The 144,179-nt window shown below is 42.5% G+C and overlaps 6 protein-coding genes and 1 non-coding gene across 11 annotated transcripts in view; 5 read left to right on the forward strand and 2 right to left on the reverse strand.

Moving 5' to 3' along the window:
- Positions 1 to 9,958: 9,958 nt before the first annotated feature.
- RRP12 (ribosomal RNA processing 12 homolog) lies at positions 9,959 to 48,169 on the reverse strand. The gene is made up of 34 exons (XM_075215913.1): positions 47,950 to 48,169; positions 44,733 to 44,956; positions 41,403 to 41,486; positions 40,349 to 40,425; positions 40,145 to 40,250; positions 38,350 to 38,466; positions 38,050 to 38,188; positions 37,613 to 37,740; positions 36,576 to 36,674; positions 36,227 to 36,318; positions 34,562 to 34,673; positions 34,135 to 34,235; positions 32,941 to 33,055; positions 32,697 to 32,839; positions 31,396 to 31,517; positions 30,880 to 30,944; positions 29,606 to 29,768; positions 28,646 to 28,800; positions 25,591 to 25,658; positions 24,307 to 24,400; positions 23,931 to 24,089; positions 23,111 to 23,191; positions 22,330 to 22,435; positions 21,277 to 21,384; positions 19,917 to 20,074; positions 18,600 to 18,691; positions 18,057 to 18,215; positions 16,764 to 16,930; positions 15,721 to 15,825; positions 14,128 to 14,177; positions 13,633 to 13,708; positions 12,585 to 12,652; positions 11,394 to 11,476; positions 9,959 to 10,708 (listed from the first exon to the last, which is right to left on the reverse strand). The coding sequence occupies exons 1-34, from the start codon at positions 48,086 to 48,088 to the stop codon at positions 10,609 to 10,611; spliced, it is 3,855 nt and encodes a 1,284-aa protein (XP_075072014.1). The 5' UTR covers positions 48,089 to 48,169; the 3' UTR covers positions 9,959 to 10,608.
- Positions 48,170 to 51,823: 3,654 nt separating this feature from the next.
- Positions 51,824 to 52,041, forward strand: LOC142095976 (small nucleolar RNA U3). The gene has a single exon (XR_012678043.1). It is a non-coding gene; the product is annotated as a small nucleolar RNA U3 (small nucleolar RNA).
- Positions 52,042 to 56,621: 4,580 nt separating this feature from the next.
- Positions 56,622 to 75,131, forward strand: LOC142160869 (M-phase inducer phosphatase 1-B-like). 3 transcript variants are annotated; one of them, XM_075215914.1, is made up of 12 exons: positions 56,622 to 57,041; positions 60,284 to 60,423; positions 61,736 to 61,775; positions 63,252 to 63,285; positions 63,422 to 63,478; positions 64,581 to 64,739; positions 65,807 to 65,878; positions 68,197 to 68,259; positions 69,578 to 69,676; positions 70,647 to 70,771; positions 71,424 to 71,535; positions 74,454 to 75,131. In XM_075215914.1, exons 1-12 carry the CDS (start codon positions 56,857 to 56,859, stop codon positions 74,580 to 74,582), a joined length of 1,215 nt encoding a protein of 404 aa, XP_075072015.1. In that variant the 5' UTR covers positions 56,622 to 56,856; the 3' UTR covers positions 74,583 to 75,131. The 3 variants fall into 3 exon arrangements, with proteins under 3 accessions (XP_075072015.1, XP_075072017.1, XP_075072016.1); XM_075215915.1 differs by having other exon boundaries at positions 56,624 to 57,041; positions 60,284 to 60,390; XM_075215916.1 differs by lacking the exon at positions 69,578 to 69,676.
- A 624-nt stretch (positions 75,132 to 75,755) lies between these two features.
- PGAM1 (phosphoglycerate mutase 1) lies at positions 75,756 to 84,998 on the forward strand. Its single transcript, XM_075215917.1, has 4 exons — positions 75,756 to 75,957; positions 80,224 to 80,498; positions 81,668 to 81,848; positions 83,676 to 84,998. The coding sequence occupies exons 1-4, from the start codon at positions 75,819 to 75,821 to the stop codon at positions 83,843 to 83,845; spliced, it is 765 nt and encodes a 254-aa protein (XP_075072018.1). The 5' UTR covers positions 75,756 to 75,818; the 3' UTR covers positions 83,846 to 84,998.
- A 6,394-nt stretch (positions 84,999 to 91,392) lies between these two features.
- On the forward strand, positions 91,393 to 100,393 carry EXOSC1 (exosome component 1). The gene is made up of 8 exons (XM_075215918.1): positions 91,393 to 91,469; positions 93,719 to 93,834; positions 93,957 to 94,031; positions 96,159 to 96,247; positions 97,305 to 97,338; positions 98,609 to 98,659; positions 100,012 to 100,096; positions 100,219 to 100,393. Exons 1-8 carry the CDS (start codon positions 91,433 to 91,435, stop codon positions 100,323 to 100,325), a joined length of 594 nt encoding a protein of 197 aa, XP_075072019.1. The 5' UTR covers positions 91,393 to 91,432; the 3' UTR covers positions 100,326 to 100,393.
- Positions 100,394 to 104,513: 4,120 nt separating this feature from the next.
- Positions 104,514 to 123,635, forward strand: ZDHHC16 (zDHHC palmitoyltransferase 16). Of its 3 annotated transcripts, none has more exons than XM_075215920.1 (11): positions 104,514 to 104,680; positions 107,599 to 107,846; positions 108,251 to 108,445; positions 110,273 to 110,361; positions 114,718 to 114,746; positions 115,532 to 115,665; positions 118,087 to 118,134; positions 119,762 to 119,847; positions 120,557 to 120,680; positions 120,923 to 120,993; positions 121,475 to 123,635. In XM_075215920.1, exons 2-11 carry the CDS (start codon positions 107,631 to 107,633, stop codon positions 121,587 to 121,589), a joined length of 1,107 nt encoding a protein of 368 aa, XP_075072021.1. In that variant the 5' UTR covers positions 104,514 to 104,680; positions 107,599 to 107,630; the 3' UTR covers positions 121,590 to 123,635. The 3 variants fall into 3 exon arrangements, with proteins under 3 accessions (XP_075072021.1, XP_075072022.1, XP_075072023.1); XM_075215921.1 differs by having other exon boundaries at positions 107,615 to 107,846; XM_075215922.1 differs by lacking the exon at positions 118,087 to 118,134.
- A 267-nt stretch (positions 123,636 to 123,902) lies between these two features.
- The window catches only part of MMS19 (MMS19 cytosolic iron-sulfur assembly component), a 35,594-nt gene continuing 15,317 nt past the window's right edge, over positions 123,903 to 144,179 (reverse strand). The window contains exons 14-31 of the mRNA XM_075215919.1: positions 143,796 to 143,871; positions 143,500 to 143,625; positions 137,961 to 138,042; positions 137,403 to 137,500; positions 136,422 to 136,577; positions 135,662 to 135,811; positions 134,395 to 134,494; positions 134,189 to 134,291; positions 133,251 to 133,325; positions 131,012 to 131,138; positions 130,399 to 130,499; positions 129,214 to 129,270; positions 128,404 to 128,590; positions 128,129 to 128,211; positions 127,634 to 127,798; positions 126,457 to 126,516; positions 126,274 to 126,374; positions 123,903 to 124,688 (exon numbers count right to left, since the gene is read on the reverse strand). Of these exons, the coding sequence (XP_075072020.1) occupies positions 124,661 to 124,688; positions 126,274 to 126,374; positions 126,457 to 126,516; positions 127,634 to 127,798; positions 128,129 to 128,211; positions 128,404 to 128,590; positions 129,214 to 129,270; positions 130,399 to 130,499; positions 131,012 to 131,138; positions 133,251 to 133,325; positions 134,189 to 134,291; positions 134,395 to 134,494; positions 135,662 to 135,811; positions 136,422 to 136,577; positions 137,403 to 137,500; positions 137,961 to 138,042; positions 143,500 to 143,625; positions 143,796 to 143,871 (1,875 nt within the window). The 3' untranslated portion in view covers positions 123,903 to 124,660. The remainder of the gene's footprint in view (positions 124,689 to 126,273; positions 126,375 to 126,456; positions 126,517 to 127,633; positions 127,799 to 128,128; positions 128,212 to 128,403; positions 128,591 to 129,213; positions 129,271 to 130,398; positions 130,500 to 131,011; positions 131,139 to 133,250; positions 133,326 to 134,188; positions 134,292 to 134,394; positions 134,495 to 135,661; positions 135,812 to 136,421; positions 136,578 to 137,402; positions 137,501 to 137,960; positions 138,043 to 143,499; positions 143,626 to 143,795; positions 143,872 to 144,179) is intronic.

Genomic DNA, 144,179 nt, shown 5'->3' on the forward strand with positions numbered 1-144,179 from the left:
CAATGCTCGAAAGTCATTCCAAAGTGTCGATTGTCGGCTCATTTGGTTGGTCGTACTGTTTAATATTTTCCGACAGATCATGTAGTGTGTATGCACTCGATCTCCATAGAGTTTACAGAGTCGGGCTCTTTTCAGCCGATGCTAGCAACGAATGTCCCGGTGACTAAACGTAGAGAGTGCTGTAGAAGGAATAATTAATTTGTTCGTTCTGAGACAGAATGTTTCGTTTCAGTCACAGAAGCTAACGAAATTCGTTAGGACATGTGGATAGCTATAACAAGGCGGCTTTAATCAGTGTGACAATGTGACAAGAATTAATGAATAAATATTGTGCTGTCATTCTCTGAAGACTAGAGGACCAGATGAAGAGCATAAGTCTGAAGGTAAATCATGTCGGTGTGTACGTATGAACTGACAGACTGATCGGATCTTCAGTCGTAGGTACACTCGTTTGAGATAACACGTCGGTTGCAAAATTCTTCAGTGTGTACCTAGCCTAAGTGATAATTCTACGCTGATCAGTGTTTGCTTGTTAGAATGCAGATAATTAGGTTGTTCTCCGCTACTGAAGAATGGAAATGATATCTAGGAATGTATTACATAATTGCTCCTAAAAAAATACCATGTCGTTGAGCCTGTGAGAAGAATTGCTAACTGTACAGGGTTAAACAGATGAGAAGAGATTGGCGTGTATCCCTGGTGGAACAATTACCCCAGAAAATTCCAACGTACGCTCGATACACCGCTTTAACCTTTACAGCGAGAAGAAAATTAACCATCAAAACATTTTCATATCATTCTTGTTATAACATGATCTAAACATTAGCATTTTGGTAATGATTGATACGATTTTTTTATTTAGATTAACAATTAATTTTTTCCAAGACAAATTTCAGCTCTTCTCCCTATGGTCAAACCATATTAACTCAATGCAAATACAGCCATACAAGGTCAAAGTTTATCAAAGAAAGTGAGTTTTGTTATGGATATACGTGATAAGGAATTATAAGTGAGATAATGCAACTCCTACGGCACAATATGATGATAGTTGTGACAATCATAACTACAATTATGGGTCAAAAAATATGTGCAAACAGTTGTTTAGAAATACTCGACAACTTTATGTATAAATTTCAAATGCGGAGATGCACGTTATTTTGCCCCTGCATCGAAATTGCGCATTTTGACATCCATATCGACTCCCGGAATGTCCGGTCGTTCCGGGAAAGTGGACAAGTACAAAAAAAATTGTTAATTAAGCTGGGTACACACTACAGAAATTTGACCAACTTTTTATGCCGAGCGATTTTACATGCGACCGATGGTCCGATCGCTCGGTCCATGGACTGCATACACACCAGCCTTGTTTAGGACGATAAAGGGAAAAGCGGACGTCCCTTTAGCGACTTTTTACAGCCATGTTGTCGTGAGCAATGACTGTAATTTCGTACTCACTGTTGTGGATTGGTCGGAAGTTTATACACACTGCACAGTGGAAACGAGATTAGACCGAAAATATTAAACGGTACGACCAACCAAATGAGGCGATAATCGTCGATTTGGGCAGACTTTCGACCATCGTGTCACTGCACACACTGACCCGACTTTTGAACGAATGGTCGTATGTCGGCTGTTTGAGCCGATTATTGGACGAAAACAGTGTAGTGTGTACCCAGCTTAAGATGACCAGTTCCAGAGGTGTGTGTGACCTCCAGAAGTAATTGTAGCAGTCTCAGATTACTTGCAATGGTTGTTGATGAAAACTAACCCACAGATTCGTCCCACAAAGGATGGGAGGAATTTTTTTTGAGAATAGCTGCACATAATTTTAACATGTGATTGCATGCAAACATAGGATGATGTAAATCATATAGTCTAGCCTTTAGGAGTTACCAATGATTTTAGACTCTACATAAAAGTACAGACGGAGTGTTTTTATATAGGTCACAAAGCATGATAACTTCTACTGTAGACTCTAAAGATGTTTGACTTGCACAATAATGAAATAATTTTTTTAGCCATCCCGTACGTGCTAAATATTTACTATTTCACCTTTCTGCGCAGTGTTCCATGCAAAGTTCACAAACTATATCCATATTTGTTGTACCACACATACTCAGTGTTCATGACTTATTCACTGTGAAAGTGTAGTGAATGTACTGTTGATCACACTGCACGTTTTCTACTTATAGGAGACCGAATATTCTATAGCTCATTAATACAGTGTACACTCTGTTCCTCTCACCTATCCTATATGTATCGTTTCACAAACTTGTACTTTACAGAATCTCACATATTGTCCTTTATGTTATGTATTACTTGAAATTATCAAAACTTTTTCAAAACAGTTCAATTAAATATTGGACTCATTCCAGAATTGGCCTTGAAAGTCGGCACGTTTCACTGGTAGAATTTGGATTTAAGTTCTTGGTCCTACCCCACCTCCACGCTACAGAATAAATTCACTGTCCTTGTTACAGATCTATAAATACTGCTAGACATGAGTTTACAAAAATTGTGCAAAATGGTGAAGCAAAATCAGAAGCCAATGTTTGTTTTGCCAAAACTTCATACCTGTGACCAGGTAATTTAGCTTTGCTGACAAATCAGCTGACCATTTTCTATAGCCAAGCACCTTACTGTTTCACAGCAGGGGGCCTATCACTACTAGTGGACTGAGCATCTACTCACAGTTATCAGATGTAAAATAGAAATGTTTGACTGTCCATATTTTATTCAGAGCACATGGTCAGATCTATCATTTCAAATAAGAAATGTCCACATCAAAGCAATTCCTTTTATCATTTTTATTTGAGCAATAGAAAGGTCTACCTGATTGTGAAAACAGTTTTGTCCCAAATAATCAATAGTTCATAGTGACTTTTCATGTCTACACGTAGGTAAATGTATATTATTTTGGTTGCATGTATTATTATGATTCTCTGGTGTTTGAGGGGAAACTTATGGCCTGCATAAGAATTTATGGCTATTCTTGAATATACTGTGTTTCACAAACAGGTTTGACATTACCACCTATTAGCATTTGCAATGCCTTTTTGAGTGACCACATAGGGAGAAAGACTGAGGGGGTCTGATCTTTTAAAACCATGTGTGTTCATTTTACCTGGATCGGGGTTATAATCCATATTTATTGTTCTTCTGTAACATATGAAATTGAAATATATTCCTATTTCTGTATTTTCTCACTTTTATTTTAAGAAACTGTTTCCCACAATATTACTGTGTTATTTTGTTATCTTATTTTTTTATATACCTTAAGCACTGTGCTTATTCTGCTATATTAAATTCCATTTAATAATGCTCTGTCTCTGTGTTCTTAAGAAATTCATGTGCTCGCTAAGCTTTGTCATTTACAATGCTAAATAACTGAAACACAAGGTATTATTTGATTAATGATAATTGATTTAAGTTTTGATTGTAGTTTGACATATGTTATGGAGAAAGTGAAGGTTTCCTATAATCGTTTTACTATTGAAATAAATCTTGGTGGTGGCACAGTTTGGGAATTAATAGTGAGGGTGTGATATAAAAAGTGGAAATTAATTAATACCAGACAGACCAGGTGGCTTTGCTGTGATTAACCCATTTCTTACACACATCAGGCAGGCTCAGGTGAGCGTGGTTTGTAACTGTCCTCATTCCCACCAACAAGATCGATATTAAATTAATAGCATTCTTCTATTTTTCTAATCCAATGGGAAATTCTTCTGTCTTTGTAATCCAATAAAAGAATAAAAAAACAGCTTTCTACAAATGCCTGCCGCTGAATGACTGTGACCTGGATTAAGCCAACTCCAAACAGCCAATCAATCACAAGCGGTTTCCCGCTCTGGTCACTTGTGATTGGCTAGTGGCTAATTCAGGTCACAGTCATGAAGCAGCGGGCACTCGTAATGAGCAATTGCGCCGGCTTTTAGGTTTTTTTCACATTGGATTACAAGGAAAGAACTATATATCTTTATATTACAATGGAGAACTAAAGGAGAAGATTTTATGTTATAAACGTGAACCAGAATTGGGGAGAGTTTTCCCAATAAAATGTATTTAAAAATGATTAAATTTTTTGCTGTTGTGGAACTGCATGTCTCAGAATGCGCTGGCAGACATTGACAAGAAAGGTATACTGCTGCTTGTGGTTTAACAAGCAACAGCATGCCCTTTCAATCCATGGCTGACAGTGCATACTGTAACATGTAGTTCCATGGTAGCTGGCAGTAGTTCCTCAAGTTAGAAACACCTGGTGAACCTTCGCTCTCCACAGTTGGATACGAAACTTTGAGTTTTGCCTTCAACTTTCCTGCTGGCCAAACCCTGCACTTTAAAAGGCGGGTCCAGCGATAGTCAATTTCACTGGGTGAAACATCGGGTGTGATAAATCACCATTTATTTATATAGCACCAATAATTAAGCTGCGCTGTACAGAGAACGCACTCACATCAGTCCATGCCCCATTGGAGCTTTCAGTCTAAATTTCATACCATATACACACAAAGACTGAGAGAAACGAAGGTCAATTTAATAGCAGCCAATTGACCTACCAGTAAGAAACAGGAGCACCTGGAGTAAACCCACGCAAACACGGGGAGAACATACAAATGCCACACAGATAAGGCCATGGTCGGGAATCGAACTCATGACTCCAGAGCCTCGAGGCAAATGTGCTATAGAACTGAATGGGGAAAGGTACAGTATTTTCACACATATTTCACAATGGATTGTATCTGCCTCTAAAATGTAAAATGCCAAGGTGGTTGAATCATTTTTATAAACTACTGTAACATACATCCCAACTGTTCAGATTTAGGCAAAAAAAAAAAAAAGGGTGTAAAAATGACTTTTGCGCACAGCATGGAAGGAGTCCCCTCCCCAACACGCTACACACTTGCGTACCGTGACCATGTCCTCTTTCATCACAATTCTTAAATCATGAATGTTGTTTGGTATGGCGGAGGCCCAAATTTATACTAAGCTCACTAAGCCTAAAATGAAATTTGATCCATTATGAAAAGTCTATTTGTAAGATTCTCAAACAAATATATGTAAAATTTTCCATACCATGAAAGAACTTGAGATATTTGTAATATACTCTGACTAGCTGACTCTGTGGATTCCATTATCCTCTGTACTGTAATATACCCCAAGCTGCTCCCAGTATTATAGACTTAAGGAAACAATGTTACTAGCAACTTTTTCTTCCAGAACAACTCTCAAATTATATTTTGTTGTCTTCAAAACCCACACAGCCAGTCAAGTGAAAGAAATAAGGAATATAAATATATATTGTTCCAGTTCAGTAAGAAATGTTCTTCACAGAATAATCCGACTGAAAACTGATCCGATTCCATGTAGCTGTAACAGTTGTTTATGCTTTTATAATCTGTACAAAACTATTTCCGCAGAAGACCCTTTATCAGTTTATATACATGCTGCAGATTTAGTGCTGCTCCAGCAGTTCTGTATTTTATATACATCACAGAATTTATTTAAAATAGACATTAGTTCTAAAGGATTATGCAAAATGCAAATACTCAAATTTGCAAGAAAATAAAATCCTGGTAAATTCCGGTACATAATCCATTGGCGATGCAAAATATCTCTGCTACAGGTAAAGCCATTCATTCCGGCTATACGTTAAGCATCTCTCTCTCGTTAAACTCTTGTCCATAACCTGGTCTCCAGGAACGGGAGTTGTGGACAATTGGATTGTCTTCAGCATGAACAAACTAACAAGATTTCAGTTTTATCTCAAGTCGTTTAAATTAAGCAGTTGGAACATTCTGATTGTTTTCACTCTTCTCCTCGTCAGTGTTGCTATTGCTGTGTATAGACCATGTCGCTGTCTGTAAACCACAGTAGCAATGACATTCACAGGCTTTCTAATACGAGACATTTGTACTTCTGTACATATATACAGCTTTTATGTAGGAATCCTAACCTAGTGGCATGTAGTGAGTTGGGACACAATGTAATATGTGGTGTCTTAGTACAAGGACAACCACCTCAAAATAATCTCTCATTCTTTATTGTTGCCGCCATGATCCTATACGCACGTCGTCGATTACACACACACGACCTCTAGGGGCTCATTCACACTTTTCTTTTAACATATTCAGCCATATTCACGTATATACAATATACAAACCGTTTTTAGAGTTTTTCTTAACTAAATCCACACACACAGGCTGATTCTGACTCTATCCAGAGCACTGAGCTACAGGATTACATATGGCTGGTTATTACAGATGTAAACCCCGCATGAGTGGCTGGCCGCTAGCACCACTTGTCTGCCCTCTCCACACACTGGAGCAGCACCCCTGTAGTGTGCGCTTTGTTGGGCCACCTGCAACTTGGTGCTGGTGGATGTCAGGCCTATTTGTCCTCCAAGGTCTCTCAGCAAATGTCCCTTATAATAACAAGTGTTAAGTAAACCCTTATGTGTTTCAGTGTGTACCAAGCTCTTCTTAACTTTGGTCTAAAGTGCGATATAAGTAATAGACCAAATTTATACTGTTCTACTGATTGCTATACAAAGGAATGGCGCATCTAGTGTGGAATCTGTGTTTGTGACGGGATCTTATGAGCCCTTGGCCAGTGTAGTGACTACACCCCTAGTAAATGTGTACAATGTTCCAAGAGTTGGTGGTATGTCTAGATGTTTAAATGCAAACAGACTACAATGTTTTCTCCATTAAACCATGGGGGAAGGGGGGGATGTTTTGCATACATTCTATTTAAAAAAAACAAATGGCCTTATCTGTGAGGAGTTTGTATGTTCTCCCCGTGTTTGCGTGGGTTTTCTCTGGGTGCTCCGGTTTCCTCTCACACTCCAAAAGCATACTGGTAGGTTAATTGGCTGCTATCAAAATTGACCCTAGTCTCTCCCTCTCTGTCTCTGTCTCCCTGTCTGTGCCTGTGTGTGAGTGTGTGTCTATATTAGGGAATTTAGACTGTAAGCCCCAATGGGGCAGGGACTGATGTGAATGAGTTCTCTGTACAGCGCTGCGGAATTAGTGGCGCTATATAAATAGATGATGATATCTCATAGGCAAATCGAGGGGGGGTTTCCTAGTGCCTGGAAAACCCCCTTCCCAGCCTGGGGTACTGTATGCTTGAGGTGGCTGGACCCTGCCCCGGGACCAGCCACTTTGCAGCTGGTGTGCAGATCGTTTCTGTCTGCACTGTTCACAGCCATCTCGCTCCCAACAAGTATTGAAAGCAGCAAGAACAGGTAGCAGAGAGCAGGACAGTCTGTCAACAGTTCTGACACACTCAGTCAGGACTTTGTCCTGATTGTAGGGACAGTTGGGAGGTATGTCTCACCTCACAAGGCTCTGCTAACAGCAGTGCACGCAGCATTGCCTGTGTATATGATGGGGTTAGGAAGAGTTGGAGAGCAGCCAAGCACTGTCTAAAGTTATAGCCACGCCCCAAAGCATGCTGGCCACGCCCACTGGTGGTGTGCCATGGAAACCCCTCTCTACAAATCCTGCGTTTGCATAAATAAATGTATATATATAATTTCAGAATAAATCGGCAAATGGCGGTTTTATACTCAGTGATGCACAGTCTCACTTTTTGCTTACAGAGTTACAATGATAAACTCTAGATATTTATTATCTGTAAATATTGAGATAAAAGAAAGGACGATCAAGATTTATTTTTTTTTAAATAGCCTATAAATAATACATACCACCATTTAAACCTTCGTTCCCCACTGCACCCGATAGGCACGGTGTGTGTGTATAACATGGAATGTGCTTATATCATTATATTAACTTGTACAGTAAATGTATTCTAGGAACGGACTTCGAGAACCCCTTTGCTGCGTTTCTTGAAACATACTTTCCTTTTTACACTACTGAATTTCTAAAGATACAATCCTTCTAATGTAAACCCTAATCACGTCTCTTTATGTTACAGACATTATTTCTATACTACTTTAATAATCAACTGCAAATTATACAATTGAAATAGTCATGTATGGGAGTGATGGAAAGTAGTCTGTTCCGTAGACGGGAATATTACTGATAAATCTTGTTCCCTTATTATGGTAATGTCAGTGCAAATGTTCGGGTGACAAATAGATATGAATGCTGTGGATATTAAATATTTAAAGCCTTTCTTCCTTGCTCCATTATTTGTCCCTACCCCATCCATCTCCGTACTTATATCTGTATCAATCCTTTTCCTACGGATCACACACTCCCTCCTGATTTCCAACATGTCCTTATCACAGCAATACAGAAACCTATCTATTAATTCCACTTACTAACCTCCGACCCAGCTTCCCACTAATACTTCCCACTGAGCTATCTGGAGTTAATGGCTCTCAAACTTTAGTTTACAAATGGATCTAATGTTACTGCAAATGGGATAATTAGTGAAAAAGCAGATTATTCTCACTGTAAGAGGGACTCTGGTGGGCGGCCGTTCCGTTTAAAAAGGAAAGCTCTGCGGGACATGTCCTTAATGAATACATGGTTTCCATTACTTCTTAGCTACAACAAAACAGCATTTACCACCATGTCGGCCAGAAATAATAACTTGTATAAAGTGGATCTTTCTATATTACATCCATAATTACAAAAAGAAAAAGAAAAAAGTCTTTGAAAGGTTTTTTTAGGTTCTTTAAAGAGTTTTATTTTGGTGGTGAAAGGTCAGATACAACCTGTAGATCTAATGTGGGTTAGATACACTCTAGGCATATGTAGCCCAAACTGCTGCGTTATCCGTCTGATGCGAGTGGAGCATTTGTACCATTATCCCCATAATATTATACTGCTGATCAGGAAGAACATCACAGTGAAATCACTAGGAGTATGCACTGTCACGTGACCTCCTCCGTACACTGCAGGGACATCATGGCAGCACAGTGGCCTAGTGGTTAGCACTTCTGTCTCACAGCACTGAGGTCATGAGTTCGATTCCCGACCATGGCCTTATCTGTGTGGAGTTTGTATGTTCTCCCTGTGTTTGCGTGGGTTTCCTCCGGGTGCTCCGGTTTCCTCCCACACTCCAAAAACATACTGGTAGGTTAATTGGCTGCTATCAAAAATTGACCCTAGTCTATGTTGTCTGTCTGTGTCTGAGCGTGTGTCTATATTAGGGAATTTAGACTGTAAGCTCCAATGGGGCCGGGACTGATGTGAATGAGTTCTCTGTACAGCGCTGCGGAGTTAGTGGCGCTATATAAATAAATGATGATGATCATGCAGCCAATCAGATGAGGAGTGTGCAGTGTTACGTGACCTCCTCTGAACTGCAGGGAAGTCATGCAGCCAATCAGAGGAGTATGCAGTGTCACGTGACCTCCTCCGTACACTGCAGGGACATCATGCAGCCAATCAGAGGAGGAGTGTGCCATGTCACGTGACCTCCTCTGTACTGCAGGGAGGTCACACAGCCAATCAGAGGAGGAGTGTGCTGTGTCACGTGACCTCCTCTGTACTGCAGGGAGGTCACGCAGCCAACCAGAGGAGATGGGGAGTGTGCAGCGTATTCTGTGCAACGTGATGTTCATCCTCCTTCTGTGGGCTCTAGAGTAAAAGCAAGCAACTTTCAGGCCATCATTAATAAACCGTATATACAATTAACGATTTCATTAGAGTCTTATTAGCTCGGTCACTAGATTAATTCCAAGCATGTGGGAGGGCCCTGAGGTGCATTTTGTGGCAAGTGTGACCCTTTAAGTGTTTCAGGTTGCCCATCGCTAGCCTAGTACTAGTTCTATTTATACTATTTTTCCACATTATTAAACTTACTTAAATCAGGTTAAATCAGCAGTAACATAGGTAATATATAGAGAGCGATGCAATTACTAAGGTCCACAAGCTCTCCGTCCACGACATTACCTCTCCCAGCCTGGTTTACTGGGAGCGGCAGAGCTTCTTATAACGCACAGACGGCTCAGCTCCGTCAGTAATCTGCCGCAGCCACGTTTACTGATCATCAACTTAATCGTTTATTAAACCAAACTTCTGTTAGTTGTACAAAGGCTTTTCATAAACAGTTAATACAAACACCTTTAAAATAAATAGGTGATTACAAGATCTGCATGTTAAACAGTAATGTACAGAGACTGACATAGTCTTACACCCCCCTCCTCTCCCCAGGGTGGGAGCTTCATAGTAGAACTCCAGGGTGCACCGTGAAGGATGACTGCCGGCTCCGCTCAGAAGAGATAAAACACAGGCTTCTTATACACATAATACTGTGTCTTGTGCACACAGCACACGCACCGCATAAGGCCATCATCTTAGATGTGTTCTGTAGAGTCACTCACAAATCCTATCGTGTAGAAAGGTTTTGTTTCCGTGGTTTTATTCAGCACAACAAACGCATCTGGAGAAAACATTCTTTATAAAGAGAAGTCCTCGTTCTTGTGGTGCTTCGGGGATCTTTCTTGTCCACAAAGGTGCAAATATTTTAAAAGTTATCCTCATTGTTCCTTGTAAGGGGGAAGAAAACGCCTTCACAGTCCTGCATTGTTCTAGTCCACACTAGGAGATGAAGGTCGTCCCGTAAGTTGAGTGGGACAAGCAGGAGGTGACGTCTGCTTCCAAACAATGCTGGGTACCTGCGGGGACCTCACACCCTCCGTTCTTTCCTCTTTCTCCTGCCGCTCTGAGCTCCTCTCTGCGCAGCTTTCACCAGCCCCTTGAACTGACCCTGCATCTTGGCCTTTTTCCTGAAGAACAGAATATGTCGGTGATACAGAACTGGCAAATTATAATGTGTTTCTGCAGTTTTATCACGATGCACATTACCTTATAATATAGCCTGACAGTGTCGCTATCAATGTCTATGTTTGCGCCCACAACGTTCAGCGTCTGGGGAGGGCGAGTCACTGACTACACGCCTCTCCGGAGACCTGAGCAGAGGGGGCGCACCGCAAATCTGCAGGTTTAACCTTTTAAGGGCTCCAGCTTTGCATCTATGTTGCGTCACAAAACTTATATTATGTTATAAAATGTCATTTTGAAGGTAAACTGAACACCTTGTGCACCGAAAAGCGTTGATTCCCTGGTTTTCTCTATATAATGCGAATAACGTATGTATGTATGTATGTATGTATGTATGTATGTAGCCAAAAGAAAACTATATACAAATCACCAGGGTAGACTATAAAATAAAGATATTGCCATGAAAGTGGATCACCACCTAAAATGGAAAAAGTGTAACCTCCCCACCTAATTTTGTCACTTTTTGCCAGATTAATTTAACTTGCTCCAAATGCTACCAAAAGTCCCATTGCTCAAAAAAATTAAAAAAACACAAACAAACAATATCTTTTGTTTTCTTTATCCTCTACCAGCCGGATGTCTCATGATAAATTCTATATATGAAAATAAGAAACAAGAAATGTGTCATACCTGCGGTTCAGCTTGGACTTGTTCAGGGGTATATAGGCGTAGGGGTCGTGCTTGTCCTTCTGTTTCACGTCACCTTTTCCTTTCTAGAAGGAGAAACACTTGGTAAAACGGTGCAAACATGAAAGATCTTTTCAAAGCATTTTCTGATCCATGCAAATTTCTCGTGTGCAAAATAGGACAACTGGGATTTCAGAAACACCCCCTGCAGGGGCCCTGGGGACACCGGCGTAAATAATACAGCAACACCTGATTATTCTATTACAAGGACACAGGCTGGGACTAATCAAACCAAGCAGACCACGGAAATCTGGACACACGATATGATATATCTGTTCTGTGGCTGCTCTACAACTAGCTCACATGCTTTGGTGTTTAGCATGTACAGAAGCTGCAATGCAGCCAGCCCTAGAGCATGCACATATATGTAGAAACCACGTGGATCAGATTTACATGGACGATCAATTAACCCAGCAATTTAATACTGGATCATTGTGTTCATTAAATGAAAGAAACAGAGTATTCATCTGTGCTGTACTTGATTTATTGGGATCACCTCATCTATTTTTAGGACACATTTAATGCTAAAGGGTTCACTAACATTCTAGCACCACTGTATATTGTTTTATTAGTATACATCTCCTAGTCTGTAGGGGGCGCACTCATTATGACAGGCCTGGACAACCTGTGGCTCTCCAGGTGTTGTGAAACTACAAGCCCCAGCATGCATTGCCAGCAGATAGACAGCCAATATAGCTTCCAGGGCATGCTGGGACTTGTAGTTGCACAACACCTGGAGAGACCTGCTCTGTAACAACATTTAGGGTCCGATTTAGAATTAGGTGCAAATTTTGCTCCCAGTTCTAAAAACAGCTCCTTCGCCCACAACAAAGAGCTCCCACAAACGGTAAGAGGATCAGCCTCATGAAACAAAATCGTAAGAAATACTTATCAAATTAAAAGGTAATAGGGTTAATTACTTTCACAACATTGTAAAAATGCATGTTTTAAAACAAAATTAAAAATCAAAATATTTTGAGAGGGAAGAAAAGTGAAACAATAGATTTATTTTATGGGAACAACTTTCACTTTTATATAAAATCATGCGGTAGGTTTCTTTCTCTGTACTGCTAGAAAAACATCATCACGGCATTTTAATAACGTACAGAGATTTGTTTTTTTTTCCAAATTTACCTTTGATTTGTAATTCGTTCCAAACTCTGGCTTTTTAGAAAGCGGTCTGTGTATCCCAGAGCCCCCGGCTGTCAGGGAAGAAGACAAGAGATGAATGACGATCACCGAGTGTATTTACATCAAAGAGCAGGTAAGGGAGAGTATAAAAGCTTCATAATTACATTATCTGAAACTGTGGACAGCAATAGATACCAGAACAAAGGGCGTGAAATCCCAGAGGACACATCGTGACATGTATTCTAGTAGTGTTACCAGCGCACAACAAACCATCTTCTCGGCGCATGTCCTTCCATGCAGCCAAATCGGTGCCCAGCACCCACGCAGTAAATGACAGGCAGTTTACGCTGGCATGGAGCTGCCAGGCTAATGCAAAACTTATCAATGCTAACAGATGTTCAAGAATACATTAACTATCCACTGACAAGAGCCTGTCACATGGTCCTGATTACATTGTGTCCTCTGCCAGCAGGCTGTGCCAGGCTGCTTAATATCACAGGTACAGTCTGCTCCCCTGGGATTGCCCATAACTGCAAAATAACAACACAGCTGGCAGTGTGCTCATTTATACAGGCACTGTGAAACGGTTATCGCTAGTTGTGTTCTTAACAATACGTGACATAAAAGTATTTCAGGCCCGACGAATGATACAATGATCGCTTAAAAACTAGACTAATTACTTAATGGCACGTTTCTGCGCCAGAAAGGGGTTGTCACATTATTGCAAAGGGCAAATGCTAGGGAAGCACCGAATTCGTATTTCGATACTCAGCCAAAGCCTCTAACAGAAGGGTTCTGCCAAATACCAGATCTGTATATATTAATGCAAATGTTTGCTACCTTAGCTCCGAAATAAATCATTTTAATTACAGCTGATTGTAAATCGTGCTATAAACAGTTTGGATTCCACCAAATCCCAAACTCTCTGGATCTCTAGAAACATTTCCGGCAGATTAGGAATAATCCCCTCGGCTCTTCTACAAGATAAACCTCTTGTGTTGAACATATATTCCCCATAAACTGACAGTGTCAGACTGGACGGATATCTTACCTTTATATTGTGATGTCTTCCCTACAACGTCATCGTCCTCATGGTCTTCTCGAAAACGCTTTTTCTGAGCCTTTTTCTGTGAATAGCAGAGAAATAAGGACACTGATCCCAAATACCGGCTAAGCGGGCAATCTGCTAGACAAAGGCTAATTATACTCTATCCGCTAGCCTTGTAATTGCCCTCATATATACTAGAGAAAGAAAATAACTTATTGCTCTATAGCTGGCTAACGTCATAATTTGGTTTTCCTTGAAAACCGTTCCTCGATTCTGCCCTTTCCGCAGTGTAATCGTGGTAACGACATGTTAAAGAGACAGAACTGAGCTCATCTGTCGTTTTATTGAAGGACAACAGAACTCCCCCTTTTAATTGTATCCCTTACGTTTTAAATCGTCTGTGTTATGTTAAGATTCCGCCTTCTTTCTGGATACTGGTGTGCCAGCCCGAGTAACTGGTATCGGCTTAAAGAAATAATGGAACGTTCCAAAACTTACCGTTCTAAGACCAACTTCTTGCATGAGATCGGCCATCTCTTCATCCACACCTGTCCACCAAAACATAAACCAAAACTAGTTATCACTGCACCATAGGATTTCTATACGTTATATGATGTAGTGACAGTAGATTACTTGTAATAGGGATCTAATGGTAGCTGCCACACCAGCAGGAATTAGGTCAGCCCTAGGGGCATATTCAATTAGATTTCCCCTCTGCGTTTACTCGCGGCTGCCTTAAACAAAGCTGCCTTTCTTCATTATGACACATTAACGCAGAATCATTTTAGAGTGACGTAGCGTTGCGTGGCGATACTGCGCGCTGTACTAGCAATTATGGTACAGAAATCTTTGCTTATTTCTGCAAGCATCTCTATACAGAATACTCTTCTGGTTATTGAGGCTGTATTTGTAAGTGCTGAGCACAGTAACCTATCCTGCACTGAAGAGGCCAAACAAGGACAAAACAGTCTGTCTGTAGGTGGATGCTGTGAGTAAGCTCTTGTCATGTTCTACAGATCTAGTGGATGGGAACTGAATGAAGGCGCTGCAGTGTTAATGACATTACCAAGAGGACAGTGGGCAGTACAGTGGCTCAGTGGTTAGCACTTCTGCCTTGCAGCACTGGAGACATGAGTTTGATTCCCGACCATGGCCTTATCTGTGTGGAGTTTGTATGTTCTCCCCGTGTTTGCGTGAGTTTTCTCTGGGTGCTCCGGTTTACTCCCATTCCAAAAAACATACTGGTAGGTTAATTGGCTGCTATCAAATTGACCCTAGTCTGTATGTGTCTGTATGTTAGGGAATTAAGACTGTAAGCTCCAATGGGGCAGGGACTGATGTGAGAGAGTTCTCTGTACAGCGCTGCAGAATTAGTAGCGCTATATAAATAGCTGATGATGACTTCCTATTTTAGCAATGTTGTAAGATAAAAATGTAACTTGCCTCAAGGCTATCCAAGCTTTTAATTCAATGCATCCCAATTTATTATAAATGTGTGCGCGTTATAGTTTTTAATCCAGGACACTTCACTGTCATGTCAGACTACACAATATTCTTAAACTACGGACGACTTACATTTCCTGCAGGAAGATTTATTGTACATGTTGCTTTTTCACTATTAATTTCCCTAGAAATAACATCTTCTATCCTCTTAATATACGACATGCCCAAGGGCTGTCAGATTAATGCAGCCAGCCATAAAACATCAATTTCCTCTCTAGCACCTAACAATCCGCATGTTTTCTGACAACGTTTTACTAATCTTACGGGCAAATACCACTGTCAAGTCGCTGGGATTAATTAGCGCGGGGAAAGGCCAGCTATTCAGCCCACTCAATGCAGCCGTCTGACAGTCTTTAATTTGTTACAAATAGGACAAAATGAATGGGAAACAAAATTATTAAACTGCAGAGGAAATTCCTTCTGAGTAAGAGATTTTCTCCCAGTAAGTTTACACTGGAGGATGTGAAGCGGTGCTATCCCTGGGATTGTTTGTAACACAACTGAACTAAATCCCTGAACTAGCCGGCTCTGGTCCCGAAACGTAGATCTCTACGCATTTTCCCCACAGACACAACGAGCATTACGCACCTTTCGACTTCTCTTCACCTTCCTCATCCTTGATAATGAGACGACCATCGGCGTTGACTTTAAAGTCCTCTTTCCGCTTTGTGTTCTTCAGACCGGGTTTAGTGGCTGTGATATAAAAAGAACAAAGATGATTATAGGGTAATTATCCTCATAGAGCTGCGAGTAGCTTCCCGCACTCCTTATAGCATGATGAGCAGGATAACTGATGCTAGAGCTCTGTGTATAGTAACAGGACTGTAAGTAGGTCCGAGTACACACCTTACATTATACAAAAACTATCCGAAATCCCTATGACATTCCTGTTGGTTCCTCTACTTTTACATTTTCCCAGAATGTTGGGCAAAGCGTCCTGGACGTCAATGGAGTATAAAGTCTCCCTGTTCCATGGACACCATCGCCAAGTGCAGCGATTCCATTCTAGTAACGGAAGATTTTCACAAACGCATCAAAAGAATGCCAGGACCGAAAGAGGACGGACAGATCCAACCTTTTTCGGACACAAAGTGGTTTCAGTAAATGTTCCATGAAACGTTCCGTTGGTGGGATTGGAATTCACCACCTCCGGAGAGAAGTGGCTCATCGTAAAGTGCAAAGTGATCCTCGCTACTTTGAGTGTAATTGACCACAAAAAAAACAAAAAACAAAACACCTCCTGAAACAAGTCGCTGACGCAGGTCATCGCACCCGAGACAGTCCGTCTTCCAAGGACACAGGAGGGGGAAATAGTCATTGGGAGGAGAGCTCACCAAGACTGCATTGCCTTGGCAGCAACAATTAACCAAAGCCTGTGTTGGTGTTCGCTTCACCAAATATGCGATAGATTCTACCCAACACAATAAGTACTTATCTATATATCTGATGGGACTATGATTCAGTGCAATGCTGAAGCTGTAATGACATTTACATGCAGGGAACTGTACAGAATTATTTAAAAATCTAATGATATGGGGAATAACCAACCTAAATCTTATAGTGTAGAAGTAATGAGAACGCTCCTCGCCCCAGCAGTTTATACTGCAGTTAGTACCCATTTAAACGCTCACCTAGGACGCGCTGAGCAGCATTTGGATCCAGGAAGTTTAGAGGTTCATCTCCTTCTCCTTCTTTCAGCCAGGCCTGGCTCTTCTGTCTGACCTGCTTCTTCTGCTGCTTCGTCCGTTTCTCATCCTCCTCTTCCTCCTCGTCCGTATCCGCCAAGATATCGTCTATGCTAAAGATCAAAGAGAACCTCAGTAGATTAGCTACAGCCCAAGGTTATACCTTTATCTTGTTTTTAAAGCCCCATATGTATTGCTGCGCCTTCTCCTCCTTTCTGCCGCTATCACACCTTCTGTACATAAAGGGATGTAAACAGTGCCTAAAATCTCTCTCTATAGGCGGTAACTTGGTAACGAGGAGGAGCAGCGAGACGAACCCGCGGCGTCTTTCACTCCAGGCAGCTGTTACCGCACAGAATGTGTGATGAGAATATCACCCTGCGGTCTCTCTTGAGCTTTATATCAATGATATATTTGGAGCAGTTATTGGTCTATACATTTGTCCACATTTTAGCTTGGTATATAGTATTTAATTTTTTTTAAAACGAACACAACATTTTCTTTTGTTTCAGATTGTTTTAAAACTTCAATATTAAATTAGTACAATCTAGAGATGCTCACTGACCCCCGTGAACTGGTTTTGGTTTTGGATCTGTATTAGCTTCAAGTTTTGGCAAAACCACCCTCGTGTGTTTTGGTTTTTTTTTGTTCCTACATTATAATTAACCTCAATAACACTAATTTCAAGTCATTTACAGTCAATTTTGACCACCTCACAGATCACAATATTATTTTCAGACACTTTCGGACAAATACTGCAGTGACCTGGCTGGATGGTAAGCGTCAGAGCAATGACACAAACACACGGCAGTTCCTAGCACATCTAGGACACATTGGCACACAGCAGTGGCAGAAAAGAAAAAAGGGGGTCCGCCCTCCCTCCCACCCTCCGTGATGCTGGATCTCTAAAAGGAATTCAAAACTCGCGAGATCCAAGATCCGACGACGTCACAATGACGTTTTGCCTCGTTTTTAATTCCGAGGGCACACGACAGTACCGAGCCGACTGCTCGGTATTCGGATCCTCTAAGTTCGGGTGTGTTTGGTTCTCGAGGAACAGAGCCTGAGCATCTCTAGTACAATCCTCTTCTAACTCCATGATGAAGAGCTACAAATGGCGATCTTTCATACCTATCCTAACGAATCCTCTTTACAAATGGATCGTTAACATCCTTCCTGTTGCTGGACAGACAACAAAGTCATTCTCATCAATCTCAAACCCAGCATTACACTAATTACCTGTCTCCCTTGTGCTTTGTACCCTCCTGGTCATCCTCGTCTCCCTCCGACGCTGCCTGTTTCTGGGATTTCTGTTTCTTGTTTTTAGCCTCTGCCTTTCGGATGTTGACCAAGACCTTGTGGTAGTCCTCTGGTAGCATGCTCTTCACCAGATCAAACCTGGAAATACAGGACAGTATGAGGTTACAAGCTAGAGCCCTCTACGCTATGTGGAGATGGCGGTAACTGTGTCACCAATCAGATGATCGCTTTAATTTTCTAAACGAATACAAAAATGACCGGTCGCTCTGATTGGTTGCTATGAGTTACTCCTAGAGAAATGTTCTCCATTGTGCAGAATCTAGATGTATTAATTCTCAATGTTTAGAACTTGAAAGGAAACGCCCCATCGCGTGTTAAAGCGCCATTTGGCTGTACAACAATTTCCATAGAGGTCTCCCAGAATCTCCAGGTTTCCCCTCTCTTTACGAGGATTGCCTAGAATAAGTAGACAACTAATGCTCCTGAAGCGGGTCCATCAACATCTCCGTCCCATCACCTTACCCGAATTTCCGAATGAACTTGGTGAAGATATTTCTCAGTTTCATGCGAAAGTGGCGTCTCACGTCCTGGTTTATATTGCCAATGGCTTCCATCTACAGGTTAAAATAAAACAAAACAAGAAACCTTCATTAACACAAACTAGATCTGAAATAAACCAGAGCCCTGTCCTCTGAGGGTCAATCCAGGGATGACCTTTATGATCAAAGGAACGTTATAACGTCAGTCACTCCAGTGTAACACAACTTTATCTTTCATTACTATAAAATCTCCCTCTGTATTGGATCCAGTCTCCCCATAACAGTTTTGTGCCTACCTCACTTTCTACATATATTGATTATTTAAGACAGAAAACAGCTCCGCCCTAGAAGGAAGAATCAAAGTTCCAAGTACAAAACGGATTCAAAATGCCACTTTATTAATAAAGGCTATGTAAAGAAACATACAGCAACGTTGAGGATGACATTTAGAGAAAGCCCGTTGTGCTACAGGGGATGGAGAAGAGAGGGCGATGACAAGGTCACGTTCTGATGAGCTGTCGAGGACACAGGATTCCTGGGATAGTCTCTGTGCACGGTCATCAATCCCTAAACAGTTGTGCTACAAGTATAAAAATATACTGAACCTGGACTCAATATATATTAATTCACTAATAAAATTGGTAGTTTAGTAAGATGGGAACCTCTAGTGTCAAAATTATTATTAAGGTGGAATTCGCCCTCCATCATGGAAACACTTAAAGAGGTTGTTTACCTAATATCTTCTATTTTTAGTGTCACGTGCATTCGGTCAGGAACGAGACATGGACGAGACCTTTTGAACGAGTGACAGATAGTGGGGCCTACACCTTCAGTACTATGTTACAGACAGGAAACTGTTGTGTAGGAAGTAAATAATTGATGAGGGGTGTATATTTGGCAAAATAAACCTAAAATGTCATCTATTGTCTACATCTAGGTAATCAGTTAAGAAAAAAAATAAAATCTAACGTTTAATACAAAATACAGAAATCACCTTCATTGAGGATGCTTGGAGCTACAGACAGTAGTCTGCAAGGACTGTACTTCGACTTTGAAAAGCAGATGCATGTGCTAGGAGGACATTGGAACCAAACATTGACAGAGCCAACTACACGTTTAATTCATGGTTTTCCACAGTTCACATTGAATACGTTTTGTCCTGCGAGTTGAGAGGTGCTGCAGTACTCACAAGTGGCTCTTGAACTCAGCGCTGATCGGGTTTGTTAAAGCCGGGGTCCAACATGGAGACTATATCCGTATTGTTATTTAGACACCATCACATTTTGTGAGTCGCACTTACCATCATCTGCAGGTGCTTGGAGAGGACTTTCAAGTCCATTACGAAGATGATGACCTTCATGAAGCCCAGAGCAGCTTTCACAACCTCCCTTGTTTTGGAACTCAGCAAGAGACAAACATTCTTCAGCACCTGCTCAATCTCCTCCAACCCCATGCAATCTGTAACAGGAACACGGAGTTATCCAATCAGTTACTCTCCAGAGGCAGATTAATACCGCACAACCACCGCGCAGACTAAAACAATTCCTTGTGTACATCAGTGAGACAGTCTAGCAGAGACACAAGATACATATCGGCGATGATGTCACAAGCTGCCTTTTCATTTACCACCGACTAACGACCGTATATGTACTTCTTTCCTGTGACACTCTGGAGTTCTGTTCTTAAATGGGCAGCACGGTGGCTCAGTGGTTAGCACTCAATTCCCAACCATGGCCTTATCTGTGTGGAGTTTGTATGTTCTCCCCGTGTTTGTGTGGGTTTCCTCCGGGTGCTCCGGTTTCCTCCCACACTCCCAAAATATACTGGTAGGTTAATTGGCTGCTATCAAATTAACCCAAGTCTGTCTGTCTGTGTGTGTGTATGTTAAGGAATTTAGACTGTAAGCCCCAATGGGGCAGGGAATGATGTGAGTAAGTTCTCTGTACAGCGCTGCGGAATTAGTGGCGTTATATAAATAAATGGTGATCATGATGATGATGATAAATGTTTATTTTATTGACAAGTGTCAAATGAAGTCACGATTGAGACGCTGTGGTGGCATTACCTTGTGGACTCACCAGTGTTAAGGAGAAGTCTAGATGCGGCATTTAGGAAGTGCCAAGATTGGTGACTAAAATAAATATGCTTTTTTTTTTTGCTTTCCGCGTACTTCTTTGCTTTTGCATTCGTTTGTAGGGGCAAGGGTTGCCAAAATAATCTGCTTGTGGTGGATGGACAGACCTATTTAGTATGCCTCATATTATTCACAAATACAAGAGTTATGCTATAGAACATGTTATTCAAACGCGTCTAAAGCCAGGAGAATTCACATTCCGGGTGTTCCAAGTGTTGCAGGAGGCTGTAAAGCATTTTTAGCCCTACAAAACAACATTTTAAACATCCTCAGAGGTACCGGAAATCAGGTGTCATTCTTTAAAGTGGGCGTTTTTTTCACTATAGTGAAATAAAAATATCTAATATTCCGAATTAAAGGAAAACGACAGTCCTTGAGAGAAAGCAGATTACATTTTAGTCATTTCTGTTTATCGGCCGTGAAAGTTAATTAGCGTCAGCACAGAATTCAGAAATGAATGTCACAAACCAAACCACAACAACAGAATGCATAAGGTGGTCTTGTCCCGGGTGTACCCCCACCCTACCTTTGAATTCAAACAGGAGCCTGGTCAAGGTGAGAACTGAACAGCTCATCATGGTGACGGATCCGGTTAAGCCAGCGTAGACGACTGCGAGATACCGCTCCATGCCATCTGCAAGAAGAGAGTCAATCAATAGTGTGCGCACGATCATTACACTGCGTCTTAGAAGATAAACATCGTATTACTGCCCACACCAGTCGTTTCACCCCTCTGCTGAACTGTGGATAATATGATCACATCAGCAGACAAGTCACACAGATCCAACTACTGGGGCTGAGCGGAAAATAGCTAAATAATGGGTTCTTTTCCGGATCAGTGGATACTCTCACACACAGGCTGATGGGAGTCAGAACAATTACTGCAGGGACAATATCTAGCACTCATCCTTCATTTGTCTGACGACCTACACGTGTGTGTGGATAGTACAGAGAGAAATTCCTCACCCAAAAATATGTTACGCTCTGTTAAACTATGGAATCCTCATTATACAGACATAGGATCCTTTCTTCAGAGACCCTATCCCAAAGAAACAGCCAGTAAATAATCCTGTGCAATACAAATAACAAGCAATGATCAGGTAAGTAGGATTCGGAAGGTCACTGTGAGGAGCACTGTTAAACGATTCCGAGTATGGAATTCCAAGGGCAGTGTGTTAGAAACAATATAAACTATTTTGCACAATGGGGTTCCATATTACAGAAAAATATATATCTGGAAAACCCTAAGTCCTATGTATTCCTTATAATAGAGCTCATACCTGTATACACGTTTCCTCACAAGTAATAGTCCTTTTAAAGTCCTATATTTAGGTTTACTGGTTAGATTAATGACTGTATCCATCACATTTTGTAGCTAAGCCGTCTCATCGGTTCTAGTGACTTTACAATCTACAGTCTCAAACACTTGGTCAAGCCCCAGAATCTCCATCATCCGACCCTTACCGATCATTGTTCATATATTCCCAGGGATCACCCCACAGAACATGGCAAGTATTTAATACTGGTATATCCGTCTTACAGCGCACAAGATAAAGCGCCAGGAGGAAGTGGGCGTTACCTTTCTTGTCCTGGCTGAAGCGCAGGAAGGCGTGTCCTATCTCCGCCAGCAGCGTATACGCGTTCTTCCTGGCCGCCACCGACGCTTCTTTGGTACAGATCATCACCTAATACGGCAAACATGACATGGAAGAAGTCAGAGGCAGGGATCTTTGTATCTATTATATCACACATTGCCTGGCGCCCCCTATGGGCGATACCCCGTTAATTAAGCCGGTGCCCCCTCATGTTAATTAATAACAAACACATGCTATACAAGTTGCAACTAGTTGAATGTAGACTACACCCACATGGTGCAATAAATGGACTAAGGTACATTAAAATATTGAACCAAAATATATATAGTTTTTTTAACCCAGTTGCCCCATCCCCCAAAAACGGAAGTCTGAGTCCTCGATTCTTGCCCCCAACAAAAGAGAGGTCCCTACTTCTTTGAGAAGAGACTATTAGTGTGGACTCAGCCCACAGGGGGTTTGTATTGTTAAACTCCCAAAAGGGAAATGTTTTTGTAGACGATCAGATCACACACTTTCTATGTGAGGGGATATTCTGGGAGAAGAACTATACTATGGTCAGAGAAACACAACTTTGCAGAGAAGAGTTAACCTTTAAACACACAGTCACTTTAAAAAGGACAACACTTCTGAATGTGGGGTCAATACGGCTGGAGAGATAAATGTGCACAAGGAATGTGTGAGATATAGAAGCCGTCCCCGAGGGTTCTACTAACTGGACGGTCTACAGGACAGGCTGCTGTAACATGACGGCGCTACGGATCTCACCTCTGGAATAATAGAGGTTATGAATTCTTCATGGTCGGCTGTGAGCTGCTTGATGATATGGATCAGGCATTTCAAACGTGGCTGAAAAGAGAGAAAAGGTGAAAGGTTCACATTCCCTGCAGATTGTTCCACTAATAATCTCTCTGTAGAAGTGACCTCTGCAAATATCACACGTGGCACAAACCCAGGGAAGTGGAAGGTGACTTTTCTGTAATAAGGTTTTAGGTGTGTATATATATCATCATCATCATTTATTTATATAGCGCCAGCAAATTCCTCAGCGCTTTACAATTGGGAACAAACATTGATAAGACAATACTGGGTAATACATACAGACAGAGGTAAGAGAACCCTGCTCGCATGCTTACAATCTATAGGACAATGGGAGTTAGAAACACAAGGGCATGTGCTACATCATATTGCACAATGGAGCAGCTAGAATGCAAAGGTAAAAGTATTGAGTGGGCTGTGTGTGTTGCAATGTTGGTCAGAGGGTTGTTGTCTTGTGTTAGCTGTGTAGAGGGTGGTAATAGGGTAACCTAGGGAGAATAAGATGGTGGTTGAGTATATCATAAGCTTGTCTGAAGAGGTGGGTTTTAAGAGAACGCTTGAAGGTTTGAAGACCAGAGGAAAGTCTTACTGTGCGAGGGAGGGAATTCCACAAAGTGGGTGCAGCCTGTATTTTTATATATATATATATATATATATATATATATATATATATATGTGTTGATTCAAATGTATCTGCACGTTGGACAGACTGCATTAATATACAATATAATGATCTCATCTGACTCCTCCTACGACTGGGTCACCTCACCCGTTTCGCTGGGGATGAAGCGCTTTTCAGCGACCCCACGAGGGTATTCTGCAGCTCCACCAAGTTATTATTGACAAAGTCTAGGCAGGGCGCCCTCTCCCCGCCACAGATCTCCTCCAGCACCCTGTACGCCTTCTTCTGCAGACTGTGGTTTTTATCCTGAAAATAGAAACAGAAAACAAAATTACTAGAATTTCCTTTATTAATAGGCATATATTTGTATAGCGCTACCATACTACGCAGCACTATACAGATAATATTCTATCCTTCCCTCAGTCCTTGCCCCAATGAAGCTTACAGTTTAAATTACTGTCCATACAGTCTGTTTTCTTGGACTGTTGGAGGGGGCGGTGTTATGTAACCGGTGTTCACCTACCTCTAGGTACGGTAGAATTGTCCGGTAGATATTGGTCATTGATGGTTCATCTGCGTACGGGACCATTGCAACAATGAGGTCCAGCACAGACAGCCTGCGTGCGGCAAATATAGAGCGGCCAGTTACCCAATTCACAGACATCCACATACTATACTGAACATTATATACAGGAAACACAGCGGTAGGTATTATAAAACAGCCGTGTGTCATACAATCTACATTTGGTCTTTGCCGTTGTGACCACAATCTCCAAGTAATTATGGAACTGGCCACAGTGGCCAGAGATACGTGTACTCTTAAACTTTACATATTTGTAAAGAATGATTATCGCATTTTCTCTCTTGTTCTTACCCATCTGCCACCTTGTCACATAAAGCCAGTGGCTTGGTGGCTTGGCCTGTTCTCTCATCAAACATGGCAACTAATTATCTAGCTGCCTAGGGACAGTTGTATGTACGGATGATCTTCAGTGACTGTTTGCTTTCTCACCCTATTATGTGTCAGAAGTGAACAGAACAAGAACAATGACCTTCATCCAATGTCTGGAATTCACCCACTTCTCCATCAGATTTCCTCCCAGTGGAATCCATTTTCGAGAATAAGGAGTAATAGACAATCTCTTGGATATAGCCGCCGATCAGAGGCTGTAGAGCAGGCCTGTCCAACCTGCGGCCCTCCAGATGTTGCGAAACTACAAGTCCCAGCATGCCCTTCCAGCTATCAACAGGTTGTCTACTGGCAAAGCATGCTGGGGCTTGTAGTTTCCCAAACATCTGGAGGGCCGCAGGTTGGACAGGCCTGCTGTAGAGGCTAACCCAGTGTAGGCTAACCTGTGACAACTCCAGGTGTTGTGAAACTACAAGTCCCAGCATACCCTTCCAGCAATAAGCTGCTATATATTGGCAAAACATGCTGGGACTTGTAGTTTCACAACACCTGTAGTGTCACAGGTTAGCTCTAATCCAATAGAGCAATTTAAACATGATTGGGATAGACATAAGGATATCCTTTCAAAGAATAAAGGCTCAAATAGGGTTTGAGGTCACCATAGGTTAATATATGGGCCAAGTGGTTCTTATCTGCCGTCAAATTCTATATCTGACCAGCTTACAGAAAGCAACCATTATCTATCCAGAACTAGGGTTGACTTCCCTCTTTGTAATGTATTTCAGTAGCTTATCAAAACCACTACTCTAGGCTAGAAACCATGAAATAAGAGCAGTTAAAAATCACCATACAGAAGCCAGGACGTTCCGAGACATTATTGGTAATAAGGAGTCTTACCTCATGGCCTCAGAGTTCTCAGGCGCCGTCAGCTTCACCCCGGCTTTCTCTAAGAAACTACTGACCAGCTGTGGATGTGAAAAACACAACAGATATAAACATGAGGAGGAACAAAATATCAAACATCCGACCAGCTATTATTGGATATTGTGGGTATACCAAGCTTGGTTAAACAAACATGCATAGGTCACCTGTGACTGGATCACTGATAAGTAACTTATTTGTGGCTGGATCATGTAGAAATAATTTATTGTAGAAATGTATTTCAATCAGAGGTGCAGGCACCAATGCATAATTTGAAATGCACTTATCGTGTTACGTTGGGATGTGTTTTGTATACAAGTGTCATTGTTTGGGTTTGTAACATTGCTAGAGGAAGTCTGTTTGCCGATAGCAGGAAATGTTAAGTCTTTATGTGAAGTGACAAAAACCTGTTTAGCCTGTATACACAGCAGGGAGCCGCTGCCTGGCTGTCTGGTGTGAATGGAACTCAGATAATGCAAGAATCAAGTTTAGCACGTAACAGAGAAGTGTAAATATTGTTAGCCTTGCATCTTAATCCATGTTTGGGTAAACAAATTGCATCCTGATTCTAGAAATAGCCTGTGAGGCTGTGTTCAAATCGGTATAAAAAGCCCCATCTTGTATTGAAAATTGTTTTTATTGCTTTATCTGACCTACTCCTGGTACCTTCAACCGGTGTGAGCAAATAAACATCACTTGTTTCAAAGACCTGCTTGGAAAACTTCTCTATCCATGTGACCTACAGATCAGACCCAAAATCGAATCTGTTCCCGGCTGTTTCTGAGGTTTGGACCTAACTTTTCCAGTACCACCACTCTGTCCACTACTCAGCAGCTCTGGCCAGTGTGATAAGCCAGGGGGGATCCATCCACAGCAACCCTGATCCATACTAGTACACTAGTAACAACAGTTACCCAGAAGGAACCCGGTTCTGGATGCCAGTAAGGAGTCCAGTGGTGGCAGCATTTGTAAGTCCCTCCTACTGCGGTAAGAGGGCACATTTGAGATAATAAAAGGGAACGGTAGCAAAGTAAGCCCAGCCGGTTCCCAGCAACAGCAGACAAGGTGGCATAGTCAGTCCATCCCGTCACATCACCTATCATGGCTTTGGTTCCTCCGTAACATGGTGAGCTTTCACCTACCCACCATCTGTACCAGATTTTCTTCCTCGCTTTTTCTTCTCTGTTTTGCTTTGTGGTTTCGTTACTTTCCCTGTCTGATTTTTTTTCTATCTTTAACTTTGATGGCAGAACAAAGGTCTAGTAATATCGGTACCATCAGTGTTATCCAGACCCAAGAAGAGATGAACAAGAGAAAATGTTCTCCTCTGACCATCCAGAGAAGAGGAGAGGAATCCTTGCTGCCCTAACTCACCAAGGGGTAATAACACAAGGGATGAAAGATAATATGGTGCAAAGTCTAACTCCAAAGCACAACTGGGATAAAAAATCCTGCTCAAGTCAAGGATGAGAATCCTACACTACAAAGGGAAGGACCCGACCCTGAGCCAGGTCCTCTCTGCAGCAACCAGAGCTCCACACACATATAGGCTGCACAGCAAACTGCAATATCCCCCAGTTATCATGGCATTGGGAGACAAACCTGCAGGAAAACCACGAATGGAAAAATGCCAGGATGATGTGACCGTCTGACTAGATAAACCACAAGACACTCTTAGGTTCTAGGATGGGACCATTCAGACTTCCCTAAATCAGTGCTGGAAGAAGTAGTTTAAAGAGTGTAGTCTATGGACGAATGTATCCACAAGAAAATGACTGAACAGAAGGAATAAACTTGACAATATGCAGTTATATAATGTTGTTTTGGTCGCATGCACCAAATACTATGACTAATCCATTCTATTTGGAGGCCAATTAAACAAGAGAATAGAATAGAATGTCCACGTGTCCAACAAGACCAGTCCTGGATAAAGGAATAGATACAAAGCTTTACCCAAAAGCCAGAGAGATATACAGCAGAGTCCAAGGACATTACGGTGTAATGCAGTAACCTTCCTGACTACAGCAATGAACATATTACAATAATCACACAGCAAGTGAATATACAAACTATATGCTATAAAACTGACACACAGAACACAACAGTACTAGTCAAGAGGGAGATGAGTAAAACATCTGTCACATCTCCTCCCATCCATACTGAACTGCATCTTATTAGTGAGGCTGAAGAGTAGATCAGGGAGAGGAACGCATCCACCAGACAATCCCCAATTGTTATTCTGGAAACGGGAAGCGGGCGATTAGCCGGCTTGTAACTCCACAAATGGTTCCGATTCTGGTAGCTGCAGCCTAGGCTGGAGACCCCACCAATGTAAAGCCCGCCGGGCAGAGGATACAATACAGCCGCTTCTACAAGACCCAGCTTACACGGATCCACAAGTGCTGGCAGACAGGGGCTACAGATGTCTCCAGCGCTGCCTTCTGCTGGGGCGGCCTCGGTGACGTCACAGGATTCCCTGTCCGGGTGGGGAGGCCGTAGTGTGTTCTACTGTCTGAGCTCGGGGGAATGCAGCAGCGCAGGGCTAAGCAACCATCGCTGCGCTGTGTTATTACAGAGTGCGCTTGGATGATAGAAAAGTTTCCCAGGCAAACCGGTGTAGTACCGTGTGTGACTTATTTACTATGGTTTATTTATATAACACCAGTCGTATTACAAATCGATGTACAGAGAATAATTTGTAATCGTTTACATCCCTTCCTCTCCATTAGAGCTTACAATCTAAATTCCCAAACACACACATAGTAGCATCAATGTTGCAGAGGCCAATTAACCTTAGCATGTTTTTTTACTGTGGAAGGACAGTAGAAATTCACGCCAACACGGGGAGAACATACAGACTACACAACACAGATAGGGCCCATAATCGAATTCATGATCCCTGTGCTGCAATGCAACAATACTAACCACTACTTCTATTACACAAAGCTGCTCGTACGGAGAACCCAACATATGTACATAAGACTGAGAACGGAGGTGTATCTGTGACAGCATGGTGGATAATACGCCTCACCTGCTGGTCTGTGATGGTCAGATACACTCGCACAGTGTCCAGCACAGGAAGCTTCTGGGAAGCGCCTTCTCCCGGCCCAGGCGGCTGACTGTACACATTGAACAAAATCGGAAGAAAGTTCTTGGCAAAGCGGCTGACCTCAGCTTTATCAGACTCTGCAGAGAAAGAAGAACGGACTGAATACAGAGAGATAAAGGGAGCAGCGAGTCATCCTGTTTCACACAACTCCTAATCCCTGCAGATTAGAACGGATGGAGGGGAACATCCATATAGTCTGTTTTGCTTCACATAACAATTGCCCTTAATCAGAAAAGCTGAAAAGTTACAATATTCAACTCGCACAGAAGCAAAACGTTATTGTTAGACGTTACTTTGACTACAGCAAAACAGGATTCTGATGCATTGGAGGTACACTAATCCTCTTTTTTATTTAATATAAAATGATATTCTTGTGGCACAGCGCCACCTGGCTGCTGCAACAGGAGATGCAGATTACCGCTGCACAAGCAGAGGGCCATTGTTTTTGTCTCCGTCCCATAATTCCCTCCTCTCCTCACCAAGCCTTCTGTCAATAATATTGGTGCGTCAGGTTCTAGCGGCTGGGGGTAGATCTGGCACATAACGGAATATGGTGTAATATCTCCGGTGGAATGACCTACTCTAGTAGGATATGTTAATACAATCTGTACTAAGAAACATCATAAAACTACCATACACATTCTAGCAGATCGTTAACCAAAGAAAAGATTTCAAGCTAGAAAGCCCTTATTCCTAAACATACAGCATTGTGATACAACGTGGCCAACATAAGTACACAAAAACGGTTTATGCAGTTAATCGAGCAAAACTTGGATATAAAACATACCTAAAGACACACTAAACAATATAAACATAAATGATAAAGGACTATCTGAAGAGACAGGACACGATTTTGGATAGACAACACACAATCTTCAGTACCTGATTCGCATCCCTTGTTGACGAGGGTGCGGAGAGCTTGACACACGGTGAGCCGGAGGTCTGGCCGGTCACCGATGACCATTCCCAAAGTGCGCGCGATCCCCTTGAAAGAGAGCGCTATGTCCACAGGTTTGGTGCAGAACCCGGGTAACATTGTCCAGATCTGTGAAATAAAGTTCATGAATTCATGTTCCCAATGTGCTACTTATGCACAATTTGACCATTATTCTTGTAAGAGTTCTTGGCATAGAACAACTCATGCCCACAGAAAAAATGTCTACCGTGCAGCCTAAGATGACGACTTCTGTGATAACAGCAGTGATATTAAACCCAGAATATGTTGACATTTCAATAGCTTTCATGCCCTGGCAATAATCAAACCTATATATTGTGTTATTCAGGCACCTTGTCCCTGCCCATCTGAGCTTACATCTAATTTTACTGTGTAGAACACAATTCAAATATTTAAATAGTTTTTCTTCTACAAGTAGATATTTCCCTAAATGATCAAAAAAAAGTTCTATTTAATTTATGGACGTTCTGTGGTTAAGAAAAGAGAAATTTTGCAATAAACTCAGACACTGGTGATATCTAAGCTCATGTTAGAGGAAGTGGACTGTAGAAAACCAGGACATACCTATGCTACAGCCAGTGGGAAGATCCTGACAAAGGATTAATCCACTTTAAAAGATATATATGTATTTTTAGCAAATATCCCACCTCTCCCCAACTAGAGGAACTGTGGGAGATCCACACCAGGAATCTCTGCAGCTTGAGAGCCAATCCCCAGCTCCGACACAGCTCCTTCCCCCCCTTTTAATAAGCAGTAGAGGAGGTTTAAAAGGCTATTATTCAATTATACACCTCTAGACAACTCAGCGACAAGAAGCCACCAATTGGTCGCAAGGAGAGTAGAGCGTTTCCCAGACATAAAACTCGCACAGAACTAATAGTTTGATGGCAGCTAAAGGTGTAATCATTCCTCGAGACATCTCTACATTAGCGGTTGCCAAGTGGTTAGCCCACAGACCAAACTCCTAACACACCATTAGTGAACTGAACTTTATTCCCCATTTATTCCATTATTTGCAAGTTGAAGACACCGTGTTCAACACCATCTTTATCCATGTATATTAATTGGCGAGATTGGGAAATATTATTAAAAAGACCATATTAATTGCTCCTCGGAATCCCAAGGACTGGGCAACGAAGCATTTTGTTACACACTGCACAATACCCCTGGTGCACAATGAACTGCGAGCTCCTCTGCTTACTTGCCACTGAAGAGTCTCATAGATTTTGGCCTCAAGGTTTCTCCCGACCTGGACGAAATCACCAGCTGTCAAAAGTAAATGTATGCCTTACAAATATATCCGAAATTCCAGATACATTTATCACAAGGTGTAGACATTTCTAGCAGTGGCGGCTTTTATTAGACATGGTTATGATATCGCCGCATAGGTCAAACTTATAATAGACATTCTAACGCCTGAGGAGCTCCATCTGCTGGTCATTGATGGGCTATCCTACAAGCTCACTCCCTGATCAATGGGGGAATCGCTCAGTTCCGCAAGACGCGGCAGGATGCAAAACAGATATGGGATACTGGACTCAGTAGACTGTAATATAGTGATCTGTCCATGTTTACCAATTACCTCTTAAAAAGCAATAAACTTTCTGTGTTAAAAAAATAAGACATGGAAGAACGTCAATACAATCCCTATATATCACCATATTTTCTACATTTCCTAAGCTGAAGACACTAATCACGGATTTATCAACAAAATCACCTCGATTCTTTACATTAGCGGCGAGGGGCAGGAAATATCGCGTGAAGAATCCCAGCTCCGTGTTCTTCACATGGTCGCGGATAACAGGCACCAGCCAGCTGCGTGAGAAGTCACAGGTTTCCCTGATAAAAGAGTGGAGGGTTATATACATCCATTCACTTCTCCAGATGTTCTATTTAGAAACACATCCCCCAGGCAACAATTCACTTTCCCGGATATTTTATCTAAATATGTCCAGACCAATCCCTAGCCGATAAATTCCCTTCTACAGACATTCAATCCTCTTACGTCCAGTCACAAGACACACATCCCCAGCATACAATTCCTTTTCCTGGACATTTAATCCCAATACGACCAGACACACATCCCCAACCAACAATTCCTTTCCTCGGGCATTCTATCCAGATACGTCCAAACACATCCCCAACCAACAATTCCTTTCCTCGGGCATTCTATCCAGATACGTCCAAACACATCCCCCAACCAACAATTCCTTTCCTTGGGCATTCTATCCAGATACGTCCAAACGCATCCCCAACCAACAATTCCTTTCCTCTGGCATTCTATCCAGATACGTCCAAACGCATCCCCAACCAACAATTCCTTTCCTTGGGCATTCTATCCAGATACGTCCAAACGCATCCCCAACCAACAATTCCTTTCCTCTGGCATTCTATCCAGAAACGTCCAAACATCCCCCAACCAACAATTCCCTTCCTCTGATATTCTAGCCAGATAAATCCAGACATATCTCTCCAACCAATAATACCCTTCCACGCATATTATATAATACATAGAGACAGACATCTCTGGCCAACAATTCTCTTTCCTGGACATTGTACCCAAATGTGCCCGGATACATATTCTCAGGTGACAATTCCCTTTTCTGTACATTCTATGTCAATAGCCCATAACACAATACCCCTACCTGGACATTCTATCTTGATATATCCAGACATATTGAAGACCGACCATTCACTTCACTGAACAATTCTAGCAGGATACATCCAATCATTCACTTGAACAAGTCCAAACATGTATCCCCCAACCAACAGTTTCTTTCCACAGACATTCTACCGCCAAAAACATAAAACCAGCAGATAATGGTCTTTCTTCAGCATTTTATCCATATATTCAATATAATTAAAATGAAAAAAAGTGACAACTTAATTTTCCTTTGCATTAATAACAAAATAGAGATTAAAGGGACCGCAATAGCCAACACTGATAAATCAGGTAAAAATGTTGTCATTTTCCATCCGAGCGTCTGATAGACCAATATATTTAAGGAGAACACTCACTCTGTGCCATCAATCTGCAGCGGAACGGCTCTCAGGACCACCTCCGGACCCATACTCTCTACTGCCGCTCCCACCGCGCTGTCCAGTTCTCTGATGTGCGGAAAATGAGCGGAGCCTCGCAGGTCAGCGAGGGTCTGCAAACACTGCAACGCATAACGGTCAGAAGCTCAGTGATCGGTTAGTAGCCTAAAGTACACAATAGGTGGCAGCTCATTATAAATACTTCTTCATTACATCATCTTACCTTCTTCATAAACGGGTGGTAGAACTTCCCAGCAACCTCAAAAAAGGTCTGCAAGACCTGGAGGACATAGACCCAGGAAGCATGGAACTTGTACGACAGACCATCTTCTACAAACCTAAAAAGATGCACAACGTGTGTCCAATATGAACCACTGCTCTTCAGAAGGACACACAATATATGAAACAACCATATTCACAGTTAAAATTTTATCTATTGTCTTTCAAAGTGAAAATCTAAGGACTTGCGCCCTTGGGTGGTTTGATACCCGCACTCCTCTGCAGTCACCGGAAGAACACAGCTTTCAGCAGACCTCAAATGCATCTTGCCCTATTCGTAGTCTGACCAGCTTGTAGCAAACACAGACAAACATTCCACATAGTTATTGATAGATCACTATACTGAGGTTCACCTAGACTGCGTTAATATCCCAAAGGAGGTGAAGCCAGAACGTGGCATCACACCACAGGTGGATGTGGGACTGCTCATATGTTCACAGCCCAAGTAGAGTTTCACACACCCAGAAATATTCTAACAACCGGTACTGGTCAGGCAGTATAGCATGGAGTAATCTGTCAGCAAGGCACAAAATTAACAGTACAACTAATCTCTAAGACGACAACTCACAGAACCCCAATCTTGCAGGACAAGGATTAGTATAGAAAATACTGCTTTGGGATTGCACACCAAGAGGATATCCAAAAAAAAAATTTCCCCAACCAGGGAAACCGATTTATCTTTACAGAAGTCCATATAAACTACTCTAACACATGATTAAATGAAAATAAATGTAGGACATCTCAAAGTATATAGACCTAACAAGCCGTACCAGCAACTATTTAACATTGCTACATATTAAAGACTGCATATTTCTGAACAAACTATAGATTTGATCTTACACAGGAGTTGGGTCCAGCAATGTCCCAGCAGCTTAAGTGACTGGAATATCACAGATGTGGTTTACTTCCCATAGACCTTTTTGGCTTTATATGTAATGTCTCAGAAGTTCTCAAACTTCTCGAATCAACACGCAATTTATACCCTAAAACGAACAGGTTTTATGACAACAAAAAGCAGAACACTAGAACGGGGAGGACTGTAAAGAGGTGATGCCCTGTGATGGGCCCAGCAGGTAAGTGGCACGATGCCCTCCGAGATGAAACAGACAGGTTACTGTAAATAAAGCGATCTGCTCACTTGAACATTTTATAGATGAGCCCAGCGGTTCCGGACACTGGAGTAGACGAGATTGTCCCGGTGTCTGTAGTGTGAGGAGCGATGCATTCTGTAAGGAGAGACTGGAGATACAGGGGATGATTAATGTCAAACTTCCCGGTTACGATTCCTTTTTACAGATCATAGAACACAGTATTATCTGTTGTGTCAAACATTCTATAAAAGAAACTCATAGGTATAATCTTATGCTACAGCAACCGGGAGAACACAATTCATTGGCTCTTTCCACCCTATGGGATCAGAGACCTTATTCCAGACCGTATACTTCTGCAAATATGACTACACATATAAACGTAATTTTGAATAACAAACCTTGGACAGATCTTATGATTAATGTAGTCGCTGAGTACCTCCCTTGTATTATTTAGCTCAGTATTAGGACTCGTACCTTCAGTGTGTACGCAGCCGCAGTCACCACCTGCGTGTGAGGGGACAGGAGGCAGTTGACCGACGTGGAGAAAAGCCGAGGAAGATGACCCAGGCAGAGATCATTCTGCAACCTGAACAAACAAACACAGAACCGCCCGGAGGTTATTGTCTTGTCAGGTATTCCAGACTAACCTGTATTAAACTATATACCATTTATTGGCTTTCAGCTTGCCTTAGTCACCTCCGGCCTAACCGACAAACTTTCTATGGTTCCCCAATACATCATTTTTCCTTGCACCCCGCAAAGTGTCTACGAAACGTTGACTCCGCCCCCTTAAGGTCTTGTTCACACCTATCCATTTGTAAACCACTAAGACATGCTCATTCCCACCACTGTGTCCTACAACGCCATGTGGATACCTTTAGAAACACCACGCAACCCATACGTTAATGCTTATTCCCATTACAATAGGTTGTATTAGCAAAAGTAAAGCGCACGCTAACTACATAAAAACACGTGTTACTTTTCAGGTGTGTTTGCTCATTAAAAACAGAACACATTTTACATTCATATTCCCCTAACTGATAATATTCATAAAAATAGTTACACATCTTCTGCTGTCTCAGTTAAAAAAAAACAACATTTAGGGGGGTATTCAATTGTTTCTTTTAACGCGCTAAAACAAAAAAAACCGAGCGCTCGAAAAAAACTTCATATTATACGGTAATTTTGCGCGCGTAAACAGTTAATACGGTACTTACTCGCTGCCAGCGGGCTGAATTTCAGCTCGCTGCTCAGGGAGCTGCGAGATGAAATTTAGCGAGTAATTACCGTATTAACGGTAATATTTTTAGAGCGCTCGTTTTTTTTTTTGTTTTAGCGCGTTAAAAGCAACAATTGAATACCCCCTTATAGGTAGATTGTATGTAGCAATAATAATTCACCGTCTTGGTGCAGAAACATTGTTGCTAAAAAATAATAAAAACAACACTAGTTGTGGTGTTATAACAATGTGCTGTTTGTAGACGAGAGAGAGGGGGGGGGGGGGCATAGGCAAACCGAGGGGGGGGGGGGGGGGGGGGTTCCTAGTGCCTGAAAACCTCCGTCCAAGCCTGGGGCACTGTATAATTGAGGTGGCTGAACCCTGCCCCCGCTTCACACAGCTCTGCTTCAAAAGGGAGAGCTGCGTGCACCTAACAGTAGTGCAGGCAGCATTGCCCATGTATATTATGGGGCTAGGAAGAGTTGGAGAGCAGCCAAGCACTGTCTAAAATTATAGCCACGCCCCCATGCATGCTGGTTACGCCCACTGGCGGCGTGGTGTGGAACCCCCCCCCCCTCTACTAATCCTGCGTTTGCCCCTGGGGGGGTGGCAGGGGGGGGGATTTCAAAACTCACAAGTGGAACAAATAACTTGAAAATATAGGCTTATTTTAGCAACAGGAGACGGTAGACGGGTTAACAAAATAATCTTAAAATCATAGGTATTATCAATTTGCAGAGTAGCATTTAAAAAAAAAAAAAAATAAAGAAAAACAAACTACATAAATCATAGACACAATGTGCAGCAGTTTGTCCAGCTGTAGATAGGAACATGAATCACAGTTATCAGTTTATCTGTACGTGACATTTCAGCAACATGTTCCTAGAGGTAAAACCGTCCTGGATAAACGTCTCCTTTACCTGGACAGGCTGACGTGGGCTTTCTCCATAACCGCCAGCCAGGCCAGCAGCGGCTGCAGGTCGTTCTCACTGGGCAGGTAATCGTAGAGAGCCTGTCAGATTAGATAACACTTATTAAGGATCACATAGGACAGCATGTCATCTGGTAATTGCCGTTAACTTTCCTTTGTAAAGTTCTATGACAACGACGGCTGAAAGGGCAGACAGCAGCGTCCGCCAACATGACAAGAACGAGTCGTTCTATGCGCAATTCTAAAGGTTACCATGACAATATCTCCAACATCTATGGGCTTCCAGGGACAATAAAGGACAGGAAAAGATGGGATCAGAATGCAGGGTTCATACTCACCGTGATGATCTGAGCATTGAGCTCCGCTGTGAGGGCGTCTGTGCTGGGGCCGCAGCTGAAGAGGGAGTGGAAGGCTTGCATGGCACAGGCTGTGATCAGCTGCAGAAGGGGAGAGACCATATATAACGGATGCTCTTATGTAATAGGCAGGAATCATTCATAACACAGTCCTAAATATACCCCAAATACATATTCCTTATGTGAAAACCAATTGAATCTAAAATGGTAAACTTAGGGTTTGTGCGATCGCCACCCACCTCAAAGTATCAGACAATTTCCACAATCGCTCTGCCCGCTCAACCGGCCGCGAGAGTCCGCGGAGAGACATCGCGACAGTCATGCGTGTCCACGGTAAATTTCTCACCTTTGTGGCCGGCAACGTGCACAGCCCGGCACCGGGTCAATGTACCGCTGCACCTCACGGCCAATTGAATTGAAGCGTACCAGACCTTTCTTTCACTTTATCTGCCCATTACCGTCTACTGAGCGCCTGCTCTATTCACAGCACTGATCTCAGGTATTTCAGCTGTTAAAGGCTCATTATTAAAACAGAAACAGCCAGTTCCATCCTATCTTGATATTCTGGTCTTCACTAGTAAGTCAGTCCAGCTCCGTGGACACAACATCACTGATCTTTATAGGTCCTGTCCACAGAAACCTTATGAAGCCACTTTACCAATACATCTAGATTTCGCTAGAGAAACATATTTGTAACGGCTAATAAAATTAATTCAAAACTATTAACAGGAAATCATGAGAATCCTCACATCAGACAATGACAGAAGAGTAGAAACAAATGAAGGGCGCTAGAGGGGAGGTAGGTCGGCCTCTGATGTGACGTGTTTTGCAAACCCACAAAACCAGGTGCAAATTTGTTTTTCTCTGGGGTGTTTCTAAATAACATGCTGTGAAATTTGCTAGCCAGAAAAGTAGGAACACTTGTGCATACAAAGGGACACTGGAAATACGGGCGCCGATTCCCATTACAATGTCGCCGTGACGGTTCCAGACTGGTGATGAAGCGTGACACTACTCACCACGTGGCTCAAGGTCATCACTTTCAGCAGTGTCTCACAACAAGACTTTACCACGCTGACGGGAAAACACGGCAGCAGGTCCTTCAGCAGCGTCAGCATGTGCAGCGTCGTGGTGGCTTCTTTGCTGCCTGAGGAAACCGGGGAGAGGATGGAAAACAAACAAACAGATGAAGTTATGTACCAGTAAATAATGCAGAACAGCAATGTCGACAGCGGTCGTCAACATAAGTCAACGCTCGGTTCAAATCTACCAGTGCTTAGTAGATTGACTGGCTTCCAACGAAGTCTGTGTGTGTTTGTATGTATGTGATATGGAAACTAGATTGTCAGCTCTGCAGGGACAGAGGTTAATGTGAAAGAACAAACATTCTCTGTACAGGGCTGTGTCATATTTTGATACTATATAAATGAAGCATAATAATGACAGCATCTCTCACCTCCAGACTTCTCAATTTCTTGGATACAGAATTTAGCGGTGGACTGGGCAGCCGGGTGGTGAGTGGGGGCAGAGTCAGAGAACATGAACTCGCTGCCCTTTAAGATGGTACAGATGCCCAGTTGTGCCGCCTTCCGGATCTGGCAACAGAACACAGGGACCACAATCACACACAACGCCAGAGAAGTTACAGCACAGAACGTTCCAACGCCACAAAGGACATTCCCAGCACTTGCTCAAGTCCCTTATTTTAGTTTGCGCTGGAAACGCCACAAATAGGAGACATCGATCCCTTACTCACTTTTGGTTTGGCGTGCACGGTGAAGCTCAGTAGCCCGTGGTACACCTGCAGTGTGGATGGGTAACTCCACGTAGAGAGGTCCTGCCTGCGCAGCAAGATAGCCAGACAAGAGACAACCTGCAAAAAAATCATTGCATTTATATACATCTTACATTCTGGATAGTAACAGGACAACGTATAACCTAATAACACACACAGAACAACTTGCTGCAAGTTAACTATTTTAAGATAACATACAGAATCCTCCCCAATTAGCTGGTCCTACGAAGCCCCCAACAGTACAGTTGTGTGATCCTAGGAGAGGCAGCAGTGTTGTATATACTGCTACTCTGTGAGCGGTCCATTCACATGAGCGTGACGTGGATAAATCCGCTGTGTGTTGGAGACAAGCAAGCAGTACATAGCAACACAGATCTGCGATTGGACTGTTGGACGTTTCCACAGGACCAGCCGGATAGGCAAAACTCTTTATCCTTATTTAGTAGACTCTGCCCAAAACAACGTTTTGTTTTGGATGTAGCCATTAGAAACAAAGCAACGTAGAATTTGACAGCAGAATAACCACTTGGCCCATCTAGTCTACCCATTTTTTAACCTATGTTAACCTCAAACCCTATTTGATCCCTAGCTCTTTGTAAGGATTTTCTTATGTCTATCCTAAGCATGTTTAAATTTCTCTACTGTATTAGCCTCTATCACCTCTGGGAGGCTATTCCACTTATCGTTATTCAACATCGCTAGCTGATCTGTTTCGATCATACAGGGATAGGAGCGACTCTCTTTACCTCTGTGTAAGTAGCAGATATATTTCTTATTATGAGGTATTTTATCGGATGTTGACCGCGGTTTTTCTATCTTTTGTATATTTACACGGATCCTCGATTGTGGGACAAGATATGTATGGGGTTGGATTACTTTAGAAACATCCCGGATACAGAGACTATATAGGAGTGGACATAAGGACATCAGAATTGGGACAATTTAAGTATATAATTTCTCTTCTACCTTATTGCACAATTGCATGGTCCTATACATGTTCCAGTTATATCCTTGATTATTGATTACTACATTGGTCACATTCATGTACATATGTGATGAAATTCATTATATTTATCATAATTATCTATACTTTATGTAGACTGACTGTGCGCTGTAGTATTGTTTATGTTTTTTATCCACTTATCCACTACCTACTTCCCCCCAGTGTCAGTACATGTCCTCATGTTCTAGTACTTCTCTTCCCCCCAGTGTCAGTACATGTCCTCGTGTTCTAATACTTCTCTTCCCTCCAGTGTCAGTACATGTCCTCATGTTCTAGTACTTCTCTTCCCCCCAGTGTCAGTACATGTCCTCGTGTTCTAATACTTCTCTTCCCCCCAGTGTCAGTACATGTCCTCATGTTCTAGTACTTCTCTTCCTTTGTAGAATGTATCCCTTCTGTACTTTGATAAAAACCCTTGATATATTTGAAAGCTTCTACCATGTTCCCCCTTCCTCTTCTCTGCTCCAAACTGTACATATTAATTAGCCACCTTCCAGTGTCTGTGTAATGAACAGAAGTGAGAATATGGCGGTAAGTTCTGATTTTTGAGATGCACAGAGATGACACAAAACTCCATGAAACAGTTATTTCAGTCTCTCCCCCCGCCCCACAATTGTAGCCACCCACATGCAGTACTGGTTCGTTAACATTCATCTGTCCTATGCATCCAACGTATTTACAGGACATTAGAAACAAAGTCTATTCTGTTGGCAGCATCTGGGAGTGGTTGCAGATAACAGTATTACTACGTACCCATCGCAGTGCCGAGGTGCTGCCACTGGTGGCCTGTGAAGCCATAATATCCATAAACGCCTTTGACGTGTCTGAAAACTTCTTAATCAGCACAGGACCCGGAACCCTGATGGATCACATGAGACACGTCACCGACACATGGTCAAAGCATGAAAATAGAACGTCTCAATACCCAGGTACAAAAGGTTTATATAACACACTGACCTTCTCATCACCAGGTTAAGCAGGTAGGTAACCGCAGCCAAGGACTCTGGGGACTCTACGGCTTCCAATGTGGTCATCTAAGAGTACATACAGTGTAAGGAACAAGTCATTGCTGTGTCCTGTTATCACACACCAGGAGCCTCAGTGAAAAGGAGGAATGGTTCAGCCAAGGAACTGACAAAGAACATAAGCTTCATACTCGCACTTTATGCTTTTATTTTTATAAATAATGGTTGACTGTAGCTCTCCTTTTAAAATGCAAGGCTCTTAATACAGATCAGGATATTTTACCTTAATCCGAGCAACAAACCACACATATATTGCCACGTACCTCCACCCAACTAAATAACCATTCACAAAGAAGAAACCTACTTTTATACGTGTTTACCAAATACACGCACACAAAAAAAAAAAAAAAAGAGACATGCTGATCGAAAACAACCACTCATTCTCCGTCTCCAGAGCTTTTGCCGGGAACCAATAGAGACTTTTCCCAGTGATTACAGCTACCAGGAACATCGTGATAACACTGTGCTTGTAAGAGTAGCCAGAACAACATAGGGTTTCTCTGTAATATCAGCCCGGTGTGTCACAGATGTTTTTGGGAGAGGTCACCGCTGGAACCGGTTCTAATGGTTCTGGGGAGATGCAATGGATGGGGAGAAGTTAGAAGACACTGCAGTCACCATCGGGCAACCTGAGCACACAACCTGGACCTGTTGTCCATTGTTAGGTATGATAAGGTCACCAATCTCGCCATAATTTTTTTGCATGGCCCACATATTGCCTGTAACAAATTTGCTGGCTCCAAACTTTTGGTGAAATTTGCCGAGGCCTGACTTACTGTATTTTTGTTTTTCTTTTCTTTGGAAACGCGAGCACCCAGTGAGCCACTTGATTAAGATCTTATTTCTGATGCCAGCACTCAAATTATAATTGGCAAAATTATACACGAACACCAAAAAAATAAAAATCTGGTAATGCAACGCCGAACGTGGCCCTACCATCACCTCCGGCACACAGCAAAGGAAGAAGCGTGAACCTGTCAACTCACCAGGGCTGCAAAGTATTCAGTCTCGGTCTCCTTTCCTCCCTCGGAGCGGATGACTTCAGTGACGGCGGCCAGCACCGCGCAGATCTGAGCAGGAAAATGAACGAGGAGATTACAGAAAACCATTTCATCTTTCACAACGAAGAACTCACATTACTGCCAAGTAACCCCACATTTTATAGTAACTCCACCCAAAATGTAACATTTAGTTTTGAGTAGAATTCACTAAGTTATGATAAATTACAAAGTTATCCACACACACCGCTGCTCTCACCTATGCTGCGCTGTAACAAACACTTACCAGTGTTGTCAATGCCCCTCCCCCCTAACTTCCCATTTGTATGATCAGAACATTTACATGGGAGGGGGTTTGACAACCACGCCGCCTGCTTCAAACCCGTGTAACAGTTTTGGCAGAGATGAATGCAGCACCAAAATCATTGCCCGCAGGAGCACACGCCGATTAATAACTTACTGAAATCTGCCCAAACGTACCTAATGTCTTGATTGGAGCTCTACTTTAAGGTGCTCCTATATCAGTGCTGGCTAACCTGTGACACTCTAGGTGTTGTGAAACTACAAGTCCCAGCATACCCTTTCAGCAATAAGCTGCTATATATTGGTAAAGCATGCTGGGACTTGTAGTTTAACAACACCTGGAGTGTCACAGGTTAGCGAACACTGTCCTATATCGACCATGTACATCCCAGGTATATATACACAAGATTATGGCCAAAATATATGCAATGTATGGTTACAAAGACTGCTTCACACCTATGTACGTCCTTCCTCTCACGCTCATTATGTACGATAGTATTTTGCTCAGTTGATCTCTATTTGTATTATTTCAAACTATTCTGCAATTAATCTATATGGTGCCATTGTGTGGCTTTGAAAAAAAATTACAATACAATATTTAAAAGAGCAAAACAGGTAACAGTCACATAAAAGTAAAATACATTGACCGAACTTAGAGTGCGATATTGTAATTACAATTTTTGAACAGTTGAGTACAAGCTATTGTACTCTCCTATCAGCTATTTTAAAAACACAGAGGCTCCTAATAGGGCCCTTTAATGGCATGTATATAGTATACTATGATGTGCATAGAGAGATTACAATCACAGAACAATAGCTGGTACTTTGCTTGTGCGCTGGTGCATTCCTCACAACAACAAATCCAGAGTATTTAGAGACCAAAATGACTATTACGTGACTGGAGAATCCGATGGTATTTCCTAAATTGCAAGAATCAAAAGACACCCAAAACAAGCCTATTTGTGCATCATAGTAGTTTGGGTGTCTCACTAGACAGACATAATGCTTTATACAAACACACCTAATAACCCAACCAATAAAACACCAGGGCTGGGAGCTAAAATCACAACACAGCTAAATAAAGGATAGGAAAGATAATCAGCAGTCTGTCATGTAGGCAAATTCAATTATTTGACACAGAGCAGAAAATGATAGAGGTTAATAATACTCTACACCTAAAATGTAATTACGTGGATGCTGAGAACAGACAGCAGTCAGCAAAAATCTTCCTTACAGCACCTACCATGTTTCCAGGAGCATACCATGAAGCAGCTGGGCGGTGAACAACAAGTGATACAGTTATACTGATCAGATGGCAGTCCTAATTAACTGCATGAACATACACTCTGTACTAGTATCACATCAATGGGTACCTTAACTGTACATTAAATATAGGAAAATTAAGATTATTAGATGTAGACCAGTAAGTGCCATTTACATCAAGGTGGTGGACTTAAATAACTCTGTAATGAAGGTTATAATACATGAACGATGGGAAATCTTCTATGAACAGCTGTGAAAGACATCTTCATCACGCTCTGATATAACTAGTACTACTAAGAGAACAATATTGTTACTACAATGACCATTTTAGGGCTAGACTCATTTAAGTCAGAGTGACAATGATCACTTTCTTCACAGCTGTTCATTCATTCATTCACGGTATGAACAAAACTTACAGCTTCTCTCCTTCATTTACATCTTACTAACGGACCTCAGCCACACATTATCCTGGTCACAGTTAGGGATGTTCACTGACCCCCATGCTTTGGATCTATATTCTTTTTAAAAATTGCTAAAAAATGCTAAAATCACATAATTTGGCTTTATTTTGTTCCTACATTATTACTAACCCCAATAACATTCATTCCCAGTCATTTCCACTCAATTGTTGCCAAGTGACAAGGACACTGCAACCCCTATTTCTGTGTGAGCAATGGAACTGAGCAATGTCACTGGAGACTGGAGAGTGACAAGGACACTGCAACCCCTATTTCTGTGTGAGCAATGGAACTGAGCAATGTCACTGGAGAATGGAGAGTGACAAGAACACTGCTACCCCTGTTTCTGTGTGAGCAATGGAACTGAGCAATGTCACTGGAGAATGGAGAGTGACAAGAACACTGCTACCCCTGTTTCTGTGTGAGCAATGGAACTGAGCAATGTCACTGGTGAATGGAGAGTGACAAGAACACTGCTACCCCTGTTTCTGTGTGAGCAATGGCACTGAGCAATGTCACTGGAGACTGGAGAGTGACAAGAACACTGCTACCCCTGTTTCTGTGTGAGCAATGGAACTGAGCAATGTCACTGGAGAATGGAAAGTGACAAGAACACTGCTACCCCTGTTTCTGTGTGAGCAATGGCACTGAGCAATGTCACTGGAGACTGGAGAGTGACAAGAACACTGCTACCTCTGTTTCTGTGTGAGCAATGTCACTGGATCTCCTGGGGAGGGAGGTACTTATGGAACCCAAACCCGCGAGATCCGACAACGCAATAATGACGCTTTGCCTCGATTCATATTTTGTTCTCTCTCTCTCATTGACAAACAAAATAAAAAAGACAGTTAAACTAAAAAGATAACTATACTAAAACATCATTTAAGAAAATGGAACACTAAAATGTTTGAACTTATCAAAAACAACAAGTCATGTATGATTTAGAACACAATCCTACTTTTTGAAATATAAAGATATTAGACGTCAACTCATAGATAAAAATGCAGAATTTCTTAAAAACCACAGACACAAGAACGAAGTATGTACGAGACTGAGCTCAACATGTAAATCAAACAAGTTTATCCATCTATAGCGCCATCATTGTTTATATCAATTAGTCTCATTACAAACATTGCTCTGAAAAGCGTTGTAAGAACAGGTTACAAGAAGCTAATCATCACCACCTGCTTTTACAAGAAGCTAATCATCACCGCCTGCTTTAAGCCGATTCGCCTGTTTTAAATAACACAACAGAACAGACAAATAGTTAAGCGATCAGTGGGGAAAACTTTACCTCCTTGTGGGCAGCGGAGTTGGACTCCCAATATCTCTGGACTTTACCAAATGTAAGGTTGGTGCAGTCAGACAGTCCGCTTAGGAAGGTGCCACCGGATTTCAGTGTTGTGGCCATTTCAACCTCATCTTCCATGTCGACATCTGGCCTCTTCTGCACGGACAGCGACCCCGACTGAAGATCATTGTGAAGCTTTAGAGCATCGACGGTCAAATCACTTTTACCTACGAAACGTGAGCAAATCAGAACGTTCCTTTTAGAACGGATCAGAGCAAGAATCACTAGAACTGCTCTTAAATTAACCGAACAACAAGGCCGGGAACACCAGAGGTAGCAATTGTCATGCAAGTAAATGAATGTTTACATCTCAAATCCAGACAATCGCTGACCAACAGGAGACAGAGGTCTGTCAAAAGGAAATTACATGGATTTTGAACCACTGTGGCATTATAACAGTACAGAGTGAGTGTGCGTTATCAAACTGATGTGTCTGCTGCTAGAGTAAAAAAAGATGGATAATTGTGGAGTATATAAATACTGATGGATAAGCATAAAAAGAAACAATAACAAAATAAAACACTAAAAGTGCACAGGCTAAAATACATGATAGAAACAGAGTAAACTATAGCAAGCATTGATGTTAAAAAGTTAAACAATTTGCAATATGAATATTCCTGAAAACTTGTATAACATAAAAAGCACAAAAAAAACTATTTGTAAATAATCCAGTTTATAAAATGATGAATTAGAAAGATCCAAGTCAACAAAACAGACAAAATCAAATATGTATCTAATGCAATGAAATTATATCTCAAACATTCAACGAAAAAGGATGTGTGATCATATTACATCCCACAGTGCACAACGTTATAGGAGTTATTCACATCAAAAGTACAGAACTGTCACAGGACCGCAGAATCATCCAGCATGAAATCATAAGGGTGGTGGTGTAGACACAAATTATGGAGTTGTCTCACTCTGATTGTGTTATATAACTATTAATACTGAAGGGGTTTTGTTACAATAGGTTCTGTTCTGTCTCTTTATTTTAATATCAAAGATTTGCATTGTCAACTGTTGCTTTTAAATAATTTAGTTATTTAGTTAAGTTTCATAGATCCCATTACTGCTTTGTATTTTAATTACCAAGAAATGGAGCCGAAAATAACAAATTATTCCACCTCCAAACAATGATTTGGGTTTGTGTTGGAACTCAGTTGTTTCTATTTAATTTCAGATTTTGGAATAATCTGGAGGTAATCTCCTCAATTCACTGCAACCAAACCCCTCTCTAAACTAACAGCCCCAACTCCCAGTGTCAAACCTGCTTTCTAATAGCAAATTCCCAGTAGCTGCCTCCACAAAATGTGCCCTCAAAGCTTATTAAGATTGCACCAGCTGTTGGGTGGGTGGAAGTTCCTCCGCAGACACCTACGGACCTCCTAAGGCACATACTGCTCCCTGTATATGTACCACTTCCCCAGCACCCTGCACTTACTGCGGACCCAGTACCCCCTATTTCACTGTATTCCCCCAAACTGCTAGATGGCACTCCCTCCCAAGTGGACCCTATTACAGGCAAACCCGCAGACACAGCAGTCACACCTACCATGCATTCCCCTGCTCTGGTAACATAGACATCTTCCACCTCCCACTATAACATAAACTTTCACATGCAGGGTTCTCTACCCTATGAGGCAGATTAAATCATCTGCAAGGTGCCGTCGGATATCGCCTTGATGTACATCTGGGCACATTGCAGGACAATACGGTACAGAATCTCCGCTCATCTCTATAGGGCGGGAGGGAAAACTAGTGGAAATTTGAGAAAAACTCAGAGGTGATGCGTCTCCGCAGACTGCTCGGGAGGCACCGAGCTGCCAAATGAATTCACCCCATGACTCATGTCTGTCCAGTATCCGTCGTCCTAGTTTGTCCATCATGTCAAACTAGCACGGTGGCTAACTGGTTAGCACTGCTAACTGGTTAGCACTTCTGCCTCACAGCACTGGGGTCATGAGTTCAATTCCCGACGATGGCCTTAACTGTGAGGAGTTTGTATATTCTCCCCATGTTTGCGTGAGTTTCCTCCGGGTGCTCCGGTTTCTTCCCACACTTCAAAAACATACTGGTAGGTTAATTGACTGCTTTCAAATTGACCCTAGTCTGTGTCTGTCTGTGTGTGTATGTATATTAGGGAATTTAGACTGCAAGCTCCAATGGGGCAGGGACTGATATGAGTGAGTTCTCTGTACAGCGCTGCAGAATTAGTGGCGCTATATAAATAAATGGTGATGATGTCTTATGCTAAATTGTTTCTGTATTCAATGTGTTCTGTTAGTGGCCTCCGTGTATTTATTATTCTGCTCTGTGCTCACATGTTATGTTTACTGTTTTTATGTATGTCATATTTGTACTACAATGCCAGTCACTACAGAATCTGTGGAATCATACTAATAAACTATGATGATCTTCCAGCGGCCTTAATAGAACCCCACACATACACCCATATTAAGTACCCAAGATTACCTGTACTGACTCTGCTCCTTCTGGTGCCCATCACTCAGATCTGCCACAGGTGGCATCAGTCATTGTACCTGGTGCCCATCACTCAGAACTGCCACACATGGCATCAGTCATACCTGGTGCCAATCCCTCAGTTCGCCCACAGATGGCATCAGTCATTATATCTGGTGCCCATCACTCAGATCTCCCACAGGTGGCATCAGTCACTATACCTGGTGCCCACCACTCAGATCCCCCACAGGTGGCATCAGTCACTATACCTGGTGCCCACCACTCAGATCCCCCACAGGTGGCATTAGTCATTATACCTGGTGCCCACCACTCAGATCCCCCACAGGTGGCATCAGTCACTATACCTGGTGCCCATTACTCAGATTTTCCACAGGTGGCATCAGTCACTATACCTGGTGCCCATTACTCAGATCTCCCACAGGTGGCATCAGTCACTATACCTGGTGCCCATCACTATACCTAGCGCCCATCACTCAGATCTCCCACAGGTGGCATCAGTCACTATACCTGGTGCCCACCACTCAGATCTCCCACAGGTGGCATCAGTCACTATAACTGGTGCCCATTACTCAGATCTCTCACAGATGGCATCAGTCACTATACCAGCTGCCCGTTTACCACCCACCACAGTGACTATCACCCAGCAGTTACCCCCCGGTGACCCGTCCCTGGCTCTCACCCGAAGGGCGGCTGAAGAACCGGCTCCGTGCGGCCTCTCGGTGCCGCCTGGCCCCGGGGTTACTCTCGCTGCTCTTCCCCTTCTTCCAGCGCGTCACTTTCCCGGCAACACCGGAGCGGAGCTTCCCGGACTTCCCCATGATGATCTCGGCTGCAGAGACACGCTGGACCCACGTGTGGCCGGTACTTCCGTCCTGAGCCGGGTAACCTCCTCTCTATGGTGTCTGCACTGCCGGGACACAGCGCCCCCTGGTGGTCTGTGAGGTACTGCAAGGAGAAGTCATCCTGATGGTCTGATCCCCCCCAGTCCTTTACCTGCTGTGATCATAGTGCTGATAGTGTGAAGAAGATGCCCCCAACCACAGGTGCCAGGGGGAGAGGGTATAGGGTAACAGGAGCAAATAGGTTCCATCTATAGACTCGTTTGTATGCTTTTAGTGGTGATAAAAATCAATAGTAAATGCATAAGTTCTAATGCTAGTGGGTAATTGTGTACCGCGTTCACTTATTATTATTAATTATTATTATTATTATTATTATTATTATTATTATTGACATTGCTTTCACAACTTCTGCATTTTTTCAAACATGCATCACTAGCCCAGAACCACCCCAGCGTTACATTAAAGGTCCCGTCACCTCACCATAAATTAATAGGTCGCACTATTAAATTCAATTAAATAGCCCCAAAATTACCCCACAACTGAATTAATACCACCCACCATTAAATAATTATCTCCAACCCACAGTCCACCATTAAATTAAGCCTACACCCAAAATAGCCTATTCTATATATTACATTTAATATATATTACAGTAGAGATCTCCCCACCCCGGCAATAAATTATTTGCATTTATGTTTAATAAATATACCTATTTCCTGCAACCATCACTGCCATTAAATAATTCACATTCACGTTTAATAAATAGACCTCATTCTACCTAAACTCAGCCCCACATTCAATTAATATGTCCCGTTACAACGTCTTCAATTAATAGGCCCCACAAATACATTTACTTGTCCCACATCACCCCACAAATAATTAGAGATGAGCGGGCTCGGATTCCGCTAATCCGAGCCCACCCGAACAGTGCGGATCCGAACGGGATCCGAGCACTGTTCGGATATTTCCGGCGGGCAAAAAATTGAAAACGAGGCTCTGTCGTCCAAGTCTCGCGTCGAATCTCGCGAGGGGTGGGAGGGAGGGCCCAGAACAATTCCATCTTGTACCTCTTTTTTTGGCATTATGTGATCAAGCTACCTCGGTGCAACCTTTTGGCCTAAAAACAATATTGTGAGGTGTTCAGAATAGACTGGAAATTAGTGGAAATGAATGTTATTGAGGTTAATAATAGCGTAGGAGTGAAAAAAAAAAACCACAAAACTGGTTTTTAGCACTTTTTATGTTTTTTTCAAAATAAATCCGAACCAAAACCTTTCGTCAGGTGTTTTGCGAAACAAATCCGAACCCAAAACTTCAAGCAAATCCGAATCCAAAACACAAAACACGAGACACCAAAAGTGGCTGGTGCACATCCCTACAAATAATTAGCCCCCACCCACACTCCACCATTAAATTAATAGCTTACCTCCCACTCACAATATATTAAGACCTCCACTCATTTTTATAATAACATAACCTCCTCCTTTCCCTTGTTCCATCTGCGCTGTGTTGTAGACTCTTCTGTCTGTCTCTCTTGCAGTTCTGCACATATGGGATGGCGTCTGTCATGTGGTGCGCGTACCATGTGACATCTGTCTTATAGGAGGCCACACTTAGGGGGAGGGACGGATCATAAGATCCGCGGCCAAATGAAAGGTGACTCGTCTCAGCCACCAACTACCCCACTGTCCCTCTGCTGGCACTCCGTGAGAGTACCTGGTCCGGGAGAACCCTGACGTTCCTCTCACCGGTTGTCTGGTCTTTGATTATAAAAATTATGCTGAGATTCTATATGGAACCTGCTCATATAGTATATGCTAAGAATTTTCAGGCTTATTCCCCCATCTATAAATTATTTTTAAAATATAATCTACCTTTAAATGGACATAAGATAACAAAATGCTTTCTAGTTCCTATAGATCTGCAAGAGATCATCCCTTGGATTAGCCATGTAAACCTCAAAGTTTCATTACCTATAACTTTTAAAATATAATATTCCCTTGATATAATTCCATGATATGGTATACCATATGCCCGTAGTACTCCCTTGGGCATTTCCCAAAATAGAAATTGGAGTATTCCAGTGTTCCAGATTGTCATCTACGCGTTCTGACAATTTTCAATCTAGATATCCCCAAAAATCATCTGGCTTAAAAATAGAAGGAAACCGCCAGAATATATGTGATGAGCTGGGAACGTGGAATTTTACTGAAATGGGCAGAACTTACAATGCTGCCGATATCTGAAGATAATATCCTGGGAATACTTGGAAGTTATTATATCATCAGTTCTAGAACATGTTTAGTGGACATGTGAATAGAATGTGTAAGTTCTATCTGCTGGGTTATGAAATCTCAATGAATCTGATTTCAGGACCCACTACCAAAGCCAGAATTCAGACTAATGGGACAGTGATTTTATCACAAAAAGGTGAGTATCATCATCAGCATTTATTTATATAGCGCCACTAATTCCGCAGCGCTGTACAGAGAACTCACTCACATCAGTCCCTGCCCCATTGGGGCTTACAGTCTAAATTCCCTAACACACACACACACACAGACTAGGGTCAATTTGTTAGCAGCCAATTAACCTACCAGTATGTTTTTGGAGTGTGGGAGGAAACCAGAGCACCCGGAGGAAACCCACGCAAACACGGGGAGAACATACAAACTCCACACAGATAAGGCCATGGTCGGGAATTGAGTAGTATGAACATACAGACACTCACACTCACACATAGGCTTTAGCTAGTCAGTGCAATTTCAGTTTTTTTTTTTTTTATTAGATATGTATTTTATGGACTGTGTTGTGCTTTCTACTTTTCTTCACAGTTAGGAACTAAACAACCAGTGTGAGTGAGGCTGCTGTGTATTATATCTCTGTCTAACTCCTCACACTTGTTTTAGATCCTGGTGAACTAATCTTTGCCAGAGCTGTGAACTAAATGAGTTAGTTCACTTTGAAGATTAGTTCATTTTGAACTGACCATTCATCAACTATCCATCACTAAGTGGCAAAAGAGCTACACTCAAGCCTTGTATTCTGACAGAAGCATTTGTATGTTTTGCTCAGGAAGAAACTAACAACTAGCACATATTTGAAAACATTTAAAAATGCAGGTTGAATGCTCTTAGAAAATAATGTAAATGCCTATGAAGCACATACGTTAACACAGTAAGATTTATATGAATGCATAAGAAATTTATATGAATGCATAAGAAACCCCAGTGTGTGTTTACTTCAACAGTCAAACTGTGCTTTCAAATATTAGTCTTTGTTAAATGTATCTGATTTTATCCTGGTCTTTTGTTAATATTTCTTTCTGCCTGTTCATTCAAAATGTAACAATATGGAACAAAATATAGTTACAAGTGTCTTTTACTAGTTTCAGAAATGTATCACGTGATCTCTGATGCCTAAAATGATTAGTCAGACTAGCGAGGTACAGGATGATTTCCAATTGGCTACTGGACGTCACATATGCAAATTATCAGTAGAGTGTAGTTGTAAACTGTAAGATAACAGCCAGAGGTCTAATTGAAATGTAAAACCTTGTAGCTGTATGTGAAAGTCACTATTCATATCCTTTACAATCTATATAAATGTTTAAATGTATATATTTGTAGTATGTTAGAAAAAAAAAAAAATCACTACAATGTTAAAAAGATTCCCATAATGCCTCTTCCTTTACTGCAGCAGTGTTAAGTTAAGACTATACTTTCAGGGATCATTTCTATAGTTTATAACATTGGAAATGTGCTCTAAAGTGTACAGACTCACCAACCACGAGGAAGAGCTTAAGTGATTTTACCTGAGCGTGAAGTGAGCTTATAGTGCTACTTTATTGTAGCTGCTATCTGCTTTTGATGACCGTTCCTCTTTTCCTTCATGGGGAAGTAGGAGGGAAAGATCACTAGCTGAGTGGTTGTATTTTCTGGTTAATCAATAACAGAAAGATAAAAGAGTGATAATCCTGCAGAGCATCTAAATGATATGATTGTATTTTTATATTATTATTTAAAATAAATTATTTTAATTGAAAGGAATTTGTTAGGTGGTTTTAATACCCAAGGCTGTCTACAAGCAAACCAGCTGATTTAAGTGTAGTAATGGGAAATCTAGTTCAGTTAGAAGGTTAGTTCCATTGATTAGTTTATTTGGCTCATTTAGGTAAGTTATTTCACTAGTTCTGGAACGCTGCTGAGAGAAGTGATTGGAGACATAGATCTAGTCTATTGCACATACTGTAGGCATATCTACTACTACCTCATTAGATGAGTTATAGTCCAGATAAGTTTAATATGTCCGATCATTTTTAATATTTTAAAAAGGGCAATCACTTATACAAAAACTAGTAGTGACATGTTGAGCTCTGCAAAGTTAATTACATTTTTATTAATATTGTTTACTTCCATAATATGCAAATGAGAAGTACCCAAATTCAGAGTATTATAAAGTGTAAATTTTTTGCTTTTAAAATACAGTGATTAGATAAAAACAAAAAAACGTACCTTTGACATACCAACTCTCCCAGACCTACCCGGAATTCTGGGCATATTAGAGCTGGCATGACGCGATTCTCGGGGAAGCGCACCATTTTACAGCTGTAAAAAGACCCCAAATAGGTATCACGTCACTGGGGGCTGGGCCAAAATGGCGTGAATCACGAAGCCCCACCCACTCTGCTCATACCCTGCTCCAGGAAGTAACCAGCATAAAGTTGGCAAGTATGACTAATCAGCTTCTGTCATTTATCTAGCAGAGTCTATAAAATGGCAGAAACTGATTGGTTGCTATGGGCAATATTTCCACTTTATCTCTCTTGAAGTTTTAATACATCTTCCCTGTATATATGGTGGATCTAACAGAACTACAGTATATAGCATGCAGCAGTTCACTGTGTGTCTTGAGATGACAAGGAAGGGAATGTATCCTGTGACTTGTGAGCTAAATGATCTAGAGTGAGACAAGGAACCGCCCTCCTCTTCTTGTCATACACCTTCTTAGCGCGGATAGCGCATCTCCTCAGGCCGGTCTTCACTAAATCCCAGATGTTTGAAAGAGAGAATCCACCACTGGTACCTCTGACTGAGGAAGAGAAGAGAGACTGTTAGTCTGGGATGTCAACCATACTAGATAAAGAAGGGGGAGTTGGAGGCTGCTTCATGGTAATGATTATTGTGATCAAACTCTGCCCAGGGAAGAAGATCGACCCAATTGTCTTGATTGGCAGAGACATAAAACCTTAGAAACTTTTCCAACTCTTGATTAGTTCTCTCGGTCAATCCATTAGTCTGGGGATAGTATGCAGAAGAAAGGTTCCTAGTTTATGGCAAAAGGCTCTCCAGAATCTAGATACAAATTGAGATCCTCTATCAGAAACTATGTGCATAGGACAGTCATGGAGCCGAAAAATCACTCTGATAAAGAGATCAGCTAAAGCGGGTGATGAGGGAAGACCCTTGAGAGGAACAAAATGTGCCACTTTAGAAAACCGGTCAGTAACAACCCAAATAACAGTATATTCCCCTGCAGTAGCGCTAACCCCCTCCACCGCTAATGCAGCTGCCTCCCCTTCTCTGGAAGATTAAGGAGGAAGAGGAAAGAGATAGACAGCCCAGCGGTCGAGCTCGGAGAGGACCTCCTTCTACAGGAGGAGGCCCTGGAAGAGATGGTGGAGGAACTGCTGGCAGCTCAGGATTCCGAACCGGAGGAGGAGTTGGAGGTGGAGGAATTCCTGCAGCTGCCCGACATCTGCCTTTTCAACCATCTGGAAAAGAGAGGTCTGCTCCCACCCCACCATGGAGACACGGACAGACCGGACCAAATTGTCCCACCAGACAAGGAGGGTAACTAATGTATTGACTGTACTAACTTTCTTTTTTCTCCCAACTAATGGCTAGCTTTTCTCTTTTTACCAATAATGTGAGGAGTGTGAAGGATAAGATTAGACGTCAGTCTGTTTACCTTTCTAGAAATGTGATGTTTACATGTTGCAGAAATGTTCTTTGCCTTTTTCTAGCTCTTACAGGCATCTGGGTAGGCAGTGGTCTCATGGGCCCTCCTATTGGTCTGGGGGGGTGACTGTAAGTCTGCGGGGGTCGCCATACTTATCAGGGGAAGCCTCTTCACACTGTATTCTGTTCGTCAGTTTGTCTGCGGCAGATTGCTTATCGTAGACGGCTCTAGGGCGGGTGAGCATATCAGGCTTATCTGTGTGTATGAATCCCCTGGTAAGAATGAGCGTTTGGAGTTTTTCCAGACCCTGTGGGCCCAGCTGGCAACCACCAGGGCGGTAGTGATGGCCGGGGATTTTAACTGTCCTATAGAGGAAGGCGGACGGAGTTCTAACAGCACTGCTAAACTTGATGTTTCTTCTAGGTTCCTGCAGGAGATGGTAGCCGAAGCATCCTTGCGGGACGCAGTGGGATCCATGGGGGCTGGCTCTGTAAATTATACTTGGAGCCACCCCGATGGCTCAGTGCGTTCCCGGATTGACTTTGTGTTTACCTCGAGAGCAGTAGGGCAGAGCAGGCATGCCATGGTTCCCTCTTTCTTCTCGGACCACAGGGCCATTCTCTTTGAGGGGGTTCTGGGCCACGGTTTTCCTCCCGGCCCAGGCTCCTGGAAGTTGAACCGTGCTCTGCTGGAAAGAGAAGAGGTGTTGGAGGAGCTGAGGGATGCTTATGTCATCTGCAAAAATGATAAATTGTACTTTGATTGTATGTCTAACTGGTGGGAGAATGTCAGCACCGGTGCTGTGAAGGAGGTGACCCTTCACAGCACCGATGACTGCGTTGCGGTTATCGGTGACTTTATCAGCTGGCGCCGGCTTCTTAAGGGATCGCCATGACTTCCAGTCGGTTTACACAGAAGTTGTCCTGCATGCTGGTCGGGGAAAGAGCTCTTCGGTCTCTCCACATCGGGGTAAGTAGTGTCGGGGTAGTCAGCATCGATATGCTGACTACCACGAGGTACTACAGGCAGGATACGATATATACAAAAGGTCCAACAAAGTACCTGCAGACAGGAGCTGCAGGATGCAGGTCGTGACAGTACCCACTCCTTTAATTCCAGAAGCCCAATTTACCAGGAATGGTCAAAAAAGTCAGAGTCAAGGTCCAGAATTGGGCATGTAGTAGAGAAGTCTTCATGTTCAAATTGAATAGAACATGAAGGTAACTCCAAGGCTTGGGCAAATGGAGACAAAGAAGATGAAACACAAGACATGCAGGGAGTACGATCGACAAGTTCTGGACCAAATTCCTTGATCACTGCCTCAAAAAAAAGCTGCAAATCAGAAAGAATGGGGTCTCTGGTCTCAATAAAGGGGCTTGCTCATTCCAGAGCTGTTCCTATAAAGATGGATAACAGGTAAAATACTTGCTTTCGTTGGGTATCTAGGAGGTCAGGTAAATAAGATATACAGAATTTAAAAAGAGCATTAAATGCTGAATATCCCCATTGAAGGTAGGTGGTCAGAAGTCTGGAACAGAGGATGAATTTAGTTTAGCACGAGACTTGGTCAGCTCGGGTTTATCCAGAACAGAAGATTAGCAACCTTATGCTAAATTGTATGGCTCACCGTCCTTTTGTTGTTAGAGCTTTGTAAGCAAATTCTTCTATTAATCGTTGTTAGAGTAAAAGCTCTTTGGAATAGACATGTCAACTGCAAGCAATAGATAAAATATACATTGCCCAAGGTTCCTCATACATATTGTAGTTGCTAACATTCTAAAATCATTTCCTGGGACATTTCACAAGTGCATGATGGATCTGAGCATGTAATCCATGCTTCAAACCACGTCACGTGGCCGCTGGGGTCATGAGTTCAATTCCCGACCATGGCCTTATCTGTGAGGAGTTTGTATGTTCTCCCCGTGTTTCCTCCGAGTGCTCCGGTTTCCCCCCACACTCCAAAAACATACTAGTAGGTTAATTGACTGCTATCAAAATTGACCCTATTCTCTCTCTGTCTCTCGGTCTGTCTGTGTGTGTGTATTAGGGAATTTAGACTGTAAGCTCCAATGGAGCAGGGACTGATGTGAATGAGTTCTCTGTACAGCGCTGCAGAATCAGTGGCGCTATATAAATAAATGGTGATGATGATGACGATAGTAGAATTATTTAATTCCTCTATCAATAATTATTGCCATAAAGCCCAGGGATTAAGATTAAATAATTTCATGTAAAATACAGAATGATAGGAATTGTACCGCGCAGATGGTCATCAATCAAAAAATAGGGACAAAATTAAGGACAAAATTGTCATGGACAAATCTGGGGGTCAGGACTATGCATGAAAATCAGGGACAGTTGGCAAGTCTGATGGGATATTAATATATAGTTTTGTAATTGATAAACATTTTAAATGTAGAGGAGTCATAGTGATTGGGCATCACTACACAGTACATTCTATAGTCAGTAATTAGATTACTACAGTCTGTTATAGATTGTTTAGTTGCGTTGTCCCTCCCACAAACAGGACCAGCGAGACACTTGGCTTCACAAAGCTTCCCAGGGACTAGTTATTAGTCTGAGCTGAGCTTGTTGTGGATACTGTCACCAAGGGTTATTCATTACAGGTTGACAGAGAGGGACTTTCAAACAAACAGCTGATTAAAGCCTTTGTTAGCCAGGGAAAAATCAACATAAACACCAATTCCGCTCTGTGCGATGCTACACACAGAGCATTAATACACATTAATGTAGTGTTAGAACTAGCTATACACCGGAGTGCTATGTCTTACACTATAGGAGATAGGAATCTGCTGGAGATGGATATTTTACAAAATATCAGTAATACGAGTGAGCCTGGGAGTTCTGACAGCAGTTTGGATGAGGTACTGACCTTCTCTCCTGATTTGGGATTGTCACCTGTCACAGATCTGTCTGGGGATATAGGACTTCTACGCTGTACCGGCAGGTAATGTGTTCTTGTCTACTGAATCTATCTGACAGATATTTGGATATTGTTATATATTGTTATATATATATATAAGTTGATCCATGCAAACTGCACACTTAAATGGAAATGTGAAATGTGATAGTTTTTTTTTTTTATTATTATTATTATTATTATTATTGTTTTTTTATTATAGTAATACAGTCCCTTATTAATCCCAAGTATTATATCCATGTAAGAGGGGGACAGTCCATACTCTGAGAATGCACTACTTGTCTACCCTGAAACACTCTGCACTGTGTGCATTATAAATAAAATGGGATCATTTCCCTTTATGGTATCAGATTAGTTGAGGCTGTGTGACTTTTTCCTCATGCAGTCCCGATTCCCCCCCCTCCCCCCCCCCCCCCCCCCCCATATAATTACAGTATAGCCTTCATAAGGCTAAGATTGGGAAAAGTTTTACTCCAAAATTCTGCCTGCAATACTAGTAAAGTACTCTTACGATAATACTTGTGTTTTGCAAAGAATGTAACATATTTAAAGGTGTTCTATTATTATGTCAAATTAAACAATAATTGGTTGTGTTACAAAAGTATTATTATTATATTTATTGTTTTGCTTGTCCTTTTTTTTTTATATAATATGTTGTATTTTATAGCTGGCATATGTCACAGTTACTGTTGCTGTTCATGACAAAGCTTAGATTAGACAAAGAGCAATCTGTACCAGGGAGAAAAACTGATTCCCACGGGCAGCGACAAGGGTTTTTTATATATATATATATATATATATATATATATATATATATATATATATATAATTCTCATTACATTTATACTTGTTCTGTCACTGTTGTTATTCTGTATTATGGACATTTTTACAGATGGGGCATGGACACACTAGAATTATTATGATCCATTGCATTTTCTATCTTCAGCGCAGGGTGTGCAGAGCTTTAATGGACAAACTGACGAGGAACCATGACCAGGCAAAACTAGAAGCAGGATAATGTTCTGCTTTTTGTTCCATCCATGGCTAGTTACCCAATTTATAACAAAGCCTGGATAGAATGCCCAAGTTTCAGGCTAAAAAAATTTGGTACTGTTCAGATTCTCTCTCCTACTACTCACTGTTATACGTAGGCAGCAGTGTTGTCGAAGCCCCTCCCCCTGAACTTCCCATTCATGCAAATGGAAAGTTCACTGGGGGAGTCACTGACAACACTGCCAGGGGATTGCCCCCCCCCCCCCCTCCCTCTCTCACCCAGGCTGGTCCCATTGTGGGCTACCTTGGGCTGGGTCACTGGGCCACCTAAATTTTATTTCCTTTAAAATTTTCCTAATAGGCTACCGAGAATCGGACCCCCGGGAAAAAATTTCACAGCAAGCCCCTGAACACCGCTCGTTGTTCGGCCAACTTTAGTACAAGAGGGGATCACAGAGTTTGACTTTTGTAACCTTCAGACAGATCCTCTAAAGCAGGGTAATGACAGAGCACAGTTAAATAAAATGAAAATTTTCTCTAATGTTAGTGAACTCAAGACAAAACTTTTTTTTGTTTGTTTTGGATGGAGTTCTCCTTTAATAATATTTGTGAGGACAATTAAAAAATACTTCTCTATAATTATCATTATGCTGATAATTCTTAATATCTTGCATGGCACCACCTCTATTACACCCAGTATGGAGCTTATTGAGAGTTGAATGTATGTCTGTTTTATTGTGTAAGAAAGTAAGGCATAAAAAGGAGTAAGTTTTCTCCTGGACAAAACCATGTTACAATGCAAGGGGTGCAAATTAGTTTATTATTTTGCACATAAGTTAAACACTGGCTGTTTTTTCATGTAGCACACAAATACTTGATAGCTTTATTTTTACACTGAAATTTAAAGTTGATCTAGGACATGCCCTACCCCAACTATAAATCTGTCCGCACATTTTAAATGTACCTCCCCCTCCAATGCAACATGGTTTTGCCAAGGTTTAAAGTTACTAATTTTTTTTGCTTTGCGCTCCTTAATGACTCAGGCCCGTAGACTTTTGCATCAATCGTGACACAATTAGACGTGGATGTATCCGCAGATACGTCGTTTAGGAGGTGTACCTCTTGCAGGTGCTAGATTGCTCATACAATGATACACAATGATGATTTGAAGCCAGTTCTGATTGGCTGATGCCTTATGACGCCTCCAGCTGATACTTAAATCATTAGCAGCTGTATTATATGAAGTTGGGTCCGTCTAGTCACATTACTTAGTTGACATTTTCATTTGGAATACTACAGGATGTTTGTGTTTATACTGCACAATAATAAAAAAAAAATTTCGACATGCAATTCTCACCACAGATTCTCCAGGTCTTACGAGCTAATATTTACTGTAGAGAAGTATCTAGAATTCCAAATAGTGTATTATAATTAAGTCCTGTAAACACAGCATGATGGGGATTGTAGTTCTCCACGTCCACGGAGACAGTACGTTGTGTGTTGTGTGACACTGCAGCAATGTGTCCCTTGTTATAATTGTAAAATTCTGACAGTGTATGCGATAGGTACACTGTAACAACAGGACATTTATGGAAAATTAACCACTAACAAAACATTCCCCTGAGACAATACAATCATTGCGATTTGCAGCACAGTGTGACGAACCCTCCTCACAGCAGCACTAAGTATTTTTGAATAGTAAAATTATTTTAAGAGTGGTACTCCCAGATTTTGGAGTTTGTATATTTTGCTACTGACGGGGCGGGGGGGGGGGGAGGAGTAAACTGGCAAGAGATACTTTCCCTTTCCAGTTTAACACTATGGGCCTGATTCATTAAGGAACTTAAATTAAGAAGTTTCTTATTTAAGTCTCGTGGACAAAACCATGTTACAATGCAAGGGGTGCAAATTAGTTTTCTGTTTTGCACATACGTTATATACTGACTGTTTTTTCATGTAGCACACACATACTTGATAGCTTATTTGTACACTGAAATTTAAAGGTGATATTTGTGCGCTACATGAAAAAACAGTCAGTATTTAACCTATGTGCAAAACAGAATACTAATTTGCACCCCTTGCATTGTAACATGGTTTTGTCCAGGAGACTGAAATAAGAAGTTTCTCAAGTTAAGATCCTTAATGAATCAGGCCCTATATTAGGATGCCTAGTGTGGTTTCACACCTGGATTAACTGACACTTGGATGGTTGCCACCGCTTTGAGTTTGTTAAGCCACAACAATGCACAATTAATTCCTTTGTTATCTTTCTACAGTGTGACTCCAAGGAGGAGGCTGAAACTGTCCCCTGACTCCCAGAATCCCAGCCCCACTGAGACACCGAGTCTGCTACAGCCTGCCATGGGAACAGCCGATCTCTCAGGTCAGAGGCTGCATCCTGCCCATAGTACGCAGGGTGATTATCTCCAGGTGCCACAGGCCGTATCCTATTCACCAGGCACTGCAGGTGTAACAGTCTCTATAACACGTTCTGCACAAGTCAGCAGCTTGGGATCTCAGACATGAGATGCTTGAGTGTAATTCAGTAATATTTGTTGCATAGTTCTTATTCACTGAGTTCCTGGTGGAAGCAGCCTGTTCTGTATTTCATGGCTTATATCGCAGCAAGAGAAAAATCTTCTATCGGGCAATTTATTAAGAAAATATCATCAAGGCTGCTGAATGATGCTCATCTCCTCGGTGATACTGTCTGGCAGTGTTAACAGGAGCCGGTCCTGGGACCATCTGCACAGATTGATAGGGGCATGCTCACTGGAACTGGAAACCTGAACATCCAGTTCCAGATTCTTTAAAAAAAAATAATAATAATAAAGTTCTAAAAGAAAGGAAAAAAAGGAAACAAATTGGAACAAAAATAATAAATAAATAAATAATAATAATAATAATAATAATAATAATAATAATAATAATACAGAATAAAATGCTTTATTTTAATAATAAATAATTCCTTTTGGCAGTTCGGCTAACACATCCTGAGATGCTTCATAGGAGGCCACAGCGATGTCTACCCGCTACCGGTAGCTTTTACCAGCCAGGAGCGTTAATAAATAGACCATTGTCCCCATAGGGTTTAATTTGGCTGGATGGTAAGGAGTGCTAAAGAAGTTTGTTACACCATGAAGCTTGGCTTTGCGTAACACTCTACTGGTAGTTGTGTAGCAGTCTAGGGGGTATATTTACTAAACTGCGGGTTTACAAAAGTGGAGATGTTGCCTATAGCAACCAATCAGATTCTAGCTGTCATTTTGTAGAATGTACTAAATAAATGACAGCTAGGATCTGATTGGTTGCTATAGGCAACATCTCCACATTCCTATGACACCCTTCGCATGCTTCAGAAGACAATGAAATAAAAAAAAACTGGGAAAAAATGATTTATTCCTGTGGACACCCCTGGCTATAACGCCTTCCTGAGATGGCGTTACCAAACAGAATACAGCGGAGGTACTTGCATCATTGCTGTCCTTTGTAAATAGGATTCCCCATGCTCCCCTTTTAACAGGATTTAGGGCTTATCTCCCTTTAATAAATAGACCCCTTAATGATGCTAAACGAGGTATGATAACTTACAATGCAGCATCCCTGATCAGCTGATATCCTCTATGGTCTATACTCATCCTGTCATTACTGTGGGGGATTTAGAACAGTGACTATTGATTTACTAATTCCATTAAACTAATCTGTTTATCTTTATTTTAATATTTTAGTTTTCCCAAGTGAGTCAACTCCACAAAGAAGCAATGCGAGGTAAGAGCGCCACCTGCTGGCTGTTTCATGCCCGGTTGTGAAGTCTTTTAAATGCCATAGAAGCATGCAGTGTATATTACATTAGGGTTAGGGTTAGATACAGATGTCTCTAGAATGCTAGAAAATAAATGTCACAACAAAAGTACTTTTGTAGGTAGAATGCTCTGCGGTTCCTCGAAATGCCGCTTTTCCAATACTTGAACCTCATTTAAATAATCTTGTCACACAAATAATCTTCTTTTTGCATTTTGATGCATAACTAGTCACATCTATGCCCACATTTACCAAGGATCACCCCCAATTCACCCAGATCTTCCCATCAGACGATACTACATTGTGCATCTTTGTTGTTGACATCTGGACCTGCAAATCCATAAAACAGGTGCATTTGTGCAAATATAGGAGCAAATGGCATATGTACTGTGGGAAATGCATGTTCCACCCTTTATTTAAAAAAAAAATGTAACCCTATATATAATAGTGGGTTAGATACATTCTCATAGGGTGCATCTAACAAGTATCTCATGGCTCATATTCTTCATCTTCAAAGGTGTATGCAGTCCTCTGTTTAATCACAGTCCCCACCTTCATCATCTAGCAGATGTCAGCGGTATGAGCTTAGTAGTGCGAAAGCTAATCAGAATATTTAGTTCAAATACAATTACATCGGTTTTGTGATGTGCCAGGGACTGGATGGAGACAGGGCTGTATGTGCCGAAGATCATCATCACCATTTATTTATATAGTGCCACTAATTCCGCAGCGCTGTACAGAGAACTCACTCACATCGGTCCCTGCCCCATTGGAGCTTACAGTCTAAATTCCCTAACATACACAGACAGACACACACACACACACAGAGACTAGGGTTAATTTGTTAGCAGCCAATTGACCTACTAGTATGTTTTTGGAGTGTGGGAGGAAACCGGAGCACCCGGAGGAAACACACGCAAACACGGGGAGAACATACAAACTTCATACAGATAAGGCCATGGTTGGGAATTAAACTCATAACCCCAATGCTGTAAGGCAGAAGTGCTAACTCTTATCCATAAGGTACTCATTAGATACGTGCTACTGGAGAGTGTACCTAACCAATGTTTAGACATAGGATATGGGTTATAATGACAAAATAGAGGTTTTCAGTCTATTTTGCACATTTAGCCCCTAAAAGAAATCCAAAATGTATCAGTTAACCCTGAATCCCCTCTCTCCATTACTATAGAGTAAAGATCGGTTTGTGGTCCCCAAGCCTATGTAGATCCCTGGGGGTAAATTTAACAATTTGCAGGTTTGAAAAAGTGGAGATGTTGCCTATAGCAACCAATCAGATTCAGTTGTCATTTGTTTAGTACATTCTACAAAATGACAGCTAGAATCTGATTGGTTGCTATAGGCAACATTTCCACTATTTTATAAATAACATGATAATACACAATGACTTACCTGTGATTCTCTCTTCTGTTCATTCTGCAGTGATTCCTCTTTTGAATCCATCATCTACAAGCCGGTGAGTGCCCCCTGCTTGTAGCCTTTCAACCTGTTAATGTCATACATCTTATTCCTCCCGCAGTGTGTAGTTATAGTGAGAATTTTTTAAATAGTGACACGAATGAGTGTAATAGATTTTAACTTTTTATCTCTAGAAAATTGCAGGAAGAAGAGATAACGATGAGAACGGACATTATCCAGACAGAAGAAAGGTACAAATTACCCTCTGACAATATCCCCTCGGGATAAAATTTGCCAGACAGCCCCCGATGAGCTTGTTCTGAGCTCCGATCGTTTGCTTGTGACACTGATCTCTGCTTGTTATATGTTTCTCAACCAATTGTGTCTGCCCTGACCATGGTCTGTATATTGTCCACTATTCCTGTCTCCTTCTTCTGTGTAGTCCGCTGTTGCCTAGTGAGGTTAGCTCTGCGGACGACGAGCTGTGGGTTCTTGGTGGATATATTGGACTCCATGACTCCATGAGGTCATTTGTGAACCTCCAAAGAGGTTTAAATCCCCTGAAAATTGCAGTTTTTGGGGAACTGTCACTTTGCAAGCCTCGAGGCTATCTGCAGCGGTCCTGGTCCCTTCAATCGCAAATTTAGTCCCCATAGCTGTCTGTGGGGACTGCGAATTTACCCTATTTATCAAGCTCTGAAGTTCTGAGCTTGACCCCGGTAGCTAACCCATATACCTGGATGGTATTAGACATTATAACCTATTGCCAACACTTTACTATAAATTATTGTCTGGGATAGGCCTCTATCAGAGCCTCTGTCCCAGCTAATCAATTTGAATAAATTGCCACGTTAAATAATTTCTTATCACTGCGATAAGTGGGTTCAAATCCACGATAATTGGTTACAGCATCCATGAATATGTCACAAATCCTGCCCTAATGTAATGTATCCCTACAGATTAACATTCATCATTGTCATAAAGTCACGCAGTCATTCCTTGGGCTGAACAAATAGAGATTGCAACCTGTCTGTAGGAACCAGGGACATCAATGCAGCTGTGGACACATAATGTAAACATTGTACATTAACACTGACCCTATCACTTGCGCCGAGGTCGGAATCAGCCCGTGTGTGGCCGTATTGGCTACGTGTGTGGCCTTATTGGCTACGTGTGTGGCCGTATTGGCTACGTGTGTGGCCGTATTGGCTACGTGTGTGGCCGTATTGGCTACGTGTGTGGCCGGATTACTTCTGGCCATGAAGTAATTGGTTATGTTTCAAACTACCATCAATGAATGTTTCATTGTAATTACCCTATCTCTGATATGTTCTTTCTGTTTTCCCACCCTAGAAAACCTCACGAATGAAGCTGTTAGATCTATTCCACAGCCCGGAACTTGTTACAGAACAAAGACCACAGAGACCTGAGAGAGCAAAACACGGACACGACAGACAGCGAAGCGGAAACCGGACAGAAAATAAAGACTGTTGTGAGAACAAGAGGTTTTCGGTAATACGTAGCACACATTATAGTAGTGGGTTACATATCCTTAAAGGTTAAAGGCTCACCGCAATGCTCTCCCTATAGGATTTAATGGCTAACGCAGGCTTCAGCTGGCGTTAGTCATCAGGCACAAAAAACGTTGATTTTCGGAACTTGTTAAATGGTGCAAAATAGCATCCCCGTAGACATCTATCGGGAGTGCGAAGAAAAAGGAAAAAACAGCAGATATCTACGATATAGGCTGCAATGCCCTATTACTAAATTTCAACTTTACTTTAAAATGCGTCTGTCCCCCGTAAACGGCCGTTTTCGGTGGATTTTGCTGTAAAAACAGATTAATAAATAGGCCCTGTTGAGTTCAAACTTTTACATATGTGAAAAGAACTTTTTAGTTATTATTATTAAGTATTATGCTTCAGCACCTCTTATCATGAAACAGTTCCATTTCCTTGATACTAGAAAAATCAGTTCAGAACCTGTTAAGAGAACGTAAGAGCTGTGTGATGGAAGTTTATTAGACGTTCCTTTATTTCATATGGATGATATGTTTATTAAACAAACTATATTTACTTATAACGAACATAAATCACTATAATTATTGACAGGTTATTTTGCCAGGGGCGCTACACTTAACTACCTATTGTCAACATTTGGCCATTTACAAATGCTAAAATGCAGCGCTGTCTTTTCTTTAAGCTTCAGAACATGGGGCCTGATTCATTAAGGATCTTAACTTGAGAAACTTCTTATTTCAGTCTCCTGGACAAAACCATGTTACACTGCAAGGGGTGCAAATTAGTATTCTGTTTTGCACATAAGTTAAATACTGACTGTTTTTTCATGTAGCACACAAATACTTGATGGCTTATTTGTACACTGAAATTTAAAGTTGATATTTGTGTGCTACATGAAAAAACTGCAAGTATTTAACTTATGTGCAAAACAGAATACTAATTTGCATTTTAATACTCTGCTGAGCCGAGCGCCCCCCCCCCATCCCCCATACTAAAATGTGACAGTCAGCCCCTGCTGCGTGCTGTAATGTCATTACCTCTTTCTACTACTTGCTTTAGATGTGTGACCTCAGTCCAACTTTGAAGGATGCAGACAATGAAGATGACGACCTCATTGGAGATTTCTCGAAAGTACGTGAGAAACTAATTAGAACGAGCCTTCTGTGTAAAGAGAACAGCAATATAACATTCTAGGTGTAATCGTTGCTATGATATAATTGAACAGAGAAATCTATGGCTTTCCTGCTGTCCTTAAACTAAAATTCAGAGCAAGCTCTGAGAGTTTACCATGTCCCTGGCTGATACGGCAAGATGGAACTTGTCATAGGCAAACTGAGGGGGGGGGGGGGGGGGTTTCCTAGTGCCTGGAAACCCCCATCCAAGCCTGGGGCACTGTATAATTGAGGTGGCTGGACCCTGCCACCGCTTCAAATGGCTCTGCTTGAAAATGGAGAGCTGCGTGCACCTAACAGTAGTGCACGCAGCATTGCCCATGTATATTATGGGGATAGGAAGAGTTGGAGAGCAGCCAAGCACTGTCTAAAATTATAGCCACACCCCCATGCATGCTGGTCACACCCACTGGCGGCGTGGTGTGGAAACCCCCCTCTGAAAATCCTGCGTTTGCCCCTACTTGTAGTGAGATAACAGTTAGAGAAACAAAAGAGAATGCTGAGCAGTGCAGGGAACATCTTCCATGGAATTGAGCATAGCATTACCCTGGCCATTTAGGGGTAAGTATAATCATTAGATTTAGGAATAGATCCACCTGAAACGTTCACTTTTGCACCTTGGTAAAGGCACATTACTCTGCACGGCAAAACAAAAAGAACAAAAAGACAGTTGTCAGCGCTTATCCTTTGCACTATGTGTGTCTAGCAAAATGAAAACATGAGGTATTAGTTCATATTTTGATCAAAACATTTAAGCCTGCATCCCAGAGTCAAGGGAACCTCATTATATGCAGGTCCTACATTGACCTATATGCTTTAAACACCACTAAAATACAGTTAAAATCAGACGCACTCACCTCCCAGGTATTACTCTACAGGGGCAAAATTAAAATCAGTGGACAGATTTGGAGTTGGAAGGGGTGCACGTCCTAGCTTAACTCTGAACCGCAATGTAAAAATTAAGCTGCCCAGGGTTTGTTTGCTGCATGTAAGAGCTGATGGTACTTACCCTGCAAGCAAAAATTAAACTAATGCATTTGCCCCCTTATGTTGCAAACTAATTTCTCCAGGTGTAAATTTGCTCCTTATAACTGAATTTGCTCCTGTGTCTAAACATATAAGGCCTGATTCATCAAAGCACACATACTGAGCGCTATGGATCTGCGTGCTCTTATGAATTCGGTGCAGGTTTGCTGTGCAATACTACACAAGACACTGCAGGATACATCTAATGCCTATGTGGATTATACATTTGCAAAAGAACACACAGAAAAAAAAATACTGAATTAATTTCATTGGTTAATAATAAAGGCATTAATGAGAAAACAGTTTTAAAGAAAAATTGGTTGTTTTTTTTATCCCCCCCCCCCCCCCCCATGAAATACATTTATTAGGATGTTCTTAATGTCTACTGAACATAAAATACATTTTTACAGTTGCTCCTAATTGCAAACACATGTTATAGCATGCATACGATACTTGCTAGTGAGCAGGACTAGCTCTGTAGTTGGAGCAAGAGATATGGCAGAAAGACAAGTAACTATCCCATGCCTAGAGTTGGGTTCGGATTTGGCTGCGTGAGCTTGAGTTTGGCATCCCCTTACTGTACTGTACAGTGACTACGGCAAAATGCCCCTTATCCGCCCCATTCACTTCCAAAAATTGTAGGCTGTAGTAAGTGTCCTTTGTGCTCGGGGACAGAGCGGACAGGGCTGCGTTTATTGGCGTATGCCTCGGTTCTGCACATGTGCAGAGGGATTTACGCTCAAAATCGGCCAATACGTGCCTTCTAGAATCAGACCCATAGTCCCTATATCCACATACATCACATATTATCCCTATAGTCCCTTTACCTATCTCCCCCCTTTGCAGCGCAAAATAGTTCTTCCAAAGTGCAAAATTGCAACTTCCAGATTGAATTACTTCTAACTAAAACTGGATTGTAAGCCCCAATGGGGCAGGGACTGACGTGAGCGAGTTCTCTGTACAGCGCTGCGGAATTAGTGGCGCTATATAAATAAATGGTGATGATGATGATTGATTGGCACACTAGGGATCATATATGTCTGTAAATAATGGAAAAATAAAAGGACATATTTTTGGAAGATGCACACAGATAGACATTTCTTTTAGCGGCGATATACAGCAAACCAGCGCAGAAGATCTTTTAAATACGTGCGTTTTTAATGCATACTATGTTGAAAGTTGAAATAAAAAGGGGTATTACCCTTGACTGTAGGACAACTTCTTATAATGTGTTCTGGTTACTATCCACAGCCGTATTGTCTACCAGTGGAAAAGGGCAAACACCAGGACCTTAAATATATAAGAAGTCACACAGTAAGTAACTAAGAGAATATCATTACTTACGGATGATTCGGGAGGTAGAGGAAGCCCGTACTAAGGCATTATCAGCCTTTATTAAAATGTTTTTCCTGTGTTACACTCATCAAAACACAGACGCACACTGTAAAATCCCATAATACACGTCACACCCAAGACTTTGTCCTTTGTCGCATATTTTATTCTTGTGCTTCATTTGTCTTTAAAACAGCTGATATGAATACCCATTGGCTGATAAATCCCCTAGAGGTTCTTTGTAGCCCCCTTTCTTATAGAACGCTATGTGTTCACCAATACTCGGTTGCCCCCAAGGAATCACCCATAGTAGTAAGGGCCTATCAGCTTAGGGTATTCGTGGGTGCGGAACACAGCAGGAAGCAGGATAAATGCAGGGACACCGAGGATCCTGGTGGAGAGGCAAGGTCCAAAGACAGGGACAGATCTATGGACACTGAGGATCCTGGTGCAGAGGCAAGGTCCAAAGACAGGGACAATGAGGATCCTAGTGCAGAGGCAAGGTCCAAAGACAGGGACACTGAGGATCCTGGTGCAGAGGCAAGGTCCAAAGACAGGGACACTGAGGATCCTGGTGCAGAGGCAAGGTCCAAAGACAGGGACAGATCTAGGCACACTGAGGATCCTGGTGCAGAGCCAAGGTCCAAAGACAGGGACACTGAGGATCCTAGTGCAGAGGCAAGGTCCAAAGACAGGGACACTGATGATCCTGGTGCAGAGGCAAGGTCCAAAGACAGGGACAGATCTAGGGACACTGAGGATCCTGGTGCAGAGGCAAGGTCCAAAGACAGGGACACTGAGGATCCTGGTGCAGAGTGCAGAGCCAAGGTCCAAAGACAGGGACACTGAGGATCCTGGTGGAGAGTGCAGAGGCAAGGTCCAAAGACAGGGACAGATCTAGGGACACTGAGTATCCTGGTGCAGAGCCAAGGTCCAAAGACAGGGACAACTAGCTGAGGACAGAGGCTGGCGGTAAACTGAGTGGTAGTACAGGCTATGGTCTGGGCTGGCAGAGATCCAAAACAAGGTTATAGGAGAGGCTGAGATCAGAATGAGAAAAGTGACAACTTAACAGACTTGTGTCTTTTTTTCAACTTTTTTACTGCGGAAATTTTAAAAGTTTTACCAAACTTGCAGTGTGTCCGGGCATCTTATGAAACAGTCTCAGCTTCCATAGACCTGGTAAATAGAGCGGGACCGGTCCACAGCTGTTTCTCTGGCTCTGTAGCCTTTGTATCGGTATTATTGTGTTTCCCCAATGTTGTCATTCCCCTCCTGATCTCTGCTCCCTTATACACAGCTAGCACATCTACTCAGCGGAGGATATAAAGACATAGTACAGACGTACCACATTGTGGACTGTCGTTACCCTTATGAATACGCTGGAGGACGTATCAAGGTATAGTGTATCTAGTGGAAAGCGTAAATATTTATTGGGATCCCAGATGCTAACACTTGTATATGAGTGGCTGAAGTCTCTGGAAAAGTAATTAGTGTATTCATGTATGGATGCAGCTTCCACTGTGTCTAGATGACCTATAAAAAATATTCATCTGGCTCCTAGATTTGACTGACTGGCTTCTAAATTCTACAAAATTTTGCCCACGACTGCACAACAGGCAAAGTGCTTATTGAGTAGTATTTCGGTTTTTAACTAAATAATTATAAATCTATATATGTACGAAAATATTACACAAATAAATGAAATATTATTGGTGCAAACCCACAGATGTTTTTTTTTGTTTTTTTGTTTTAAACAGCATGTTCTGTACTTTGTAAGATGATTTTCATTTTCGCAGAATGAGCTCTTATAACTCAGTTGTCCATTTGCAAAACTGACACATGAAAGCGTTGATTTCTGCTTTTTTCCCCCCAGAGAATGTAACTCGATCTCTAAGTGAGAGCCAGTCAGTCACTGACCTCCTTGGTGGTCACATGATGGCAGAATGAGGAGGGATGGGGGGGAGGGGGGTCATACCTTCTGAAAACAGTAATGTGCCAAAGCTGCTCGCTACATTATACGTCATATGACTGTAGTGACTTTGGAAATTGAGAGTGAGCAAACTGGGAATCGTTAATAGCAGCTTGAAATCAACACTCAAAGGACAAATGAACAAAACAGATTTATGTTAACGATACAAATCTCATTATGGACCATTTGCTCTATTTGGTCAGCTCCACTGTGGCTCAGTGGTAACCCTTATTTCTAGTGAGCTGAGCGTTTTCATAAATACTGGTACAGCCCACAAAACGGCTACCTCCACTGTGTGCAATTTTTGCTGATACCAACACAATTTTGATTTAATATTGTGTCCTATGATGTTCATCTTATGTTATTCTACAGCTAATGATGTATTTGTTTTGCACAGGGAGCCTGGAACGTACACAGAGAAGAACAGATATCAGAATATTTTCTAAAGGACCCCGGTCTCTCCCAGTGCCGAAGGGTGTTGATCTTTCACTGCGAATTCTCCTCAGAGAGAGCTCCAAAACTGTGTGTAAAACCAAGTACCATTACTGCACTTAACACTCATATATCCAGAAAAGAACCCAGTTTTCTACAGATAAAGGGGTAGATTTATCAAACCGTCTAAAAAAGAAGGGTGGAGGTGTTGCCCATAGCAACACATGCTTTGATCACACATCAACAGAGACTAATTAAATCTCTATGGATGTGGGAGAAAAAAAAACAGTTAACAATGCTGGGGAGCTTTATTCCTGTCAGTGGTCCATTCATTTCAATGGGCTTTTTATATGTAGCGGGCAACCCCATTGAAATGGATGGGCCATTGACATTATCCACTAGTGGGTATGTGCACAATCACAGCCATATAGTTGAATGGACTTTTTCAAGTATGGTGGCATGCTTTGAATGCACTGATATGAATCAAGCAGCGTCCAAAATGCACAACGTTTTAATGCCAGTGGGTAAAGGGGCATTACAATAGGAGCCAAGCATGAAAGTTTCAGATAAAATTAACTCAAGAGTGAGATTGGGCAGACTGGCAAATCAGATTACAATACAGTATAATGCATTTTTTGCCCTATTTATCATCCGCTTGCTACATAATCATTGTAGTAAACTTAATGTCACAAAATGCTTAATTATCAACTTGTAATTGTCCATTTCTCCGTTGTCATTGAAGGTGTCGCCTTTTAAGAAACCTGGACCGTCAAGCCAACATATATCCCCACTTATACTATCCAGAACTCTATCTTTTAAAGGGTGGTTATAAGGAGTTTTATGGGAAGTTTAAGGTACGTAGTTCCCGTAAGAGAACAGATATTGAAAATATTACTGATAATATTAAAAAGTGACATCCACATATATTTCAGAACAATACTTTTGCATATCCTTATTATTAAAGGTGATGTGTTCTAGGTAACAATAACGGTGTATTGGAGGATAAGGGCTTGTAGCCTGCTTACAACAACCATTCATGGATTGGAATGGTGGCGTTTGAGTGCGTCTAGTTAATATTTGCTGCAATAAGCAAAATGTTTAATATCTTGTTGCTTACAAAACTCTACTTGACTACTGTTAGTGTTGTGATTAGCAGGGGACTGCTGAACTGTAAGGGGGGGGGGGGCAAATCCAAGGCAGACATAAGAATCAGGGATATAAATCAGGCAGGATAGAGTTATGCAAGGGGTTAACAAATGCATGGTCAGACAAGCCAAGGCCAGGAGTCCAGAGCGGGGCAGTCAGACATGCTGGTATCAAAAGGGGTCGAGATGGTCATAACAACCACCATATACTTTAGAAAGTTTCATCAGGTACTCAGATGCCCCCAAGAGTTATATAGCATTAGAAAAAGACCAGGGGGTATAGTTACTAAACTGCAGGTTTGAAAAAGTAGAGATGTTGCCTATAGCAACCAATCAGATTCTAGTTATAATTTATTTAGTACATTCTACAAAATGACAGCTAGAATCTGATTGGTTGCTATAGGCAACATCTCCACTTTTTCAAACCTGCAGTTTAGTAAATATACCCCCAGGACCAGGGGCGGATCTAGAAAATGGTTGTACCCCGGGCGTATCTAGGAAGGGTGATTTAGGCCCCGCCCCCTTTCTGACTTCTGAGGCTGCCAGCGGCTGCACACTATGTGCAGGTCCGCTCGGCAGTGACAGGCAAGGACAATGTGCTGCCCGGCTGCTCTGATTGTGTTTGAAACACAATCAGAGCAGCCGGGCAGCACACTGTCCCTACCTGTCACTGCCGAACGGACCTGCACATAGCGCGCAGCCGTCGGCAGCAAGCCCCCGGGCGCGATTGCCCCAATCCCCCCCCCCCCCCCCCCCCCGGATCCGCCACTGCCCAGGACCAGTCAGGATAACAGGGTGCAGAGCCATAACTACAAATTGTAGCACCTGGTGCAACAAGGAAAACTGATGTGCCCAAGATCTCAAATGTAACCATATGAACCTAAAATATTCCTTAACCTCCGCACCCCCTCCAGCTTTGCACCCTGCGCTGTTGCCCATCTTGCACAGCACTAGTTACGTTGTGCACAGACAAGACAAAGAATACAGGTAATAAAGAGATACACAAGACAGACAATGACTGTGACTACAAGGACAAACACAGCAACCAGAAGTGCAGTTCAATAGAGCAGAACAAACAGGCTGGGACTGGAGCAGTGCCACACAATGCAACAGGTTGCTGGGAATTGTTCCCCCCTGAGCTCCAAAATCAAGAAGGAGACAGACTTCTGTTTGTTCCTCAAGGCTACGGAGGAGGCGCAGGGATTACAGATCTCCTGGGTTAATTCCAAAAACCTCACAGTTAGAAAACCAATGTCAAAGTAAGATCAGCATAACACTGTATAAATAATCGATTCTTACAAGAAAATAAAAGCTAAAATGTGAGTGAATTACTATGCAAAACTGATAAATGTATATTCTTCATTACTACTACTACACCAGTGATGGGCAACAGAGGGTACTATAGCCACATGTGGCCCCCGAGCCTTCACCTGCGGCCCCCAGCTCCTCTTTGTTCAGCTGACTAGGAAGGAAATACCAGGATGCTGCCTCTGTAAACCAATTAAATAGATGAAAAAGTCTGCTATAGCATCAATAGATCAACAGTTTATTTAATAATAATCCAAATTGGTAATGTGGGATGTTTAATAGACATTCACAAAAATATGGTAGTTACCACAGAGTAACACAAATGATTTTCGTAGTAAACTCACTCATAGGGGCTGTCACGATATAGGAATGCAGCAACCTGCGGATATTGGCACTACTACACCAGGAGGCGCGGAGTCTAACACGCCGCTGGTCTTCACCAGGGACCCCCGCAAGGGAGTTTAGGTTTCGCGGCAAACGACGTGCAGGTCGCGGCCCTCCCAGGAAGCTATCCGCGAGATGGCAATGAGTAATCGTGGGCATACAGGCTGGGGTCAGGAACCGTGCGGGCAAATGAAGTACCAAATCAGGAGACAGAGAGAAGTCAGCAAGCCAAGGGTCAAACCAGAGAGTACAGCACAAATCCAGGGGGGTATCCGAGACAGGTATCAGAGAAAGCCGGGTCGGTACACAGATAATCAATCAGGAGGCTATGATACATAAGGAGTGCTGGAGGCTAGTAACCTAGTTGCTCTGGCACCCTAATGATGCCAGAGCCAGCAATAAATAGGAGGAAGTCAGCCCTCATTGGTGGGCAGTGGTGCAGCGGTCAGAAGCGCTGACGTGGCAACAGACGCGCATGCGCCCTGACGACGGCCGGAAAGGAGCGTCCCGTAGCCTAGCAACAGGCACTTCAGTGGCAAGGAAGGCATCCGTCCCCGGCCAGCGAAGAGGCACGGGGACGGCGTCTGACAGGGGCAAGCAAAAATGAGCTGCATTAAGCCCTTTTTTCAGTCACAATCAGTACTTGAATTGCTCTTCACTATATTAAACATGGGAAAATAAAGTGCAGGGCAACTTACACCTAATTGAATCGCCCCAGTAGTATCTCTTTGCCTGGTTTCTGCTCTCAAGCTCGTTCCTGAGGACAGTGTAACCTGACGCGTAACAAACTGCAAATCATTAATAGCAGCTTGAAGAAAAAAAACGAAGCAAAATACAACAAAATGATACATCTTTTCACAAGTAACTATTAATATTAAATAAACCCCAACATTTTGTAATGGGATGGCAGATTTAACCAGATTTTTATTTTTCAGATTCTTTGTGAACCACAAGGTTACGTCAGCATGCTACACAGGGACTTCGGAGACCAATTAAAGAAATATCGCAAAAAGAAAAAGCCTTTGTCAGGGCAGAGGATCCGGAAAGAACTCTTTAAACGCTAAATAAAAAAACAAAACAACACTTTAATCCTGCAACAAGACTTTGTTACGCCTCAGGAGTGCCGATAGCATGTCTGTACAGTGTCTCAACAGAATCTACGATGTCAGAAGTCCATAATGTTTGAGTGCAACAATCAGAAACAAAAGTGTAAAGTTAAATTATTATTATCGACTTCTCATTTCAACAGTATATGCTTGCCATTTGCAATGATATGGCACATACATTTTAAAAAGGAAGCATTGGCCTTAACAATCTCTGTATTGCAACTGGGTATTAAGCAAGATTCAGTTGTTTAATTGAATAATATATTCTGTGGGAAAGGTATTAGAAGTGTTCAGATGTGCTAGCTGTAGCAATTTCTGAGATACAAAATGTTTAGAATAGATGACATGTCATATTCAATCAATTTGATTTTATGCAGAAACAAATGTTTAAAGATGAGTTCATAATCATCATCAGTATATTATTTACCAATGTATGTGCAAGTGATTAATAATTTAATGATATGCAAATAATTGAGATACAGAAGTGAATAAAGCACATCTACCTCCTCATAGCCCTAACACGTGTAATATTGCATATTGTACTACTACCTATATGAGTGCATTTACCACTTAATGAAGAAATTAAGTGACTCATTTTCCAGTCAGTGTATGAAACAACCCCCATGAATCTCACAGAGAGTACTAAATGTAAGGAAAAACAGCCAACTATGGCTGTGGTTGAAGGTCACGTAAGTCCTCTCTCTCTCTCATCCTAGTACGTGCAAAACGTGCATGACTGACAAAGGGAGCTCAGCCAGCGCCCTGCAGAGCACAAGGAGACGCAGTGCTGAAGGCATTTGCCGCCATCTTTGAAAAGGTCACCTTTCCCAATCTGCCCATATCGTATTTGTATGGCCAAAACTACTGCCAGCTATTTAGTGAGGTCAAACTGGACAATAAACTTGTCAGCATATGGTCGTGGCGTAGCTTCTTAGATTATTTTTAGAACCAACTACATTTCTTATTCACCGATTGGTATTTGCTTCCCCACAACAAAAATGGCTGAAAGGGTTTCACGCACGGTGACGTCACATTAGTAGAGAGAACGGGCGCATGCGCTGCAACGTCCGTCAGCCACCAGCTTTGCGTGGGCGGTGCAGGTGAATGAATGACGTCAGGACTCGCTGGGTTTGTGTAACGCATGCGCAGTCCGCACTCAGCTCTGCAGTCTGACAGCCGGTGAGAGGAGAAGACATGGCCGCTTACAAGATCGTCCTTATCCGCCATGGAGAGAGCACCTGGAACCAGGAGAACAGGTTCTGCGGCTGGTTTGATGCTGATCTCAGTGAGACAGGTGCAGAGGAGGCCAAGCGAGGCGGTGATGCTTTGAGAGGTAATGTCCCTTTAAGGGGGTGTAGGGTGCATCACCCTGCTGAATCACAGGGGCTCCCAATGATGCCAGTGACCTCTAGTTAAAATATTTACTTGTATATTTTATGTGCACATATAGAAATCCATTGGTGACAAGGTGTTTATGTGTAGTCATAGCACCAATGAATAGTCCATTGTCACCTAATGCTGCAACCAACAGACTAAGGGACCTCTAGTGTTTCATATTTCAGTGCCTTATATCATCTGTGTCATTGCACCAGGACTGTGGTGCTAGCTACAATTTTGTTCAGTACATTAAAAAAAAAGTCAATCACTATAGTATATTTCTATAATGATGATTTCATGGGGGGAGATCACCAATATAACATGTATGTGTCCTTGAATAAGGAGACTGACTGTACTGATAACCTTTGCCTGCTTATTATTCACTAGCAAAATTGTGCATTTAATAAGGAATGATTGAACCCATGTTAACCGTATCTTGCAGATATATAGGTGGGAAAGTCATCGGGAGAAAATCAAATTACTTTTGATGTCATTAACGCCTTTAAAGCCCAGCATAAAGTGGAAAATAGATTTGATTTCTTCTGGTGTAGCTCCCATGAGGCAGTTAATGGTCGATGACAGTAAATAGTGACTCTATGCCCCCAGAGACGATATGTCGCTCTTTTGTGGTCTTCTACTCATTTCCTTCCTTAAATTGAGTCATACTGGTCGTGTTACATTATTACTTAAGAGATTTCAATTTATTTGATTTTTTTTCACCGTTCTGAGTTGTGAAATGATCCAATTCCTGTATGAATGGGTGAAAAAATGAGTCATTTGCTTTTCAACTATTGCTCATTCTAGAACTACTGCCAGCAGCGTTGCTTGGGAATAAATCACCAAACGAGACACGTACCTGAGAGAGAGAAAAAAATAGTGAAGACATTGAGCACTGAACCGTAATCTTACACAATTCAGATTAAAGTTGTAAAAGGAAATATCTTTTGGTATATTTTAACATCCAGGATGGCACAACTTATATTATCCAACACTGTTACATATGACAATATAGATAAGAACAATCATCCAACAGCAACTCTAAAAATACCATAACGCAAGGCATCTCTGGCAGCATAAGAGGCAATGTAATGTGAGCTTGTGCTCATAGCTGAGGGCATTTGAACTTTGTGCTGTTTTGTGACTGTTTTTGTCCTTTTGCTTTTATATATGTTAAAAACACCTGCTAATGCTGGTTGTTGGTTAACCTGAAATGCAAGGGAAAACTATGTATAATTGGAAGTCTATCCCCCCCCCCCCCCAAAAAAAAAAACAACTAGTATGACATTGGACAATTAGCTGTACATTTATAATATTGTAGACACCACTAAAGGTGTTTCTATTAAAATATATTTTCATTGAGTGATTTGTAGACAAAGAAGGGTCTAATCCTGATATGATCATTTGTGTGCCCCAGAGACAGCGATAACTGTAGGATTTAATCTATGAGCAAATGGTAAGTATAAATAGTTGCGTGCGTGGGCCTCTTTAGAGTAATGTTTCAGTTTTGCAGACCTCACCTGTAAAAGGATATTGATAAAATATGTAACATCCAAAGAGAGGCTACTAAAATGGTGCAGGTTCTAATGCAGAAGACCCATGGCAAGAGATTAGTGGAGATTAAAATGTACAATTTGGAGGAAACAAGATAAACTGGGGGCATGATTGCACCAAGGTTTCTGAAGGGAGCATTTTGCTAAATAAGTAGAGCTCTAGAGCAGGGGATGTCATCTCAAACTGGTAGAGGAACGCTAAGGCGTAAAGGCATAAAGAGTGCACAGAGTAAACTCTCTGAAGATATATTGCTATAAAACCGGTAAAGGAATTTTAAAATGCCAAATGTCTCTTTTCAACCCTGACTCTTGGATCACTGTCCCATCTCTCAACGTCCATAACAAAGCTTTTTGAGAGGCTTGCCCACACTTCCCTCAGTTACTCCCCTCACACAACCGATTGGACCCTTTTCAGTCTTCCGTTCCTAACACTCCACAGACTAAGGTACATTCCATAGGTCTTCTAGACATTGTCTCATCCTATTTATCAAACCATTGCTTTAATGTTCAATTTTCTGGATCCCCCTCCTCTCTGCTTCCTCTATCAGTTGGAATATCACAAGGATCGGTGCTAGATCTCTTCTCTGTCTGTTCCACTTGTATAGGAAAACTAATAAGCTCCTTGGGATTTCAGTATCACCTCTATGCAGATGATACTCAAATGTATGCATCTTCTCTGGATCTCTCACCATCTGTGTTGGCCAACATTACTGAATGTCTCTCTGCCCTTTTATGTTGGATGTCCACTCACCACCTCAAACTCAAATCTTTCAAAACTGATCTTATAGCCACCTACCTGAGATCTCTATATCGGTGGACAATACGAAAATAAATCCACAGGCTCACTGCCTAGGCTCTTCTTGACTCAGAACTGTCCATTGTTCCCCACATCCAGTCTGCATCCAAATCATATTACGTACATCTAAGAAACATTTCCAAGATATGAATGTATCTCATACAAGACCCTGCATGAAGTTTCCTTCATGCACTCATTATCTCCCGCATTGACTATTGCAATTCTCTCCCTACTGGTCTTCCCCTAACCAGACCCTCACGATTTATTTTGAATAAATTGTGATTTATTTTGAATGCAGCTGCAAGACTTATTTTACTTGCAAAACTTGCTATTAGTCCCTACATTGGTTCCCTGTATATTACCAAATTATATTTTAAAAAAATGCTACTAAGATACAAAGCCATTGCCAACAAAACAGCAACAACCTACATCTCTTCCCAACTTCACCCCTCACTTCTGTCCTAGATCTGCTCCTCTCATCCACTCTCATTACCTGCTCCCCTTCCCAGTTTTTTTATGGGTGCACCCACTCTGTGGAATCCCTGATAACTCCCCTCTTTATGCAAGCTTATTAAATTTCTGAATCATCTTCTCTACCTCCCTAATCTCTTCTACCCAATTACCACCACTTTACGCAGTTCTCACAAGCTTACATTTATTTCCTTTAATATGTAAAAACCCTCTGACCCCTGTCGGGATCTCATAGCCCAACTAAGCACTTTTTGCCATTGCAAACTGTCTGGACCAATCTGCACTACAGCTTAACCCCCGGTATAAAACTCCTATTTCCATATAGATTGTAAGCTTGCAAACAGGGTTCTCTTAACACTTTGGGCTAGATTTACTAAGCTGCGGGTTTGAAAAATGGAGATGTTGCCTATAGCAACCAATCAGATTCTAGTTATCATTTATTTAGCACAGTCTACAAGATGACAGTTAGAATCTGATTGGTTGCTATAGGCAACATCTCCATTTTTCAAACCCGCAGTTTAGTAAATATACCCAGCCTTCTTTTATTACTGTATTTATTTCCAAAAGCTCCACAGAGTATGCTGGTACTATATAAATAAATGTTAATAATGATGGGTTAAGAAGTATAATAACGAGAGTTGATGGACCAGATGTCAACATAATCTAGGTTAATGTTCTTGTGAAGCTATAGATTTTGGACTGTTTTACTATTGATGCTGTCAGGATCTTTCTTTGGCAGCGTATTTAAAACTTATACATTAATAAGACAAAATAAATTCATTGTTTTCGCCAGTGATGGTGTAGCTGTGTTTGCACTGCTGCTCTAAAATCTGGGAAGTGATAAACGGTCACAAGCAGTAAGTATTTTAGCCTTCTCAAAAATTCAGATAACAGCCTGGGGTGTGAATATGGTGAAGTCCGTCCTGCCGTACAGTCATGAACTGTAACCACTCTTGATTAGTTTTATGACTTTAGTCAATATGAGCATAGGTGTATTTACATAAATGGAACTATGTGGCTAACTTTATAACCATTTGAAAATGTTTTTGGGAATGGTACAATAGGCTATGTGCATACAATTGTTCATTCCATTTTTCCTCTGTCCCTGTTTCGATTAAAACTTCCTTAGATGTCAGTGCAGTGTACACAACCCCCTTTTCAAGGCAGATGACGGATGACACTAGTTGCTTTCCCCCATCCCTGCTCCGTTGTCTGCCTTGTTAAGACAGCCGTGTGCTACACCAAAGTCTCTCTATACAGAGATCAAGACAGCTTCCGTCTGTTTACCAGTCAATAATGCATCGGTGGAGAATCCGCATTTACGAACGCCCATGGCCACAGGCCACAGATTTATCTGAGATAAACATAGTAATTAGATTTTTAATCCTTGTCTCGAATGTCCCAGATGCCGGCTATCAGTTTGATATCTGCTATACGTCTGTGCTGAAGAGGGCTATCCGTACCTTGTGGCTGGCGTTGGATAGCACAGATCAGATGTGGGTGAAGGTTGTGAGGACCTGGAGACTGAATGAGAGGCACTACGGTGGACTGACCGGCCTCAACAAAGCAGAGACGGCTGCTAAACACGGAGAGGAGCAGGTGAAGATTTGGAGACGGTCCTACGATATTCCTCCCCCATCCATGGATGCAGATCACGATTATTATTCAATCATAAGCAAGGTAATCTATAGCCCTGTTTTTTTTTACAACAGAAATGCTTAATAAATTCTGCCAATATTTTTTTTTTTTATTTATTTTTTAACTGAAGTAAAGTTTTATTGAATTTTCTAAGATAATTGCAAAGGATACAGAAAAAAGAAACAGGGAAGGGGTAGGACATAAAAGGGGAAAGGGGTACATAGTGGGGACGAAACACAGCAATATGTCATAAAACACCGGCAATCTAGACATTCATCACTCTGTAGTATTTAAATATAATTATAGCCAGTTGACTAGTAAAACTAAAGATTGGCACTCTAAACATAAGTCACTTTAACTTTACAACACAGAGAATAGTCCATTCCATGCTTGTACCTAGGCCTAAAAACAAATAGTTCTTAGATCAAGGCACGAGACACTGAGTCGGAGATATCCATCCTATGGGGGGACTGGGATGGGGCCCCATCTCCGTCTGTGACATAATTATGCCAGCTACGCCATTTCACTAACGGGGAAGTAGTTGCTGTGGAATACGGAACTCCTAGGGTCTCCATCTCAAAGCTGAAGTTCACTTTAGATATCACCTTAGCCAAAGACGGGGGAGACTGTTGTTTCCAGGCCTGAGCTATAGCAGCTCTGGTTGCAATGAGCACTTGGCCCATCACGTACCTGTCCCAGGAGGGGACGGAGGGGGGATAATGATGCAACAAATCAATCTCTGGGGAAGAAGTTGTAGGATATCTAAATACCCTTACCAACAACTGGAAAACCTCTAACCACAGGGGTTGTAGGACTGGGCATGCCCAAAAAACATGGAATATATCCCCTGTCTCAGTGCAATTACGCCAACATGTCGGGGGTACTGAGGGCCAAATTTTGTGCAATTTCTCAGGGGTCACGTACAATCTATGCAGAAGCTTCACCAACATTTCAGTATGATTAAGGCATTTAGACATTGTGAAGGAGTTTCGAAAAATACGTTCCCATTCCTGCTCCGTGAATACTACCTGCCAATAGTTCTTGTAGCCTTGAGATTGTAGCTCTCCGTGATGTTACAGGTTCCTAGTGAATAGGTTGCACTCGAATATGGTTTGAACCCACAAAAAACAGTTCTCTCGTGAATTTATTGGCCAGAGTCTTGTATATTTCTTGTGTCAACTTATTGTCTAATGCTGCATATTTTTATTCAGGATCGTCGCTATGCTGACCTGACAGAAGACCAGCTTCCCAGCTGTGAAAGTTTGAAGGACACCATTGCCCGAGCCCTGCCGTTTTGGAATGACGAAATCGTCCCAAGGATCAAGGAAGGGAAGAGGGTGCTGATTGTGGCCCACGGGAACAGCCTTAGAGGGATCGTCAAGCACCTTGAAGGTACAAATAAAGATTTTAAAACCATAGATAAATAATAATTGTACCTAGTCACTGTTCTGTCCTCACTGAGTGGTGTTTCGGTTGACTGATCTCGACAATAGCTACCCAGTAACTTTTTGATGAGGAGTCTTGGAGTGAACATCAAAAGTGGTTATCGAGCGTCGGTTGTTTTAAACAAATCCATGAAAATGCTTAGATCAGTGCTTTCCCAAGCATGTCTCTGAGTCGTTAATGTGCCTGACTGAGACATAGCGAGAGGATGTGTTTATTTAGCGTTAATCGCTTGAGTGCACGGATGTAAACTGAACGGTATGTTTCTCACGTAAAAACCGCAGCTTATAGTTATATTACATTTTATTCCTATAACTGAACGACTGGTTGTACGGCCAGATGACATTCAACATAAATATTATAATTAACAATTACTCTACAATGCATAAAGTCCAATAGAATTAAAAATACAGTATAACAGTTACTTGTAACATTCAGAAATATACATGTAAAGGTTTCAGGAGCTTATCCGAAATGGAAGATATTTGAGATAAAGTCACGATCGTGAGGGTAGATTTTAGTGTACGCACAGTAGACTTCCTGTCTGTAATCCCACTGAACGACATATGTTCTTTAAGGTTAAATTTAAAGATTTATTTGTCATTTGTGAAATCACTGCTGAAAAAAAACGTAGAACTTCCTAATTTTCCAGACCTAATAAGATAAAATAAATTTATTTTAAATGTCACCCTATGTAGCACCACTGTTTAACCTCAACTTTTTTTTTTTTTAATTCCCACGCCCAATCACATTTCGTTTTCCTTGTTCGCTTTTTACAACGTCGGCAGCATTCCCTGTTTTGGGTGGTCTCTGCTTTTCCAACTCTTCTGATAGCAGATCTCTTATTGCACTAGGTTAGTCAAGTCTAGCTCTAGGCATGTCAAACAGGCAGCACGGTGGCTTAGTGGTTAGCACCTCTGCCTCACAGCACTGGGGTCATGAGTCCATGGCCTTATTTTTGTGGAGGTTGTATGTTCTCCCCATGTTTTGTATGGGTTTCCTCCGGGTGCTCCGGTTTCCTCCCACACTCCAAATACATTCTAGTAGGTTAATTGGCTGTTATTCATCGTCATCATCATTTATTTATATAGCGCCACTGATTCCTCAGTGCTGTACAGAGAACTCATTCACATCAGTCCCTGCCCTATTTGAGCTTTCAGTCTAAATTCCCTAATACATACACACACACACACACACACACACACACACACACACACACACACACACACACACACACACACACACACACACATTTTGATAAGGCCATGGACTCATTACCCAAGTGCTGTCAGGTAGAGGTGCTAACCACTAAGCCACAGTGCTGTTATTAAATTGACCCTAGTCTCTATGGGGGGTATTCAATTGTTAGCGAGATCGCTGAAATACTCGCGCTCCAAAAATATTACCGTTAATACGGTAATATCTCGCTGAAATCCAGCAAGTAAATTACCGTATTAACGGTATTTACGCGCAATATTACCGTATTAACGGTAATATTTTTGGAGCGCGAGTATTTCAGCGATCTCGCTGACAATTGAATACCCCCCTATGTGTGTGTATGTTAGAGAATTTAGACTGTAAGATCCAATGGGGCAGAGACTGATGTGAGTGAGTTCTCTGTACAGCGCTGCGGAATTAGTGGCGCTATATAAATAGATGATGATGAATACATGATCTCGTGTCTTTACGTATTGTAGTTCAGGATATCCCTATAACCAATCTTTACTTTGCCTCATTCATAATTATTGAACATGATTATTTATCCCAACCATACAGGTATGTCCGAGGAAGCCATCATGGAACTGAACCTTCCCACTGGTATCCCAATTGTGTACGAGCTCGATAAGAACCTTAAGCCTATCAAGCCCATGCAGTTCCTCGGAGACGAAGAAACTGTGCGTAAGGCCATGGAGGCCGTGGCTGCCCAGGGAAAAGCCAAGAAGTAAATCGTCCTTCACCGAAGACCAGCCGCTTCCACCCCCCTCCTTAGTTTACTTCTTACCCAGACACTGTACCGCTAGGGACGCATGTGATATTGTGCACCCCTAGGAGGCCCATTCACTTGTGTTCTTCACCCTCTCTCAGTTGGAGTCTGTGCATTCTATTCCACCCCGTCTGTGCTAGGATTGGTTATAATTTGTATCGTTTGACAGAATGTCTGTTCACCATGCAATGATTTCACCACTCTGGGAGAAATGCCCTGTGGGCACCTTGTGATCCATACAGTCTGTGGCCAGATAGTTTTTTCCTTCTTATAGTCTTTGTTTACGGTTCATGGCAATTACCAATTTTTTTTTTATTATTATTTTTTATCAAAACATTCACATATAGATTTTATTCATTCTTCCAAGTTACTGTATTATTTTCCACTGAAAATGCACTTCAAATATTCCTATATGGGCCTATTCCTGCTGCTGTTTAATGTGTAGACTGCATTTAACACCACATGAGCAGTTTGCAAAGTTGCGCTCGGTATAGCTGTATGCAATCAGTTTTGAATATTTGTATCAATTAGCACCTGTGGCTGTCCCAACATTTGTGCGACTATAAGTAGCAGTATTGGTGTCAGGACATGCTGGGTCTTGTGGTTCCACAACAAGTAGAGAGCCATAGGTTGCTTAGCTGTGATCTATACTGTAGCCATAGGTTGCCTAACTGTGCCTGTGACCTATACTATAGACATCCTGGCTTCACATGGGTATTAAATGTATCCATTCAGTGCATTGTAACGGTTCGTACGAGAGATTCAAGTTAGGTCGGTTACCAAGTTAAGTTGTGAACTGAGGACCAATCAATTGTCGTAGCTTTGACAAGTTATTCCATAGTAATGGTGGGGGTCACTCGGAGTGTAATACTGTAGCCATGGCCTGTGTTTTTGAATTCCCGCAGACCACTAACCTGCATTAGCACAAACGTACATCATGGTATGAGTGCATTGTTTCTTTCTGCTTTGTGTCTCCTCTGTTATGTTAGAGATCAATGCTCTTTGCCTAAAAAGTGCAATCGGGTCTTGGCACTCATTTACGGTGGTTACATATTTTTCCTTGTAGAGATGTCCATTATTTAAAATCATTACAATAAAGGAGTAATGTGCAATGACATCGGTCTGCTCGTCTCTGTTAAGTCAGCAAGAGTGTTGTTGACATGGGTAATGTCACACGGGGTGAGGATGGGAGGTAGTGTTAGTTGTAGAGACATTGAAAGAACGGTTGAAAAGTTAGGAGGTAAACCAGCAGAGAACCAATGGAGAAGAGGGTATGCAGGAGGAGAGGGTGGACCACAGTGTCAAAAAACAGCGGAGAGGTCCAGAAGCATAAGCAGGGAGAAATGACCCTTAGATTTGGCAGAAAGAAGGTTGTTTGTGACCTGGGTAAGGGCAGTGGGAGAATTAAGTTGCATTGTAGCAGGTTGAGAAGGAAGCGAGAGGAGAGAAAGTAGTAGAGAAACTGCTGGAGAAGCTTGGAGTAGTTGGCAAAGGGGAGAAGAGAAGCAGCGGGACCAAGGGAGGGAGTTTTTTGAAGCTTGAGATGTTTAAAGTAGGGAAAGTGGCAGAGAGGGCAGGTAGAGGGGGAGAGGTTGAAAGATGGGGGGGGGGGGGGGCAGGCATGGGGAGCCTGAAAGGAGGATATTTCTTGTCGGATGGAATTGATTTTGGGTGTGAAGTGGGTGGCATAGTCAAGAAGAGGCTGTAAGGGTTGGAGGACTGGAAGCAAATAAGAGATTTAAAGAAGGACTATTTGGAGAGAGAGATGGTGGAAATGTAAGAAGGGAGAATGAGCCTGAAGCACAGGAAGAAAGAACTCGAGCGTGACTTCATCCAGCAACACTTGGTGTTGCAAGTCTACTTTTGCAGGTAACTTTTGGAAAGCCACGGTTTGAAGAGAGAGAGAAGTTTTGAGGCAGCAACGCCTATAGGATTGTTAATTGGGATACTGAAATTGCCCAGGATTGGTAATTTCAGTGGGGGAGCCGGATTGCAAAATTATTGAGGAATTGGGAGACGCTACCCAGAGACGGTAGAGATCCATCACGTGAAAATGAACTGGGTGGAAGAGCCGGATGGAAAAAACCTAGAAGAAGACAGAGGGCTCGGGGGAGAATGATTGTAAGAGTGGGATAGGACGGGGTCTGGGAAACCTGATGTTGAGTGGAGCGAAGAAGAGGTGGGGGTGGGGAAGACGGTGGGTAAGAGGGAATAAGCAGGGAGAAGGATGGGGGGGGCATAGTGAGAGGCATTGGGTGGGGGAAGGACGGGGGGAGACAGAGGTTCATGTAGAATCAGACAAATCAAAAAATATTTTTTTACATCTGTAGACAAATGTCATTCTCAGTATGCACGTAAAATAAGAGATGTATAGGAGAGAATGGGAGCGGGGATCGTAGGAGTGTAAAAAATGTTATCAGCGACTCCCATCATGCCGCAAGAACCGTTCATATTGTGTAGACAATGAGCAACCAATGGAAAAGTAAAATTTCTCAATTTTTCTATGCCGGATATAATGTATCCAGTGTTTCCTAACCACAGTCCCATACAGACCGGTGTGGTGTAAAACACCCAGGCTGCTAGCAGAGAGCCAGGCTGGAGGCATATCACAGAAATATAACAGTACAATATAATTATAATAGGGTGATTACACACATCCACACGCTGTAGAATATCTCAAATCCAGTAACTTGCAGGATCCCAAACAGCATGGATTTACTGGGGGAGATCATGTCAAGCAAATCTTACTGACTTTTTTGACTGGGTGACTAAACTAATAGATCAAGGAGAGGCCGTAGATGTAGCTTATCTAGAGTTTAGTAAGGCTTTTGACACTGTCCCACATCGTATACTATTAAATATACTTGAAAGCTTGGGATTGGATTCTAAGATGGTTGAGTGGATAATAACTTGGTTGCAGGATAAAAAGCAGAGAGTTATTGTAAATGGAGCGTATTCACAGGAGGGAAAGGTTACCAGTGGAGTGCCCCAAGGATCTGTACTTGGACCAGTGCTTTTTAATATCTTTATTGGAGACGTTGCAAATGGTATTGAAGGGAATGTATGCCTTTCTGCAGATGACACAAAGATATGCAACTAGGTAGACACACTAGGAGGGGTAAAACAAATGATTTATGATCTAGGTAGACTAGAGGAATGGTTAAGAGAGTGGAAACTACAGATTAATCCCAAAAAATGCAAAATCATACACTTGGGTCTCAAAAAACCCAAAGGCTTAATATAGTATTAATGGCACTATAATGGAAACTACTGAGGGGGAAAGGGATCTAGGAGTCACTATTTCAGGTGACTTAAAGGCAGGTAAGCAATGTAACAAAGCAATGAGGAAGGCAAGTCAGATGCTTGGTTGTATAGGGAGAGGAATCAGTAGCAGAAAGTAAGAAGTAATAACGCCACTGTATAGGTCATTGGTACGGCCTCATCTAGAATACTGGGAGGAAGTAGCTTCAGAGGACATTTGAGGAAAAACTACTTTACAGAAAGGGTAGTGGATAAGTGGAATAGCCTCCCATCAGAGGTGGTAGAGGATAATACAGTAGAGCAGTTTAAACATGCTTGGGATAGACATAAGAATATCCTTATAAAGAATAAGGGATCAAAGAAGTTTTAAGGTTACCATAGGTTAATAAAACAATGGGCAGACTAGATGGGCGGATCTTATCTGCCATCAAATTCTATGTTTCCCATAAAAGATAACCACTTGGGTGGAGAAACCCTTTAAAATCACACATATATGCCTTTCATTAATACTTTTACATTTACAGCATTTCTGCATTGTTAGTTTGGGCTGAGAACTGTTCTGCTAACATAAAAATGGCATAAAAATTATGGGTTTTGTTCATTTAAAAAAAATAAGTAAACTTGTTATTGAACCCCTGGTGCCTACTATTATGGCTTCCCCGAATATACGAGGGGTGACCACAGGGGGATGTGGAGAGCAAGATTTCTCTATTAGCCGACGATGTCCTTTTGACTCTCTGGCAGGTGAGGACCTCTCTACCCAATTTATTTTATATCATTTCACACTGCGGACGTCACTCCGGCTACAAAACTAATATTACGAAATTCCTGCGAATGTCAAAATATTACCTCCCAATTCCACTTTGGGTGGCAAAAGAAAAGACTGAAGTATCTTGGGATCTATATCACCCCCATATACGAGTCCCTATACCAGGAGAACTACCAGACACTTCTCCTCAAACTCAAATCTGAAATCTTCTGTTGTTACCTAACTATCTCCTGGCTGGGCAGGATCACTGCCGTTAAAATGTCTGTTCTTCCTCAGCTCTTCTACCTTTTTCAGACACTCCCCATCATGGTCCCTCTCTCTGAATTGAATACTATGCAGTGACACTTAGTTAAGTTTGTCTGGTTGGGTAGACCCCTAGGATCCGACTAGGATTGCTCAAGAAACCCACAAACCGGAGGGGTAGTGGATTCCCTGACCTCAAGGCTTACTATTGGGCGGCCCACCTTACTGCTGTTGTAACCTCTTGCTCCTCCTATATCAGCATGGGCTGATATAGAAAGCCGCTTACCTCTCTCTACTAGACCTGTCTAGCATCTGGGGTCTACCTAAAACCTTCTGGGCTGCCCTGATTAAGTGCTTCCCTATCTTACTGTTTGCTGCTAAGACCTGAGAGACCTGCAAGACCCCCAAATCCTCTGTCCATCATGCCCTTGTGGCATGTGGCATAATCCCTCCTGGTACGCTCTGATCTTTCTCCTCGGAATTAGCCGCTTCAGGGGTCCGATTCGCTGGGGACCTTCTGGACCGGGGGAGGCTCATGACTTATGGTGCCCTCTGCTCCAAATACCCAGACTTAAGGCCGCCTCTTTATCAATACCTACAGATGAAGCATTTTCTCCACTCTCTCCTGTCGGGTGACCCACCGCCTCCGATCTCATTTAAAACCCTCTGTCTCTCCTTCCTGTTACGGAGAGGCATGATCTCTTCACTGTATAACTTACTTCTAGACGAGTTACTGGATCCTAGGAACAGTCATGAGAGGGACTTGTTCCCCCCTCCCCCTGAGAAGGCCAGCTGGAGACCATCACATTGAACGTAGCCTCAGGCTCCATAGATACATTAATTAAGGAGAATGCATACAAGATCTACTATAGATGGTATCTTACGCCTGATAGACTTGCTAAAATGTATCTGACTAGAGGCACCTTCTTACATAATATTTGTTGGTCGTGCCCTGTCATATCCTCCTTCTGGGATAAAGTAACTAACCTCCTGTCCTCCCTCCTCCAGTGCCCTATCAGGAAGGATCCTTGGTCTTTCCTCCTCTGGTGTCCTATACAAGATCTCGATACCCACTTTGCAAACCTGGCCTCGCATGTCCTGGTGGCTGCTTGGTGGCCAAATTATGGAAACGCACGAGGTCCCCTGCGTCTTTTCTCTAAAATCATATATCTGGTTCATTGCTGACATGGAGAAAATTACCTTCCATCTACAAGACAAAGAAGACAGGTTTCACTAAAGCTGGGCTCCCTGGCTATATCAGTAATGCTCCCGACCGATGTCAGAAAACAATTACTTTGAGGATTCACAACACTAGCTCCAGATGACAGCTGTCACAAAACCATCACTGAGGATTCACAACACTAGCTCCAGATGACAGCTGTCAGATTCACAATGACAACTACAAACACCTTCCCTCAATTCCTTTAATCAGCATTCAACATACTGAAAACTCTGCAATTAGCCCTTCAGTGAATAGGTTAAGTCAATCAAAACAATCAGAATAATTTATCTCACCTATTTGTAGTCTTTATAACATCTATAAGTTCTACCACACCTTTGCAGGAGCAAAGTTTTGTTTTGGATTTCTCTGCTTCGTGCTTTGAAGCTTTGTTTTGTTTGACTGTACATCACTTTCCTGCCTTCTCAAATCCTTCGACTTCATTCCTCATTATTCTGCTTTCTATAATGCTTTGACTTCAGCTTGAACATCACTACCAATCCTTTAAGTACTAAGCGGTTTGGCCGGACGTGCTGTGTCTCTGATACCTACAACCAGCCAAGTGGTTCTTACCTGGAACTTGCCATGACTGTGACAATTGGTACACAATGAAAATAATAGCAACAGAATAAAACGTTTTAATAATTTTGTCTTTGTTTTTATTCTTTATTTAAACTATCTCTTAACCTTACTTGTCAAAACTGGAGTGGTACCCAAAAAAAATTAAATAATTATAAGGACATCAGTGCTCACTTCACAATTTATTTAATTAGCATTCACTGAATTTTATAGTAATATTACAATAAAGCTGGGTACACACGACAGGTTTTCTACTCGATTATCGTGCTGATCACGCGATAAACGTCTGTTAGGTCTAATCACAATCATGTTTTATCGTGCCAAAGCACATTGTATCATCATCATCGGTTATTTATATAGTGCCACTGATTCTGTAGCGCTGTACAGAGAACTCGCATCAGTCCCTGCCCCTTATTGGGGCTTACAGTATGTTTTTGGAGTGTGGGAGGAAACCGGAGCACCTGGAGGAAACCCACGCAAACACAGGAAGAACATACAAACTCCTCACAGATAAGGTCACGGCCGGGAATTGAACTCATGACCCCAGTGCTGTAAGGCAGAAGTGCTAACCACTAAGCCACCGTGCTGCCCATTGTATCTTTTCATTTGATTATATAACCAGACTTAAAATCCCTATAAACAATGTAACGATATTGAACAAATCCTGCAGTGTGTACGTACTCATGACCAGCAGTGTAGGCAGATCTCCGTAGAATTTAAAGAGTCACAATGTTTTTTAGCAGATGGTTATGACAGATCACAGCACATGAGCACAGATCTGAAGGTAAATTGTGTAAAATTGTGTAAAGTCATTGCATCGTGAGAAATTTTCTGCATTGTGTACTTAGCTTAAGTATATGGCTAAACAAAGACTGCAAGCCTTATTTGCATTTTTCACAATAGCCTTTATAGTAACAGTTCCACTTGCATTGTACGATTGCAAAAATTTTGCAATCCTACAATGCTGCCTCTATGAGCAGAGGGAACACCTTATTCATACAAAAATAATAGGTACAATGCCTTGGCAACCAATGTTTAGATAAAGAGTCTTGCCAAGACATTGCACTTTTTATTAATAAATAAAAAGAAAAAGACACTATTGTTGCAGAGCACTACAATACCTCATCAGATCATATTTACTGAATGTGAGCCTAATGTATGCTTTGCATTTTAAATACTTTTCTTTCATAGACATTAACTGATAATAATAGATTGTAAAATGAACAATTAACATGCAGAAAAACAGACATTTTACTGAGCAGTTGGTCTGTACTGAAGATTTTCCAGTTACAAATCACTAAATGTGGGGAATGTCCTTGTCTATCATATTCAGAATCCCATGCCCTAGTCAAAGATGGCGGCTGCGGGCTCCCGCACTACACGCTTGTTGGCTAGTCAATGATCCAATAGTTACCAGGCATGTTGGACTCACGTGATACGGCATCGGCCAATTGTAGCGCGGTTGGCAGAATCCTCACATGGTGATCATGGCTCCGGTGAGGTTTTGTGTTCCAGGTGAGTACGGTGCTGGCAATAAGCCTGGCATGGGTCCTGAGTGTCTGTGCTGCCCATACATATCCCTGGCATGGGTCCTGAGTGTGTGTGCTGCCCATACATACACCTGGTATGGGTCCTGAGTGTCTGTGCTGCCCATACATATCCCTGGCATGGGTCCTGAGTGTCTGTGCTGCCCATACATATGCCTGGCATGGGTCCTGAGTGTCTGTGCTGCCCATACATATCCCTAGCATGGGTCCTGAGTGTCTGTGCTGCCCATACATATCCCTGGCATGGGTCCTGAGTGTCTGTGCTGCCCATAAATATCCCTGGCATGGGTCCTGAGTGTCTGTGCTGCCCATACATATGCCTGGCATGGGTCCTGAGTGTCTGTGCTGCCCATACATATCCCTAGCATGGGTCCTGAGTGTCTGTGCTGCCCATACATATCCCTGGCATGGGTCCTGAGTGTCTGTGCTGCCCATACATATCCCTGGCATGGGTCCTGAGTGTCTGTGCTGCCCATACATATCCCTGGCATGGGTCCTGAGTGTCTGTGCTGCCCATACATATCCCTGGCATGGGTTCTGAGTGTCTGTGCTGCCCATACATATCCCTGGCATGGGTCCTGAGTGTCTGTGCTGCCCATACATATCCCTGGCATGGGTCCTGAGTGTCTGTGCTGCCCATACATATCCCTGGCATGGGTCCTGAGTGTCTGTGCTGCCCATATGGGTCCTGAGTGTCTGTGCTGCCCATACATATCCCTGGCATGGGTCCTGAGTGTCTGTGCTGCCCATACATATCCCTGGCATGGGTCCTGAGTGTCTGTGCTACCCATACATACGCCTGGCATGGGTCCTGAGTGTCTGTGCTGCCCATACACACATCTGGCATGGGTCCTGAGTGTCTGTGCTGCCCATACACACATCTGGCATGGGTCCTGAGTGTCTGTGCTGCCCATAAACACATCTGGCATGGGTCCTGAGTGTGTGTGTGTGCTGCCCATACATATCCCTGGCATGGGTCCTGAGTGACTGTGCTGCCCAAACATACATCTGGCATGGGTCCTGAGTGTCTGTGCTGCCCATACATATCCCTGGCATGGGTCCTGAGTGTCTGTGCTGCCCATACATATCCCTGGCATGGGTCCTGAGTGTCTGTGCTGCCCATACATACGCCTGGCATGGGTCCTGAGTGTCTGTGCTGTCCATACATATGCCTGGCATGGGTCCTGAGTGTCTGTGCTGCCCATACATACACCTGGCATGGGTCCTGAGTGTGTGTGTGCTGCCCATACATACACCTGGCATGGGTCCTGAGTGTCTGTGCTGCCCAAACATACATCTGGCATGGGTCCTGAGTGTCTGTGCTGCCCATACATATCCCTGGCATGAGTCCTGAGTGTCTGTGCTGCCCATACATATCCCTGGCATGGGTCCTGAGTGTCTGCGCTGCCCATACATATGCCTGGCATGGGTCCTGAGTGTGTGGGTGTGCTGCCCATACATATGCCTGGCATAGGTCCTAAGTGTCTGTGCAGCCGATACATATGGAGTTACTGTATTATTGTGCCTTGCACTGCCTGGGGTGCATTCTGGGACTTGTAGTAATAAACCTGTATAATGTATACCATGCATATAAAGATTCCAGTATATTGAGGCTGCTTGTTGTTACCATTCACTCTATAGGTTTATTTGTTAAACTCCATTCACCCTGATAGCTTTGCACTACTCTAGAACCAGGCAGATTAATATTATTCAGGTGATTTTTGCATAGTTTGTGTTAGGCATTCAGTGTTACTTTAAAAGCAGTGCTTAGGATGCTATAAGACTGTATACTAACCACAATTAGAAATGTTTGCGTACTAGAATTTGCAGTATTGCTATACATGTAATAATATGATATAAACATGAGGCTCTTAGTGCACGTTTTGATGAAATTGTGAATGCTTGGCTACCGTGATAAGGTGACCTCAGTAAGATGGTTACCTACACGAACAATTAATTTGTATAACATGGGTACATACCTCTCTCTGTTGCATTTGCCTGCAGGTTATAGATAATAATGGTAAGACCTAGCTGAAATCTACCCAAATTAAAAACACTTATGAACAAATGGGCCAGGGTAACAGAAGTGACGGCCTTCAAAGGGCAAGACCGAGGGGAGATATGATCTACTCAAATTTGTCATAAGTATACTGTATTTTGGTGTGTTGACTAAATCTCTGTGTGCATAATATGTGATTATTCCCTTACTATCCCTAGGGGAGAGACTGTGCAGTCTGGAGGATTGTGCACCAGGCTATGGAACTTACTGCAAACACGGTTACATCTTTGCCTCACTTTCCGGACATGTTGTTAAGAAAAGTGACAATGGTTTGGTAAGAACTATTCCATGGGCCGGTGGTTCTACATAATAATGGTCATCGTGATCTCCTTTATAATTCTGTTCATTTGAGAACTGTTAATAATTCATTCAATTTACTTCCTGTTCTTTCTCTAGATGCCAATGATTTCTGTAGTGCGAGACACAGAATCTCACCTTGTACCTGATGTTGGGGCTATTGTCACCTGTAAGGTGAGGCATTAATGGTTTTATTTATTTTCATAAACTGTCTTGATCCCAGCTTTATCAAGTCCTCCGCAAACCCTATTCAAATATTTCTACTGTGAATATTTTCAAGTACAAGTAAATGTCACGCTGGCAATATAAGTACTGTGAATAAGGGGTATTTCATCGTAACCTGAATTAGGTTTTTTCTGTAGACTTTGTTCCCCCAAATAAATCTGGTTTTGATCTTTTTCGCTGCACTGACATCAGAGTGAGAAATTTGATTGATTTCAAACATTCTCGCTGCCTTGTCTCAGAATTATACCCTAAATCCGACTGGCCAAATGCATACAAAGTTTTGTTATTGTCAGCCAAAGTGGTCTGACATTGCAATGTTTTGGCCCCCAAAACTATTGTTCTGTAAGATCATAAAAGGAGCGTGGCTGACTTGGGCAGCACGGTGGCTAAGTGATTAGCACTTCTGCCTCACAGCGCTGGGGTCATGAGTCCAATTCCCGACCATGGTCTTATCTGTGTGGAGTTTGTATGTTCTCCCCGTATTTGCGTGGGTTTCCTCCGGGTGCTCCGGTTTCCTCCCACACTCCAAAAACATACTGGTAGGATAATTGGCTGCTATAAAAAAAAAAATTGACCCTAGTCACTCTCTCTGTCTGTGTGTGTGTGTGTGTGTATGTTAGGGAATTTAGATTGTAAGCTCCAATGGGGCAGGGACTGATATGAGTGAGTTCTCTGTACAGCGCTGCGGAATCAGTGGTGCTATATAAATAAATGGTGGTGATGATGATGACTGTGCAGAAAAGCTATCTGACTGATAATCCCCACTGACCTGGAAGAATTAAAGGAGCACTTTGTGGAAAGACAACTTGATCTGTGCAATCAGTCTTTCATATGTGTGAACAAATTGGCCACAGATCTGATTGATATGTAAATGAGCAGAATGACTAGATACAAAAAACATAAGCAGATTGGTCACTCGTGAACTCACGTGTGTGTGTGTGCCTCTTACACTAACTGATTGACAAATGGTACATTGAGTTAGCCGATTAATACCCTACTGGATGTATTGGGTCACTGGCTGACCCAAAAGTGGAGGGGAAAATAAAACAGCCAATGCACAGTACAGTCTGGTCATGCACGCATGGATCCGTGCAATTTCAATACCCGTGTTTGCCCAAATTGCTTACAGGTCCAGCCGTTCTGAATTTATGTCTAGTTACTAGATTGTACCGTGTCGCTAGCTTAAGGATGATTAGTATAGTGTTATACTGATGCTCAATTAATGTATTGGCCAAAAAATAAATAAAAAATAAAATGGCAGAGCTAAAGCACTGGATTGACATGCTGGTTAACTATACATAGTATCCCACAGTTTACAGGAGCTGAGGGTAATTATTAGTTTGTCTGGAGAATTCCCTTCCCCTATTATCCAGAATATCTCTGACATTTTAGGCTAGAATTCACTTTATAACTCATACCAATGGCACATGAATTATGTCTATTAACAGATTGTTCTACCTAATTGAAATACTTCTGTTGTATATTAAAACATACTGTGATAATGCCTGATTCTCCAATGTCTGCCCGAATTTGCCTGTTGAAAACCGAGAAACAGTGTTGCCATCATTTGGTAGTCAGAATAGCTGACTGTTTCCATGGCTACAGATGCTGCTGAGGAGGTTGACCTATTCAGACTGCCGTGCGGCAGCAGCTGTGTGTTTCTCAGTTTTCAATGTCCTATTTCAGGAATAATGAAGTTAAGTTGTAATATCCAGCAAAAGTATTTTAATTAAGCAACCTAATCTTTTGAGCAGAGTTGCCCTTTAAAGGTCGTGCTGTATATGCTTGATTGGAAGACCTTTTGATTCTGGGCATACAAGCATCTGTTAGATGAAAATAGGACAGGCTATGCCTGTTTTCTATAATCTGTTTTGAAAATTAAACTGTGTATGTATATCGTCTTAATAGGGATCAAGGATCCCTTATTAGTCCTCAGTTAACAATGTCGTTTAGTGGACTAAATGGAAGGGGGAAACCAAGTGTCCTGAGCTTTTCGGTGAAAATATCTAAGTCTGTCACCATGGCGAATAGGCGGTTCATTGTACTGTATATTTTCTCATCTGATCTCAAATATAGGTTACGAGCATAAACTCAAGATTTGCTAAAGTCCAGATAATGTACATTAGCTCAACGCCGCTGAAAAACACATTTCGAGGTACAATCAGGTAAGGCTTTATTACTGTTATTTCTGTGCTCCGAATATTTTGTTGTCATCCTTTGCCTTAAAGTGTACCTGGCATGCATATATCGCGTAGTAAATAATATAATCGTACAACCCCAAACCAACAAACTATATGAATTGACAATATCTCAACTGCTAAAATGTAAAAATATCAAAACACATGCAAATTATCTCAACCCAACTGTGGCTCGTCCTCTGTGTCCTAAATGTAAGATGTACTATTTAAATTGTCTGGTCTGGCAGGCGGTCCTGTGACATTGAGCTCATGTGATCGTTCAGAGAAGACATATTGAAAGCTGGCGGTTTCATGATGTCACAGGGTGTTTCTCGGGGGCACACTGAGCATGCTCCCTGCCAGTACGTGGGATGTTCACATTCATGAATATTCATAGCTGCAGAGAAGATGATTGGCTTCATACTAGCATATATAATGTGAATATAGAGAAACTGTACAGCTTTAACACAGTATAAGTAGTCATATGTTTTTAGTTATGTGCTGTCCTTTTAATGTGCTTGGGTATAATCTGTACATTAATGTGTTTGGAGATGCTGTACCTGCAACTATTGTGCATGAATACATGTAGTATTAGACAGGTGTAGAGGATGCACTAATGAGATTTTCAAAGAATATCCTATCTTTATTGGTTAAATACAGGAATCTACACACTAACCCAGGACATCTGAGAAATGGAAATGGCCCTTTTAGATGTCACTACCACATTGCCTTTACACAGTGCTGTCCGTTATTGTGGGGGCTAAACTCAAATTCTTATACATGCTTAGGGATAGATTGATCAAAAAGGAAAAAAATTGAGGTGTTGCCCATAGCAACCAATCAGATTTCAGCTATTATTTTCTAGAATGTACCAGATAAAAGCTGGAATCTGATTGGTTACTATGGGCAACACCTCCACTTTTCTTTCTTTTTTTTAAGAAGTAAATCTACTCCTTGGTCTGTAATCTATGTATGCTCTCCGTGCAGTGGTAGGTGTGTATAAATCTATGTACATACAACTAATGTATCTTTATGCCGCGTGCAGGAAAGAAGATATCAGAGCCACGGAGAAGGATAAGGTAATGGACTAACACACAGATTCTCAGGCACCTCTGAGGGCACCTATAGAATGTATTGTTGCTATAGTGGAATGATGGGTATTTTTGTAAATTACCTGATGCTTTTATGTTTGCACATTTGTGACGTTTTTACCAACAACTGTGACTTCTATGAACGGGCACGATTATGTCATTAACAGGCCTGGTTTACATTAGGACAATCCATGACGCACGTATAGACAAATACGCCACAAATATTTTAATGGATTAATTTATCCCTTGACATGATTGGTGAGATACTGAGATAGATATGCTTTTATATAGGTTTGCAATTGCAAGTTGCAATTCCCCTATAATGCAACAGTTTGCATGATGGTTTTTCTTCGTGTGCATCAGATTTATAGTTTCATATTTCCCTGTAAATGTGTTCCAAATTTTGCACCTTTCCCAAACACTTTTTTTTGTTTTTTATTTTATTTTTATTTGATTTATTTTTATAAATCTCCATTGGTGCTTGTTTAAGCTCTGGCAGGTGCACAGGTGAATGTGTCACGTTGGTTAATGCTGTGATTTATCCACCTGTGGGGGAGATCCACTATCCATGCACCACTGGAGAGGCCTGAGGATAAGTTAGAGGATCACTGAACTTAAATGAATTAACTTCAATAATAGGTTTATTTAGCATGTTTGGATAATATTTTGCCAAAATAGACATTGTCACCTACAATATTCCCTGCAATTGGTATTTGTCCCCCTGTCATTTGGTTATTGAGAGCAAGCGGAAAGTCTGAGTCCCAAACTTGGCTGCAGATGCCATTTAGATTTGCTGCACAGGGTGACAATGCAACATCCATACTGTGTGGCTCACTGAAGACCATTGGTTCTGGCTATCCGGGTAACATTAGCCAGCTACGAAGGTCTTGAGACTTCTATCGCAGTTAGCACAATAGAGGCAGCAGTTGGAGGTATTGGTAAACATACTCTTGGCCAACCTGTGGCTCTCCAGGTGTTGTAAACACTACAAGCCCCAGCATGCTCTGCCTATAGATAGCCAGCCGATAGCTGGCAGGGTATGCTGGGACTTGTAGTTTCACAACACCTGGAGAGCCTTGAGGTTACTTAGAAAAGTGCCATTAAGAGTGATGGGAAGAGTCATTATTCACCTTTTAAATGAACTATACTTTGATGTGATTTATAAGGTTTGTTTGTTTTTTTCCTTAGTTGAGTTTTATGGTAAGTAAAGGTTTGTTTTACATTGTGATTTTAATTTCTTCCTTTTTTTTTTTTTTAGGTTGAAGTATACAAAAGTTTTCGACCTGGAGACATTGTTATAGCGAAAGTCGTATCCTTTTGTTTCGTACAAGATGAATTAACAATAGCGATATGTAATTATTAGGAAATATGAGTTTTCTGCATTCAATGCATCTAAGTTAAATGTAAATGTTGCATTGTGCTAGACAGTGGTAATGTAAGAAACTATTGTGTGGGTTCTTTATCTGTGTCTAAAAATCCATCCTGGGCCTGTCTGATGTGATCCTGAGTGTTTTGTGTGCACCCTTTGTAAGGTCTTGCAAAAAAAAAAAAGCATTACTGTTTTCAAAATGCATCACTATAAATAGAACACGTGGCATCTATCCGTTCCTGAACTTGTTTATCTGCACTTTACGCTTTAATTTCATTATTTTGACATGCCCTGCCTATTTTTCCACATAGTAATTTGAGTGGTCCCCTCTGACGGTTTGCGGTCCATGGCTAGACATTCATTTGGCTGACATTCAAAAAGTTTACAGCATTGTTTGGTTAGGGATATTATTGTCGACCTAATAATCCTATCTACATTTCAGTTGTCGACTTTACAACCCTGTCTATATTATGGTGTCGACCATATTAATGTTGCTGATGTAACTGTCGAACACATGTATGACTCCCCCCTCTGACACTCGGTACTACTGCAAGCTGATGGATCCATGAGCTCTTTCCAATAGATCTCTGTAAAACTGCTTTTATTGAGATTTTTGTAAGAGGCGTGGACAGACTCCCTCGGATGGCAGAAATTAAATTGTCTCTGCCGTCCTAACCAGTGGTGTTCAAAAGCACTGTGCGCTAATGGCAGACAAAACATTGGATTTACTCATCGCCGTAACAATGCTAGAACACTGCGGGCAACTCAAAGATTGACACAGGGTGAGGTGAACAATTTTTAGAAGGTGTCTATATACTTTTTTTTTTTTGGTGTAGGCAAAGCACATTTAATAGGCTTTAAGAACGTTCTATAAAGGCTTATAATTAATGCCTTGTGTACGAGGTTTAAGCGTGCAAAATACAATGGGGATATTTACTAACACGGGTGCAAACTTGCACAGTGCAGTAACCCATAGCAACCAGAACAGACATTTGTTTTCATTGTTCCACCGTGCATCAGAACACAGGTGCTCAATCCTAGTCCTCGAGCTATTAACAGGTCATGTTTTCAGGATTTCTGTCTTAAGAACAGGTGAGATAATTACTGACCAAAAAAAATAGATTAATTCAACCGGACATGATTAAAGAAATCCTTAAAACATGAACTGTTAGCTCTTGAGGACTGAGTTTGGGCACCTCTGCATTGGACTGTCGAAGGTAATCTCTTATTTGTCGATATGAGTTACTGCGTTGGTTACTGGAGATCTAGTTTCCTGAACTGGAACGTATAAGATATCTTTGGGAGACATCCAATCCAATTACCTGTTGACAACGGCAGAGAATGAGCTGGGGGTGGTCGTTGCGCACAGTGACGCTGGTGAGTAGGGCTGATCTCGATGTGTATCATAGTGCACGGTGTGTATGCAGTCTCTCTCTTACATTATGTATGATCGAATATATCACTGCATTATTCATATGTGCATTTGTCTTCTTTCCCAGGGGTGAGCATGACACCGATCAGCTGGTGCGAGATGCAGTGCCCGAAGACACACATTAAGGAGCCACGGAAAGTGGCACGCGTACAGGCAGAGTTTCTGCAGACTTAGGAAAGAAAGGATCTCTCTGCCATTGGACAATGTCTTTTACCTCTAACCATTAAAGTGAATAGTTGCCACTGTGTGGTTTGTGCCTTTAAAGGGGAATAATACAACATAACTCTATATTGTTGCAAATATTATGCTGAAATTTGGACAACCCTACTGATATCTCATGTTTACCAGCAAACCTGTGATGACCGTAATTTTAGTTTAGTGAAAACTTGTTACACTCTTAGGAGCGTGATTTATTTTTAATACAGTATTTTGCTTTTTTTTTTTGTGCCAGAAAATGTTACCATGCTAAACCCAGGGCTCAACCTTTCAGAAGATTTTCTAAGATTAAGACCGGTCCCCGTATTCTTAGTTACTAGAAAGTGAGACTGAATTGTTTTCTTTACAAAGAGAAATTGATCTGATCTGTATTATTGTAAATTGTAACAAGGAGAGGTTTTATTTTGATTTGTTGTTCTGTTGTATACAGTAAACTGTTTTACGCCTTTTTAAAAAGTTTGTTTGCTCTTATTATGGTATCGCGCCCTCCCTGTGTGTTCAGTTTGGGCTGGAGTTCCAGAATGTGGTCGTTAATGCAGAATCTGGGATTCCGGAATGTCCCCTGATGTCTGGTGGTGATCTCACGCTGCTGCCAGTGTGTAGATGGGCATCATGCTGCTTGTGTGACAGAAGTCCACTCGCCATGGTGAGAGGAGAGGCCTTTATGTCTGATGCGGGACACTAGTGCTTTACGTACAGGCAGCACATTGTCCGTGGTCAACACACTGCCGGCAGGAATGACCTGACATTGCTGGAGCAGGATCGGGTGGAATGCTCAACACCAGGTACGTAATATCAGCCATTAATGTTTAAATGATGGCATTAGACTTTGATGAGTTGAGAGACTGCGCTTCTACTGAAGTGGTTTCACTTGTCACCCTCCCAGGGATCTCTTGCAGTCCTTTTTATTACCCTTGAGCTCTGTTATATTCCGCACTAGCCCTAATTAACTCTTATGTTTCTCCATATCCGTGGCTTAAAGAAATCATGAGTGGAACATTGGGACTGTTCTAATTACAGGTATCATAATGTGTGTAAAGTTCTAGCGTTTGGAGTGGGCCTAGAAACTTGCTTCTCCCCCGTAAGCCTGTACCCATTCCTACGACAATAAACGCTTTTGAGAATCTACCCTCTTCACGTCATTTCAATAATCTCGTCCCATAAACTCAACTCTGATTCCTGCACTGCTCCACAAACCTATAGACACCTGCTCCACAGGACCGCCTTCACCGCTCTGTATGTACAAACTGCTGCTCACTCAAAATTCACCCAACCTGCTCCTCGTACCTACAGCAGGGCCCAGCCCAAAGCTGCACTTGTCTTATGGACCGGTTGTTTTACGTGAGTTCTCTAAACTTTGGTTCATCTCACACAATCCGTGGAACTCAATACAGAAGATATAACTACAGACGTGGAAATATAATGATTAATTAGGAGATGCTGTCTTTACTTTGGTTGTTAAACGGTTACAAGCAGTCTGAAGAGCTGCTGTAGGAAATCCCAGAAAATAAACTTTCCAAAGACCTTTCTTAATGGGAGAGAGCGTCAGGGTCCCCAGACATGGTCCACTGTGGAGATGTTTCAAGCACTTTCCTCGCGATCAGTTATTGAGACCCCAATCTGCCCATATACTTCACAGTCTAATACGTGATCACCACATTTACCGGCATATTGTAGCAGCAGCCTTTTAAATGTTTATTCATCTAAGGCTAAAATAAGTTTTGGTCCATTCATATTCTAGGTGTGATCATTATTATGTCTTATAATGCAAACTGTGTTTATAAACCTTCCTTTGGACTTTGCACACTGACAAGATTAATGGAGAAAGAATACCATATGTAATAAGGACAGAAGAGGTGTGGATATATATGCATTCATTATATTAATTCCTGTACCTATCTTTTTAGGATGTGATCTGTAAGGTGAAGCCCTGCAAAAGTTACTATAAAACCCTGCTTTCTATATGTATATTTAGGTAACAGAATTCTAAATGCTATGGTCATCGTGAGTCGCAGACTTCCCTTGTCACAGTGGCCAATTTGCTCTTCGTAAAATTATTCCCCCATGTGTCTCAGAGCAATGGTATTATAATTGTATTTAGATGCAGTTCTGGAGGACTGAACATAGGTGGTAATAAATTGATATTTAGAAGCTATATGGAATAAGGATGAGTGAAGAAATATCTTAGGGGTGTTCGTACCAATGTTCTGTCTTTTACCAGAGCACCAAAACCTCAACCAAGAGTTAGTGAAATAAAATTCTAATGTTGTCTCATTTTATTTTGGAAGTAGGAATCCTAGACACCGCTCCAAGTTAGAGTTCTGTGTTTGGGGACACGGGGAAATTAGAAGCTATTGATACAGAAGAAAAAGCTTCAGAAATAAATGACTGCAGAAAGGACATTTAATTGAAATATAAAATATAGATATTTGTGCACAGAATGCTCAGAAGATGGATAGTTCTATCCATTATAGATAACGGAAGCCTTAGCGCTGCTGTGTTGTAACTCCTGTAGTACCGAGAGCTGAGCAGCGCCCAAGATGATCAGCAGAGCTCCTGGCTGTATGGAAGGACAGGACCATAAATAAAGCAGATGCTGGTGGTTGCATGAGAAGAATTCCCACTAACCTTCTATAAGAGTAGATATATAGTGAAATTTATTCTAAAAATGGAAAACCCTTTTAAAGAGCCACTAAACCTACACGTTGGGTTATAGGAAAAAGCTACTAATGATAATCTTCTGGACATTCTATTTATGATTATTAGAACTGAATCTATTTAAGTACAAGTTCTGAATGTGAGGGGATATAAACTCGGTGATCACTTTATTAGCTACACCTCTACACTTGCCTATTAATACAATATCTAATCAGTCACAGGGCAGCGACTCAATGCATAAAACCATGCAGATGTGGGTAAGAGGTTCAGTTGTTGTTCAGACCAAACGCCAGAATTGGGAAAAAATGTGATCTAAGTGACTTTGATTGTGGAATGACTTGTCAGAATATGTGATTATGCTATAATAACATGGTATCACGTACCTCCCAACATGTCAGTCCCGGATGGTGGGCGTGGTCAGGTCGTGATGGGGTGTCTACCTCTAAAGCACTAGGATACCTATTAGCTACCCCCCCCCCCCCCCCACACAGTCCACCCGTGTGACAAAGCCCTAAATTTGGGATTGTGCCACTGAAGTCGGGACAGTTGGGAGGTATGGTATCATGATGGGAGGAGGAGAACGGAGATATATCCAGAGAGGAAGGTGCACAATCGCAATCAGGCGCAGTGATTTCAGGCTCCTCTTACACCGTTGTGGGAAACCGTGGCGGAACTATTGTTGTTGCAGTGGGTGCGACATCTACGAGGACCAGGGCTGTAACTCGGGCTGTGCAACAGGGGCGACCGCCCAGGGCGCAACGCTGAAGGGGGGCGCAATTTAGGAATATTTTAGGTTCATTTGGTTAAAATTGAGGGCTAGGGGGGTGGCATTTGTCTTTCTCGACCCAGGTGCTAGATTTCTAAGTAACGGCTCTGACGAGGACCCCCCTACCCCCTTCCTCACCTTTGGACCCAATAGCTGCTTTACCCCCTATACCATCGATAATTCCGCCACTGACTTAACCTACTTTCACGTCCTATTAGCACAAAGCATCCCCAGCAACGCCCAGACGGGGCTTCACTGTGTAAGCGCTGGACCCCATGTATATTTAGGAGAGCTGAGCGGGGCCCCTGTCCCCCAAATTTTTTATGGGGCCCTGAGATGATGTAGTGTTCGGGAAAATTGGGGGTGTAAAGTGCACCAGCATATAAAACAAAGTTCCATACCTTTTGTGTTTTAGTAATTCACAGTCAGCATCCCAAGTATTTCAAGGGAGGGTTTTTTGCCCAATTACCTAACATCCACTGTACCTATGGGGTCTGCCAATTAGATATCTAGAGAGATTGATTAAACTCCCCAGCACACACAAATTGCACCCATACTGAACTGTAACCGTTACTGTCCGTACTGAGGGTGCAGCTACTAATTACTATACATTATCTGCAGAGAATCAGTCTCAGCAAGCTATGCACTGAGTCCGCGCATGCGCTCTAGCTATAGAAAGAAGCGTGAAGCAGTGACGCGCATGCGCCCTGTGCACTGGCTTGTACTGGGCATGCGCACTAGTTCGGGATGGCTCTGCTGCTTGGTGTCGGCTGGGTACAATGATATCCGGTTCTTGCAGCTCTGTGTGCGCCGGGATGGGGAGTGCAAGGTGGGAGAGCAGCCGTAAGAGGAGACCCTCATACTCCCAATGACTGACAGTGCCTGGCAGGTAAGGAGGAGGAAGCCTGGGGGGGACTCGGGGACCTCATACATAATAATCAGCTGTAGTGTGTACTTACTGACATGTATTCCCAGTTGCTGCAAGTAGTGCTGGTCACACACAGTGCATTGCACACACTTCCTGTAACACTCTGCAGGATTGTCTGTAAGGAACAAAGACAAACAAGTTGGATTCCTATGCCTCAGTGATGTCACTAGCACAGTGTTGGCTAACCTGTGACACTCCAGGTGTTGTGAAACTACAAGTCCCAGCATACCCTTCCAGCAATAAGCTGCTATATACTGGCAAAGCATGCTGGGACTTGTAGTTTCACCCAACACCTGGAGTGTCACAGGTTAGCCAACACTGCACTAGCACCTAGTGCAGTAATTCTCTGGCCTCTCCTCTCATTCATGAATGCTGGTTCAGCCCACCAAGTGGCTATCTCTATGTGGGCCCAATGAAAACAAATATCCCAGATATATTTTCTGCTAAACAAGAAAATAACCATCATTATATAACTTATATTACCTCTCTGAGTGTGGTATATACATTGCAACATGAGTCAGGGGTAGGGAAAAAGAAAAGAGGAGTGGGCAGGTGGAGAAACGTCTCTGTTACTTCAGGAAGTAAAAAAAAAAACAACCAGCATGTACAGTGAATATTTGACAATAATATATAGCAAAGGCTGTGTATTACTGATCTGTGTGACATACATGAGATAACGAGGGTTTATTATGCCCACCGTACTTTATATCTCTCCTCTGGAGCGCGTTACCATGTTAGGTGGGAGGAGCTTTTTTAAGCAGGCAGTGTGGGAGTGACCAACGTGCTGACTTGCCCCTGTGTATGACTCAACCAATCTACACAGTGCAAGATAAGTGGTGTCACACCAACTCAAACTTTTGCTATCTCAGCTTTTTGACCCGCATCAGATCCCATGGGCCACTGTGCTTAATAAGTGGGAGGAGCTTCAGCTGTCTGTAATGGTGTAGGAATATAATAATCATCAGTTATTTATATAGCGCCACTAATTCCGCAGCGATGTACAGAGAACTCACTCACATCAGTCCCTGCCCCATTAGGGCTTACAGTCTAAATTCCCTAACATGCACACACACACAGACGCACAGTCAATTTGTTATTGTTCGCAGCCAATTAACCTACCAGTATGTTTTGGAGTGTGGGAGGAAACCGGAGCACCCGGAGGAAACCCACGCAAACGCGGGGAGAACAAACAAACTCCACACAGATAAGGCCATGGAATTGAACTCAGTGCTGTGAGGCAGAAGTGCTAACCACTTAGCCACTGTGCTGCCCCTATAATACTAATATATTTTTTGAATATAGCTGCAGTTGAATGTCAGGGTAACCCTGAATTATGCATTTTACCTTTTATGGTTTTGATTTAGTGGTCCTTTAAAATATGTATTTAAACATCTAATAAAAGCAAAGGTTTTAGTTGCATAGTTTATCAATTATAAATAAGCCATACACCACTTTTAAAGGTTGCCCGTGGTAGTAAGATGACCTTAACTCCAATCAATTAGAGTGGCAACATTTAATTTCATATATATTTATAATGTATAGTTAAACTCCCCAGGGGTTAGACTGAAGCCTCAGAATAGGTAATGCATCTAGTGTAAGAGCTAGCCTAAGACAAACCCATACCTTCCAAAAACATTTTCCAGAATGGTGTTTATATTATTATATTCTAATTTTTAAATTAGATCTTTGTTTTTCGTATCTGTCAATCAAATACGTGCAAAAAACAAACCTACTCTCTAAATTTGCTCTTAAGGATTAAGATGGCAACATACTGTATATGCAAATGTTTAGAGGAGTCCATAATGAATTGGCATGCAAAACGTTGGTCCTGGAAACTAAAAAATCAACAAAAAATAGCAGCTTCACACAAATTAATTTTTTGTATGACATTTTTTAAAAACATAACATGATGAAAAAGGACAGGCACATGTTGGATTGTGGCTTTTTAGGAGATGCAATAAGGGCATGGGTCCTGGCTGCTAGATTTATAGGGGCTTCCTAAGCCCACTGGAAACAACAGTGTGAAATACCGTATATCTTCAGGAACCAGTTCTCAGCAAAGTTAGATTGTATACCTGTGATTTTGAGGCATTCAAAATGGACAAGTAATTTTAAACTGGATGTCCGATCGCATTGTTTAAATTCTCTTCCAGTTGATAATAGATGGTTTGTTCTGCTCCTTTATGAAAACTGACAAGATTTCTGCAGCACTAAAGGTTATTTGTATTGAGAGCGCTTCAATATTGTTGCAAGAAAAGTAACAGTAATCATGTCTGCATCACATCATTATCATCTATTTATATAGCGCTACTAATTCCGCAGAACTGTACAGAGAACTTGCTCACATCAGTCCCTGCCCCATTGGGCTTACAGTCTAAATTCACTAACACAGACACACACAGACACACACACAGACACGGGTCAATTTGTTAGCAGCCAATTAACCTACCAGTATGTTTTGGAGTGTGGGAGGAAACCGGAGCACCCGGAGGAAACCCACGCAAACACGGGGAGAACATACAAACTCCACACAGATAAGGCCATGGTCGGGAATTGAACTCATGACCCCAGTGCTGTGAGGCAGCAGTGCTAACCACTGAGCCACCGTGCTGCCCTTATCACATCTACCTGTAAGCACAGAAGAGCTGGGCTGTAGAAAATAGCTATGTAAAATGGACTTTAAAGGTAAAATGCAATGGAGTTTTGTTAAAAAAATAAACTTGGATTTTCTCCCCATCCCCTCCCCCCCCCTTCACATTCCAGTTGCAGAAAGAAATATCAGCTGCAGTCTGCCAAAAAGTGACTAATTAGGGATATCCATCAGCCATTTCTAAGGACCCAATAAAAAAATTTGTATTTATCCTATTTAATATTTACAGATTGTCTCATGTCCAGGTAATGAACAGTGGGAATGAGAAACATCAGGCGCCTTTTCTGGAGGTGCCTTCGCCTGGGACACAGGAGGAAATTCACCTATCTGAACCTCCTAACAGATTACCTGCGCTACAGCCGCCTCTGCCTCACGTCGCTGTCGTATAACTCCTTCACCAACAGTGACGTGGTCATAGAGTCTCTCTTTGAGCCAATATATTGGGTGGTGGATCAGCTGACCAGGTGGTTTGGTATAGTAAGTGTTACCTACTTATACGATTTATTTATTTTTTAAATATGTATAAACTTTATTTATAACCAATACAAACGTACAGGAGTTGTAGTTTTTGTACAACTATTTGCTACTTCAGACCGTGGAGGCGGCCGCTGATATATGCCGAATCTGGACCGATCACGTACACACGATGTAGGCAGCCATCTTGTAGGTGGAACCAATGTTCAGATGTAGCCAATCAAGTCACTAGGAACTAATGACATCACTAAATATTGTCACTGCATTCTCCTGAGCGCTGGTTCACTTCACACAATGGCTGCCTTGGTTGTAGTTCGGTGACGGGTACACTCGAAAGCTGTTTTATTTACTTTCCACTGACACGTGAAATCTTATCTTTTTTTTTTTTTCTTTTTTCTTTTTTTTAGGTGTTTGTGGCTCTGGTGGTCGTACTGACGAGCTCCATTGTATTGATCGTATACCTGTGTGTCCTTCCTCTCATTCTACATACCTATTCCCCGGCCTGGATCTGTTGGCATATAGCCTATGGCCATTGGAACCTGGTTATGATTGTCTTTCATTATTACAAGGCGATTACCACCAACCCTGGCTATCCCCCACAGGTCTGTGCCAAATCCTGTGGGATTCTTGTACGAATGTTAGAAACAAGGTCACATGGCAACGTCTGTTGTATTTATCATCTGTGTGTGTGGAGAAACCATAGACAGGATATAACTACTTTAAAATATAAAGGCAAAAAGAATTCTAAACATAAGACAAAATAATCTGTAAGGTTCTAAGTCTGTATTGTAAATAAAGTGGTGGTGGGAAAAGATTAGGTGAGGGGAAAACAAATTATGATGGGTCCTAGTCATGTTCTCGCTTAAAGAGATCAGTTTTAATGGCGCATTTAAAAGTCCGTAGACTGTGTCTGGTGGCATAATAGAGTTTCAGGCAATAGCCGCAGCGTGAAAGAGCCTCACACTCAACCCACTATATTCCGACCGTTAGTTACCACCACATGGGGTGCACATAGTCTGTAATGTAGTACATTAACTGTCCATGGGCACCTACATGAACTGTGTACAGTCCTGGGCTACTCTTTAAAATAGTAAATTTGATTCTTTGGAACTGCCACGGTGTTTTTAAAGGACCATTAAACCCCCTCCCCAAACCTGAAATTGATATGTGATAACTATGGAGATGTAATACAACGTTCAGTGTTTTCCCGACATTCCGCTGCAGCTCATTTAAAAGTAAATTATTGTCCCCAATTTCATCAGACAATTGAATCTCTCCCACATATCTAGGTCAGTGTGTTTTTGGGATCTCACAGCTGATTCTGCAGGCATCTGACTTTGCTATGAAATCACTGGCCCCGCCCCCGAGTATAAATCAGCCAATCTGCACAGTGCAGAGCTGTCACTGTAAATTATGGTGGGCGCAGTTATCCATCTATAATCACCTGTTATTTCCTGTGTATCTCCAGCAAAGCAATATGCAGCCTTTAATATATATTAATGCATACTTTCTACTTGAGATGTCCGGGAGACTCCCAAATTTCAGTGAGTGGCGTATTAAATTGAAATATAAGATTGGGCAGCACGGTGGCTCAGTGGTTAGCACTTCTGCCTTACAGCACTGGGGTCATGAGTTTGATTCCCAACCATGGCCTTAGCTGTGAGGAGTTTGTATGTTCTCCCAGTGTTTGCGTGGGTTTCCTCCAGGTGCTCTGGTTTACTCCCACACTTCAAAAACATACTGGTAGGTTAATTGGCTGCTAACAAAATTGACCCTAGTTTGTGTGTAAGTTAGGGAACTTAGACTGTAAGGCCCAATGGGGCAGGGACTGATGTGAGTGAGTTCTCTGTACAGCGCTGCAGAATTAGTGGCGTTATATAAATAAATGGTGATGATGATGATGGTATGGACTTTGGGAGAGGGGGGAAATTCTTATGATATCTACATTGTATGTTATCCTTTAGTAGAAGAGATCATGTTCCACAATTAAAGATGTTCTTGCAGAGAGGCTAATGGTGGATGCCATATATAGTTGATCTTCTAGGGAATGTCTTTTAAATGGATATACTCGTATACTTTTTAGGATAAAAGGAGCAATGTTCTACTGTGAGTTTGCTTTTGTCTTGTATGTATAAGTATTTTTATGTGGTCACTATATTGGGAGAAACAGGTAGGATAACGTTGACTATTTATGGTGTATTGATGGACTTGTGTCTTTATTTCAACCTTTATTGTTATTGAAGCAACCTTTCCCTGTGTGAGAGGCGTACAGAGAAACTTCAGTAAATAGTGTCGTTATTTCAGATTAACAGAACGATAAATGTGGAATTCTCAAATCGATCTAATTTGTCTGTTAGTTTTTCTTTGATAATAGCTCCCAAAGGGTAACCATTTATCACCTGTTTTCTTTTGTGCGTGTGTCATTTAAGGCTAAAAAGGATATCCCATCTGTGTCCATATGTAGGAAATGCATCGCTCCCAAACCTGCTCGCACCCATCACTGCAGCATCTGCAACAGGTGGGTCCTTACCAGGGTGTTTTGTAACTTTTTTTTTTTCTTTTGGTTTTTGTTTTGTTTAACTGATACGTTATATAATTTTAATTATATTTGAACTATTTCATGTAAATGCAGAATGTAACCTACGTTTATGAATTTAAGTCTTGCAGTAATAATGGAGCGCATACTTATGACTATAGCCCAGCCACAAATATATATTTAAGAAAATAATTTGCATTCATGAGCAGATAAGTGTCTCCTTTTTAAAGATGTACAGTAACTGTTTTGATTAATTTAATCGTGGGAATAAATCTAAAATATATTCTAATCCTAAGCATGCAGGCTAAACGGTCAGGAGCCAGAGAAGTGTTGTATCACGATGGATATGTAGATCACAAACGTGGCAGTGCCTTAGTGTCTGCCCATACGAGCGTTACTTTAGATTGCTGGCACTGATCACTACTACTGCTGGCACTGATCACTACTACTGCTGGCACTGATCACTACTACTGCTGGCACTGACCACCGCTGGTGCTGGCCCTGATCACCACTACTGCTGGCCCTGATCACCGCTACTGCTGGCCCTGATCACCACTACTGCTGGCCCTGACCACCGCTACTGCTGGCACTGACCACCGCTACTGCTGGCACTGATCACCTCTAGTGCTGGCACTGACCACCACTACTGCTGGCCCTGATCACCGCTACTGCTGGCCCTGATCACCGCTACTGCTGGCCCTGATCACCGCTACTGCTGGCACTGATCACCACTAGTGCTGGCACTGATCACCACTACTGCTGGCACTGATCACCACTACTGCTGGCCCTGATCACCTCTAGTGCTGGCACTGATCACCGCTACTGCTGGCCCTGATCACCACTAGTGCTGGCCCTGATCACCGCTACTGCTGGCACTGACCACCACTAGTGCTGGCCCTGATCACCGCTACTGCTGGCACTGATCACCACTAGTGCTGGCACTGATCACCTCTACTGCTGGCACTGATCACCACTACTGCTGGCCCTGATCACCTCTAGTGCTGGCACTGATCACCACTAGTGCTGGCCCTGATCACCGCTACTGCTGGCCCTGATCACCGCTACTGCTGGCCCTGATCACCACTAGTGCTGGCCCTGATCACCGCTACTGCTGGCCCTGATCACCGCTACTGCTGGCCCTGATCACCGCTACTGCTGGCACTGATCACCACTAGTGCTGGCACTGATCACCTCTAGTGCTGGCACTGACCACCTCTAGTGCTGGCCCTGATCACCACTAGTGCTGGCCCTGATCACCGCTACTGCTGGCACTGATCACCACTAGTGCTGGCACTGATCACCACTAGTGCTGGCACTGATCGCCGCTACTGCTGGCACTGATCGCCGCTACTGCTGGCACTGATCGCCGCTACTGCTGGCACTGATCACCACTACTGCTGGCACTGATCACCGCTACTGCTGGCACTGATCACCACTACTGCTGGCACTGATCACCTCTAGTGCTGGCACTGATCACCTCTAGTGCTGGCCCTGATCACCTCTAGTGCTGGCCCTGATCACCTCTAGTGCTGGCACTGATCACCTCTAGTGCTGGCCCTGACCACCGCTACTGCTGGCACTGATCACCTCTAGTGCTGGCACTGATCACCACTAGTGCTGGCACTGATCACCTCTACTGCTGGCACTGACCACCGCTAGTGCTGGCACTGATCACCGCTAGTGCTGGCACTGATCACCGCTATTGCTGGCCCTGATCACCTCTACTGCTGGCACTGATCACCTCTACTGCTGGCACTGATCACCTCTACTGCTGGCACTGATCACCTCTACTGCTGGCACTGATCACCGCTAGTGCTGGCCCTGATCACCGCTAGTGCTGGCCCTGATCACCGCTAGTGCTGGCCCTGATCACCTCTAGTGCTGGCCCTGACCACCTCTAGTGCTGGCCCTGACCACCTCTAGTGCTGGCCCTGACCACCGCTACTGCTGGCCCTGATCACCGCTAGTGCTGGCCCTGATCACCGCTAGTGCTGGCCCTGATCACCACTAGTGCTGGCACTGATCACCTCTACTGCTGGCACTGACCACCGCTAGTGCTGGCACTGATCACCGCTAGTGCTGGCACTGATCACCGCTAGTGCTGGCACTGATCACCTCTACTGCTGGCCCTGATCACCTCTACTGCTGGCCCTGATCACCTCTACTGCTGGCCCTGATCACCTCTACTGCTGGCACTGATCACCTCTACTGCTGGCACTGATCACCTCTACTGCTGGCACTGATCACCGCTAGTGCTGGCCCTGATCACCGCTAGTGCTGGCCCTGATCACCGCTAGTGCTGGCACTGATCACCTCTACTGCTGGCACTGATCACCTCTACTGCTGGCACTGATCACCGCTAGTGCTGGCACTGATCACCGCTACTGCTGGCCCTGATCACCTCTAGTGCTGGCCCTGATCACCTCTAGTGCTGGCACTGATCACCACTACTGCTGGCCCTGATCACCTCTAGTGCTGGCCCTGACCACCTCTAGTGCTGGCCCTGATCACCTCTAGTGCTGGCCCTGATCACCACTACTGCTGGCACTGATCACCTCTAGTGCTGGCCCTGACCACCTCTAGTGCTGGCCCTGACCACCGCTACTGCTGGCCCTGATCACCGCTACTGCTGGCACTGATCACCGCTACTGCTGGCACTGATCACCTCTAGTGCTGGCACTGATCACCGCTACTGCTGGCACTGATCACCACTACTGCTGGCACTGATCACCTCTAGTGCTGGCACTGATCACCTCTACAGCTGGCACTGATCACCGCTACTGCTGGCACTGATCACCTCTAGTGCTGGCACTGATCGCCGCCACTGCTGGCACTGATCACTGCTACTGCTGGCACTGATCACCGCTAGTGCTGGCACTGATCGCCATCACTGCTGGCACTGACCACCGCCAGTGCTGGCACTGACCACCGCTAGTGCTGGCACTGATCACCGCTACTGCTGGCACTGACCACCGCTAGTGCTGGCACTGATCACCGCTAGTGCTGGCACTGATCACCGCTAGTGCTGGCACTGACCACCGCTAGTGCTGGCACTGACCACCGCTAGTGCTGGCACTGACCACCGCTACTGCTGGCACTGATCACCACTAGTGTAGATCGCAGTTCTCCATGAGAGGCAGCAGTAGGGTGAGAGTCAATGTATTTATCATTGATCGCTATCTGCTGTAGATTTAGGAGAATAACGATGGTGGTCTACTGAAGCTGTGTACTACAGTTCTGAGGGTTTGGTGAGTGAAGCTGCCTATCTATAAGAACATTACACCACAATTTTATTTTTTTCTTGACCCGTTATCCCCCTCAGTAACAGAATTATTGAGGTCCCATACTGCAGTCCACCCCCAGCCCAAGCTCTTAATGACTCTTCCTTCTTGATAACTGGCTCTGCCCAGTCAGTGTTGGAGACTGACCTCGTTGCACACAACGCTAATACTCCGGGTTCTCCAGAAGCCAGAACACGTCCGCGCCCTCGGTGGACACCTTAAAGGGGAACGCCGCCTTCAGTCTACATATTGCACTGAGATGACAACAACAGATCTGCTATGTACATAAAATTGTATCCAATGCACCAAGCTAAGCTTATCTTTTATTGTCTGAGGGCAAAAACAAAACATCTGCCTGACAGAAGAAAAATGATTGAAAGGTGGAGTTCCCCTTGTCTACATGGGGGAAAAATTATAACACAAGATATTGGAAGAAATGGTCCATTTCATTTCCATAGAAAATTAAAATTGGCAGTACTTCGTCTTATTGGTAGGCCACCCGAAGAGTCTGGGGAGGCTCAGATGCAGCCGTGATTCCCCCCAAAGGCTCGTACATTCATTTTTGTTCCGGTTACCTTAAAAATAAGAAACAATACATTTTTTATATTAATATGTCCCCTGCAGTTTATTGGTGATCTTCCTTAGTGCCCGGTAATATGCCAACAATATTAGTAATAAACCAGCTGGTAGGAGTGCCCAGTAATATTGGTGTCAGTACCCCTCCACCATTGCAGCGGACCCAGTCCCCTCCGTGTATCCCACTATAACTGCCAGCGTCTCCCACTGATGGGAGGGGTTGTGATGTCATGCAAGTGGGCAGGGCTACTGCTGACTCCTCCCCCACCCCCCATAGTATGTTCCCTAGGGATGTAGGTCAGCTGTCTGTTAGACACCAGTGCCCTATATAAAGTGTGCAGGACATTTCGGTCTCCACTCCTATATCACATATGATAATAGAAAAGTTTGGTTCTGTAAATATTAGTTATACAGTGAGGGCAATAGATGAGCATATTATAACTTAGGTTTATTTACAATAAATGACATTTCCTCTCCACAGGTGTGTACTGAAAATGGATCACCACTGCCGTATCCTTTTATCAAGTGTTCTTCTTGCAAACAGGACTTCTTTATTTCTTCTAAAGCAAACCGGTCTCTTGCACACAGCGGAGGCAGCCATTTTTGGACTGACCAATGTTTATGAATATCTAGCCTATCAATCCAAAGTAGTGACATCACTGAGGCCTAAAACACAAATACTGACTATCGGATCAACCCACTGAGGCTGCCCCACACGGCCTCCAGGGAATTATCACCCATAGATGCTCAAAGAACCACGCCTCCTAGTGGCCACATAGAATGATTGCATGCTTCTATGGTGCTATACCAAAGCATGTCACAGGAGTACCCCCATAATAAATTGCTTTCAGAAACTGTCCTACCTGTGTACTACATAGATGTGCTCAGATACCTATCTTTTCTATCACACAGTAACACTGTGACATCATTTTTAGTAGCCTGCTAGTGTAGTGTCGCGCTAGAGCTGCGCTAATTATCTGTGGCAATGTTGTAAAGCACTAGCAGCGTGATTAAAACTGACGGTGCTTTTGTCCATAGCAGCCAATCAGATTCTGACCTTTTTTTCTAGGGTTATTTTGAAATTGAAAGCAAACGGCTCATCGGTGCTATGGGCAACAACACCGTTTTCTTGTGCTCCAGTCCTCACAAATGTTCCCCAATGTTCTACTATGCCTGTGTGACAACAGCTTTACAGCCTGTGTGACAACAGCCTTACAGAGAGAAAGGACATTTACAGTAATTGGTTGTGCTTTCCTGTGATTATTACGTTGTTCCTTAACTGGTGCACTTTGAAGCCTGGCTAAATAACTGCGTGGGGCATTACAACCATCGCTACTTCTTCTCCTTCTGCCTCTTCATGACCATGGGCTGCATCTACTGCAGCATCAGCAGCCGCGTCATGTTCAGGGAAGCCTACGCCGCCATCGAGGTGAGATTATCCCAACTTTTTTCTTTTTTCATTATAGTTATAATTTCCTTTTATATCTGACTTTCAGTTTGTGCAGTTGATTTTTCATAGTTCTATTGCCAAATATGGTCACAATAAATAAAGGGGTTGATTTTTCAAACCTTATATTAAAGAAAAGTGGAGGTGTTGCCCATAGCAACTAATCAGGTTCTAGCGTTCATGTGCTAGAATGTACTTGGTAAATGATAGCTGGAATCCGGTCACTATGGGCAATTCCTCCACTTTTCCTTAATTGAAGGCTTTATTAAGCCACCGTAATACTTTCTTTAATTGATTTATTAAAGTAAAATGCTGTGATCGTTAAAACTATTCAATTTACATATTTATCATCGCCCTTCCATACAACTAATTTGTTGCCAGGGATATTACAGGATTGGTTTCTCTCCTCCAGAAACCCATTATCCGAACAATTCTGAAAAGCGGTTATAGGGAAAACAAAAGTATATGAGTGATGTCACATACACAGATAGGATCACAAATCCCCCTACAGTTACAATGAGGAGGGGTGATAAAGAAATATATAAGGTGGGGAATGCTATGGGCAAGTGTGGGCAAACGAGGGGGGTCATTTTTTTAAGTGTAATTTAGTATGATTTAGGCCTGGTGTTGTAAAGTATGGAAAAACACACGTCTAAGTCTCAAGTATTCCTGTGTATGTAGTTAGCATGATCTGGTCCTTCAGATTATCATTATCATCATTTATTTATATGGCGCCACTAATTCCGCAGCGCTGTACAGAGAACTCGCTCACATCAGTCCCTGCACCATTGGAGCTTACAATCTAAATTCCCTAACATACATACATACAGACAGAAACACAGACTCGGGTCAATTTTGATAGCAGCCAATTAACCTACCAGTATGTTTTTGGAGTGTGGGAGGAAACCGGAGCACCCGGAGGAAACCCACGCAACCACGGGGAGATCATAGATTAGTATGTGAGAGACAGCGAGTGACATCACCTTACACACTTTTGCTTGTGAAACATTAGCAAGTTGCTCCTGCTAATCGCAGCTCAACAATCGCCCCTCTGCCAAGACACTGTTCTGTTTTCTTATAGGACTTTAATATTTCAACCTATAAAACTGAGCTGGTTACAGTCCAGAATGTCATTTTTTTTTTTTAGCAGTGATACAAATTTTTACTTTACTAAACTCAACAAGGGTTTGCAGATGATGCTCTGTAACATCATTACATAGTAATGCATAGCTACGCCTTTAGTAAGGTGAATTCGGTTGTCTTCAAGAAGTATCCTTGTCTGGAAGGTATTACACTACCCCCTAGTGGACAGCAGTGGTTATAACATCATTGGTCAGGAGACTGGAAGGAAAAAGGGCATTCCTGCCCAACCAGGGCTTCACTTGATTGGATGTCGTGTCTCCCAGCAAATCATGAGATCCTCTGTCTCATCTTGAGGGTTTCCAACTCCTATTTAAATAGCCAAAATAATGGCAATTTTATTTGTTAATCCTTATTTTTAAAAGTTTTGTTTCTGACATGAACATTTGATGAATATTAACATTTCTGGTTTTGACAGATTAATATAAATTAGAAAATCCCAAAACAATTTTATGCTTAAAAAAAAGTTTTTAATTGTTAAAAAAAGAAAAGGAAGTTAAATTCACAAAACAAACTTTTCTCTGAACATGCCCATATATAATTAATAGATTTTCATGATTTACACGTTGACATTGGGGGTTAAGATAGTAGTGGTGTATGTCCTGGATACCCCCCTGTACTAGGAAAGGTTACCCCCTGGGCAGCCAGTGGAAACAGATCCCATTAGAGTGCATCATGTAGACTCAAGAAGACAGTGACTGCACTTTGTCAGCGTTCCCCCAGGTTTCAGTCATTGTAGATAGCCAGAAGTGGAGTTTCCCATGAATAAAGACCAACCACCCAGGCAGATTTTCCATCGATAGTTGAGACCCTCTCCCCAAATTAGCTAAACCTCAGCAGCCGTAAGAACGGCCAGAATTGACACAGCGTCTGCAGCATTTCAGCTGGAAACTACTTTGCTTCTTCCAGCAAGAGAACCACCAATGTCTAGGGTATCGGACAGGAACGTGAGACCCCAAGACTCTGCTGCTGGGGTTAATGATGAGGGCCCTCCTGTGCGCCTTGGCAGTATTTGTGTAGTACACAACAGATCACAATTAGAAGCCAGTGATAGTCCTGTATTACTTTAACCCCTCACATGGAGAATATCGGCCAATATCAGCCTGCCCTTACAGGGACTGCCACATCTATTATACGTTATGTTGACATTTGAATCCCACGTGCACCACGTCCACCATCCCTCCACCCATCGTCCTGGGAGCCTGGAGAGAGCGGCAGAGTTGGGCTGGAAGGTAACTGTGGTCCCTGTTTCCCTCTTATTAGAAAATGAAGCACCAGGAGACGGAGCGGCTCCAGCTGGCAGCCAATGAGGTGGGCGATCACCTGCGTGTCTGACGTAACTCAGTTCCTGCTCACAATTACTGACGGTGCATGTTTGTCCTTACTGCTTCTCCCCTTCTAACTCTGCTGCACAGTGCTCGATGATACATCGTATTACTGTTGTCTGTCCTATAGTGCCTCTGTGGACAACTGCTCATGTCACTAGCTGACTTCTTGTCTTCCTAATCCTTCGTCCTTTCAAATCGTCTTCGTTGTGAAACATTGTGCAAGATCATTTGTAAAAAGAGAAGGAAAAAAAATTGATAGCAATAACTGTTGACACCCTGATCCAACAGGAATAAAGTAGACAGAGATGTTATGAAACTCTTACACTGTAGTGTGAGGACAGTGTATAACCGCATGTGATGCGTAGTCCATCTAGTGTATTTATGTTCTGTAAGAAATAGTTACACTATAAGGGCTGCACACAGGTGTGTTCTCTGCACCAATGAACAGACTGTTGCATTTGTAAATGTCATTTAGAAGAAACCCATGTGTGGATGGCAGTGATGACCATCACCATTTATTTATATAGCGCCACTGATCCCGCAGCGCAGTACAGAGAACTCAATCACATCAGTCCCTGCCCCATTGGCGCTTACAGTCTAAATTCGCTAACACAGACAGAGAGACTAGGGTCAATTTTGATAGCAGCCAATTAACCTACCAGTATGTTTTCAGAGTGTGGGAGGAAACCAGAGCACCCGGAGGAAACCCACGCAAACACGGGGAGAACATACAAACTCCACACAGATTGTCTTCCATGCATTTGTTCTTAAATAGCCCCTGTACTAAATCCCCTCCGCTTCCACTAATAGTACTTTGGAGATTCTCCTGGGATCCGCTCGTCTTGCTCTATTTAGCAGGTTTCTAATACTTTGGTACAACCGATCGTCTTCGGACCCCCTCAACCAAAGTGCTATTTATGGGAAGGTGGCAAAATGTAGTGCAGGGGGTATTTGAAGTGGGAAACGCCATTTAAGTGATACATGATTAGCCTGGCTTTCCACCTGTTGATCAACAAGTCCTAGCATGAGCAGCCTGCGGAGTCTGTCTTTAAATAGTATAAAAAATATGAGAAATAATAAGGGGAAAGAGGATTGTGTCCACCTTCTGCGCAGGGTACATTGGAAGGAATAGGGGGATGGGTTATAGTGAGAAGGAGGAGTCTGTACTTGGTGACCCTGCCCTGCCTGCCGGGTGGTTTCATAGTTTGGTTCTGTCTATCGCCCCCTACTGGCAAAGGAGACTATCACTTGTGATAGTGCATTTGTTGGGTTTAGGAGAATATGGACACAAGTTTAGGCTCAGCACCCACCAGCACCTTCCATCTGGCAGCTGTGTCCTGCATGTTTCATTCCTTCCCAACTGTGTCTATGCAAAAGTACAAATTATAAGTCAGGAAACACCAGCTGTCACTCACTGATATATCCTGATATTTCTAATGTAACAAACAGGTAAGTGATGCATATATTCATAATTGCTTCTTGTCATGTGTGTATATTATTATTTATACATTTTGGCATATAATGAATGGGCAGAAATGTATTTGTTACCCATCAAATTGTGTACGAAAGTTTCATATGAATATATTTTTCCTTTGACTTGATTTCCTTAGACGTACAGTCAGACGCCACCTCCCAGCTATTCCTTCCGAGACAGAGTATTTCACAAGTGTATCATATACCTCTGGGTGCTGTGCAGGTACTGTAACAGGCGATTTAATTATTTAGTGTGACTTACAGGAATAACTCTGTCCAGCAGATGTATTATCAGCCAGAATTTATGCCAGCCATACCATACATGTAGTGTAGGGCCCCTGGGCCCTGCTTGGCCCAAGAGCTGATCATCAGAATCGCTCGATGCAGTCAAAAAAATGACTCCACACATAGGACAATAGCGATCATCTTCCCTCTACACATTTACCAGTATATCTAATAATTCAGCTGATATAATACTGATCTGCAAATACTCCGTTCTTTCTAAATGAGGACAGAAATCATTCTAATTTAAGCTGATCATTAACTGTAATGAAGTATATTCAAATGTGACAAATATTTATACCCTATAAGAATTTTTATTTTTACTTGAGAATCCGTATTATACATTTGATAGGATTTCAACCGTCAGACAACTTTTTCTGTACATTGTGCCATCCTATTATTACTAAATAAGTTATTTTTCAGTCTTCTGTGTTTTTCACCAAAGCCTTTATATGCATCTGGATACAACACAGTTCAGCTGTCCGGAAGATATAAAAGTCTTGGTTTAAAAACACAGGAAACCAGAAAGGTATTTAGTACAAATTGCACAAGGGCATGTGCAAAGCAATAAAGTTGTTTGAAGGTGGACGTTTATAAACATTTTTTATTAACTCTCTTTATGCGCGTGACGTGCTGCATTTTGTTGTCAGTTCGGTTGCAGTGGCTCTCGGAGCTCTTACCCTGTGGCACACCATGCTCATCACCCGAGGAGAGACCAGTATAGAGAGACACATCAACAAGAAAGAGAGGAAGAGACTACTGGATAAGGGAAAGGTGAGTAACATGCGCTTTCCGGCGTTGCAGCTCTGTGACATTGTGGAGCTTAATTAATATCATGGGGCGGTGTGCTGTAACCCCTAGCAACCGCGGTCTAGCTGTGAGGTTTCTTGTGCACTTCTGAGATTTAAATTACGCATCTGCTAAATAGTATAAGATAATTTACATAGCAGCCACCATGTCGGTGTATAAACCAGCTGTACGTGAAGCTATAATATAACATTTGTTCCACTTTCCAGGTATTTCACAATCCATTCAGTTATGGTCGCTACAGTAATTGGAGACTTTTCTTTGGCGTAGAAAGAAAGCTGTAAGTTGTCCAGAAAGCCAACAAACGTTAGATATATATATATATATATATATATATATATATATATGTGTGTGGAAGTGGTGGGTTATAATGGAGATGCACAATGACACAGACAACCGTTATTCCTCATATACTATTATCAGAATACCTCAAATACTCCCAGCATGTCCACATGTTTACTGTTCATCTGTAGAAACAGGTGAGCTAATTACTAACCCAGTCACATAGATTGATGTTTTGTAAGATTAAATAAATTTCCACCCCCATAATTTTGAGATGAAAATCCGGATACCATGTGGGCTCTAAATAAAGACAAAATGTTATGAATCTTTCTTTAGCAGGGCTTCTCCCTGAAGCCCTGCATACCCAAGGACCATTAGGAACTCTTCATGAAGGGATTTAAATCTTTTATCTAGCTCATTACACGTACTGATTGTTGGTCCTTTTACATACACATTTAATTTGGATTTTCTCCCCTCAGGCAATGGATTACTAGAGTTCTACTGCCATCCCCTCACCATGCTTACGGAGATGGTTTGACATGGAATGCTCCACCTTGGATCCCCACAAAGCAGAGTCCTGTTCTTGCAATATGACAAAGCGTTTTGAAGGAAAAGTAGCTGTGATTTACCAGAATTACCGAGTAGACGGGATGGTTATTTGTAAGATGAATACATTTTTATTATAATGTACTGTTTATGTAAAACCAGCAGGCAACAGGAGTACAACAGACTTAAAGTGGACCGAATATGGACACAAAAAAGGCAGCCATCTGTTCACTAGCGACCTGTCAATTCAGTGAAGCACAAAATGCCTCCATAGAGCATTGGCAGGAGGGTGTGATTTAAGCTATTGTCACCAACAGACAACAAGTAGTTCTGCTATTGCTGCTGGTATGTGTAGTTGTTTTTTTTTTCTCCTCCTTTGGACATGAGGGAGACAACTAACTTTTTAAATACAGGTCTGAACATGATTTGCCAGTGAATCCAGAGTTATTTCAGAACCAGCTGGAGTCTCTCAGCAAAACTTAGTGACATTCATGACTGTTGCAGGAGTGTCCGATACATCACTAGCTGAAAGGTCAAATCTAGAAAACTGCTCCTTTTGACCAGATGTCATCTTAAATTATCAATGGTACAAAGTATTTTGTAACCACGTTTAAACCTTGTACAGGCATAGGATGATCTGGAATGAGTGGGGTGCAGGTTTTTTTGTGCTATGAAGCACCAGCTGTAGAGAGAGAAAGAAAAAGTGCTAAACTACATACACACACACTGCCACTTACAGAGATCACATCTGTATTTGTAAATCGTTTCCATTTCTGGCAAATAAATACAACACTTGCTCTTACTCCCACGGGGGGGGGGGGGGGGGGGGGAGAGAATACTTTCTTTGCACCTTCCACAAACCACTCTCACATTATACAGACGGTAACAGTATTTTAGCACCATGTTCCTTTGAAGCAGTTTGCGTCATAAATGGAATAAATAGGTAAAATGGGAACTCCACCTTACAGGACTGTACAGAGAATTTGCTGTTTAGCACAATCTAGCAAAATGGACTAGAATCTGCAACTTATATTTTGAGCAGCTTTACTTTAAGCGAACACCAGGTGGCAGTATCCACTTCACTCATATTATTCTGCAGCTCATTCCATAGACATGGTGAAATGTTACCCTCAGTGCCGTACAAGCCTCTGCCTGCACTCTGGTATATTATTTTTTTTTTCTGGGATCACGCTTGCAGAAAAAAATGTTTTAAGGTTGAAATTGCACCCTCCTGCCACATGTACATTCACTGTATCCTATTTACTCATTGTTTTAGCCTTTGGTCAGGGATGGCAGGTTTTATAAAACTGGATATAACATACCTGAAGAAGTGATTGTTTGGCTCTATGCTACTTTTTTTTTTTTTAACGTTTTTGTTAAATTAATATGAAGTGTATTTAAACATTGTAATGTTTTTAGTGTATTACAGTCTTCTGCCACCTTTTCCTAGTTGCTATCTCTATGAAGATTTCAGTCCCCACCTTATAATCAGCAGAAGCAACAGTGACACCTGCAGTATGTAACACAAGACAACATTCTAACGCCCAACAATGCAGTCGATATAAAAGCTATGCAACGTTCCGTCAGTTACTGTTACAGAAGATGTTAGTGCGGCCTCGCTGTGTTCTCTGTAAGTGTTTATATGTAGCTGTTGGTTTACAAACCCTGGTGGCTTTAGAACATTTTTGAGTAAAGCAGATTTGAGCTGGTGCCTCTAATACATCACTCCTGGGCTAAGGTGTTTTACCAACCTGTGGCTTTCCAGCAAGGGACTGTGACAAGTCAGATACTGGCCAGCCTGTAAAAATAGTCTTATCTTTAGCATTTCATTACTTGAATCTGTTGCAGGAACCTAGAATTGTTTCTACCATGAATGTTTTGTACAAAATTTCAAACTATGCTGATTTTGTTAATACATATTTGTGTAATGTCTGTGTGACTTATGTAGGATTAACTATATATAAATGTTTTTAAATTAATATTGCTTTCCCCCAACCCTCAATTTGTACATGTACACCTGTCAGATACATTGTAAAATGCTCATCTTGTGGCGTTTATCTTTCTTATTAAAGATTATTCAGTCTTTTATATCCATCTCGCTAGAAGCAACAGATGTTTACATAACCCAGGTTCTAAATAAACAAGCGTGACATAGCACTCCCGGAGACAGTAAGTGGTACTGCAGCCCAAATTTAAAGGGGAACTCCATCTTTACATTTTCCCCTTCTGATCTGTACATATTTTATCCAATGGCCATGACAATAAATACTCCAGCATAACTATTTGCATTATTCAGTAGTGAATATCCTATACACATTTACCATCTTAGATTGGATACACTATCCTAAAATAATTGAGAGATTTACTTGACAAAGCAGCTAGCTTTAATGTAAACATTTATGATGCAAGTATTTAAAATGTTCCATTATTCAGCTACCAGAAAGTTTTGGGAGAGGCCTAAAAGTTCCATGTGTCATTCTAGAATTGGTTTCGTCAGCACGGACCTGTAACAGCATTAACATTATCTCAGGGTTAAACTGCAAAAATATATGTGCAAAACAATGTACTAGCAAGTCGGCGCATTAAGCTGTACCCATCGCCTAACCCTAGTGGGACGATGTAATACTCAGCCCACCCACGTGGCAGGGGACAGGTAGACTACGTGCTGTCCTTGGTTACTGCTGAGGAGATAAGTCCCACATTCAATCCAACCACACTCTAAAAACAAAATGTTCTTGAGGTTCCGTCTTAGAACCAGGGCACGAGGCTGGCACTCATTAAATCACATAACTATACTTTACAATATACATTATATATAGATTTTATAGACTAGTTCTTCTAGACATGCCAGGTCATCTGCTACTTGTAAACTTGTGCCGATATCGTTGAAGTGCAATAGAATTCAGATGGCCGCGGCGACCTAGTATTGAAATGAAAGTAATTATGGAATGCAGTACAAGGTGAAGATGTCCGTCAGCTGTCGCTCATGGTACAGCGGGTACACGTGACTAAGCAAGATGGCACTGGTGTCATGACGTGGGCGATCTACATGTCAGTAAGTTAGTGGCATCCTGGTTAGATTGTCTCCGTGCAAAGTTAATGGTCTTCTACTGGACTTCTCAGCTGCCAGCGCTTCCCATAAGAAACCTAGGGACAAAACAAGGCTGTAAACCTCTATATACAGCAGTAATCCCCAAATACTAACAACGATTTGAAATAGTTACTAAAATGGCTGGAGTGTTGCTTAAACCAGGGTTTCCCAAAATCCAGTCCTGACAGTGCAAGTGATTCAGGTCACAAGTGAAAGAATTAGTACCAGCTGTGCTCCAGCAAGTACCGGATTCAGGAAATCCAGGTTTAAGCCCAATAATGCAGGCAGGAAACTTTTCCTTTTTCTCCATCTCCAACAGGAGAACCAGACTAAGTGGACCAGTCATCTATAGAGAGTGGGAACAGCCATTTGTGGGATCAACCAATATTCGTGCTAGGATCCCATTAGTGATTCGTAACATCAATGAGGCACATCAATACTGTCTGTAAAGCCTAACCCCCGACAGGCGGCCACCACTTGGCATAGGCACACATATAGTATAGGCATTATAATGTTCTATCCCTTTAATTATATAGTGTAATGATCTGTGATCAATGCTGCCAGCAAACATCAAGTTTATGTTTTTCTCTTGTATTGTTTTGGAACCATATTGGGAAGTGTTGTAGGTTAGTCCCCCAATGACATGATAATTATAAAGGTTCCACATAAAGTTATAATGCTTATGCACAGACTGTACAACACATGTGTGTCTCTAAGCCCTTCCAATGCACATGCAAATACATAACTAGCAGAAGCTATGTACTAGGGGTCATTTAAGATCAAGCAAAATGGGGATGCTCTTACTCCCTCCAAAACATGATTTTCTCTTTATATGCTCTTATCGGTGCCTGAGATTGGGCTCTGGACAATACTGTCGATGGAACATTTTCCCTTATACAGAAGAGTACACAAATATTAATGCACTAAGAACATTAAACTCTACAAATGTAAGAAGAAGTGACCCCTTTCTCTCATAAATTATTTAGAATCTACATTTTAGGGGGGAATGTTGAAAGGAAAGAAAGAACTTCTCCACCCAAACTTAAAGTCAATTACTGGTTGGACTAATATCACATTTAATGTCCCGTTACTGCTGATGTGCCAATTAGCAAGGTCAATTGTGTCTCACACTAGTCCCACTTGCCCAATTGTCAACAATGCTGCAAAAGAGTCCCAGGGGAGGGGCGCTGACAACACAATCAGATGAGCGGAACTGGTTTACAGGAGACCAAGGAGGGATAATATATAAGTGGAATCTCCACCCCATATATTCTGGAGCCCTTCTTTAAATCAAGGAGGTGGTTAAAAAGTTATAGTAGGATTGACTTGACCTCAATCCAGCAAAAACGTATGTACTTCACATAAGCAGAAAGTGGGCGTACATCTATATATGCACAGATGTCCTGCACATCTGCATTTTATGCAACTTCATAAAAGACGTTTCTCACATCTCAGCTCGATTTCACTTACCGAGCTATCTAGCTCATAAAACACAAAAATCGGATAAACTTTGTTAACAAGCCTAGCTTTTGTTTTCAGTAAAGTGACATGTGGAAAACATTTGTCCACCTAAATAGATAACTGAGGCAATAAAGCAATATTTAAATGAAAATTAAACCGCATTTCATGCCCCTAACTTACCACTGGCAGCGAGCCTCCACCGCCTCTTTCCTAACTAGTCTCTTCTTATCATCCAGTGTTTTAGCTAAGGCACGGATCACCTGCTGCTTGTAAGGCAGGAGCTGGGAAGAGATACGGGCAGATATTACCATCAGAACTAAAGAAAACAAATAGAGGGATAATGTAATAATATAGGAAAGTTACCATAGGCACAGGGAGTTTAGTTAGAGCCAGCATACACTTCAAAGCTGTAATCCGCACGGCCTGGAAACACAAGATTCACACAGTGAGATACTGCATGGAAAACAAATGCACAATGGACCCATTGGCTTCATACAGTAGAGGCAGTCACTGTGGGCAGGAATAGTATTCAAGATAATGTCACCCTATAAATGGTAATCAGTGATACCAGCCTAAGGCTTCTGGAAGGTCACTGGTTTCTAGTGAACGGATTGGCTGAATACTGGTTCATTCCACAATATGTGTAGGCAATAATTAAACCATACACTAAAAAAAAAAAGAAAAAAAAAAAAAAAAAAGATATCCAACAGGACTGGATGGGGATTACACCCCCCCCCCCCCATCCATACCTGTCACCTCCATGCTCTAAAACTAGCCTGGCCAATCTGTGGCTCTCCAGCTGTTGTGAAAATACAAGTCCCAGCATACCTTGCCAGCTATTGGCTGGCCATCTACTGGCAATGCATGCTGGGACTTGTAGTTTTTAAACGCCTGGAGAGCCACAGGTTGGCCAGGCCAGCTGTATAAGACCCATTCTCAAATATTATCTTGGGGTACACAGGCACCATGGGTGTAGCAAGTGTCACTTGGAAGATTGACAGGGTTATAGAAAATCGATAACTGTAACGACTGCTACTGTAGTTACGGTTAACAGCTCTTTAGTTATAAAATTGTAGTATTTTTGAGATTTTAATTCCAAATAAAAGCTAAAATATGACCTTAGTTAAAAGAAAGTGGATTTACGGAGGAGGGGCATAGAGGCAAGGAGGAGGAGGGGCATAGAGGCAAGGAGGAGGAGGGGCATAGAGGCAAGAAGGAGGAGGGGCATAGAGGGGAGGAGTAGACTCCAGACCAGTGTTAGTAGAATCTTACTCCCGGCACAGTGCCCTCTGTCTATGCCCCAAGGTACAGCAACGTCCCCCAAATTGGATGAATGAGAGACGAAATTTTCCCCCCCCCACATATGAATGTAATCAATTGTGCTAACCATCATATTCCTGCAGTTTTTACATGTTAATGGGCACCTAAAGAAATGCACAATACGGTGCCAGACACAAAAGTGTCTTCGAAGGTTCTCATAGGAACGGTGGCCACGGCAAAAGCCACGGGAGACCGTGGACTAGCTAGCTGACAGTCCTACCATGTTGGGGCTGGATGTCAAGCCGAGGAGCTTTGTGATGAGGGTATCTATATGGAAATTGAGGAATTCAGCAGCGTCCAGAAGTAGAGGCTCCAGACAGGTCAGTGTAGACAGCTGAACACCGCGGTCGGGGCAGGATAAGGCCTCAAGTAGTAGAGATAGCAGCTACGTAGAAACAGAAATAAGAAAGGATTCAGATGAATGTAACAAACAGTGTCCACTAGACAGAACCCATTACAAACAGTGACCACCAGGGGGAGACTCAGCAAGGAAGGATCCTGTACACTAGTCTTCCCAATATGGCCGTTTTATTAAATAATGTGGTTCAGACAATCACCTGGAGGAAATTGAAAAATACTGGTCTGGATTAGGTTTTGCTGTATCCAGAAATTAAACCTTACGCAAGGAACTGTTTGAACAGTTTGGGCGGCACACCAATGGTTTATTGGCTCATTAATAAGATACAGGAACTCGGGCATTGTTAGCGGCACTCACCGATGGAAGCTCCGTTAGAAGAACTTGTTTTGGCAGACAGTTTAGCACGTGAGACAAAGATTTTAGGTAATTTGGCTTGTCATCTAAATCGGAAGGAAAAAGATTTTTGGTTACATATAACAAAAACCACAAACATTTTGTAAAGTAATAGATAATTACAATATCAATAAAAGTAAAAAAATAATACAAAACCAAAAAATGTAAATTTAATCTAACATCAGATGGGCGTTGGGGTGGATTTATTGCTGTATATGGTGCTTCCCACACCGTCTCACCTCCTTTAGCAGCATGGAAACCTTGCACCAGTTTGGGAACATTCTCAGTGAAGAATCTCTGCCGGAACATGATGCGGACGTCAGCGTGGCACGCCTTGTTCAGGATATCTGGAGAATCGGAGACCAGGAGAGAGAACAAGTCTGCAGCCATGGGTCCAAGGTCTCTGTCAGACAACAAACCGATCATCTACAAAGAGAACCCAGAGAAGCTGAGGATTCCTTTATCAAACAATGTCCAAGGTTAATTCCACCTTTATAGTAGATTTTTTAAATATTGCTCAACCCCCCTCCCCCTTGATTTGAGTCTCCAATGTGCCGCTTCAGGACAATGACAACACTATTTGCGCTGTGACCTCATTGTCCTGAACTGGCTAAATCACGAGCAGGAGCTGGGGCCTGGCACACGGAGCCACGTGCGGCCTCCTCATACACCCGGTCCTCCATTGTGGGGGGGCAATAAAATCGTGAACACCAGCAGCTCAGAGGAGGTATTCTGTTAAAGGAGTGGGGAAAACGTTAACATTTTCATTATACAGGTAGAATTGGACTTTAACATATTAGTTCTTTTTCATTAAGGTTTAAATTACAAAAATAAAAGGACATTACTCCTTAATGAAAATAGAATTGGGAATACATAGGAAACTATTATGCGTTTAAACAAAGCAGCGAGAGTTGATATGAAAGAGCAGAAACAAATTCTTGTTCTGCTGTCTAACCTATGGCACACTGTTCAGATTACAGGCGATGCCAAGTTGTACAATAGAATCACATTACAGGTTGTTACTTCTGGTAGTTCCTTGGTATAGTCACCTTGTTCGTAAGCTGTCCATTGAGTGGATGGTACCGCAGGATCAAAGCCTTGGTTACCTGCAAAGCAGAGACATACGTGTTCAGCTCAAAATAATCAGTCTTAACTACTTTACCTAAACTCTTGGCATTTATACTTCCTGTTAAATAAGAGCAAAACCTTAAAAGGGGTTCTGTACCAAACAACTTTTATTATTTCTTAAAAACTTTTGTGTATTTGTGTTGGAGGGATTTAATAAAACACATTCCTATGACTATGAAAACACTGCAATGGCTGCTTTTCAGCCCTCCGTGCCTGGGAGAATGTGACGACTGTGGACCCCTTCAGCATCACAGCTTCTTCCATCACAGTGGTGAAAGACCCCTCCTCATCCTGGGCTGGGAAAGGTCCACATTACCTATGGTTGAGGTCAGGGAAAACAGTGGGAGGGAGGGACGGCCAAGATAGTAGCAATGAAAACAATCACACCCAGAGACAGCAGATCTCTCTAAAACAATGTATTAAGCAGCATAAGGGCAGAAGGAGGGAGGTGGAAGAGGATCCAGCTCTCCAGTGCATCTCTACAGCAATAAATCACTTATAATGTCACGTGTCAGCCAGCAATACATCATTATTACCACGGACCCTCAGCACTGAATGAAAGTGTAGAGCCTTAGAAAACAATGGCACCGGGTCTTCATGGCAAACTCAATGTGAACAATCATGACATGCAATGAGTTGCATAGTGGTGAACATGAATGTTGTATAACGATTGGGTGCACAGAAAGTATAGGACATCCACAGGAACGGACCAGGAGGTCGGCAGCCCAATCCCATTACTGCCGGCCGCCATCTTTAGGCGCAGTTTATAAACTATATGAAGCCTGAGCGTCAATTTATATGTAAGGCGGGAACTATGCAAGATAAATTCTACCAGTAGAAATGTTATTTGTGTCAATTACTACTATACATGTATAGGGAATATCTACATTAGAAACATGGCACTATATCTTTCAGTATTTGAGAGTTTACACCCAGTTATTGAGCAGTTGCCAGTTCATTTGTCCTGGGACTCAGGGAAGCAGGCGGCACCAGGGGGCAGGCGGCACCAGGGGAAGGGCGGTATTTGATGGCTGACTGCAGAGTCCGCATGTAACAGCGGCTGGAGACAGACTCTGTAAATTACAAACCGGAATCTTCGTTCTCACCCAGACGAGCAATGTCAAGGCCTGAGTCCTGCTGGGCTGATCCTCCAGACCCTGCTCTATCCTTAGAGATGCATTCTGCAGAATATCATCCAGCTGGTCACCTGCAGAGAGAGACCAGACACCCCGCTGAGATTATCCTCATTGTAACTTTGCCACGTCATGCTCCGTTACTAAGAAGACAATCATTTAACACAAACTAAAAAGGCGTCCACAATGGTTTCACAAAGGGACCTTGTACCATACCAAAATACCAAGCGATCATCCCAAGCGTTCAATACGAGATTGGTTTTAAAACGTTTTATATTACAGTGGTGTTTTAGAAAAACATAACATTACAATGGAGAGATACTACATAATTACTACTACAGTGATAACATGCATCCTCCCTCCCCTCTGCTTTTGTCATGAGTGTAACAAGCAGGGACATTTTTAAATGTAACTGAAGATGGTGCTCTGCAGCTTCTCATACACCAATAACAAATTTTCGTGACCCTTGCAGTGCATCCCTGTGTATTGTGGGTAATAAAGAGGATGCCACTCATAGCACCAAATAATTTTGCTGCCCAGCGATATCTCCTAATGACACAGAAGGTACATCGCTGTGACCACCCACCTGCAGGACACTTGTTTACTAGGCCAGCAAAGCACTTGGCAGCAGAGGAATAGGCAAAGGGGCTGCACTCGGAGAGGCTCAGCGATAGCAGATGCTGCAACAACCGGCTTAGATGTGGGATTTCCACCTACAGATATACAGACATTGTAAAATAAAATCATCCAGTGAGACTCACAACACTGTGCATTATACAACATGGTGAACCGTGCGTTCAACATGAATTTAACAAGTTCTTACATAGTATAAACATTTCAGAACAACAATGGTGGGAGCAGTGGGTCAGACATTACAGCCACGTAGCCTCTCCCCCGTGTCTCTCTGTCTGTCTACCCCACCCCATAGATTGTACGCTCCTTTGAGCAGAGTCACCTCTCCTCCTGTCTTCACTACTTTTAACTTTGCTTTCCAGCTACCTAGCTCTCCTCCTTGAGAACCCTCTCCCCCCCCCGTCCCCTCTCGCTCCCTTCTCTCCCCTCTGGGGGTCTACCTGTCATCCGTGCCCTCCCTCTTGGGCTCTGTCGTATACTGACCTTCCCCTCTCCCCTAACTGTGCTTTGAGCTCACTGAGTTACTGTGCTTATTGTTTACTGTACTGTGCTGTCTCTCCTCGTATTGTAATTTCGTTTGTCCCTGTACGGCGCTACGGACACCTAGTGGCGCCCTATAAATAAAAATGAATAATAATAATAAAGTAGGACATTTTCTCTCAAGGATTTATGTTGGGATGAGTCAGCGCTACAACTCGTGAGCAACAGAGTGCCGATGGCAGAGCGTCGGCACCAGACCCTGCAGACAATCCTTCTACTGAGAGAAGACACCCCCCAAACTTCCACCCCACTCTATGCGTCCCGCTAAAAACTTCGGTATAAAAAGGTATCCGTTGGTACATATTGGTTCCTCTCGCTTGTATAGACTATTGATAACCACTGTACCTCAGCACCTGGTGACTAATTTTGATTTTGTACCTTGTAAAAATCAATAAAAAAGTTTTTGGTTTTTTTTTTTTAAATAAGAGAAAGGAAGTCCCTGGGATTACTGATCTGAATTCCAGACTGTGAAAGGTCATTTTCTTTTAGCGGTTGATAATCCAACAGAAGGACGTCATGAGTGGATAACGTCAGACACTCATAGGTCTTATTTACATAAATATTCTTAAAGTTACTAAAACTGTTTAAATAATTTTATTTCAAGTGATTTCTTTGTTATTTTATGGATAATAAATGAATAAAAGCTAGAATTAGTGTCCATATATTATGGGGCTAAAGTGGTTGTCTTGTAGTTTTCGTTCCAGAGAGGAGATCTCTGAATCACATCGTGCACAACATTGAGCTACGCCAACAGTATTATCCACGACATGTAAATATACCAACTGGAGGACTGAAAGTAAGTGAGACAGGACCGACGCGAGAGCCTCTTGTAGAGACAACTTGATCCGTGTATCAAATAAATACACAATAAATGCTTCATTTTACATTATATTTCTGGAACACTGATTACTTAACACTAAGAACCCAATTCATCAAGGAAGACAAAGTGAACGCAGCAGAACGCACAGCAATAAAAAATTAAATACATTTACAGTCGTTAAAATAGTCATTAATAAAAATAAATTGGAAAATAAAAATGTCCATGAAATACATTTATCAGGATGTTACTAATGTGTTCTGTACGTAAGATACATTTATACAGCTGCTCTTAATTGCATACATGCTCTGGCACATACATACACAGTCGTCAACACTATCACTCGGCACTGACACCCGACCTGTAGCTGGTGCAAGCGATACGGCCGAGAGATGGCCGGAGCTTGAATCTGCCGCTGCTGTGTGTGCTCTGCCTTGGCACGTCCTTACTGTACAGTGACTACGCTAATTCCTTCCCTCTTTCCACCCTTCAAATTGTAGGCTGTGGGAAGTGTCACTGCATATAGTTACTTTCTGAGCATGCCGTAGCAATTTTACGCAAAAAACGGCAGAGGATTTACATTCCTTAATGACTCAGGCCCTAAGCAATTAAGTTTCCATTGAATAATATGATGCAAACAGTACCAATATTCTGATTCTAAAAACATAAAAAGGTATTGGTTTCATTGTGCAACAAATCAGACATTAGCTCCTACTAATGAAACCTATGTGTTTCCTTTACACACAGTGTTAACGAATAAGGCCTTTTGCATTTCACACCTAGTAATGACAATACAGAAGTCTTCTAGATGAGAGCGCCTCCCTGTAATACTCACATTTCTCGGCAAGGAGCAGACAAACGCCATTAGCAGTGCAACAAGCTGGCTCTGAGGGCTGGAGGGGCCGTCCGTCTGGAGTCAGAAGGAGAAACGGCCTCATTAAAACAATGAGCGCAATAAGTGACCACTTTCTGTGTTTTACATATTCTACTGTGGAATAAGACAAACTGTGTACAAAATAAAAAATTGCTCCATCCGTATTCCAAGAAAAATGACATCAATCATCATCATCATCATCATAATGTAAAAAGGTTTCGTTTATAAAATACATTTGAAACAACGGATGTTGGAAAAGATTTTTTATGACAAGTTTATGTCATTTCAACTCAACCTTCTGTCTACTAAAACTTGGCTCACTATTGTATTTTCTGTAGCGGAGCATTTGTCTGTATATTTACATCTAAATATATATATATACATATATATACATATATATACATATATATACATATATATACATATATATATATATATATATATCTGAAAGGACACAGGGCGAAGATGTTCTATGGTTTACAGCGATGTTTACGTGTTCCATTACCCTAACTTGTACCAGTTTTTACATACAGAAATAAAAAATGACACCGTAATGTACATTACTTATAATATTTGAGTATTGTCTGTCCTTACTATAAAAGGAATACATGGGAAAATCACCACATCTCCATCCACTAGCAGTACACGTGTGTATAACAGTCATATTAAAGCTCTGACACGCATTATAGATGTATTACAGAAGAGGCGCGTTTTTTTCCCCCCTCAAGTTGGATGGAATTGACATTTTCCAGTTTCGGAGCACCAGGAACCAGTTTCATAACCGTCGCCCAAGAACCGTAACCTAGTAAACTCCTTCCACTCGCACATACACGGATGTGTTGTTTACGCAGGGGAGAGTTATTGGTTTGTGCAGATACTACTTTGTACGGCATTGTTACCTGGAAAGGGGAGAACTTGGAGGTGAGGTTGTTCTCAGTAAGGATAGAAACGTCCCTATCCAAAAACAAGCTGACAATCTGGGAGACACTGGAAGATGCCAACCTAAGAAGGAGTAGAAGACACAGTAAGTAGTGAAGACAGATCAGCTGGGAGATCACCATAATAGCCTCACGTCACAGTGTAACAAAGGATTCCAGATACTCACTCAGGGCGGAGGTGAGTGGTGGCTGCACTGATTACAGAGACCATGGCAGTGAGAACGTGGTCGTTAAGCAGGAGATGTCTCTCTGTTACATTACCCCTGTCTGAGAGAGGAGACAATCGTTATATTCTCAGTGTAAAGATTCAGAAAATTGCTACAAAAATCAACAAAATCAAAGAGAAATGACACCTAACAATAATCCGTCCATTCACCTCGCACCCATCTTATTCTTCTTACAATGGAAGATCACTAAAGCATTAGTGTCAGGGGGTGTGGTCACAGCTCACGTTTACCCACAGTGATACAGAAAGGAATGTATTGTCCAGAGCAACCAATCAGATTTATTGGCTGCTGTATTCAAGCAGAGTTTATAAATAAGATCGAAAATAAAAGCAAAGTTCTGACAGTTATTGTGCAACAGAAAAGTCCCCCATGAGTGTAAAGGGGTTTATTTCACTTTCCCTCCAAAGCCACCAATTGCTCTGGTTTGTCTGGCAGTAACTTGGTGCAAAATCTGTAACAGATGCTTCAATTTACTTATCAGAGAGCCTCAGTAGCCCTATAATATTTTGGTAGGAGACAGAGTAGAATAAATTTATATCCGTATTACGTGTGTTTGTCAGTTTCTTGTAAGCTAAAATATAGTTCAGCACAGCCGGCATCCAGCATGTCCCAACCACAAAAATCATTTAATAAGGTCACCTTATTTCAGAAGTTTAACAAAGTACATAAAATAATTAGCACTTTACATAAACTATTACCACCATCACTAACTGGTCCTAACCTTAGCTGAAAAAGTGAACTTAGCTGTGATCTGCATTTGACCAATCCTTAAAAGTGGAACTCCAAACAAAACTGTTGGAATTGGCTCTTAAGTTTCATTTTGGGGGTCTGACCTTTGTGCCAGATCTGCCCAGGACGGCTCCAACAGTCTAACACTGCTCTGCTGTAATCTACTCCTGCACAGATGACAGACAGGCTGAGCTGTTGTCAATGCCCCTCCCTGGTGTACTGCAGAGTGCAAAGGGGAGGGGCATCGACTACTGGGGAGCCGCAGGTTTGTCATCAGATGAGCAGCTGCAGTATATAGAAACGTGGAGACCATTGGAGGCTCCAGGGAAGTGGAGGTTAGGTCAAATAAAGCATCAAAAACAACACATTCAACATAAACACATTAAACACGGTCAGGATTTTTTTTATGGTTCGTTGTCTCGCTGAACCAGCCATGCCACATGCGATTAGGCCACACACACACATTGCAATACATCACCTTGTGTTGCAGCCTGTACAGTCAGGGACAGCAGAGAAGGAACCACTGTTTGGTGATAGAAGCAAAGAGACTGCGAGTGTTCCTGGCACTGTACGGCCACGTGGTAAAGGCTCCGGCACACGGCCACCACATCATCCGCACTGGCTTCCCCTGGTATGGCAATAAACAAAATATATCAACACGTCTGTTTCCCGGAGATAACATGTCCAACTTGTGAAGTCCACAACTGGGACCAGGAATCAATACTAAGTAACGGAAGATGCTGCGAAACCACAAAACGTGATGCAGATCTAGGCAGGTTTAATATCCTATTATCCAAACCATAAACAATTCCTAAAAACACAACATCTGCAAATCATCACAAAGACTGAACGATGCGCTTTAAAATGTTAAATGTTTGAGACATTTCCGCAGAATGTATTATTTATAAAACGATTAAAATGATAGCGACACAGATATAGTGCAGAGCTGCCAAGTACAACTTCACGCAGCATATTTACTGTTCAGATACACAAGGTGCTGGAATTCTGCATCGTATTGATGAATGCAGATTAAACAAACACTTCAGACAGTCACTACCAGCTGGAAAAACCTATTGAGGTATTAAAGCAGGAGGTAAAATGCTTCATGAATTTCCCAACTTCAAATTTAACCGGTTGGAACATTAAAGTATCTTTATTAGGCGATTTAAGTACAGTAGTGCTGGCGGTCATGGTGTACAGAAGTGCACACTCAGTGTTACACTCCAAGGAGCACATACCTGTTTGTGCTTGTCTGACATAGCTCAGTAGTATAGGCACAGTTTCCTGGACAATACTGTGATGCGTAGATACCGCAGCCAAAGCTTCCAGACAGCGCTGCCGTACGGAGAACTCCGGGACAGCGCCGCCAGTACGGTCAGCACACTCCATAGGCACTGGAAGATAAAACACACACTTTATACCAGCACCACCCTTTATCCTAACTCGGCACTAAAGCTGGGTCCACACCTATCCAGTTATCATTCAGTTCATACAATAAATGACCATTTGGTCAGATATTGCAAGAGTGTGTATGCTTCCACCATCATGTTTTATCGCACCAATACACATCACATCTGTTGCTTTGGTTTTCTAGACTTCCTAAAAATCACAACAATGGAACGATGTCGGGCAAAAGTGGCAGTGAGTACACACTCACTCACACCCAGCACTGCAGGCAGATCACTGTAGAGTGTGTAGGGTCATGATCTATTCAGCAGATGGTTAGGAGAGATGAAGAGCACAGGTCTAAAGACAAACTGTATAGGTGTGTACACAGGAATCGTCATGCTTAGCGGGAGTTTCAGTGGTTGACGAGATCATTACAGAAATTGCATCTGAAGCAGGACTGTATAGGTGTGTACCCAGCTTTATACATAAATATAGTAACATCAATCTGCCCAAGCCATATCCTATACCCATTCCTATAGATAACAACTGCCCACCAATAATCAAGACAGACATATCAAACATCATGGGGTTGAAGCTATTGAATTTTACACCACTAATTGTTAGCATGCACTTTTCTATCCACCATTTAAATCATTTAACACACAGGATGGGCTAACCGAGCAGATTTTTCAGCCATTCAAGATTTGACTGAAAGGCCAAAAATTAGAGGAGGCAAAACTGCAGAAGACGCAGTATCCAGACACATACGCCCCCCTGCCCACCCTACATTTGGGTGAGACGGAGGCAACTCATTTTCTGCAGTAACTTACCTGTCTGTAGCCTTGCACTGAGCTGAGGCACCATCCTACTGATGAACACCGCAGGGTGGGTTCTGGCTAATGTTCCCGAGGCTTCAACTGCGGCCTGGCTGCAATAAGCAAAATATATCATCCTGTAACACGATTTGCGCGAGTACATTTATACTTAAAGTTTCAGAGAGGCCGAGAGCAACAACATTGCTTCAACAAAGGCTGCCTGCCGGCCTCTATCCGGCTGAAAGAGGAATGGAGAAATATACGAGAGCTCTAACTACTACCTTTGCAAATGCAATAAATACACATGGGCTGAAATTTTCACCTCACAAGTAGATAGGTTAGAACAACTTTAAATATATTTCTTCCTGCCAAAAAGCAGTAGGGACAGTGAATAATAATTAAAAACAAAAATGAAATGCACAAGGATATTTCACTTTTAAAAGGGGATTTATGGACCCCTCTCTTCCCCCAAAAAAACAATTTGGTGATGGACTTATGCTTCAGTCTACAAATGCAGCCCAGTCCCCTTTATAGAAACAGTAAAGACAGAAATACCAGTAAAGACAGAAATACCAGCTCTGAGAATCTGTTTCCTCTAGGATGAGCCGGGTCAGGTGGTCAACGACTAGATCCAAGTCTCCAGAGGACAAGAAACCTTTCACAGAGAAGAAATATTAAGCAAAAAGTGAGATGGACAGTAGAATAATATCGTTTAATAACAATGAAGCAGACAGAATGTACTTGTTGCTTTTTATATACAACCGAATCCAAAATTTGATTTAAGTTGTAAATAAAAACACAGATAAGAAAGACCCACTCAATAACTTCGGCACACTCTAGTATCACTATGTTAGAAATAAGAAGATTTTTTACTCACCGTAAAATGGATTTCTCTTACTCCATTGGGGGACACTGCGAGACATTGGGGTATAGTAATGGGTGTAGGAGTCTAGGCACTTATCAATTCTTTGATCTCCACACTCCTCCCCTACTATGCCCCTCCTCTCCTGTGGATACCTCAGTTTTTACTAACCAATCGTATAAGGAGAAGGAAGCCCCATAGGGCAAAGAAAATAAAAATAAACATTTTACACAACAGAACTATTTACAGAGCAAGGGAGGGTGCGAAGTGTCCCCCCAATGTGGGACACTGCGAGACATTGGGGACATACCAAAGCTGCCTCTAAGGGAGGGATTGTTCTGGAACGGCTGCACGCAATACCCTGCGTCCGAAGCTCGCATCAGAGGATGTAAAGCCCGGCAACTGGTAGAATTTAGAGAATGTATGGACAAATGCCTGTGTAGCTGCCTTGCAAAGCTGCTCCGCTGAAGCCCCATGACGCACCGACCAAGATGCGCCAACGGCTCTGGTGGAGTGAGCCTTTAACGATGCCGGAACAGGCAGATCTGCGCGAGCATAAGCCAGTCTAATGGTGGAAGTAATCCAGTGATTTCTTGAACGCTGACCAACCACACTTCTGCGCATCGTAAAGGACAAAGAGATCTTTGGTCTTACGGACCGAGGCTGTGCGGTCTACATAACACCGAAGAGTACGAACCACATCCAGCAACATTAAAATTGCCCCCTGAGGAAGAGGAAGCTGAAGAAGGGGAAAACGGAGGACGGAAGTTCTGGACATGCCTGACGACCGCCAGCTTCCGCTGAAAATAAATGGAGAACGCTGAGATCTGAACCTTGAAGGACCCCAGGCGGAGACCCTTATCTAGACCCGCCTGCAGAAGGCCAGCAATCTAGTGAGATAAAACCTGGATGTGTGGAAGCCCTGGGCCTCACACTAAGTAACATATGTATTCCAGACTTGATAACATATGGCCGAGGAAGTCAGCTTCCTGGCCTTGATAAGAGTACCAATAACCTCTGGCGAGAAACCCTTGGCCTTGAGAACGAAGGTCTCAATAGCCACGCTGTTAAAGTTAGCCACTTTAAATCGTTGCAGAGAAGAGGACCTTGAACGAGAAGGTCCGTCGGCATTGGCAGGTAGACGGGGGTGTCCACTGACAGCTTCAGGATGTGAGAACCACGCTCTGCATGGCCAATGAGGAGCTACCAGAATGGTGGGAACCCGCTCCCTTTTTAGCTTCTTTAATACCCGGAGCATGGGTATCGAAGAGGGGGGGGGGGGGGGGGTGGGGAGGGAATTACACCAGGCGGTAGAGCCATGGAACTCATGACATCCGTGGAAGGTGCCCATGGTTCTCGAGACTGAGCAGTACAGGTTTAGTCTGGATGCCATGAGATCAATCTCCGGCATGCCCCAACGTTCCACTAGAAGGGCGAAGTTCCGCTTGTTGAGGGACCATTCACCTTGGTGGACCCTCTGCCTGCTGAAGAAGTCGGCCTCCCAATTTTCCACGCTTGGAATGTAAAAGGCCGATGTCTGGGGTACGTGGCGTTCCGGCCATACCATGATCTTGGCTGTTTCTCGCATGGTCCCTACACTGAGAGTTTCCCCTTGGTGATTTAAATATGCCACGGCAGTGGCTTTGTCCGACTGGACCTGAATAGGTTTCCCTGCCAGGAACCTCTGTGCTTGTGTCAACGTCCTGTATACTGCTCGGAGTTCTAGGATGTTGATCGAGAGTGTGGACTCTTGGGGAGTCCAAAACCCTGAAGTCTCAGTAATCCTGTTACCCCTTCCCAACATATCAGACATGCATCTGTCGTAAGTAAGGTCCATGGGCCGGTATGAAGGGTCTGACCCTTGTCCAGGTTTGGTCTGGACAATCACCACGCTAGGGAGGGGTGAGTGGGTCCCGACAGGCGAATGATCTGCCTGTCAAGATGCTCCTGAGACCCCGACCACTTTCGTAGAATCTCCTGTTGAAGAGGGCGGGAGTGGAATTGCACAAAGGGCACGGCCTTGAACACGGAGACCATTGTCCCGGAATTTCATGCAGCCGAGGATGGACACCTCCTTCCGCACAAGTAAGGTCCTGGTTCTGTGCAGGAGAGCGAGGACCTTGTTCTCCGGTAAATAGACTCTCAGAGCCACAGTGTCGAATATGAGACCTAGGAAGCGCATGCACTGGGCTGGGATAAGATATTATTTGGGTAGATTGAGGATCCACCCATGAGCTTCCATGAACTGCGTAGTGATCTGAATGTGACGAGCTAATAGCGACTTAGATGGCGCTTTCAGAAGGAGATCGTCTAGATAGGGAACTATTGTGACTCCTTTCTGCCTCAGGAGTCCGGCCATGATCACCATGATCTTGAACACTCGTGGAGTCGTCGCTAAGCCGAAAGGAAGGGCCCTAAACTGAAAATGGTGTCCCTTCCATATAGGGAGGTGCAGGTAGGCATCCTTGATATCTATGGATGCTAAAACCTCTCCCTGCTCCATTCTGGCTATGACAGTTCGAAGGGACTCCATTCTGAACTCCAGTCCTTACCTGCTTGTTCAGGGACTGCATGTTCAGAATTGGACGCAGTGACCCATCCTGTTTTGGTACTAGGAAAAGACTGGAGTAAATCCCCTGAGCTCTCTACTGTGAAGGGACAGGAACAATGACACCTGCGGTTAGCAAATCTTGTATTGCTTCCTGAAGTGCCTTGCGCCTAAGGGGACAAAGGGAGGTATGGGGGGGGGCGAAGAATCTTCGTGGTGGAAACTGAACTAAGTCTATGACATAGTCCCGAGACACAACTCTTTGTGTCCAAACGTCTGTGGTTGATGTCCGCCACTGATGCTGGAAAAGTAAGAGGCGTGCCCCCACCACAGATTCCCGTGACAGAAGACTGGAACACTGAGGGCTTATTACCCAGTCTCGAGTCCCCTCGCTTACTAGGGCCCCTGCGTCTGCTATAACCTCCCCTGGGAGCCGAGGGCTGACCCCTTGCTGGGGTGCCCCGGCCTTGGTTAAAGGAGCGAAAGGACCGAAAACGTCCCTGGCGCGGCCTACTGGACCTCATTGGCAGAGCATCGCTCTTTCCTCCTGTGGCCAACTGAATGACTTTCTCTAGCTCTGAACTGAAGAGAGTAACCCCATCAAAAGGCAAACCCTCTAGAGCGCGTTTTGAATCACCATCCGCTGTCCAAGAGCATAACCATAGGGTACTACGAGCTGCGATAATGCGGGCGGAGAGTCTGGCATTGACAGACACCGCATCCATGGCTGCCTGGCCTACATAGTCAGCGGTGTCAAAGACTTGCTCGGCTAAGGAAAGAATTTCTGCGCGTGGAGAGTTGTCTCGAATGCCCTTAACCAGCAGTCCAACCAAACGCTGTATAGCCTTGTTAGCCCAGACAGCTGCCATAGTGGGTCTAAACACACTGCCTGCCGCAGCGTAAGCTGAGCGGATGGCCTGGTCGCACCTTCTATCAGTGGGGTCCCTTAGTGAAACCCGCTCCTGAGTAGGGATAGCTGAGGAAGAAGACAACCGTGCCATGGGAGTGACCACCCTAGGGGAAGCTTCCCATTTAATAGAATCTTGTGACGGAAGCGGGTAAAAAGTTCTAAATCTACCCGGCATCACAAACTGCCTATTTGGCCTCTGCCACGCATCAGATACCATCTCCATCATCGGTGGAAACGCAGCTAACTGCGCTTTAGTCCTCTTAAACAGAGAGAACCCTGAATGAGCCGTGGGCTCGGGTTCAGCAAACCCTAAAGAATGTCCGATGCCCAGTATAAGGTTATCTACATTCTGGGTGTGGGAGGAATCTGGTGAACTGAGAAAGTCGTCCTCCTGCTGATCGAAGTCTACCTCACCCTCCTCATCTGAGGAATAGTCAGAATCCTGCCCGCGGCCCTCAGATGCATCAGTGATGATTCTCTTTGCCCTGTGTGAAGCTGCGAGCAAGCGGCCTTCTTCACGCACTGATTGGGATTGAGAAGATGTGCCTGCGTCCGCTAGTGAGCATCTGGAAGTGTGTGAAACAGATACTTCACATACCTCTGCAAATTGTATCATTGCCCGGGTGAGCTCTGCCACAGCTGATGTCAGTGACATAGCCCAGGCCGGTTCTTCCGTGACTGGCGGCCCCTGCGCTGGGTCGCGTCGCTCTGAAGCCTCACATGCCTTGCAGTGAGGATCCTGGTTAGGCTGTCCAACAGATAATTTAGCATTGCATATGGCACAGGTATAAGGCAGTGCAGACAGACATAGCAGATGAACCCTTGTTCTTGGACGTCCCCTTCTCAGACATAATTAAAATGGTACACCGAACACGATATACCGTAGGAAAAAACGTTTAGTAAAGTCTGAGAGCTGAAGTGTGACTAACAAGGAGACATGGATCCTGCTAGATAACAATGCTAAACAAATCCTTGTAAATACACCACTCCCAAAACACTGGGCAATAGTCCTGATCGTATAAACAAGTTAGTAAAGTAATGCAATCAATTGTCAACAATTACAATAAAAAGTTGCAAGGATACCAGTAGAGGAGAGGCAGAGCAGTGTGCACCACGATGATCCCTGTGCATCACAATGAAAGATGGTTCCTTCCACACCAGGAAGCTGAGAGGACGTCCTTCCTAGAGCCCTCTCACAAAATAGCTGCTCTCCTGAAGTGCTGGTTTCTTTGTTCTGGCCACAGTATGCAATCACAGAGATTAGAACGGAGCCCTCCGTGCCAGGAAACTGAGCAGGGCTTGAGAGGAAGTTCTGCCCCCCAGTGCCTCCGGTAATATGGCCGCCTACATGAACCGCCAATCAGCACATGTAATGAATGGCTGTCTGCTATGTATACACCACTGCAGAGTTTAAATGTGCCCAATGTCTCGCAGTGTCCCCCCAATGGTAGGAAACAATATATGCGTTTTCGTTTTTACACATGTATATTAATTTGGGATATACAGCTCACAGAAGCTGGGATGCTATCATTCATTAAAAAATGTTATAGATATTTTGCACCGAGCAGAATTCCATTGTAAAAACTTTCAAGATTGCTCAGACTTTTCCTGCAGGACATTATTATACCGACGTAAGAGGAGAGACAGACAATCTGTCACACCAACAAAAAGGATAAAAAAGTTATCACTATAAAATATAACAAAGAGCAATCATCATATGCTTTAAGTAATTCCTGCAATACAAAATCTCCTTAATAAATTCAGATGTAACTAAATAAAAAAAAATTAAAACCTTGGTGAGCGCCCAAGACGGTCAGAGCCTTCACGGCCACAAGGTGGAGCTGTGCGCTGGGGTCAGTTATGGCTGAGAACACCATACTGCACAAGGCTTCTCTGAAACTGGCCAGGCCATTTATATCTGCAATAGAAAGCACAATCAAAGAGTGCATTGAACTTTGGAGAGACGCTCCATGCTCACATACGCTGAACAGCGGAAAGAGACAGAGGGTAGAGGCAGAGGGTAAATGCTGGGTGATAGTCACAGAGAGAAACAGCTAAATGATGCATAGTGCAGCATTGAAAGATTACCTTCTTCCTGCAGCCACTGGCTCTGTAGCTTGAGGAATCCTAAGGTCATCTCCAGGATTGTCCTACGATGGCTGCTCTGAATATAAACAGAATGAGAAAAGGTCATATACAAGTGCAATGGATTTGGTGGTTATGCTAGAAGAGGAGCACACAGGGCCTTGAATCGCTAAAGGTCACTAAGAAGAAGGGCATAAAAGGGAAATTCTAGAGGTTTATAGGTACAACACTTTCTCAGATGCTGTAGGAGGACCCGTATTTAATACTTTAGAAAGAAGTGCACAGGATGTGCCCCTTGAAAATGTCCTCCTAGTCTGGCGGAAAGAATAAAAGCTGAGGTGAGATAATTGGATTGCCCTCTTTCCTTCTTGTCCAAGAGGTCAACCA

The sequence above is a fragment of the Mixophyes fleayi genome, chromosome 6 (assembly GCF_038048845.1).
Source record: "Mixophyes fleayi isolate aMixFle1 chromosome 6, aMixFle1.hap1, whole genome shotgun sequence".
NCBI lineage: Eukaryota > Metazoa > Chordata > Amphibia > Anura > Limnodynastidae > Mixophyes > Mixophyes fleayi.

Bases quoted from the DNA above. Each gene is read 5' to 3' on its own strand.
- PGAM1 (XM_075215917.1), top strand. From the start codon at position 75,819: ATGGCCGCTTACAAGATCGTCCTTATCCGCCATGGAGAGAGCACCTGG. The intron at 75,958-80,223 runs GTAATGTCCCTT...CGAATGTCCCAG, and splicing joins AGGCGGTGATGCTTTGAGAG to ATGCCGGCTATCAGTTTGAT. The intron at 80,499-81,667 runs GTAATCTATAGC...ATTTTTATTCAG, and splicing joins ATTATTCAATCATAAGCAAG to GATCGTCGCTATGCTGACCT.
- RRP12 (XM_075215913.1), bottom strand. From the start codon at position 48,088: ATGGGGAAGTCCGGGAAGCTCCGCTCCGGTGTTGCCGGGAAAGTGACG. The intron at 33,056-34,134 runs GTGAGCAGATCG...GCATCTTTTTAG, and splicing joins CTCATCTATAAAATGTTCAA to GTTTGTAGAAGATGGTCTGT. The intron at 18,692-19,916 runs GTAAGTGCGACT...TTTAACCTGTAG, and splicing joins CCAAGCACCTGCAGATGATG to ATGGAAGCCATTGGCAATAT.
- LOC142160869 (XM_075215914.1), top strand. From the start codon at position 56,857: ATGTCTTACACTATAGGAGATAGGAATCTGCTGGAGATGGATATTTTA. The intron at 65,879-68,196 runs GTACGTGAGAAA...TACTATCCACAG, and splicing joins TCATTGGAGATTTCTCGAAA to CCGTATTGTCTACCAGTGGA. The intron at 68,260-69,577 runs GTAAGTAACTAA...CCTTATACACAG, and splicing joins AATATATAAGAAGTCACACA to CTAGCACATCTACTCAGCGG.
- EXOSC1 (XM_075215918.1), top strand. From the start codon at position 91,433: ATGGTGATCATGGCTCCGGTGAGGTTTTGTGTTCCAG. The intron at 93,835-93,956 runs GTAAGAACTATT...TTCTTTCTCTAG, and splicing joins AGAAAAGTGACAATGGTTTG to ATGCCAATGATTTCTGTAGT. The intron at 98,660-100,011 runs GTATCCTTTTGT...GGAACGTATAAG, and splicing joins ACATTGTTATAGCGAAAGTC to ATATCTTTGGGAGACATCCA.
- ZDHHC16 (XM_075215920.1), top strand. From the start codon at position 107,631: ATGAGAAACATCAGGCGCCTTTTCTGGAGGTGCCTTCGCCTGGGACAC. The intron at 110,362-114,717 runs GTGGGTCCTTAC...TCCTCTCCACAG, and splicing joins CACTGCAGCATCTGCAACAG to GTGTGTACTGAAAATGGATC. The intron at 118,135-119,761 runs GTGGGCGATCAC...TGATTTCCTTAG, and splicing joins TCCAGCTGGCAGCCAATGAG to ACGTACAGTCAGACGCCACC.